The 108,587-nt window shown below is 38.7% G+C and overlaps 2 protein-coding genes and 3 long non-coding RNA genes across 10 annotated transcripts; 3 read left to right on the top strand and 2 right to left on the bottom strand.

Moving 5' to 3' along the window:
• Positions 1-2,811: 2,811 nt before the first annotated feature.
• Positions 2,812-5,014, top strand: LOC124167862. Its single transcript, XR_006866778.1, has 2 exons — positions 2,812-2,978; positions 4,009-5,014. It is a non-coding gene; the product is annotated as an uncharacterized LOC124167862 (long non-coding RNA).
• Positions 5,015-6,467: 1,453 nt separating this feature from the next.
• LOC124167753 (G-protein coupled receptor dmsr-1-like) lies at positions 6,468-103,411 on the bottom strand. Of its 2 annotated transcripts, XM_046545764.1 has the most exons (7): positions 103,276-103,411; positions 62,354-62,487; positions 30,359-30,499; positions 24,105-24,268; positions 15,576-15,702; positions 10,664-11,188; positions 6,468-9,430 (listed from the first exon to the last, which is right to left on the bottom strand). In XM_046545764.1, the coding sequence occupies exons 1-7, from the start codon at positions 103,298-103,300 to the stop codon at positions 9,107-9,109; spliced, it is 1,440 nt and encodes a 479-aa protein (XP_046401720.1). In that variant the 5' UTR covers positions 103,301-103,411; the 3' UTR covers positions 6,468-9,106. The 2 variants fall into 2 exon arrangements, with proteins under 2 accessions (XP_046401720.1, XP_046401721.1); XM_046545765.1 differs by lacking the exon at positions 62,354-62,487.
• On the top strand, positions 39,852-57,423 carry LOC124167754. 3 transcript variants are annotated; one of them, XM_046545767.1, is made up of 6 exons: positions 39,852-40,162; positions 42,383-42,486; positions 44,559-44,638; positions 45,995-46,137; positions 49,638-49,785; positions 56,192-57,423. In XM_046545767.1, exons 1-6 carry the CDS (start codon positions 40,132-40,134, stop codon positions 56,754-56,756), a joined length of 1,071 nt encoding a protein of 356 aa, XP_046401723.1. In that variant the 5' UTR covers positions 39,852-40,131; the 3' UTR covers positions 56,757-57,423. The 3 variants fall into 3 exon arrangements, with proteins under 3 accessions (XP_046401723.1, XP_046401724.1, XP_046401725.1); XM_046545768.1 differs by having other exon boundaries at positions 42,383-42,480; XM_046545769.1 differs by lacking the exon at positions 42,383-42,486 and having other exon boundaries at positions 39,854-40,162.
• Positions 71,841-79,042, bottom strand: LOC124167755. Of its 2 annotated transcripts, XR_006866753.1 has the most exons (4): positions 78,664-79,042; positions 77,995-78,207; positions 77,730-77,863; positions 71,841-72,269 (listed from the first exon to the last, which is right to left on the bottom strand). It is a non-coding gene; the product is annotated as an uncharacterized LOC124167755 (long non-coding RNA). The 2 variants fall into 2 exon arrangements; XR_006866752.1 differs by lacking the exon at positions 71,841-72,269 and having other exon boundaries at positions 76,223-77,863; positions 78,664-79,041.
• Positions 80,605-88,956, top strand: LOC124167756. 2 transcript variants are annotated; one of them, XR_006866754.1, is made up of 3 exons: positions 80,605-80,857; positions 81,541-81,576; positions 88,605-88,956. It is a non-coding gene; the product is annotated as an uncharacterized LOC124167756 (long non-coding RNA). The 2 variants fall into 2 exon arrangements; XR_006866755.1 differs by having other exon boundaries at positions 80,605-80,853.
• Positions 103,412-108,587: the final 5,176 nt, after the last annotated feature.

Raw genomic sequence — 108,587 nt, forward strand, 5'->3', positions numbered from 1 at the left:
ATCCAAACTTATACCATTACAAGTTTTAGCATTTTAAGTTGTCTTCGCACATTGCTGTATGGACATAGTTGGTTACAGGGTTCTATCGGCCACTTTTTTTTACTAAAACTGCTGCACTTTTTGATTTTTCTGTGCATGTGGTAGTATTTCAGGCCAAGCTATGGGGGTATGAGTAGGACAGGGCATAACTAGATCCACAGGTATTAGGTGGCCACAGATGGCCACACACGGCGACAGACTAATGGCCACACATTATGACCAAATAACCACAGACGGCCACACAACGTTCTGTGGTCGTCTGTGGCCATGGCCTCAAACTTGTGTGGCCGTCTGTGGCCATGGCCCCAAATTTGCGTGACCATCTGTGGCCATGGCCACTTAAATATCCTGTGGCCGTGTGTGGCCATTTTCACCAGGGGTAACGTTAAGTTCAAGAATATTCCTCATGACCAGGATGCTCACAGAACTTAAAGAGCTGCAGCCTCCTCTCATTTTGAAAGTGATTTAATTGGGGTAACCGCCTCACGCGGAGTCTCAATTCCTCTATAAACTCTATTCCTTCTAATGTGATGTAAACCCATTCTTAGATATACACACACCCGTCTCTCGTAGGAAGAAGTCTATTCGGAAATTTCATGGCTCATTGTCTTGTACTTGTCGAAGTGCTTTATCGTTTGTTGAGGCGTCAACTGAAAATATTTATGCTATAATACCCCATATTATTAAATTTTAACTTGGGAAATTGTACTCGGAGACTTGTTATTGCATTACAGGGCGAGCTGCTAGTGCCGATTGTGTTTGACTGTGTTTTGGAGTTCGTGATGTAGCGGCACAGCGAAGGGGGGGTTTTGTGGGTTAAACCCCCCCCCAGAGCTAAGAGAAATGTTTAAGTTTAATCCATTTTACTTAATTGGATTGATATTACTAATAGAATAGTGTAAAGATTAATAAAAAATCCCTCACAAAGCCGTAAAACTCACAATTTTGAACCATTTATCTTAAAATTCCGCAATTTATCTCTTTTTTTAATTAATGTATCTCTTTTTTAATTTACTAATATCGCACCTACCGCTTATCCTGGTGGATATTCCATACCCCCACCCACCCCGGTATTAGTTGCACCTTAACCCCCCCCCCCAGCCTTAATTCCTAGCTGCGCCCCTGTTGTGTTGTGCATTTAAGGTGTGCTGCACACTAAATGATGCGTCTTCATTGTATTTTATAGTTGAAATGGGCATAATTTTTGTTCATATTTTGAGACCCAAGGATTGAGGATGCTGACATGTAGCTTCATTTTCATCGTTGTCAATCAATGTAAGTACCTATTTACTGTAACCTTCTTTCATGGGACTATTATGTGGTGATATACCGTTCCAGTAAACCAGTTTGGAAGTGAATATTTCATTTATAACTTTAGCATCTGTAAAGGCCTAAGTATACGATATAAACCAGGCATAAACCATTACGAGTTAATATGTGACTGCCTGCGCGATTTTGGTGAACCGGAGCATGTACGAGTGTTTGATCCTAATTAGAAAAGGTTCTATTTTCTGTGGTTATTCGGTGCTTTTTTTTAAATTCATTCTTGCGTCCAATCAAAATACACGGAAACTCAGGCGTTTGTTTCAGAGATCTATCCTCTTAATGCAAACTGTCTTCTAAGTCTGGCGCGCTGGTACAAGAGATAGTCATGTATTGGCTTCCGTGGCGGATACATATTAAGGGAGGGTCCGGCCCCCCCCACTCTTGCGGATCCGCCCGCATTGCCGACCTTTGAAGAGCCACAATTTTAATTTTTTATATAATGAGATGGCATTGTCTTGAATATGTGTATCATCAGTTTAAATAAAAATTGCGTAAACATTGCATGTGACTTCATTATTTTCTTATTACGATAAAGAAATGGTGGTCCAAGATATCTTTTGCACCCCCCTTGAGTTTTATCTGTATCCGCCCCTGATTGGCATCATTGGTGACCATATTAAGGCGACCGTCAGTTAGGATATTCGTGTTAAAATCCTGGTCCAGGAAAATTATTCGAGGCAAGGGCGTACCCGAAGTGAATGAGTGAGGGGAGGATTAAAAGGATTGAGCGAAAATTCTACTGAGAAAAAAAAATCAATCGCCTTGGACGGGATTCGAACCTGAATCCCCCGATATCAGGGCGAGTGCTAAGTCAGCCGGGGGAAGATATTTTTTGAAAAACAGAGTACTATTTGTTAGTACCCTATTTTTCTCTTTCCCCGGACCCCCCAGTTTAGGGCCTCCCCCCTGAACGAAATTCCTGGCTACGTCACTGAGCAGAGCCTATCTGATGGAATCATCCATAATTCACTCCCAGTAACGATTTCCCTACCGTTTGAAATAAAACTATACCTAACGGCAGATGCAATGCAAACTGCAATTAGGAAGAAATCGTATTTGCAATTATTAGTGGTGCAAACAAGGTTTACCACAGTCTAAACACAAAAGTATAACATGTCGCCACCTTTTTTCTTTCGGCGTTCACTGCATTCTGAATTGGTAAGAATTCAGTCAGAAATAACTGCGAATGTCCGATTCCGCCAACAGTGGGGCAAGGAAACGCTACGGTAGGTTCTGTAGTGACCCGAAAAAGGAAGATTTCCATTTCCAAAATTTGCATAAACATGTTGTTGTGTGTCGTCTCAGAATAGCCTGCTTGGTCAAACAATGCCTCGGGATTTGTACCTTTTCACTTCCAAGAACGCTTAACCTTCCTCTTCCCCTTCCTCTTTGATGAAAACATCCTGGTTCCACTTCCCTATATAATGGCACGGTGGCGATGCTATTGGTACTCACTCAGTAACACACACTCACTTACTGGACTCAGTTACTCAGTCTCCAGTAGACTCACCTGTGGTCAATCGGCAATGTGCCGTCAGTTGGAGTCGAAGCGCGGGCCTTATGGCCGAAGCGCCTCGCCATCACCAGCAGCTCCTCACCTTCCCAGGAATTTGGTAATATTCTAAATTTTGGCTATTCTAGACGCACGAATTCATCATTACTTTATGTATTTTCATTGAATTGATTTGGATGCTGGGATTTTAAATTGGGAAATAAACTATGGGTTAAAAACTTAAAATACTTGTGTGTGATAATTATTCGCTTCCCGACCCCAAGGGCAAGGACCCACGCAATTCAAAGCGTGCGACCCGCGACTTTAAGGTGGCGGGCCGCACCATTACAGTTCCACAACTGATGCGATCTGTTTCGATACAAGGTCTGATGATGTTTCTTAGTATCGAAAACGGTCTCATCATTAAATAATTGCCTTCAAATTTCCTTTCTCTAATATGGCGAAGGAGCTCCATCACTTTTCGCCCGACATCATTGAATTTTTCAGAACTTTGACCGCTACTTTTTCAAGAAAATTATCTTACAAAAATTCTACAATTTAGGGAGTTATTTTTGGAATGTAATTTACGCACTTAATGTGCGCTGTGTGCAAGTGGGCCACGTTGATTATCGTTTTACATAGATCAGGTGTCTCCAATCCCGCGTGTCCCGCGGGCCAGATCCTACCCCACACATAATTCCACCCGACCCGCCAAAAGAATCCGTGTGTTGGCGTTTAAAAAAATAATTATCGCACGGCTGGCATTACTGAATTATTCAAACCTGGATAATTATTCAGGGCTATGTGAAATCTAACTATCAAGCAGTTTTTTCTGATAATCATTTGAAATCAATTATTACAATTGGCTCATCTAATCTGCATCCGGATTTTAATGAAATGTTGAAGTTCAAAACGACGGTATTATTCGTCACACTAATTTGGCTGCATAAAACTAAAAGCGAACGAATCGATTTAGTTTACCCTGATATTTTCCAAAAAGATATTTTCAATTTTTTCAAATGTTTGTACTCTAATTTTTGGGGAAATTAAATTACTAGCACTGATCAGTTTTTTAATTTCTTTTTTATTCCTTCGGCCCGCATAAATTTGGGAAATAAATAATGTGGCCCTTACATTAAAAAAATTTGAAGACTCCTGATTTATAAGAGAGAAAACAGGATTAGCAGAGAAGCGGAGGAAGAGATATGGTCCACGGATGAAAAGTAATCATGCAGAGTTTAAGAAGACAATAAAATTGGTGATTGGAGCAACGGGGTGTGATCAGTTACGTTGGCATATCATCTTCCCAGCGTACTTGCCTGAATAACCTGTTTTAATATTTCATTAGCACTCTCGCATCTTGAATTCATACACTTGTTGCCGTTTCAAAAATATTTTGCCGTCTTACCTATCAGTCCTCAGTCAGCCGAACACCGGAACAGTGCAGAAACCTTAGGGTATGTGTAGAGGTGGTAAATAATCACTCGTCAATGGTTACAAAGAGTAAAATCCTTTTTATATACTTTCAATTAGATCACCTCACAAAAAAGAGAGATGTTTATTTTGTATCCAAACTATGATCGTTTTTGTGAAATGTCACTTAGTTCCATTGCAATACACTAATGTCCATCTCCTCATGTTCCGTCTCTTTAAGAGACAATGTTTAGTCACTTAAGGTCTGATGAATTTTTATCGTTGGAAGGCATGAGTAAAGTCCCCGTGAGACTTCAGCCAGGTCAGCAGCAAAAGGAAACGACTTTTCAGCGCCTAGCTCTGCTGCCATTGCCAAGGATTAGTTTCCTTACAGATAAACGAAGCTCGTTATTGATTCGTAACCCCGGAAATCCCACCTTAACTGTAAAAGGCCCAGTCAATTGCCGGCAAATCGATTGGATGACGTTTTCTCGATCGGTTTCCAGCCGATTTAAATTAAATAATTTAGCGGACGGTTCGAGGTCTTACTAGTTTCTCGTATCTGGTAATTATTCTTTGACATCGAAGGACGCTAGTGGACGTATAGTGCTCGAAAATAAAAGTTTAAGGTGTGTATTTCCCGTCCTATAAGCAATGATGGAATGTGGAGGACCCGGAGCAACGAAGATCTACGAGAGGCATATAATGTTCCAGACATTGTAGTGACAAATCAAAAGTGGAAGACTCAGGTGTGTATTAGGAGGTATGGATATGAATGGAGGTATGTATATGACTCAGGTATGTATCGAGGAGAGAAAATAGAAAAAACTGCATTAGAAGGATTACTAATAGGGAAGTGACCTTTGGGACGGCCACAGCATCGCTGCAAGGACCAAATCGTAAAAGACACTGAGAGGAAAAGTTGGAGCAGAAGTGGAGAGGGTGCAGAATCGGGAGAGGTGACGCTGGCAAGACCAATAAACCTGCTGAGGTTTGAGTGAGGTCCTGGACTGATAAAAATCACACAGGTTTTTATCTTCAGGGTGGCCTAAAGATTCCATCCATTATTTGAAATAAGTTGACGCATGATAAGAAGGCCTTATAGGTCATATCTTGAGACATGATCAGGGAAGCCGACTTACAAAAATTATTGGGGGGGCCAAATCCGGGGACCTTGCCCCGGGAAATTTTATAAGTAGTGAGTTTTAAGTTTTTTTAAGCATTTTAGAAGAGTCATATTATCAACATTAGAACCCTGGGGCCCCCATAGAAGAATGGGGCCCCCTCAGGCCCCATGGAGTCGGCACCACTGGACATGATAGTCTAATGAAGACAGTCGTCGAGTGACAAGTAGTTGGTTAGATCGGAAAAGGAAGACCTCGAACAAAATATATGTAACAAGTAAAGAAGGATGTGAAAGAGAAGAAATACCTAGGTGAGAAAAGATTGGCTGATAGGATAACTTAGTGGAGAGCTGAGTCAAACCAATCTTAGGATTGTTGGCCAGTGATGATGATGGTGTCGTAATATAAACAATAGATGGACATATATAGGTATCAAATTCGCAAAAACAAATTCTTGTGGTTGCTAGGAACAATTAACTTACTCTTTCATTGGGAAGAAAAGAACTTTGGTCTACAGTATAAATGCTTGCGGCGTACGCTCTTAGCAAAATTTGTGGCGTTGGTATAACTTGATTTAGCAATTTCGGGGTATTATTTTCTGCGGCACCATTATATAACACCTACGGCTGAGGGGCATTATGCAACCTGGCCCGTGGGGTTGAGACCCTCTCTTAAAATCCTCCAGTCTAACTCGGCTGGAAGCCCGAGAAAACGTCATCATAATTTCAATCGTTTCGGCTGTTGCTGTTCGTTTTTTTTCAGCTCAGTGGTCCCTTCCTGATTGAGTGTTCAGCACCACACGGTGCAGCTCTTCTGTATGAAATGTTCGCAGTGTATGCATTGCATGAACGCCACTTGGGGGTAGAGTTGGTATCAAATATCTTGGGCGCTGAGAGGTAGACTTAGAATTGGTGGGATTGAAGAAAGACTTTTGTCACGTGATAGTCTAATAAGCCAAACAGTGGCCTGCCTAGGCTGTCGGAGGTTCAGTTGCTCGTTGAAAACCGATATGAACACTTCATCAATCTTTTTCTCCTGTTATCACACCGAAGGATGTTTTTCGGTGCTAGGAGTTGGCCAAATATATTCTGGAATCCGGTTAGGTTTTCATGAACTGACACCAGAGTACCATTGTATTCGTCTGAGTTTTCGATCAATCCGACGAATGAATGAATACCCAGACGATAACAAAAATTCCTCATGACCCGGGTGTTATTAAGAATTTCCGAATGAAAATGACCACATTCGAAGAACTGATGGATCTTCGGATGAATCGTTCCATGAGTCATTATTGCTCGAGGTAACGAAGTTGACACAGGATAAACGAAAAAATACCTATAGAGTTGAGCCCTTTCACTTACATTAGTTGTTACTCTCACGCCACAGACGGTCAATTATTCGAATTCCAAGCAATACCCATATCTGCGGCTTCATTCAAATTTAAAACCAAATTCGAAACTACAGAATAACTAATTTATGGCGGGCGTTTTAATGCCTCTTTGAGCTCTCGTTCACCTCGTCAAATAAAATTAGAGTTCTTAGGTGTAGGTATTCTACCGCCCATCCATGGCATTTTATGAGTACTTCGAAATAAAACAAACACATTGAAAAAGAAAGATTCCTGCCGAATACATTTCGTGAAGAGTTCTCGGGATCACCACCGGGTCAGAAACTGCGTTGCTGGCGACGTTTCGAAGTTCGACTAGGCCATCATCCTCAGGGCTTCGAGTGATAGTATATGATTGATGATATTTCTCTTCCTATTACACCATATCACTCATAGCCCTGAGAACGATGGCCGAGTCTTATACAGAAACCTCGGCAGTAATGCAGTTTCTGACCCGATGGTGATCCCCAGAACTGTTCACGAGAATTAATAAATACTTCAATACCTCCGTAAATACTCCAGTTCCTCTCAGAGCCCTCGATTACCTCACCGAATTTAGTAGGATTGTCGAGATTTATTCCACAGTGGTCTCATGTAAAAGTCTGGGTACCCCGTATATTCCAGAACTTGGAAGAATACATTGGCACTAGCATACTTGTCTCAAGTACTCGTGTCTTCTCCGAGTACTCCAATTCCTATCTGAGTTCTTGCGAAGGCTTCCGTGACGAGTAGCAGATACTGTCCTGGTTTCGCACGTTGCTTGATTCCAGATGATAGCAGTTTCACCGACAGTTGAGCTCCACTTCTGAGCTGAAGATGGTGGCGGGATCGCCGGCGAAACTGTCGCCATCAGATATAAGACAAGGCGGTAGACACCATGGCAGCAGCATAACTGGGACCTGGTATACCTCTATTCCGGTCTATTCGGCACACTCCTACCATGTGTATCACGCGGGTTTTCGAAGTGGAAGACACGAAACTTGGCAACGTCTAACTCGCAATACCACACTTCTGTACGCAGTTCCTAACACACCGTAATCGTAGGTTTTTCTGCCAGTCGAGAAATATGCTGGAAGGCAGCGCACCCATTACACATTTGATGCTCCAACATATTTGGATTCTCTCGTATATTTTCTCTTTTAGAGGGCCTGGCACAGTGTCGCTTGCAGTCGGATTTACATTTTTCTTGGCAGCGTCCTTCAAAAGGCAGTCATCTGCGTCTCTTCCCAAGTGGAAGACATGAAATCTGTTAAATTCGAACTCGCAATACCACATTCTTGAAGGAATTTAGTGAACCACCCGAAGCGGAGGCTTTCAGCCAGCTAGAGATTTTTCTGGATGGCATCACAACCATTAACAAATTGATCCTGCCTCCTTCTGCCACCCATTGCAAATTTAATCCTGATTAAATCTGCTCCGTAAACTTGAATTTCCTAATAGAGTGGTTATTTCGAAGTCTCTGGCACAGGCATCTTCGGGGACAGTTCTAAATCCACCGATAACGGCGGTTTAGCATTAGCTTCGAGATTTCGTTGGCAGTTATAACACCCTCGCACCTTTAATATTCAACCCCGTTCGATTAAGATATTAGGAATCATTCGCTAGAGTCGTCGCTTCGGAGTCTCCGGGCACAGTACCGCCATCAGTCGGTTTAACATCTATTCGTGGCAGTGTCCTTAAAACGGGGGTCACCAGCATCTCCGCGGGTCCAATGTCTTTTAAGCACAAATGCTGAAGGACTGGAGCTTGCTCCACCGCACTCTTGAAGATAGTTCATAGCAGACCGATATGGGAGATTTTCAGCAAGCTTCGAGATTTTCTGGAAGGAATCACATCCATTAAACTTTTATCCCTGCTTCCATCTACTCAATATATTCGGATTCATCCAGTGTAGTCTCCGGCACAGTGCCGGACTTATTCGTTCATCTAGGCACTCCAGAACTAAATGTAAGACAAATGCACGAGTACTCAAATCCGTGTCCTTAAGTCCTCGAGTCTGTCTGACTGCTTGAGTGTATATATGGGAACAGAATATCTACACTCGGGTACGCTTGGCACACTAGTACGCTGTGCATTACGCGGATTTCCCAAGTAGAAGATGCGAAACTTGGCAATGTTCGGCTCGAAGCATCAAATTCTGGTAGGAAGTTCCTGACCCAACGAATTCTAAGGTTTTTTTTCAGTTTCCAGATGTAGTGGGAGGAAACTCACTCATTACAACTTTAAACCTGCCTACCCTTTGCTGTTAACAATCCCTCTCGCAGCGGTAGTTTTGGAGTCTCTGGCACCGTCATTTGGGGTCACATTTCTTCGAGGCAACGTAATTCAAACGGCGGTCACTTGCGTCTCGGCGGCGCCGCTGTCTCTCCGGCTGATCCATGTAGACTGTCCCCTGAGGGGGGCCTCCATGGGTGGCGCTGGATTCGCATTTCCGTTGCCGTCTTCTTCCGAGGGTGTGCCTTTGATGGCCGCCCTGCGGCAGAACACCGAGGAGAACGTGTCCCTGAACTGGCGGCTCATCGTGTAGTAGACCACGAAGTTGACCGCGCCGTTTGCCAGGACCAGAAGGTCCATCGCCTCGCCCAAGCGATGGTAACAGTCTTGGAAGAACCGTTTTCCGATTATGACCGAGAGGAGTCCTAAGACGCCCTGCAAATACAAGAAAAGTACCAGTCACATTCCTTATGCGTAAGTCCCATTAGGCTAACCGAGGAGACAAGCTGATACACGAATGTTGTGGGGTTATTTGGGACTATAAAAGAGAATATCATCGCGAAAACTATTAATGATAATGGATTAACCGCGATTAAGTAAGCTATTGAACTCCGAGGGGTTATGTGTACAACTGTTGAAGTTGCCAGCAATATGATTTATCAATGTATTTCGAACCTACATTGTGGAGCGAGAATCGGCCATTTTGGCCATCCTGACTTCAGTAAATAGCCATGGGGATAAGGTAGTGATGTGGACAAAGGCCCGGACAATTTCTTATTTCGGTGATGGGCCAAGGGAATTGAGGTAGCTGTACAGCGTAGTTGTTTGCGCGGTGAACCCAACATTGGTAATTGGTAATCTCTCTCACCTTTGACCTCAGTCAATTTGCAGTGTCTATCTACTAAAATGTCATTGCCCAATTCATAGTTTTCATGGAGTTTTAAAATTTTATATCCTGTCGCACGCCTTATTTTCTGTTTTCTCTATTTATAACAAGGGAAAGCATTTATAGCCATTTAGATGGAATATTAGGCAAGTATTACCAGAAAACAATAAAACATTTCGCTGATTCCTACAGTATTTTAATGGCAGATCGTCACGGCCATTAGAACTACTTTTCTGTTTCTCAGCTGATAGTACCCAAGCAGCTATCTATATCCCAAAAAATCCATACAACATTGTCGGCTTTATCGTATGACATCCTTGCAATATCCATGTTTATCCAATTAATTTCATTATTATAATGAATGTATGTATCATTATAAATCCAATTAACGTTGTATGGACATCTGCCAAATATCCAAAGGATCCGCAAAACAATGTTGCAGGGATGTCTGACATGGAGGACATGGAGGTCCATAACAAAACATCTCTTAGATATCTTCACAACATGTAATGAGTAGATACTTAATGGGTATGCTTATTATGGTTTTAAGTAATTCTAGACATTAAACAAAACATGTGTGCTCTTCAACTCTATACAAAACACATGCTACCGATAGATACTGTTTGGAAAAACAATTTTTTACATCACGGATATCACAATTTGGATGTCTATGCAACGTAGTCAAAATATCCATCGTGTGATAAAAAAGCGTTTTGGATACATCACCCTAATTACCATGGATATATCGTCAGGTGATAGGGTGTGTTGTGTGGTGCACTCACCTGCGGCACCTCCGACAGCAGGAAGAGCAGCAGCACCGCGAGCAGCATTCCCGTGGTGCGGTCGGCCCTGCGCCCCACTCCCGCTCCCCTCCTGCTGCTTCCCGCGCCTCCCGCTGGCCCTCGCTTGATCACCTGACTCCTCCGTCGCTCCGTGCCCGCCAGGGCCGACACCAGCGCCAAGCTGAGCAGCGTGAGCAGCGCGCACGGCAGCAGTTTGATGAGCACGGCGTAGAGCCAGAAGTTGAGCTTGAGCAGCAGGCCGTCCTTGGCGTGGCCCTGGTCCGAGTACCCCACGAAGTACAGGGTGCCGTTGAAGCCATCTGGCAACGCCGCCTGCTTGGAGCGGATCGACATGCCGAAGTAGAACGGCGCGCAGAGGAGCGGCGAGGCCACGTAGGCGACCAAGATGGCGCGGTGCGCACGCGCGCGACCGCACCACTCGCGGTTCCGCAGCGGATGACCGACGGCCACGTAGCACCACACGGCGAGAAGAACAGTCAGCCAGATGGACACCGTGTGGAAGACCTGTCGTGATGATGATACAAAGTAGAATTGTATGGGCTTACACGGCGCGGAGATGATTCGGCGGAGAGTCTTACGGGATATGTAACGCGTGTGTCCATCGTTGCAGACGACAGTAAAGAGACAAGAATCAATTGAGGATCAAAGGAGGATCAAATCAAAGGATATAGTTCTCTCAGGCAGTGGCGCAGGGAGGGGAGTTAACCCTCGCCAGAGCGCAGAGAATTTTTTAAGTTTAATCCATTTTACTAAATTGGATTGATATTACTAATAGAATAGTGTAAGGATTAATTAATAATCCCTCAGAAAGCCGTAAAACTCACCATTTTGAACCAGTTATCTTAAAATTCCGCAGTTTATTAATCTCGCACCTACCTCTTATCCTGGTGGGTATTCCATACCCCCATTCACCCCGGTATTAGTTGCATCTAAACCCCCCCCCCTCCCCAGCCTTAATTGCTAGCTGAGCCCCTGCTCTCAGGAACCCAATACCGAGCATATAACTGTGCAATGGCAGTGCCGTGCAGAGCCCTAAAAATACGGCTTTAATGACACTGTATATATATAAAGGGCCACGATAAATTAACAACTGCACCTCTCAAAGATAGCTGAGTACACCTTGATTGTGCCCACCCACAATGCGGACTTTGACACAGCAAAAGTAGTTGCCAAGGAGAAGAGATGCTATCCACGTATCATTAGGGAGGCGATAGAGATGATGAAGTTCACGAAAACCTTCAGCGGGGAAGACGGATGTCAACTATTGAACTACTGGAATAGAGTGCCCAAACCAACTCGAGAGAAAAAGAAAAGGAATACGCCAGGGAAGACGGACCAATGAGAAGTCTCCTTCCTCCTAAATGGGCCAATGAGGAGACGCCTGACAACGACATAATATCCGTAAAAGACGGTCGAAACCACCTCTCTACACTTCATTGACGTGAGGAATGCCGGCGAACTGTTGTCTACAAAGATGGACTTACACGGAGAATATTCCGTAACCCATTTTCCTGGAATGTATCCTTTTTTGATATCGGTAGCCATTGGACAGTGACCGTGAGCTGAGATTCGAACTCGAATGCCAATTTAAGAAATTTATTCTGGGCAAGGGGTTAGCCGCATCGGCAAAATGTGTCCCGGAAGATTAACGAAATAAGGCAATATTTTTCTGCAGCTGATACCTAATGGATGGATGGCCAATCTCAATTTAACCATGGTGATCTTGTAACTATTTAGTTGAACCTCTAAATGGCTTAAGTGAATAAGTCTTAAAATCAGAATGTTGTTCCCACGATTGCCAAAGGCTGCGCTGCAATCGCTCCATAGGGGAATGCGTTCCGATTGGCTGATATGGGGTTTTAGGGACGCTTTTAGCGACGGAAAAAGCGACCGGACAAGTGATGAAAAAAGTGATGGGAATCCTCATCATTAGAGTGATCTCAAAAAACAATTGCCGGCGACGATCATTTGCGAGTAATCACTCGCAATAACGGATAAAATGATCGTGTGATTCGGGCTTAAGATTCCAAGATTCTTTTTGAACATTACATTCGATGAGTTTCGATGCAGATATGATTCATTTTTATGTCAATAACTTTCAAGTCCATCCTCCCTCTTTCCTCAGTCTCCACCGTCTCAGAATTCAAACAGAAATATATAACTCCTTCCTTAATTCCCACTTTGACAGTCCTGATATTGTTTCCTCCATCAACATTAGTAAGAGTACCTTCCCTCCACACCAATTTGAACTCCTGACTCCACATGCCAATGCAAAGGTCATCAATGATTATGCGTTCTCTTTTCTACCTTCTTTCCGCCCTAATAAATTCTCTCCCGACTTAAATTCATCACTTTTCTTCGTCAAATAAAACCTTCACTGGCCTAGCATCATCTAATTTAATGAAAAATAACCAAGGAGGTGGCCAGCGCATCGGTTTTGGTCTTGTTTTGTTACTGTTTGATTCGCTCGATGAAACTAATACCTATGTTTAAGTTTTATTGACATAAGTGCACTTTAAATTGTCATTCTTCCAACATGCGTACCATTTTCGTTAAAATTAATAAATGATAAGTGGTATAAACCTTTACTTGACACTGCAGTGCCTCAAACACGGGTATCTTTGCTTTCGAAATGTAGTAAGAAGGGGCTTGTGATACTTCAGCGCTATTCATTTGCAGCACGAAGTTTGAAGTGGAACGAAAAGCGAGACACGATGAACCAATCAATGCCCAACTGCAAACACACACACTCGAAAGTTATGTCACGAAGTACTTCATTGCGATGAACACTGTGCTTTAAAAAAAAAGCTGCTCTCGTAAAACGTTGACGTTTTTCTTCGCATTTCCTCCTATGTGAAGAGGCCTCGGAATTCCCCATCCTCCTGTCTTACTCATCAAATATTTAGTCTTCTTCTTCTTGAGGAGGCCAATTATAACTCGGCTCTTGTTTCTTTTCTTTTGCTGTCATGTCTCTCAAAGTAAAGTCTCCCCTTTCAAAACATTAGCAATTGATGCGTTCCTTCGTCTGCTGCTTCGTCTCTTAATCCCATGATCGAATGCGAGCCGTCGCTGCGTTGGAGTTCACCCAGGTGGCCATTAAACATTTTCAAACGTATTTTAGACTCACTTTTAGGGCTTTGACGATAGTTTATTTATGTATTCCACCGATTAATGTTGGTTTCCATGGAGTTTTTAAGAAGTACTCCGGCAGTCTATCCTTCTTTCATGTAATTTCCTCTTCAATTCACAACAAGGCCTACTCCCTTTCACATTCTATCTAAAAGTCCTATTCTCTTACTTCCCTTCCCTCGTTTACCTAACATTCTTCCCTCTAACACTATTGTCAACATCCCCTCTCCCACCACCCATACCTTCTGTCTCCTTCGTATCTTCGTATCTAGAAGCTGCTTCTCCTCACCCACCATGTCCAGCACTTCGTCGTTTCTCCTCCTCTCCGTCCATTTCACCTTCTCTATTCTTCGCCACACCCACATCTCGAATGCCTCGAATCTTCTCTCGTCTTCCTTCCTAAGTGTCCACGTTTTTGCACCGTAAAGAACTACACTCCATATCAGACTCTTCACTATTCTTTTTTTAAACTATTGCACCACGATCCTCTCATTAGCTCCTTCCTGTTCATGAACGCCTCCTTTTCTAACGCAATTCTCTTCCTGACGTCCTTACTGCTGTATCCGTCTTCTTCTAATGTACTGCCCTAATAGTTGAATCCCTGTACCCGCAGAAGTTTTCGTCCACCTATATTTATCTTCAAGGTAAAATATTTTGCTAACACTGCGCATAGAGCAAATTAATTTTACAACCAAAGGTGCAAAACCTATCGTTTGGGACGTATGTCTTCCATCTCGCACTCTAATTCGAATTACTGACGTATCCCATATTTTCTACTGCAAATCGTTGGCCAAATAAAATAAAATAAATAAAACATTAAGTAAATATAATTAGCCCCCTCATAGAAACGATGAATGATCCGGAAATGATGCTGATGTATTGATTATCGATACCGACAAACCACCAACAATCGACGACAATTGATGTCCAAAATCGGAAACATTCAATTTTTGGAGAACAATCCCACTCTGGCTGTAAACAATTGAATGCTGATTCCCCCCTTCCCGAACCAAGCCAAAAAATTACGCATCTGGCCATCTTGACATAGCTGATACTACAATTACGCTGATTTCAATGCATGGGAAATTGCTTAATTAGCATTGGATTCCCTTCTCAGCTCATTTGATTCTTATGAGATTGCAACATGGAAGATAGATTTCTTGAATTCCAGACGACAGGTTTTGCACCTTAGGTTGTAAAATTAATGAGTTTTATGAACTGTTTCATTAGAACAGTTTACCTTGAGTAACAGACGTCTACACTTCGGAAGGAGGGCGAGAGAAGACTGGAGGCTTTCGAGATGTGGGTGTGGAGAAGAATGGCGAAATTGAAGTGGACGGAGAGGAGGAGGAACGACGAAGTGCTGGACATGCAAAGAAAGATGAAAAACTCTCCGGAGTGAAGGCTAACAGTTTGTTCAAGGCTAATTTAAGTACCTTGTGATGCTCGACGCTGACCGTATTGTTATTGACACATTATCTTCATTGGTGATATTTTAATGTATCCATTGTTTAAATTTTATTTATTGAGGTTTAATTTTACAATATCTATCCATCAAATATGAGTGTAATTGATTTATTCTGGATTTTTAGTTAAACCTTAGTAAGTTTACATAGAATTCGCCTGTTGTTAGCCTCACATGGACTGGTGGCGCCGCTCTGCGGCCGGCTTCACCAAAGGTGTGACGGCGGAGTGCGTAGTCTTCCTTCCTTTTAATTTTTGACTATCGCATGCTCGCGTGTGGCTGTGTTTGTACACTCACCTGTCCGAAGTTGGCGTGGAATAGCGTGAAGGCGGCCCAGGGAAAGGTGTAGATGGGGCTGGAAAGGTGTAGATGCTGTGGCTGGCCTGCAGTGCTTAGGATGGTGTAAGCCGCGAACGGGATGTATCTGCAAAATGCACGGCAAATATATGTATATTATTACGAATTAGCCGCTAGAGACTTGGAGCTACGTGCTTAGCTATGATTGCTTGAGCCACTAAGTGTAGATATCTTTCGCGGTGATAAGGAGAGAGCATCCATCACCTTAGAACTGTAATACATATTTTTTCTAAGTCCATCAGAAATTATAAGCTAAGGGATATTTTTCCGATGGAATTCATTTGGGATGAGCGGCTATCCGGTGCACAGGTTTCATGGAAATTTTTCGGTCTAAATCGATTTTTCAAGCGACCGATTTTAATCGAAATTAAAAAGCTCAATTTTTTAACAAAATCGAAATTTGAACCAAAAGATCGATTTATCGAAAAAATTGAAGGTTCTATTTGAAAAAAATACAGTTCATTCAAAAAATGTTTAATTTTTCATCCGAAAAATACATTTGAGTAGAAAAAATTCTTTGAATAATTATTGAATTATCAGTAGTAATAATTTAAGCATTCACACATTTTTGGTATTACGCTTGGAACCATTCGGCTTCCCTAATTGTTTGAGAAAGATCAACTGATTAAGATGTTTTCTTGAAGATCGAGGGCGTGCTTTCCGATTTCACTGGCTTAAGAGAAAAGTCTTTCACTCTGGACGGATGACGTTATCATAGGCGCAGCTGAAATCAAACGAAATGGTCAATATCGAAGTCGAAAAATCGAATTTAGATCGAAATGCGAAGGTAATGGCTCGAGCCCGATTTCCTGAACCGCACAGCCCTATGTGTGTGAATTCGATGGTGGAAAATTCTTACGTGACACATTATAACCATAGTACGAATTCTTGTCATATTATTTCATGGAGGAAACAATTCATCAGATACTGCATGTTTCTGTATGGTATCGAGGGTTCGACGTTGGCATGCTTAGAGATGGCAAGAGTGGAAGCATTTGAAATATGGTGCTACCGAAGAATGATGAAGATAAAATGGATTGACCGTTTACGTAATGAGGAAGTGCTAAGAAGAGTGGGAGAAAAGAGAAGTCTTCTTAAAAACCTTAAGCAGAAGACGGGACAACTTAATTGGCCACATTGTGAGACATTATGGCCTAATGAAGACAATCGTAGAAGGACAGGTGGAAGGGAAGAAGGGCAAGGGACGGCCCCGAATGAGTTACATAGGGCAAAGGGTTACAAAGGATGTATAAGAGAAGATATACGTCGCTAAGAAAAGGCTAGCGGAATGGATAGCTGCGTCAAACCAATCTTAGGATTGTTTATGTAGGATGATGAGGATTTCTTCATGCAATTAGTAATTTTCTATTATTTTACTACTATTCGGGCCATGAATTTGAGCTCAAGTCTGCCATTTTTTGCCTTAATAAAAGGGACCAAGATCTAGCGATTCTGGGATAAGAAGGTGAAAGAGTGATTGAGAAATGTGGAACATGTGGGAAAGGAAATCTGGGATTAGAAGGGGAACTGCTGGACAAATAATGGAGAGAGAGAAATCGCATTTCACGCAAATGCTGGCTACTCGGTTATCTCACTGGTCACACACCACTCTAATGGCATTTGCTGAATATGTTATTGTATTTGAAATATTAGAAAACCAAATGAATCAAAAATGATATATTAATAAGCATTGATTATTACGGAGGGTTCAACGGTGAGTTAATTGTTGATTGTTTTTTTCTGGTTCCTACCGCGTTGACTCATATTTTGCGGACAAAAAGGGAGTCAGCGCCATAAAAGAAATAACAAAAACTTTTAAAATGTGAGAAATATAAAAATTTTAATCATAAAATTGTATTATTATTTTCTTTTAAATTTTATAATATAAAAACTTTTTAAATATAAGTCATCGCGGAAGGAACCCGAAAAACAATCACCAATAAACATTGATATTTGCAACGAAAAGGCTAAAAAATATCAAGTAATGATACAAAATATGGTCTCATAGACATTGTGAATAACATTCTGTAAATGATTGCTAAGAAATGCTTCTATTAATGTTCTCAGTGATAAATGTTTAAACTTCTGCTAACGGAAACAACACAGGCAAACGCGCATAAATAATATTGGTAGGGGCAAATGTCGTTTTATCGGGACAGCTTCTGAATACGCTTAAGTTAAGTATAATCTATAACTAAAACTAGACTAAAAATAATGGAATGGGAAATAATATATTCGCGAGCATCTACAGAAGAAAGCCCGTTACGTGAATTGAATTTCGAATATTCAAAACCTCGTTTAGATGTCTTAAAGATAAAAATATAAAGGTAAAGGATCAAAGAGCCGAAAAATGAGTATTTCTCTTATCCCTCAAAATCCATCTCCTTCCTAAATAAACAAATTGGCGAAAAAAATGCGTTTCGTTCACGACTGCCTCTGAAAAAAAAAATGGTTGCTGATTTAGCTTATCTTGTCGAGTATTATGTGAGTGGTGCATCTTATAAAGTGTGTATTTTCCGCTGTCGAAGTTTACTTACTCTCCGATATACTCAATCCGATTTATAAATGCTTTCGCGGCGCAAACGAATCATGCGCTCCTTTTGATCGAAGCATCATCTGAGATAATCGATATGAGCGTGTGTTTTGGAATGCAAAGACGCGCTTCCAACTCAAAGGGAAATCTCTTCGAATGTTTTTGAGAGCTTCCTCGACTTAAAGCAGAATTCCCACCAAAGTAGATTTTCAAAGTCAGCCCGCGTCGACGTAAACAATTTCGTCGCAGGGCGCCGGCGCCAAATCATTTGAGCCCAAAGGGCACGTCCGATTCGCACAAAAGACTCACATCAAATTTCGGCGGAGTAGAGATTCCGCTATGGTTCAAAGTACTGCAGTGGAGGGATATGTGACTGAGGTGCATAGTACATCAGATACTTGAAGGCCTGAGAAATTTCAAAGGAAGTCAGTACTCTTGGATAGGGAGGCATAAAAGAGGAGACAGTATATCACTCACTATCGCAGCTATGTTAGGGGTGTTTGGGATAGAAACCTTTGAAAGGAAGGATAACTACAAATAGGTCATGTAGGGGCTGCAAAGCGTTTTCAAAAGAGCGGACTAAATGTCCCTCCTTTCTCCGAGCAATTTTGAAAAGCACCTTTTCTAGTCGATATTCTCAACATATTCTAAACATGGTAAAATAATAGGATTGACAGCGAATTTTATCAGAGGACAGTTTCAGAAATCATGTACGTGAGAGAAGGAAATCCTTTCGAATTCGAAACAGATACGTGAGGATACATAATGTAAGTGACAGCAAGCCCTAAAATGCATGCTCCGTTCTGTTAGATTCATTTTCCAGTCAATTAAGAAAAAACAAATGAATACAGGTATGCCGTGCAGAAAACGTTACGCGAATTGGATTAGAAGCCGTTGTAGACTGAGCTTAGAATGCTAGAGCAATTAAGAATGGATATCTTTCAGAGCGATACGGAGAACTTCATATCGATGGCAACACGTATCTCAAAAATAGCAACTTTTCAGAAGAACAAATAACGATTTATTTTTTAATCGTTTATAATTTTAAGTAAAAACTAAAAACACATAAAACTGAAAAAGAAGCATACATTTGCAAACAAAGAGTGTTTTTTGCTAGAATTTAATTTTTTATTGACAGAGCACTATTATCTATTACGGCCAAATTTTGAGGTTCGTGCTGTTAGATAGATAGCCATAGATATGAGACCCCAAATATATTTCTAGATCCGATAGAAACGATAAGTTAAGAGAGATATTTTGCCGAACGGATAGGTGTGGGATTTCGTTTTTCCCCCGATAACAATAAAGCACATCAAATAATACTGGGTGGGACACAGAACGTTTCCTTTGCGCTCACTTCCTTCTTTAATTTAACGACTGCAGTCATAGCACCCCCTGCCACACGCCTTCTGATATGCTATCCGGGCAGGGCTGGGCAAAATACAGGCCGAAGAGTATTTGAAATACAGAATACCGCTCCAAATGTATTTGAAATGCATTAAAGTACAAAATAACTTTGACTTGGGTATTTGAAAAACAAACTACAAAATAGTTTTTTTTAATACATTTTAAAATAGAATATACATTTGCATGGAAACTAATGGATCTTTAAAAAATATAACCTACCGTTGAGCGTTACGGATAGTTTCAAACATGAAGAAAAAGATTCTAATGAAAGCGAAATAATCTCTGAAGCATAATGTTACAGAAATATTATCAGAGCGACTTAAAAAGTATTTTACAAATGTATTTTCAATTTAAATGATTTTAGGAAAACACCAAAAATCGGGATTTGAAATACAAGGTACAAATAAAAAATGTATTTGAAATACGTTTTCCAAAATATTTATATTTAAAATACTGCCCAGCCATGTATCCGGAGTTGTATGTTGATGAATGTATGCAGTGACTGATTGAAGAGATTTAATCGAATGAATTCCCGATTCCTCGCTTCATACCGTGCGTACATGTAGGATGTTTCTCACACTTAGCACCAAGATGGATCGTTGAATCCAGTCCATCAAGGTCACAATTGTGCGACGAGCAGCGTTTCGTAAACTCCATCATCATCCGACTCCTTGCGCAACGATATCCAATTCCACGTTTTGTGATTTCTTGACCGGGTCACGCGCGCAAGCAATTACGCTTGTTTACTGTCTTGTTATTCCGGTTTGCGTTGCCGTCCCAACCCGCTCGTAATAGAGAGAGAAACCCGATACGATGGACTCTGTCTAAGGCCACTCCGTACCCCTTCCATCTCGCCCTATACCTCGCTCCTATGTATATATTTACAGTCCTTTTCATTCGTTTGCCTTCTGCAAACAGACCTGGCGATGAATTTAACGTCATCGCATGCAAATGCTGTTGCGACGTCGATAGGGGACATGGATAGGGGACAGCAAAATGTAAAATCTTCAACCCTGTTTTCACAATATCATGTTTTTATTCGTGATTGTAATATCAGTGACACGATACGTGTAAAAGTCAATGAAAAATGGTTTATTTCATATTTCGTAAGCAATGGAATGTTTTTAGTTTTTCTATGCATTGCGGGTTTGCAAATTTCATTGTGTGTTTCTTAAACGAAGAAATGGACGTGAATTGAAAGCTATTCGTGAAAGGCTATTGGAATTTGGGGTCTTTGCTGACCAAATGGGGTAGTCTAAATACCGAATCAGTTACATATTTAATCAATAATTTTAGCCTATAAACATTTAAATGTTTAAATTTAGAATGTTTAAAACAATCATTTTTTTGATAAGAGTAAAAAACACCATTATGGGATAAATTAAAGTTTTACGTCACTGTGATGAATGGCAATCAAATGAGAGGGTGAGAAACCAAGCGGTACAAGTGAATTCTTTTTTTATACAGAGTTATGTGCAGAAATTAGGTATGTTGTTGTTGTAGGTCCCAATAACATCTACTTATTTCCCTGCATAATTTAATTTTAATTTCTTTCTTATTTACTTATGAAGTTACGAATGAGTAATGGTTTTTGACAACGTTTACGGATGAACGAAAACTCCATTGAAGCTGAATTAATGGCCGAATTCTTAAAAATATTAATTTTGTGTGCCATAAGCATGATAGTAGAATATTCATTCAGAAACGAGTGAATGGTGTTAATAATATTCATAACTGGTAATTCTTATTCATATTCTGACCTTTTCTCAACACTTCTACGCGAAAGTCCGTTTATGTTATGAGATATAGCAAGTTAAATTATCAATTTAATTGGAAAATTAAAAAAAAGCCACCGACGAATTAAAAAAATTCGTCTTTATTCGTCTTTCTGTCATTTTTGCTGTGACATTTTTGACTAATATAGCCAGTATGGCCTGCATTTTAATGCGCAATCAAAGATTAATCGCTCGCCGAATCCCTTGCGTTGGTAACTTTCCCGCCATTTCTTCCTTTACTGGTGGTCTGAGGCAACAGCCGCAGAATACGTCATCAATTGAGCGGCGTCATTGGTGATTTCGCTTTACGGCCGCCAGCGGATTGCAGAACTCTTTGGCAGCACTGGCACTGAATTTAGGATCGCGTTTATATAAGGGATGACCGACGCTACATAAAGCCTATCATAGAACACTTCAAACTTATTGGCCCATGTATCACGTGCGCAACACCAATCAGCTTGGCTGGCATAAAATACCCCTAAATATTTCTCTCCTTCGCTTACCCTACATTCTTCCGACAAATGTAGTTTTACGTATACGTTTAATACTTGTTGATACTTTTACATGATGTTATCGTCTCACACGTGCTACATACCTACTGCATATTAACTCTTCATTGGCTAATGTATCTCGTATGATACATCATTCTACATGGGTTGCAGGATAGATCTCTACATATTTCCTTACATTTTGGGCGATGCATCTTGAAAGAAACATGAGATGTAAAAAAAACATAGTAAAATACCGTCACCTCTTCGTGAATGTCAACGAAGCAGCGAGTAGATCACTACTTCGAGAATAATTGGTAAGTTTTGTGTACGCAATTTATTATGAATGAACATTCGGATATCAACAGGTGGTATCGCCACGAATGTATACATCGACTGATTTACGTTTATTTCCTGGCGAATTTTGGATCGCTCTTCCATCAGCGCCACGATTGGCGGCTTTAGTAAATCTTTTTAAACGTGGGATGATAAACTGTATTATATTTATTATGGATATTATACTCTTTTGAGTTTCCTTTTTCACTAATTCAAATAAATTATTTGGCCAAAATGGGGAATGAATCTCAGGAGATATGTTGCATTATTAAAAAATATAATTAAAATTCCTGCAAATGAACTAAGATGTACTGCTCTTAATGATGTACTAGCTATGCGCAAATTTAAAAGAATATATCGCCTGAAAGTTCAAATAAGTCTCCGATTTTGGGTTACTCGTAGGCTTAACACAAGCACACCCGATCACTCCTAACACTTTTTTATGGCATAGTGGGTCAATTTGACCCAATGTGACCAGGTTAGCATATTTTACTCAAAATACTTAATTCCTTCCCAGTTTATTTTTTAATGTTGTTCAGAAAGCATTTGGGAGGGTAGTGGAAAATTTAATTAGACGAAAAATATTATAATTGTAGTTGTTCAACAATTTCTATGGCGTTATGGGAAACTAGCTTCCAAAAATTTGTGAATTGTTATCACTTTTCCTCTGATGGGTTTGGGAGGTAATACAATGAATTTTAACGGCATCAGGCTTAAAGAAATACAGTCACATTCGACAAAAAATCAGTATAAAACACACCGTTACATTGAATACAAAGGAACAGTAGAAAAGGCTTCAATTTAATTTGATAGTTTGGATCAAAATGGCCCATCCTGGCGTGGCACATATAAGTGATGAGAAAAAATAGAAAAAATAATAATATCAGTCTTAACTTTTGCACAGCGGTACACCAAACTAAATAATTAAAAGTCGTGAAATATGAGCTTAAAATTTTGTATATTCTCTTTTGGATTGTCAAATTCACCCAGCCGGACATTCTAGTGTTAACAGTCACAAGCGCGGAGCGACGCCTTGTGGGTAGGCAGCACGAGTAGGCAAGAATGAAATGCGTGCTGCGTTCTCGTAAATCGCATCGTGAGAGCGCGTGCTTCTTTCCCGCGGGAGTCGTGTCATTGCTGATCACCACGCCACGTGGCGCCACGTAATCGATGCGTTATCCTTCACCTTAAAAGTTGAGAAATACAGCCTCGCACGGATACTCTCATGATGTCAGCCTATCCCCGACTACGCAAATGCGGTACCAAAAGAAATTATTGCAATTTTTATTCTAGTACTCTTCCGATTCCATGGGGCACTTAAGAAGCATTCTGGGAGCCTCCGCTTCTTTCAAGCCTTTCCCTCGTCAATTTACAGAGCTATCTATCATCCTATCTACAAATCCTATTCTTTTCCTTCCTCTCCCTCGTTTACCCAACATTATACCCTCTGATAACACTGTTTTCAACATCCCTTCCCCGCTAAGTACTAGCTCCATCCACGCCTTCTGTCTCCTCCGTATTTCATCTAAAAGCTGCCTCTCCCCACCCACCATGTCCAGCACTTCGTCGTTCCTCCTCCTCTCCGTCCACATTGGTCTCTTATTGTAATCGGAAAAAACGACATCTTAAATTTATTGTTTCTGCAGTCTATTTCCCTAATCTTATCCTTGTAATCGTTTCTAACATAATAATTAGGCTCTCTTAAGATATCTTGAACATCAGACAAACAGTTATCTATTTGAAATTTTTGCGAATTTAATATATTTTTTCCCTTCGGTCGGTTATACTTTCCTGTTCTAAATTCCTAATCAATTCACAGAGATATTTTTGTGTGAAGCGTACAAAGTTATTTAATTTTCCAAGTGTTGAAATCCTATTGGGTGTGGGAATGGATAACTTATTATTCATATCATACGTAATAATAACTTACTCTGCCATGACGAGGAGGTCAGCTACGGCGAGTGCCGTCAAGATGGCGTTGGTGGGCGACCGCATGGGCGGACGGGATAGCACGGCCACGTTGAATGCGTTGGCCACGCAGCCCAGCGAACAAATGACGATCGCCAGAGGACCGTGGATCGGCCGGTACCACCTCTGAAACACAAACATCGGGGAAAATAAAGTACTAATGCAGGGCGGTGAAATTCACAAATCAAATCGCCACACACATTTGTGTCCTTAAAGTTGAAGTGTTTTTTTTTGCATCTTTTCAATATAATTAATTCAACCAATCCTCAGCAGATGCAGCCACGGAAATTTCGGAATACATTCCTTGTGCCAGGTGTATATTTGGGGTTCATGGTAGCTCAAAGAAAAACAAAGCACTGTTCTACTAATGATTTGAACTTTTTGTCTTTATCATGACGCTAAGCCCTTGAAACTAGAAAAGAGCATTCATTTATTTGCAGAACAGTACTCTGTTTCTCTTTGTTCTACCATTTATACCAGGGAAGTTCAACAGGATAGGGGAAATTTTTCCGCAAGCATTTGCGACACCTATTCTTGTAGTTGTTGCTAAATATAATATTTGTAGCCATAAAAATGCATAATTCAGCCATGAATTTCCAATTTACGCTATATTGCCTTTCCTAATGATAACTAAATGTCTCCTTCTAATGATTTATATTTTCGGTCGAAGTGCTATTAGAAAAACAAATGAAGGTGACATCCGCGTCCTCTCAAGTGAACTGTGTTGTTGTTTCGGAGTTCTGTAGTGAAATCGAAGAATGCCGGCATTTGCCAGCGTGTATCGCATCGTGATAGATCTTCAAAATTTGGAGTATCGTAAGAAATACGTTACTGTTGCGCAGTTAAGGACTGCCCTTCCAAGGGCTGTAAGTTTTTCTGTTTTACTCGACAAGTATCCAGGTAAGTCACATTTATTTTTATTGCATACGCTGTCATGTGTTGTGAAATACTTTTCTCAAGAACGTAGTTGTTGGATGTTTTAAATTTAGGTAACTTAATCCAACTCTTTAGAAGAACAGTGACATTTCAGTTTATATCCTCTCAATTGATAAAGACATATCTTTCCCGTGGAGTAAGTATAGGACTGTTAAGAATGATTAATCCAAATGTAGTTCATCTGCTTGAAGCGATTATTATTAAATTCAAAGGATCTCGAAAAAGGAATGCATAATTTTTACTATGCTTAGTTAACTTCCATCCTTCGCTCGTCACATTGTTTTTATGCTTCTATGTGCTTGCTCCAAACATCCAAACTCGGTGGTTTGAAGTTACTATGTATTAGAATTACTGTTTAAATCTATTTAATTAAGTTAAATAATTTTTAATTAATGCCTTTATTTTTCACTTATCTACACCAAATTGTGTTGTTAGTGAAGTTAACTTTATGCATTTTTGTGGTGGTGTCATGTGAATCTTTCTTTATTTTAACCTGGTATTGAAATACTCTTTGCAACAGTCTAAGATAATTTTCTTCTAAGAAATTACTGAGCTGTATTTCTAGTTCCTTTAAAAGTTTTGAATCATCTCCTCATCCATGCTGCCATTCAGAGGGGTAACTAGGACTATGCTTTGGGGGGAGGGGATAGCCTGGGGTGGCGATTCCCCACCTTCGTTGGGGAAATTTTTTGAAAAATAGCATGCCTGGAGATACATTTCACATAATTTTCGCACTAAAAATTGACTTTAAGCAGACGCAGTTATTAAATGTCAAAACTAGACAATTGTTTTTGTTTCTCTGAGGCTTTGGGGGGGATCTATCCCCCTTCCCACCGTCATAGTTACGCGTCTGCTTCCATTTTTGTCTTAAGGCCTGGTTACACGGTACATGAGAATGTACAAGAAAATGTGAGAATGTCTGAATCTCAGAATGAACGGGAAAATGCACCGTGTAACCACGAAAAATGTAAGAATGTATGAATTTCTGAACGCCTGCTCTAATTTCGTTCAGACAATCATACAATTTGAACTCAGAGTCACCTGGTGGCAGACTACGAAAACGACACATTCATTTCATTTGGCTTGTATAGGCGACTTCTTTGTTTACGTATGGCCCCGATAGTTATTTGGATTTGATATGATCTTGCTTGACTTGGATATCTCACTGATTGGATATGGGTAGCGAAAGAATGGAACACAAGAAAAGGGGATGGGTAAAAGGAAGGATCAGATGGAAAGGCGCTGAATGTATGAACCGCGAGAATTGTCCAAGATTGAGATCCAAATGATCGTTAAAAGGTCATAAAAAGCATGTGATAGGCAAAGAAATAAGATTCAAGTACTATTTACGCTGTATTTACTCAAGTTCATGTTTTTGAATCGAGACCGACTGCAAAACGAGTCGAAATTTTAGGTGTTGCGTTGACATGCAGCGAACGTCATGGGGATCGCAGTAATAAATATTGAATTTACCTTGCCAAAAGCCTCATATTTCTCGTATATTCCTGTAGCGCGCGCCGATTCACAGGAGAAGGATGGAGAGAAATCACGACACACTCGCTTTCAAGTCTAAAATTCAACTGCCTTTATTATGTCCTGTTTATTATATCACAAGGCTTAAGGGCACGAGAAATTTTGAAAATGTGCTTTTATTATGGAACACTACTATCCAACAAAATTTTAACGATATCGGCGAAAGACACTTTGTGAATATTCCTTGTTAGGGGCTCCTTGTGACGAGAGGCCGGCCGCCCATTACATTCCTTATTTTTCACCGTGGTTTAATCGTAATCAGTATTTATTCTCGTAAACCGCCACTTTCCTTATAATTTGATCCTACAATGGGTAGAATGATAGGTACATTTATAGAGTTGTTTACAAAGTGAAATAAGTAACTTGATAAAATCCTGCGGTAACCCTGATTTAAGAGTGTACTTACGTTGAGGATATCCCGTTGACAATATAGATAATGTATTTGACTCCATTCTGTGGATCATCAACCACTTATTCCTCTTATTTTTGTCCCTTCGAACACAAGCAAAAAACTTCTCCGGCGAGTAAATAGAGGCACTTTATATGGTTTTATGGGATACACGATTTATATGGTTTTCACACGTTTTTCTATTGAAGGTCCATGCTGCAATATACTTACTGCATTAAGCAAATTATGTAGGTGTGTAACGTAGATCACAATCTGCAATCAACTCATTTTAATTTAATCTTTCCAAAGCCCCCCAAACAATCGCCTTTATTTATTTCAACAACGCCTTGGCAACCCAATATATCCGAAGTTTGACGTTAAAGCAGCAATTATATTCGCCAAATTTGCGTTTGAGTCCCTACATAGACAGTTTTTCTATCCACTTCCTCAGTCTGTCATCAGTGGATTCCAGGCCGTGATGTAACGCGCGCACGCCCCGTCACGTGTTTTCAAACAGTCGATGAAGCTTATTTTTAAAGACTCATATCTCAGCTATAAAACATTATTCATCCGCGAAATTTTCGGAAAGTACATTTGAGGTAAGGATCTTATTATTCTAGTACTTTTAAAAAAGTTTGCATGTTCCCCATTGGTTTATATTTGAAGTTGAAATAATTTGTTGCGCATTTAAAAATGTACGAAAAAATGTCCGAAAAAATGTACCGTGTAACCACCCACTCGTGGATCTTGTCCATGAGAATGTACAAGAATCTGTTCAGAAAACCATTCAGAAAAATGTACAGATTCTTGTACATTCTAATGTACCGTGTAACCAGGCCTTTACAGAACTGATTTTTGTGGATATCGTCTGAAAATTGTTTAACAGTGCAATACTCAGTTATGGCCAATTCACTCAGCTAATTTTGTTTGAAAGTCCTAGCAGTTCTCATAACTTTCTTGTGTTTTTCATAGGGAGGTGTAATTTTCCTTTAATTTCTGAAACATTACAAGTGATGTACTCTGATTGTGTTTCTTTCTATTCTTTCTTTATCCAGGAGTTCATGAATCATTCTTCTGAACTTCATCATGAAAAAAATATGTAGCACAGAACTATTCGGATAAGTTTTTTATTCTCATGATTAATGTACATATTGACAATAAATATTATTTTTGTCTTTTTATATTCGATTTTAATTTATGTGCAATAACCTAAGATAAACAATAAGCTACTGCCCTGAGGCCTTGATGGCTCTTTCCTCCAAATAAAAATGCTATGAAACTACCCATTTGCTCCTGAGAATCAGTTATTTTGTGCGTACGAGTTTGCGGGCATTTTGAGTTGAAGCAAACAGACTTGAAATAATGGAATGGGAAGGGAGGTCGTGTTTTTGTGATTTGAATTTGGCGGCAGATGCCGATGCTGCTGCCATCTGAACTTATATTAGTAAAACTCTTAACTGTCAAAGAAGTTTAGCGTGGAGTTGGACATCTATGATTTATACTATTAAGTTCCACCAAGCAACGCCGAAGTCAGTTGATTTTATATTTGGGGTTGTATGTACCCCATTAATGATACCTTTTTGACCCATATACGAAATGAATTTGTAACGCCATAATGTATCCCTCTTACAACTACCAATGCTAAATCTCAGAACCCAAAAGACGAGGGTAGTACCGCGTTACATAAATTTGCTCGCGACTAGCTAGCAGTGGAGAAATCATTTAATTAAATCTAAAAGAACCACGAGGATTCGTCCGGGACACCTCACGCAAGGGATCAATAAACCAAAAGAAAAGAGAATCACTTCTGTAAAACAAATCGTACCACAACTTGGGCATTTATTTAACAATTGCACCTTTTGAGTTTTCTACAAAATGACAATTCCATTAAACAAAATAAGATTTTCCCTGATCCACACTAACGACTCCAATCCACTGACATCACAATTACCCCTGCACTCGACGAACCTCACACACATGAATAAATAAATTGGAGACAAATGTCCACTGAATAGTCCCAAATATGGGTTCCCCCAAAATTACAACAATAAATTGATCTTTCCCCTTAAACCAAAATGAAACCAACAGCCACATACCTTACGCTAACACACACACAATCATACAACCCACATACTCTGAAGTCCATGCTTCATCACTGAGAATTACTTCAAGTCAGGAGAGTTCAAGTTAGGTGCGTCCAGCGGGAAGGTTGCATGACGAGAGAACGGTTTCCTTCGCCACGCTGACTACCTAGCACCCACAGTGTTGCCGTTTTTCCCAACACCGCGTAGCAGACGACACAATTTGTCGTTTGTTCGGCCCGCGCGCGCTCTTCTCCTTACGCGCGGGTCTTTAAACTGGCATCGCAGTTGGACCGCTGGCCGCCCGTCGCCCAAGTTACTCCGCCGTGGTCAGCCGCGGAAGTAAAGTGGCGATCTTCCTTAAGACTGCCCTCAGAGAGGACCAATCTCTTCGCTGCAGTCCTGCGGCATGCCTGTAAACTTCCAATTTATCTCCCTCTCCTCTCAACATTCATGCTCCACAAACACATAAAAGAAAACAAAGAAAACACATTAACACACATCACACACGTAACGTAAGTGGCTATCTGGCCTCAATGCTCCCCCCTTTTGGGACACGCGAGACGATACCGAAGAACAAAAGAAACAAGTGTACTGATTAATTACATAATGAAAGTAAAGTGGATTGAAGTCCCAAAAAGAACATACATATTCATAGTTTCAATTAATAATCTCTTTACATTATTTCCATACATAATATACATATATTTTTTTTACATTAACTTCTCCCACCTGCTCTTCGACCTCCAACCTTCCCGGACGCACTTTACACATTACAAATTTTAAAAGCACTTACCACGAGGCAGATCTGAGTCCTCTGGATTGACAATAATACACTACAAACTACCCTATGAGGGAGTAGTGTAGAGAATTGCCATCCAGAGGACCACTGGGGCGCCCAAGACTGCTTACGGTGGAGAGATATCGAGGTCGGAAAGATATTGAAAGGCTCGACGAAACACCGGAGTTGATAATGCAGTACAGAAGCGAACGGATGGCGAGCAAGCAGCAGACGATGCCAAGAATACATCGGGGTTAGAGTGGCCACAGATATCGGGAAGAAAAAAAATTAATTCTTTGAGGATCTTTTTAACTTTTGAATTTTTTACGATCTACTGGAAATATGCGGAAGGAACCTGATTATTGACGTTTTCAAAAACCCTTAATGTCACTTAATAATCGTTGTGTAATGATCAAAGAGCTGAAAATGCATTTTGAAAATTTGAATCTCGCTTCGTTTGTCGTCCATCGGTTGTTGTGTGGAGTTGCCGTGGTTACCTGAAATTCGTGCAGTCCTTGTCCGCAGTATGGTTCCACTTTGGCAGACGGTGACATCTCGGCGCTTCTTCCTTCCCTACCGCCGCAGCAGGCGCCGAACTCCGCCGATGGCGCCTCTGAGGCGGGCGCAGACAGTCCGAGCTGAAACGAAGAAACGACAAGAGTAATGATAAAAACAGGAGTAGTTAGTAATACACGATATTTAATACACATTTATCGCTTCAAGTTGGGTTGAGCTGTAAAAATGTGTGCATTTATCGAAATTGGTCATTTTGGTTATACCTCTGAGGGTCACTTTGGTGGGAGAATAGAGATCGGTCGAGGTAGTAGCGAACATATAATGAGTGGAATCTACAAAGTGTTAAATACATTAATTTAACATACGTAGGGAACGTTACCCATTATGGCAGTTATTTTTTTTAATAAATGAAACCTTTCTGCCGAAGTACTGAGTCCCCTTAATAGGGAAATGTCATGCGTAAACATTGAACAATTGTAATGATTATTTTCCGTTATCTTTTTTGGTACCAGAGTCAATTTTTATATAAGGGGAATATTGATTGTTTTTTTATTAAAATACTCTTATAAATAATGAAATATCCCCACACAATATTACCAATGATACCAAAACTCTTGGATCCCTAAAAACGGGCATTTTGCCTAATTGGGCTGATTACTTCCAAATATATTCATAAATATTGTAGTAATTCTTTTGTTATTTCGGAGAGTAAATGATAACTATATTGTTAAATAATCTCTTCAAATGCATGCGTTACACCAGAAAAAATACGTGGCAAATGCAGCGCATTGAAATAGAGGGCCTTCCATGAATGTTTTATGTGAAGGCTGTAAGGCGATACATTTTGTAATTTTTCATAATAATATAGTATTTAATTCACGACTTGCAACTTCATTGCTGCCCCGGGATTTTGGATATTTCGATGCGAGTACATTTTAATTAACATATTTTTAGGACAATGATTATTGAAGAAAGATATTTTTATATCATTCCTTTCCTCTCCGTTAACACCGCACTTACAGGGATAAATGAGGTATCATTTTAAATTTTGAATCACCAACTTCTGACGAAAAATACAATCTCAATCTCCGATTTCACTATTTACCCATTAATTTACTTAAAAGTTTCGATAGGAAATACATTTAAAGTTCGTTATTAATGCCTGCAGACATTTTTCTTTTTCATATTTAAATTAGTGATAATAATCACCATAAATTCCAAACATCCCTTCTCAATAAAAAATATATACGACCGATCCATTGCATCCTTCCCTCTTGCACCCTCCCAAATAATCTCGACCACCCCTGCCATATCCCTTACTATTTCCCCATTCCTAATACAATATCTTTGTTTTTCCCATCATCATGCCACTACAGGGGTAAGGTGGAAGATGGAACTCTCTAGTCCCAATCTCGCCTAATAAAGACGTTTTTTTATTATTATTACATCTCTGCCGTATCTATTTTCTCATCTTGGGCTTTCTTAGTGCACATATTTGATGGCACTATAGACTAGTGCCATCAAATATGTGCACTGTATGTGCATCACAGTGATGATAGTATATATTTATTTCAGATAGATATTGCACTTGAAAATTAAACAAAATCTTCCGTGGAATGAGGTGAAGAAACTCCCATGATGAGACCACCGACTTAGAGGAACACAATATACGAAAAGATGAAATGTTGGGGCAACAGCATAAAAAGTGACGTCAGTAAAATTGTAAAATTTGATGCATGCAATATTGACTATAAAATGAAATACAATAACAGTTAGAAAGCAATATATTTTCATTTTAGTAGCCACATTAATTATATTTTAATAAGTTTTTTGAAAATTGTGAATTAATTTTCAATAAATATAGCCGTTATCAGACGCATTCGTTTTTCTTGGGCACTGACCATCGTGTCGTCACTATCGGCGAATTTCTCTTTTCGTGTGCCTTTGTTGTGACCGGGATGCGTGACCATGGTGTCGTATCGTGAATCCTCGCAAGCTGTTGGTTGATCGGGTGTGGCCCCAAAAAAGGGTAGGCCATCTCCAGCAGTTTCAACCCAACCCCAAAACGAAATAACATTCATCCAGAACAACTTCTACGTCGGAATTTCACGGAGAAATTACAGCCACAATCATGGCCGTGAACTAGAGGTATTTTATCATTAGATGACGCAAGAGGTATTTCATAATTGTAATAGCGTTTAAAGAAGCCGTCGCTGCACGCAGTAAATTGTGAGGCATAGGCCAAGGGCCATATTTTTAAACTATAGTGTCATTCTTCCTCTTATACGCCGAGGTAGGAAGAGTGAACTTTGTAACGCTACCTTCTATTCGTTGTCAAGAACGTTCCTATAAACAAAACAAACTGTCCCTTCTCAAAATCGGTGGCGTTGAGTTGATCGCTGATATTCTCATACCTACACAATACCTATTAGAGCTTAACCTTACCTCCTTCAGGGCTATTCTGTATCTTGGGGGCGCTTTATTGCGCCGCCGTTATTTCCCTCTTTCAAATGGCATCGATTTTGATTCTGCAAATTGCATCGCGTTATATTACGCCGATTTTGGGGGGCGTAATATATCGCCCCCGTGAAATCTGTAGTCGGTATGAAAATTAGTGTAGGGCAAGTAATACAAGTCGAGTAACTCATTAAGTTATTTATTAATATCTAATTATTACACATAATAATGTTTAAAATATCTTTTTTTTTATTATTCTATCGTTATCTATAGATCAGCGAAAGCCAATTTTAGGTTTTATGATATTACCTGCAAATCCAAGATCTCCGAGAGCAAGATACAAATGACGGTCGAAAACAGTTCCGCGCATTGCAGACGACGAAAATTTCTTACAGTATTTATGATCAAGCTCATCAGCAGAGAATGGGATTTAACATGAAAATATCTCTCCTACCTTAATAAATGCCCTTGCGAGCATTCTATCAAACAGCACCGCTGCAATTGACAATGCATACTAATAAGTACGTACCGTGATTTCCAAGGGAAGAAAGGGGCAAATAAACAGAATGATTGCTCGAAACAAGGAAACATTTAATGAATTATTCATCATAAAACTGCATATATTTCATTTCAACATCATTCCTCTTGCGGCATATCACAAATTTACACTGTACTAGTATATTTAGCCCGAGTCATATCAACGCTAATAGTTGTTTGAAGTAACATGGAAATGGTATCAAAATGCAAACATGATAACACTTCCATAATCATTGCTCGAGGAATTGGTATTAGAAACCGTAAAGTATGTCACACGAGTTCACAATCACAACACTCGCGATGATTCCTTCCATGACATCCGCGTAATCTAGAAAACAGCTGATTTCCTCAACGAATGTATTTAAAGTGGCCTAAAATGTGATTTCAAGTGACAAAAATGTTTTAAAATTAAATAATTACCCATGTGGACAACTGTGGATTAACTGTGGACATCGTAGAATTACGGTGAGCAATGAGACAAACGATGTAAACAAGCCGTGGCTGAAGATGAACGTACTAGTAAAAATAATTTCGTCACCACTAATCATAGGAGTATAATCATTATAGGCGTAGGTGAACGAATAGTGCGTAGCGGGCGAAGTCCTCTTCAAGACAATTATACTTGTAAATTCCGATATATTAAGCTCAAAAATTGGCGATATTCTTCCGTCGTCGACTGTTGAACCCTTGAATATAGACGCTTATTAGTTAGGCTAGAAAATATCCAATAGAAAGAGAGCAAAATCTCCAAGCACAAGCCACATCGTATTTTTAACTTCTTCCCGGGCTTCCGAGTATCCTGCTGCGTTTTCGGAGTGTCTCATTTGTTTATTGCAAAGAATCGAGAAATATGATTGGACGTGTACAAAACTCCGCCCCTGGTAGGGGCCGCTATCGAAATAACGCGAGCCAAATGCTGGCGTTATTGTCGATACTATAAAGCGACCCCAAATTCCGCTTAGGGGCCGCTATTTTGAGATAGTGAATCGGGGGGGCGTAATATTGCGCCAGAAATAGCATCTTCGTCGTGATAGCGGAGCCGCTATCTGTTACAGAATAGCCCTGTATAGATTCAATGCCTGGTTAGGATACATTTTTACCCTCTTATATTTGGATAATACCACATTCCATTTCACCATTGCCCATAGGCGTGACTAGGAAGGTCCTAACCCAACCTAAACCCATCAAGAGATCTACTGGCCACCTCCAGAAAAATTTGGCGTCTTAGAATTCGAGGCTTCCACACTTTACACATTGCTGACAACCTCTCTGAGTGTCAAGAAATATCGCCATCGGGAATTAGACTTAATTTAGGCTCTGAGGTTGTTAACTTTTATTAGTTTCCGGGGGAGAAATACCTCCCTTGATGCGGGGGTACCCTCCAGAAGGTGGTTGGTCCCATTACCCCCCAGCCAAGTTCCCTGGTTATGCCCACACCAATGTCCCTGTTCAGTTTATGAAGCATTTCTATTCTTCGGAGTGGAGTGAGTGAATAATGAAAAAATATTCCCACAGTAAAGTAGAGAGTCAATTAACTGAAACAATTGGTGCAGAGGGGTGTTCGTAAAATAAATTTTTGGGATGATTGAACATCACAGGAAACAACGTCTAGTTCTTTGTTGAGGGTAGGGGGATGAGTGGGACACTAGCATACATGTTTTTGGTGTAGAAACACACTAAACCTTTCAATAAGACACAAAAAGAACAAACTATTTGCTCCTGCTTGTTTCATTATTATTTTTCTGTTCGACCAGACGTAAAATATCGGTTAACCAATGTTTAGGATGACCGACTTTTGGATAATCGACACTGTACTGTATATGTACTGTGAATTATCAGCATTTACTCTGAAATTTTCAATGTATGTTAAAAATTCTATTATATACTTATAGAGAGTGCAAAAACCAGATATCCACTATCCAATGTATACTAAGATCTTCAACTCACTCAACAGGGAAAATGTTTGGAATGAAATCCTGGAAAACATTTTTTTTTCGGCCACATGAAATTAAGTCATCTAATGACTTGGATTAGGATCATTCAGTATTTTTTTGCGTTATAGCATGCAGTGTCCATTGAATAATATTTTCATTTTCACTACGATACAGTATGACTTCTGGTAAAAGCTTAGTACCCATTGCCATCAGTTTGCTGAGACAGTTTTATGGAAGGTAATCTGTACATAAATACATTTTCAGTTTGTCCTTTGTCAAATATATTATCTTCATCAAGAATAACTCAATCATGAAATATAAATATGTACTAGTGCATCTGGTTAGTAGCCATAATTTAACCATGACAATCAAACTAATGCATCAGTCTGGGATGAAATGCACAAGAGAATTGAAATTTTTGTGTTATGGTCTGCTGTAAGTTGTTAAAAATGGAAATGATTCTTTAAATATTTTCAGCTATTTAAAAACCGCCAAAAAGCTCTCATCAGTGTTCAGAGACCAGCCTGAAACACCACTGCAAAGAGGAGTTTATTGGACGGAATACATAATACGCCATAAAGGAGCTCCGCATTATATAACTAAGTGGAGAGCTGCGTCAAACCAATCCTAGGATTTTTGACCAGTGATGATGATGATGGCGAAGCTTAATCAAAAAAGGTGAGTCAGTACAAAATAAAACATAATTACAAAGTCCATCCGGGCTATTGGCAATTTCAAAATTTTCCATAAAATCTAATTTAAGCCCTTAACGTTGAAAATGACGCAAAGTGTTGAAACCATGGTCGGTCGTTGACTGTTAAATTAAATAATCTAACGACTTGATCTTTGGATCCTTCTTCCTCATAGAATGGTCCTCCAAGATTGTTAGAACATTAATTGCGTAAGCTTAGTTTCGTTAGTAGTAGGACCCGCCCGCCTTTGTGACGGAGGGGGACTCCTCGTCCCCTCCCTTCCTTCCCTATCCCCTCCGAGGAGGTGTCGTCGGGCTCCTATCGCGGCGGCGCCTCCTTCCTTGTCCCTTCCTGTCCTTCCCCTCCTGCGGGCAGAGGAAAAAAGCTAGCGCTTAGAATCACTGCCCCAGGAGTGTAACCCGCGAGCCCGCCCTAGGTGTCTCGTTTCCATTGTTTAATTAAATAGTGTGGAAATTACCATTTGTGTTTTTATCATGGATATTGCAAGCTTCCAAAAAATCAAGCCTGAAACTATTTTATACGTTCTAAACATTGGGTTGGCGGCAATCGCTCCTGCCAGAACACTGCGGGTTCGCCTCTCTCAATCTTTGTCGCATACTCCGCCCGAAATAACTAAAGATAAAGGGTCGATAGTAACCAACATCAATGTAAGGTTAGATTTTTTATTAAAATGAGGATATTGCATTATTTTAAAAAGGGCACTTATGATATTCTATACTCGTATATACGTAATACGCATGTATGAGAATCATGGGCGTAGCCAGCGAGGGGCAGGGGGGGAGGTGGGTAGCTGCCCCCCCCCAGAAGCAAAAATCGAAAAAGTCTTTAAGGAAATTAATATATTTTCAAGCAAATAATTTTAAAAGCTAATAAAGAGCTGATACAGTTTCCTTAAAATGTTGATTTCATTCACCTTTTCCATGCTTAAATCTCACCTACAACTTGAACAACCATGGCTTGCCCCCCCAAGTTTTGATCTTGGGTACGCCCTTGATGAGTGTAGAATATCATGTGTACTCATATACAGGGTGCCCCATTTATCTTGACCACCCGAAATAACTTTTTTTCCAGATGTAAATTCAAAAATGTGTCAAGCAAATGTCCATTAGCCGTCAGGGGGACATTAATTAGCATGATTGCCTTCCCTGTAGCTTTGTTGTTTACAAAGATATGAACAGCGGTATGCCTTTTTTAAATGGCACCCTATATTTTTTATTCGGCAATTCATTTCCTCTCCTAAAGACTTATTCAAAAATGTAGCACAGTGGACCATTAACATAAACACAGTGTTATGAAAAATGACTGACTCACTAGCGCTTAGTGCAGGTACGCAGGTATTGGAACTACTCCACTTGCTGACATTGACAGTGAACAAATAAAAACATATTAAAATGCACACCAGTCATTCATAATAAATATAGAGTGCCATTCAAAAAAGATATACCGCTGTTCATATTTTTGTAAATAACAAAGCTGCAAGGAAGGCAGTCATGCTGATTAATGTCCCACTGACGGCTAATAAACATTTTTGAATTTACATCTGGATAAAAAGTTGTTTCGGGTGGTCAAGATAAATGGGACACCACGTATACGTGTTACTTGAATTTAAGTATAGAATATCATAAGTATTATTTATAACAGAAATCGCACTAAAATGGGGATCAGGTTGGTGTAACGAATAGTGTTGGCATCCCACCCTGTGGGTGCGGGTTCAAAGCCTGGTGATTCCGGGGATTTTAAGAGACTGCCTGATCCCAGCTTGAGAGCCTCGGCGCCCTATGTTAATTGCAGGCACACCTTCGAGGTACCGTGCAAGCCACCACCAGGGTGTGTAGCTCGGGATGATTCAACACGAGGCATGCAGCACTCACCCATTAACGCGCTCGCTAGCCAGACACAGGCCTAGCACATAGGAGAGCGAGATGCGGTCAGACCAGACACTAGGAGAGTGCTATGCTAACGCTGGGTTTCCCTCCACCTTTCTTTCCATGTGGCGCAATCGACAAAAGCTGTCGGTCGTCACCTCCAAAATGTCATACCGAGAATATGACAATGTACGTATGACAGAGCATGCCAGTAGCCATGTCCTCACACATGCTTCATTTAACTAGCTAATTCAAATAACAGTAGGTACTTATTTTTTTTCTTCACTTTCTCATTTCGGGTACATATCTGGAACTCCCCCTGATATACTCGCCTGAGTCACGTATGTAGCGTTTCCACAACGGTTTTAAATCTCTTGAGCTGAAATGACGATTATTGCTCGTCATGAACTTACGATGACAAATGGCGCAATGACGAGTGTATCGCAGATTTTCATAATTTTAGTACTATTTAGGGGATAAATATTAATATTTTGAAAGTTTAGTAATGTTAAAACATCCGTAATGGTACATAAAGAATTCACATTTCACGAAATATGACGCATAGGAGCAGTGGCGTGACTAGGAATATGCTTTGGGGGGATGGGAGGGTCTGGGGTTGAAGCCCCCTCTTCGAGCAACAGGGGGTCCGGGAAATTTTTTTAAAATTAACAAACCTGGAAATACATTTAACATCATTTTTGCACTTAAAATTTCACTTTGAGGAAATTCAGTAATTATTCGTCAAAACTAGACAAGAGTTTAAAATATTTTTGAAGTGAAAACTTCTTTAGCGGCGTAAAGCACTTTTGTGGGATGGGGAAAAAGCATAGAATTCGCGTGAGCGTCACCGACCCGACACCGCGATCGCTACAGCGAGATATACATATGTAGTGTATAAGATGGTGAAAGTGTTGTTCAAACTGTACATGAAAGTTAACTTTTCAGAAGCATAAAATGTTTTATGTAAACTAGTTTTAAAAATATTGTAAAATAGTTCAATAAAAGCATATTACATTGTAACATAAATTATAGATGTAAAAATTTTGCACGGTAAAGAAATAAAAGCATATTATATTTTAATATATAAATGATGTTACTTTCTATTCATGCACATCGTATTTTTAATATTTATTTAATAATAAACAGTTTGCTGAAAAAAATAATTAAAATTTTTGTTGAAAAATGAGTATTACTGGAAAAATTAGTTCTTTAATAATATTAAATCTATATAAAAAAACAAATGGATAATAATGATTTATGTTTTCACTTCTGTCGGCCAGTACCACGACTGCCCCGTTTTTTTTATTTCTCTGAGATTTGGGGGGATCTATCCCCCTTCCCCATATAGTTACGCCACAGCATAGGAAGGAGTCGGGACAGCTGTGTTCTCGATGTTTATTAATCACTTTTTATTTCACTGTATTACGATGATTGCAAACTATAAAATAGCATGTCATTACCTACCATTCCATTAAAAAGAACCACAGAAAAAATAAATAGAGGACATTAGTACAATAGTAATAAAATAATTGAAGTGGAAGGCGTTTAGTGGATTCACCAACTAAACCGCGTCAGCCCACCCAAGGTTGACAATGACTGTCGTTCACAAAATGAAACGTAGCCATGCTAACCAGATGACCGCAGTGGAAACGGATAATTTTATTATTTTCCGCACCACTACACTTCGGACTCTCACCCGAAAGTTTTCCTCGTACGTTAGAGGGAAGGGGGAACGATAACGTGTAAAGTTAGCTGGATTCTTGGAATCTCATTCTACGCGGTCTGAATTTCCGGAAGAAGGACTGGCAGTGGGGGGGAAGGGAAGTGTTGTGAAACCTTAAATCTCGTTCGCGGCGCACGATTAATAATGATTTCCAGCCGACGGTGGCACTTAAATTTGTAACGATTCGTTAACGAATCCCATCCGCGCGATTATGTTTCACCCATCCCACTCCGCTTTCGAAGGAAGATAAAGATGCCCAGAATGCAAACGGCGAGCGTTTTCCTCATCGTTTGCGTATAGAGATCGAGTAGTAAAGTAGAAGACTTGCGAGAAACGTTCTGGATCGTGACGCTCGGCCAGGAGTTCGCTAAAAGTGACGGAAAAGTGAAGCACGGACAGCGAAGGGCGCTGATGTCGCGGCACGCTCGGAAAACATCATGTTTTGAGCCACCCCCGCGAATCCGGACAAGAAAGGTGGTGCAGAAAAACTTGATGTAAACACTTTTTTTGTTGTCCGGGAGAATCATGAAGATTTACGGAAATAAACTCATCCCAGGTGAGAGACTATCAAAGTTTTGTCGTGGTCGCCTCAAGGCCTGTTTACACGTTACATTAACCCAAACGAGTTAATGTTTTAAATGTACAAACGCGTGCATAAACACGAAAATTGACCATGAAACCACCCGAATTGCACGAAAGCACGTATATAAAACAGACCCCACGCTAATTTGGTTCATTCATTCATGCATACTCCGTTTAGGTCCACAATAATCATTCATGCAAACAGACATGAACTCATACGTGTTAATGTATCGTGTAAACAGGCCTTTAGACCGTGATCGCTAAGGTAATACGCATTTAAATAACTATTTTATTTTTTAGCAAGAATGCTTTCATTAAATTGCCATTAATTTCTTTTTTGGGCATAAAACACTCAATTAAAAGGCTGAAGAAGAAGTGTACAATAATATAGCGGTTATATGAGAGATCACTGCGGCAAATTCTATGCTTCCATGGTTATATATCAGTAAGAATTAAAGTTTACGTCAATTTCTGCGCTGACTTCAATGAAATGTTATATCCGAGACCTTTTTTACTATTTAGACCTGTTATACCTTTCTTATGCGACAAAAACATCTTTTATACGAATTTAAAATCTCTTTAGAATTATTTTCGAATTACGTTCTCTGTGTATTTTGTGATTAAAAATTTTTTTCTTATTCTAAAATGCTTGAAACTTGTTAACACAAAATTATATGATTGATAAAGGAAAAATATTTTAATCACAAAATATACTGCGCAAAGGACACGTGTATCACAAAAATATACATGTCCTTCGCGCTCACAACTTAGGGTCTGTTCTAGAATACATCAGTGAACAAGTCATAGGAATGGACGACCGACTATCAAACACCATCCGCTTCTCATTTATACTTTGAATTATGACGAAAATTAATCCGGCTGCACATCCACTGTTTAAACATATCACTCGTCTTTGAGTCTTTACCACATCTCACCTTCCTCTTTTAAACAAAATTACAAAAGGAAAGTATATGTTAAAAAACAAAAGAGAAACGACAAAAATTAGGAAATCCTGCCAAAAAAATTTATAAACGAGAAGAAAATGACTCTAAACAAACCAGGCAAACACAAAAGGTTATGATAGCAGAAAAAATACAGCCTATTGTTCAATGCTAATTTTACTTTTGTTTTTTAGGTTTGGTTGACAATTTTCATTGTAAAGCGAAATAGTTTTTAAGTTTATCTTTCGCACAAACCACACATTTCTTTAGACTTCCTGCTTGTTCAATACCATTTCGTCCACTTACCCATAACAGGATCTCTCAATGCCATTCGGATCATTCAGGAAGCAACTTCGAAAGGACATCTTCTCCTGAATTGTTTTATCCTTTTTATAGTGTTTTTTAATAGTTTATATTTGTTAAATCTTAAGATGATAAGTTTTCTAATCAACGTAACTGCCGTATCGGCTGTTTTTCAATAATTAAATAAAATAAATAAACAAATTACACACGGCGTGATTTAAAAACGCTATTTTTCACATTTTTTAAACAAGTGGCTGCTTTATAGTAACCGGGACTGCATTAAAGGCGCTTTTGGTGCTCCACATCGTCTGTGAAGCCTGGATCACACGATCATTTTTTCGTCGCGAAAAGTGATCACTATCGCGATCACTTTTCCCGTCGCGAAAAGCGACCGCTCTAATGATCATTTTTCTGAATCACACGGTCACTCCCGCCGTCGCTTTTCGCATAATTTCCGCTCGTTGTCATAGGACCCGCATTAAAATTGCCTACTATTAAAATTGCCTAAGGTCGGAAAGTTTCCTTCGTTTGATAGGGTAATAATAATCCTTGTTTAATTCAAGGGCTATTTGCTAGCTGCGTACTTTGTTACCTGATAGCATCCTGCATCGTAGCGGCGCCCATAGCCTCGCACCAAGGTGGCCTCACACGGCGGCAGCCGGAACCATAATGACGTCACACGGGATTTTCCCAGCATTCATTCTTAGCCGACGCGTTTTTGCGCGCTTGAAAATTTTCACTTTTCATTTAAACGCGAAAAATAGATATCGTCATTGAAAAATCTAAGAGCGTAAAATGCGTACTCCAGGAGTAATAATCTTTCGATTTAGGCAATAAAAAAATAAAAGGAAACCACACTATTATTTATGCACGCGAATTTTTGCAAATGGGTCTATAATTTGGAATCATCCTGTATTTTTTGTGTGAATAACCCTGTATATTTTTGGCAGGTATTATCTTACTCTCAATGCTCACCCTAACACTACCTAGTGGGTGTGGTGGTACAGCTAGAGCCAATAAAGGACACAATCGGCCGAGGAAACCAAGAGTAAGTGTAAGTTTAATTTTATTTTTCAATACGATATCACTATTTCCAACCCAATGGCGATGAAGGTGTAGTGTGAGAAAAGTAGAGATCCCAATCGTAGACAATATCCTCATTAACCTTTTTAGATTGTACCTTCGATACGATATTAAATGATAGGTACGATATGATTCTTTACGATACGATATAACTATTTCTAAATTGATGGCGCTGAAAATTGGTTCCGAAAAAGTGACATACCGATCAAAGACTGTTATCATAAGATCAAAGACTATGCTCATTAACAGTTTTTTTTTAATAATTCCCCCTTCGAAAAGATACGATATTTTTCCCTATAGAATTTATAAACGATGGCACCAATCAAAATATTAGCCATTTTACCTATTGATGTATATGACAATAATGATGTATTTTATTATCTTTCAAAGAATCGTAAAATAAATTAAAATATGTACACATTGATAATGAATTCCTAATAAAAAAACAATATGCTCATTAATTTTTTTAATTGCCCCTTCGAAAAGATACGATATTTTACGAGATGATATCACTATTTCCAATCCTAATGCGATGAAGGAAGAGTCCGAGAAAAGTCGTCGTCCCTATTAAAGACAATTCTTGACCTATCTTAATTATATTGATTGTAACAATGTTTGAAAGATTAAGAGACGCGCGTTTTTCCGTTTTCCGATCCGTTACATAGTGGCCTTAACTCGAAAAACGAAGGCCAAAACCTCCAAAACTTTTATTTTGAGCTAGGAAGACGAAATGAATATTTAAATGCCAGTACATTTCAAGAAAAATATTGCCATACTAACGAGAAGTTGACCTTTAGTCTCAATTTCTCGATTTATCGACTATTAAGAATACTTATCATACTCAAGCAGCCGGCCCAACGCTACTTATAAATTGCCCGTCACTACTATAGAATGTTTTTACTTGTTTAATTATACATTTTATTGTTAGCGCGTTTTATTTTATTGTCAGTGTTACTTTAAAAATGGATATCCATTCACACAGCGTTTCAGCATATTGAAAGTACCTTTACAGTAGAAAAAGTAGAAAAAAATAATGCCATATTTAACGAGAGGTTGAGTTTTATCGACTATTAAGAATATACTTACCAAACTCGAGCAGCCGGACTACTTATAAATTGCCCATCTCTACTTTTAAGTATATTTCACTTATTTAAAAGTGCATTTTAAACAGTAATTATCGCTTCCAATAATCCTATCGCAGTGGTTGTTGAAGAAAAAAGAGATAGCGACAGTCAGGGCCGGATTTAGGTGAAAATAGGCCCTATAGTTCCACGTATAAAATCGTTTCAGGCCTAATTTCGTGGAATAATGCTATATCAATGATTAAAGCACAAATGGTAATATCCACACCATTTTATTTAACATTTGACCTTGACCTTGGTGTGGTGACCTTAAAAATGACACCAAGTGTCGAAACTATGGTCGGTTAAGTGATAAATAAAATAGTGTGGATATTACCATTTGTGCTTTAATCATGCCTATAGTTCCACTCACGAGGTCATGTAACCTCCCATTGTCAAGTTTTTAAGTCAAATGAAAGATAATAAAATACATCATTACTGTAATATACATTAAGAGGTAAAATGACTCATGCTGTGATTGGTACCAACCTTTATTTGAAAAATGAGGCACGGATAGTTAAAAAAATCGAGAACACTCATTTCTTTATTTATCTTCTTAGAACACATTTATATATTTGTTTGATTGTCATATACGTAAAATTTCTACTTGTTTTTGGTCCAATGTTTTAGGGGTCACGGTTTTTAGGATAGTGTAATTTTAATCATGCTAACAAATTGAATGTGAGGTTGATCATGAGGTTCTAGGCTGAAGACCAGTTAGCCTCAAGGAAAATACTGCCCAGGCGCCAGTAAATTATATTTTAGAATTCAAGGAAGCAAGAGAATACTTCACTTTTGTCTATATGTCGCGGAAGCACCCCAAAAAATATTTCTAAAAAATCTACGAATTAAAAATTTATTTTTATAAACATTATTATTATAAAATATTTTTTAAAATCTAAGCGTCCCTTTATAATTTCAGGGGAACTGTAAGACAGTTTTAATGAATAAATTGAGCCTAGAGATGATAACGACCAAAGAAATCCACAACGGCGTTTGCAGGTAAGCCTAAATTTTTACTTCAGGAAATTAATTATTTTTAAAAATATTTTATCTTAACCCATTATATAGCTGCTTCTGAGAGAAATTAAATTTCAAGACTTCTCATTTCAAAAAGGTGAATAACAAAAGAATAAATAAAGTTTAAATGTTTCCTGAGTAGAGCCGAAAATTAATACATTTTTGGTGCTACTATAAAGCAATATTGGATATTATACGCGTATGTCAGAAGCCATAATAAATACTCTAAGCAATACCCAAAGATTTTTATGGAATATATGTTAGTGAAATTTAGTAAGGCCTTGGTAAAGTTGATTGAAACTGGACCTATAGACTAATTTTTCCGGTATTTCATTTCATTTTAAACCATCACTCACTCAGTAATTTAACCTGAAGGATGAATTGCTAAGGTTAGGGTAGAGCTCACCGCGGTATAAGCCATCAATGTGTAACTCTCCACATTCAGAGCTATCGACTAATTTTTCTGGTAATTCGTTTCATTTTAAACCATCGCTCACGCAGTGAATCAACACGAAGCATAGTTTGCTATGGTTAGGGTAGAGCTCACCGCGGAATTAGCCATCAATGTTTAACCTTCCCACATTCAGAGCTATCGACTAATTTTTCAGGTAATTCATTTCATTTTAAACCATTTCTCACTCAGTGATTCAAAACGAAGTATGGTTTTCTACGGTTAGGGTAGAACTCACCGCGGAATAAGCCATCATTATGTAACATTCACACATTCCGGGCAGGGGGGCCAACGGATCTCCCTGGGCCATCTCTCATTTCCATGATTCTTTTGTGTTTTCCAAAGTCTACACCCGGGATATCAACGCAGGATCCCTAGATCAGCAGCCAAGTAGTAGTGTAGCCAGGAGTTTCAAATGGGGGGGGGGGAAGGGTTTGACGGAGATTTCGGGGCCCTTCCGGGGTGTATGGAAAACACCCCAAGACAAAGAGTGGTTGTTACTCAGGCTCAACGGGGGTCACATGGGGGTCATAGTACGGGGGTCACGGGGCTCAACGGGGGTCAGGCTCAATGTAAGGGCCACATTATATATTTCCCACATTTATTTGGGCCGAAGTAATAAAAAAATTCAATGCTAGGAATTTAATTTCCCCAAAAATTATAGTATAAACATGGAAAAATTAAAAAAAACATCTTGTTGGATATCCCAGAAACCCCCCATGACTACGCCACGGAATATAACCATGGACTTTTAGGAATATGTTGTACATTAAAGTGCATCCGTGCTATTGTAAACAATAACCTTTTAATTTAACATACCTTTATAACTTTTGTGCTAAAAATTTTTCAAAAACATAAAAAATATTTTCCCACCATTCATTCCACAGTGAAAAAGAGATGATAAAGGAGTGCAAATTGGAAGAATTGAAAGTTACACATAATTGCTTTGCTCATCATGCGGATATGGTACGCACACTTTTTGACGCCACCTTCAACTTCTCTTGCAAAGATAATGAGACAATGTTTAACGGTAAGTAAAACATCATCATCAATATGTGTTACGATAAAACTTAGATTATCTTGAGTTTAAGTAAATGTTTTAAACACAATAATTTAATCAATGCTAAGTTTTACGAAAATTCTTCATCCTCAGTATTAAAATACGATGAGTACAATTTGCTAAGAATATGAATTTCGGATATTTGGATGAAAAATGAATTTAGCCTTAATAAGGGATTATTGACAGATTTGTCTCTGACATGATAATACAGTGTATAAAAGGTGGATAAATTAAAAAAAAGAATTAGCAGAAATTTCGGCAAATTTTTAACAGGAGGGGAAAGGTATACCATGATAAGTAAGAAAAAGCTCGGCAGTTCTTCCTATGACGAATAAATTCTGATAAATTCTGACAAGAGAGGGGTCTCCAAACTTTTCAATGTGAGGGCGACATTATATATTCCCCACAACAATGTGGGCTCAAGTAATAAAAAAAATCAATGCTGGTTATTTAATTTCCTCAAAAATTAGAGTATAAACATGGAAAATCTAAAAAAAATATCTTGTTGGAAAAAATCAGGGTAAACTAAATGGATTCCTGCTTTTAGTTTTATCATAGAGTAAGTACTTACTTACTCTATGGTTTATGCAACCAAATTAGTTTGACGAATGATAATGTCGTTTTCACTACGAAGTTTCATCAAAATCAGGTTCCTGATTAAATGAGCCAATTGTAAGAATTGATTTCAAATGATCAGCAGAAAAGTTTGCTCGATAGTTTGATTTTACATACTTCATTTTGGAAAACGTTTGTTTTCACAAGTATGTTCACACACAAGTAAGGGATTTGCTTGGTGGGTCGAATGAAATTGTGCCGGGCCGAGCCGTAGGTCGGCTACTATATAAAATTCAGGTTTATCTCCCCTAGATATTGCATAGGTTCTTAAGTTTTTTCATCTAGGTCGTAGACGCACGACTGATAATATCTTAAATCTGAACCCAAATAAATGCTGGAAAAAAAGAAAAGAAAATAAAGAAAAAAAGAAAAATGAAGGTAATCCTTTCTTCATTAAATGCCGGAGCCCATAGTTACAACGATGCTTACTTCTTCCCCAGTCTTTATTTTATATTTATATATCAGCACATTCTAAAAATATGGTTTAAAAGTCCGAAAAATTGATTTTGGCGCTGTAAGTAAAATATTCAAAGAAAATAATATCCTTAGCGGATATGAACTGATTGAACGCTTCATTATTGAATCCACCTAATTTTGACAGTTGCAAACGAATACTCAGAGACAAGTATTAAAAAAAATCGAAAAATTAATCTCATATAGCACTCTTTTAAGACTCCGGGAATTTCTTCAATTGAATCGATAATTTTCTTCATTTTACGGAAAATTCGTGCATATCTTTTGAACTTAGTCAAAAACTATAGATTATTACAAAAAAAAAAGAAACAGAATTTTTCAACTATTTCCATGGAACCTTAGGATAGTAATCTTGAATTGTATTATTTTATATTTTGTTCCGGCTATAATACTAGAACGCTATTTTCCGCTCACACGACACCGTGGTTTAAGTCACTTGGCGGAAGTATCTACTTGTTTTCTACGATTATGTAAAAAAATTGGCTGAAAACAGGCTCCGCGATTGTGTTGTATATCTATCCTTTATGATGAAACAAAATCTTTAAAAACCCACGAAATAGAAGAAAAATAAGTGCTAATTAAGATGGTATAAAAGTTTTCTCAATAAAACTGTTCATGAGACCACTGCACGAGGATAAAGTTGGCAATTTTCAGAAAATATCGAGATTGGCCGTTTTTCGCTTTGGTTTAACTTTGGCTTCAAATTTATTGTTAACGTGAAGGCACAGGAAAGAAATAATCTGGCAAATTATGCACATTTATTTTATAGAGAGAGAGAGAGTATGCGAAGTTTAAACATCCTAGCTCAAAAAAATCGTTTTTGAGGTTTTGGACAGCTTTTTTCGATTCTAGCCCACTGTGCGGCGGCACAAATACATTCGACATAATGAAAGTTGAACCTATGGACCAGTATATATGAACGTAACGTAAAAAATTTCAAACAAAAAAGGTTGAGGCGAAATCATGAGACAATAAAACCATGCTTTAACTGAATATTTAAACGCACATTAGTCCGATCACACTGGTCATAAGCTTTACGCGTTGACTTTATACCCTCTCGAACATTTACTGTTTTTAATAACAAAAATAAAAATATTATTAATAGGCTCTGGGTGCTCTAATTTAACAATAGTGGTGTGCTTAATGTGTTTTAAAATTATATAGAATAATTATCATTTTAAAGTAATTGTGAAAAAATAAGGAAGGCATTGAAAATTAAATATAAAAATACTATCAGAATATAGCATGTACAATAAATCTAAGGTAGTAATACAATAATAACAAAATGACATAATTCTTCTATTGTGAATATAACCAAAAACTCTACTAGAGTACTGAAGAAAGAAAAAAATTATTGCAGATTTGTAAATCACTTCAATTAATGAAATTATAATTAATAATAAACTAATAACAAAACAGTATGGAAATCGCCGATAGTTCTGTTCGGTATATTTTGAGGCAAATTACAGCCCAAAACATAGATGGCCCAATAACATAAAATGTTGATATTTTATGATATATTCTGATTCTCACACACAATTATAGATTCACTGCCTATCATAAAAACACCGATTAAATGCGGAACGTATTTCCTTGGGATAATTTTTGTCTCATGATTTGATTAGAACAGGAAAACATCTGACCGGATGTCCCGGCCGCGGAGCTCTTGCTTTACGCGTCTGTTATCACCGACGACCTTAGATAACCAAATTTTCCTAATTTTTTTCGCGAGACTGTTAGGGTGTTAGGCTTTTATCATTGCTCAAGTCTTCTTAATGTAGAATAGCTCAAAAATTCTGAATAATTACATTCCGTGATTCAGAAAATGGATGAAGCTTCAGCAAACCAATGAACTTAAAATTTAATATTTCTTCTTAAATCCATGATAAAAGAACACAAATGGTTATTTCCATACCTTTAATTCAAAACTTTTCATTTAATTAACGTTTAATTCAAAACAACCGACCATGGTTTCAACACATTGAGTAATTTTCAAGGTGATGCAAGATGAAATCTATTTAGAAGTAAAGATAGGAAGTCTGTTTCAGTTAGTTGGAAAATAATAAATTAAATCTACTAATATGAGCAGTTACTCATAAAAGAATAACCTGTGTCTTTTACCATCAGATGCTCGATTACGGCTCATAATTTTTCTCATTTTTTTTCCGAGCAGTAACGATCAAGGATGTATTTCCAAATTATAAGCAAAAAATTAGCCACGACAAAAAAAAACATTGTTTACAGATGTTGATTTCCACTGCCCATGCAATAATATTGGTTAAGATAGTGGTTCTTGGAAGAAAATTGTTTTTAGCATTCAAAAATTACAATGTTTACAATAAAAAGATCTTGACTTCATTATTTTTAACTAAAAATTCTAGGTTTCATCCCGAAGGACGACCAGACGTGTTTCGCAACCGTAGCAACGGCCATTAAACAGTGTGCTAAGCCAGCTGAAAAATCTTGGGTCACTGACGGAGGGATGACTTGCGAAAAGTCGGAGACTGAAGCCGAGCTGTTCATTTGCAAGTGAGTCGTTATGGTCAAATGTGCTTCTGACAGGCCTCATTGTGATGAGAGTTCTCAGAGCTTGTCCACATAAGTACTAAATCATATTTCACTACTTAGCAGTTCTACCGCAGTAGAGGCAGCGGCGGTCTGGTGTGATTGGGGGCCCCCGGCTGGGACTCATTAAGGGGCCATCCTCCTCATCCCGCCCCCGCCCCCCGGAAAATTTTAGGAAATTGCATGCCAGGAAATGGATTTTTACACAATCAGGCCCTTAAAAACTAGATTAAAGTGATGAAAAAATACTATTCCACAACTTATAAACTGTAATAATGTATTGCGCTTCATTTAACTATTTATTGAATTTGTTCCATGCAACTACATATAAAAAATCTCTGAACGACCTTTTCGAAAAGCCCTTTCAAGTAAGCGTCAGGTTCTTTTTAATCTTCAAACTCTTTATTTTTTTACTTGATATTTTCTCACTTAGTATTCCAAAAGTCACGACTCACGACGCCAACGATACAAAGTGGGCTAAATTCGAAAAAAGTTGGCCAAAAATGATTTTTTCACAATGGATTACGGAAGAAACGAGTATATTTTCTAATAGAAGAATAATCATTAAACATATTGCTGGATTAATTTTTTTTAGAGAGGGAGACGTCCGTCAAGTTATCATAAAATGAGCTCAAAATTTCTTTCCAATTTTTTAGAATATTGAATGGAGTATTTTGCTGCAGGTGCGTTTTGTTATAAATGCCTAATTCAAATCGTACCATAATGAAAATAAAATTTTTAGAATCTCTTACAGTCAAAATATTAATGTTATTCATAGTTTCAAACACTTTTATTAAACAATAGAAATGTTCTATAAGTCACGTATTTTTAAGATAGTGTACAAGAAAACTATATGTTTTTCACGATGCTACGAAAAATGTTTTAAATTACATCATAAAACAAGGTGTAAATTTTTCGAATAACCTATTTTAAAAAAGGATCACCTTCTCTTTATTCCTCTGACACGTTTATTTTAATATTTTATATGATCCATTCACACTGAGTATGTCGTAAATAAAGTAAATCATTAAAATCTATGAATTTTTTAATTGAAAAAACCTTAAGTTCAAGTAATGTGCTTCATTTCTAATTACACCTTTCATATACGCATCACGATGGACACAAGCGTTGTGGGGGCCCCCCTTAACTCGAGGACTCGGCGATAGCCGTCCAATAGAGGTTGGTTAAACAGTTCATTTTGGTGAACCGTTCACTTTGATCCTCTTCAACGAAAAGAACAGAGAACAGTTCAAACTGTCTGTTTCTGGCGAACAATTAGGATCACTCAGGTAGAAAATAGTGTTCATCGAGCGTTTAGGGTATATGAAAGCTTGGTGTGGTATCATATGGTTTGTGCAGCGTGTTATAGTAATGTCAAGCTAATTCTGTTCTGGGCCTTTACTTGGTTATCCGTGTGCAGGAAAAATATCTGCTGTCCACTTGTAGAATAGGGCAGAATTAATATTTATCAACTAAGCGTCTGATGTTATTCGCGTATTTAGCGCCAGAAAAGTTTTTAAAAGCTCCTCTCATGAGAAACTTTAGACTTTTATAAGTAACTTATTATTATTCATAAATATTTTGAACATAAAATTCATTTGTGAACCTCTCTTTTGGACACCTCGGTAGGATATCAATATTTTCTCCTTGTTAAAGCCTATGTCATATTGCCGGCCTCGGTGTCGCCGGGGTAAAGTCCCCGACTGCTAACCTTGAGGTCGCGGGTTCGAATCCCGCCTAGGTGGCTTGACTACCATCCAGGGCATGGATGTTTGTGAATGCCTAACAGGTTAATTGTAAGAGAGGACAATGCTGTCCTAAATTCGCTTGTATAATAAAGACAAATTATTATTATTATTATTCTTTATTCCACAAGATTTACTTGGAGGTCTGCCAGCGTCGGGCCTTGCCAAGACGCTGCCTCAAGTTACAATTCATTTAAAAACAATCTAACTGTTCTACATGTATCCAGTACTACAGATTTTTGAATGTTATATATTGTGTTTCTTTTAATTTTTAATTTTTCAATTCCAAAATTGAGTGATGAATGTATTATTCCTGTTGATGATATTACTATGGGGATGATGGTGACCACGTCCTGTTTCCAGATAGTTTTTATTTGCCTTGCGAGGTCTTGATATTTTTGTTTCTTTTCCTCGTATTTCTTCTTAAGGTTGTGGTCAGCCGGAACTGCTATTTCAATTATAAAAGTCTGCTTTTCTTTTTTTTTAATCCAGATTATGTCCGGTCTGTTATGCTGGACAGGTTTGTCTGTGTAAATTGTGTTGTCCCAGTATAATTTGTAATTTTCATTTTCTAGCACTGTAACAGGGGTGAAAAGGTAATATGGTTCATGATCCACTTTTAATCCGGTAACATACGCTATTTCTAAATAAATAATTTTGCATACATTATTGTGTCTTTTGGTGTATTCATTACCTACTAGATTCGTACATTCGCTAATTATGTGTTCTATCGTCTCACTCTTTGCATTACATTTGCGACATAAGTCATTTAATACGCTTCCGTCTTTGATTATATATTTCCTATAATTCTTCGTACCAATTACTCTGTCCTGAATGGCTACCATTGTCCCCTCCGTTTCCTTATATAGCTCACCTCTTTGTAACCAGGCATTTGATAGTGAGGTGTCTACGCATTCCTGATGAAGAAATTTGTGATGTATGCCATGTACTTGCTTGCTTCTCCATGTGTCTTCTAGCTCCTCTATTTTTTCTTCATCTATTGAATTGTCTCTGACATTAAGCTGGAGTGGTGTTGCTTTATCATCATTTTTTACGACTGACTTATAGAGGTTAGTCGTCTCGCCTTTCTGGAAAAAGTAATTTCGAAATTTATCTATAATTCTGTAATGTAGGCTCTTAATGCGTATTAAACCTCTACCACCATTTTTTCTTTTAATGTATAACCTTTCGACAGCAGCATTTGGATGATGTGATTTGTAATTTGTTAATGCTTTCCTTGTCAATCTATCTAGGTCTTCTAAATCCGTATTAGTCCAATGAATTACACCAAATGTATACGTTAAAGTTGGAACAGCAAATGTATTTATGGCTTTTGTTGTATTCCTGCTATTTAACTGCGTTTTAAGTATAAGTTGAAGCCTATTTTTATATTCTCTTGTGACTTTTTCCTTAATTTCTTTCTGTGGGATTTGAGTGTTCTGCAGTATGCCAAGATATTTATATTTTTCATGTTCTTCCATGTTTTCGATTTTTCCGCTATCTAAAAGAATATCTTGCCCTTTAACGTATCTCCCTTTATTAATTTCTAATTTTCTGCATTTATCTATTCCAAACTTCATACATATGTCATTACTAAAGCTCTCCGTTAATTTCAACATATAATTTAACTCCTTCTGATTGTGGGCATATAGCTTTAGATCATCCATGTAGAACAGATGATTAATCATATGTGTCTGATTTCTATCAATTTTTAATTTGAATCCATATTTTGTTGAATTTAATATATTTGATAATGGGTTGACAGCTAGGCAGAACCATAATGGGCTCAGTGAATCCCCTTGAAATATTCCTTTTTTTATTCGGATAATACTACTTTGAATTTGACCTTGAGAGGTATTCAATACCAACTGAGTTTGCCACTTGCTCATTACTGCGTTTAGAAACTCCACAATTGAAATATCTATTTTGTAAATTTTTAAGATTTCTTTTAGCCAATAATGTGGAACCGAATCGTATGCCTTTTGGTAGTCTATGTATGCTATCAATAGATTTCTCTTGGCCTTTTTCGCAGTGTTCATAATTACACTGTCGATTATCAATTGCTCTTTACAGCCTTGTGATTTCTTTCTACATCCCTTTTGTTCCTCCGACAAGATGTCATGTGTCTCGATATGCTTGTAAATCTTTATTATTATTCTTTATTCCACAAGATTTACTTGGAGGTCTGCCAGCGTCGGGTCTTGCCAAGACGCTGCCTCAAGTTACAATTCATTTAAAAACAATCTAACTGTTCTACATGTATCCAGTACTACAGATTTTTGAATGTTATATATTGTGTTTCTTTTAATTTTTAATTTTTCAATTCCAAAATTGAGTGATGAATGTATTATTCCTGTTGATGATATTACTATGGGGATGATGGTGACCACGTCCTGTTTCCAGATAGTTTTTATTTGCCTTGCGAGGTCTTGATATTTTTGTTTCTTTTCCTCGTATTTCTTCTTAAGGTTGTGGTCAGCCGGAACTGCTATTTCAATTATAAAGGTCTGCTTTTCTTTTTTTTTAATCCAGATTATGTCCGGTCTGTTATGCTGGACAGGTTTGTCTGTGTAAATTGTGTTGTCCCAGTATAATTTGTAATTTTCATTTTCTAGCACTGTAACAGGGGTGAAAAGGTAATATGGTTCATGATCCACTTTTAATCCGGTAACATACGCTATTTCTAAATAAATAATTTTGCATACATTATTGTGTCTTTTGGTGTATTCATTACCTACTAGATTCGTACATTCGCTAATTATGTGTTCTATCGTCTCACTCTTTGCATTACATTTGCGACATAAGTCATTTAATACGCTTCCGTCTTTGATTATATATTTCCTATAATTCTTCGTACCAATTACTCTGTCCTGAATGGCTACCATTGTCCCCTCCGTTTCCTTATATAGCTCACCTCTTTGTAACCAGGCATTTGATAGTGAGGTGTCTACGCATTCCTGATGAAGAAATTTGTGATGTATGCCATGTACTTGCTTGCTTCTCCATGTGTCTTCTAGCTCCTCTATTTTTTCTTCATCTATTGAATTGTCTCTGACATTAAGCTGGAGTGGTGTTGCTTTATCATCATTTTTTACGACTGACTTATAGAGGTTAGTCGTCTCGCCTTTCTGGAAAAAGTAATTTCGAAATTTATCTATAATTCTGTAATGTAGGCTCTTAATGCGTATTAAACCTCTACCACCATTTTTTCTTTTAATGTATAACCTTTCGACAGCAGCATTTGGATGATGTGATTTGTAATTTGTTAATGCTTTCCTTGTCAATCTATCTAGGTCTTCTAAATCCGGTATTATTATTATTATTATTATTATTATTCTTATTATTATTATTATTATTATTATTATTATTATTATTATTATTATTATGTCAGGTATCTATCCACTCTGACAATGCGATTAACAGGCAATAATAGCACACGCAAGACAGTGAGAAATAATCAATTTAATTGTCAAATTAGTTCTTTTGGTAGAATGTAAAACATAATAAAATATGTTACATCCATGGAATTCTGTAACACATTTAAACATTAAACAAGGAAAACAAAGGAAGAGTTATCGCTTTGAGGCGCATTTATGTTCAATTCAGCTAAGCGGCCACAATAGTTAGAATATAGTTAGAATATATTCTGTACAGAAATGAAGAGCACAAATTTTTGATTTGCGTGTTAGGAGATTCCCAAAAGCCATAATAAGTTACCCATTATCTTCTCATTAGATGTTATGAAGATATTTAACGGACGTAATATGGACATCCATGCCCACTGTTGGACATCCCTGCAACTTTATTGGGCGGGTCCTTTGGTTATTTGACAGATATCAATACAACGTCATTGGATTAACATGGATATTGCACAGATGTCTTATGTTAATGCAGAAAATGTTGTCTGGATGTTCATCTACGTCTACATAATGCCCTGCGAGCCACTTTTAGGATATTTGGCGGGGGGTGATCAATCATTAGCATGCAGCAAGCAACTGGATACCCACATGTACCCACACGGTCCAAAAAACGTTACGTATATGATCTTAGGTTTTTCCGACGTATTAGTTGCAGGAAGGTTTCTCGGGTTTTCCTCCGGTTGATGTCGTCCATATCTCCCGACGATTCGAGCAGCGACTTGCTGATCATCCTCAGGGGATATTTCCAAGGATTCCGAAGGATTCGGATGATCCCCGAGGATGATCAGCAAGTCGCTGCTCGAAACGTCGGGAGACATGGACGACATCAACCGGCGGAAAACCCGAGAAACTTTTCTGCAACGTTACGTATAATTACAAACTATACTACCACATACATGCAAAGGCAAAACTTGCCTACGACTCATTGATGTTTTCTGTCAATAAAGCTAGAACACAAAAAACATTCTGTCAGAAATAATAATAAAATTCAGAAACATGTATTAAGGTACGAATAAGTTATTAGACTAATCTATAAGGCATCTAATCTATTTTTGATTTCTAACGTTGCCGTTACAGTCTCTTATTGATCGTGGAAAAAAATGATGACCAGATATTGTTTGGATATTGATTGCTGCTTGTGTGTTAATTGATGGAGAACTACCCGATAGGTAATGATCATAAATCCCTTGCTATCGTACTTCACAGATCATTCTACAACTTCTCCCGGTGCGTTTCCAACGTCCTGAGGGGCTGCCGTAGTTCTTCTCCGTCCAATACTGCGAGAGGGATTGTCGATCACGTCATGAACAAAACGTTTTGCGCGAAACACCAGCACCAAATTTACAAACAACTGAACGAGCAAGAATCAGCAAGAGGATCCGCGGCAGGAAAGGTGACCTGCGAAGGGAAAGGTTGCCGCGCAACAATTACTTCCTCCAAGCCAGGATTCGAAGCCACCTCAACGACGAAGCTGCACGGACCTGCGTCGGAAGAAGCCTCAAGCTCTCCAAAAACCGAAGCAGTTTCTCCGCGGACGGAAAATGTGCATCATTGGGGTATTGAGAGTAAGCCCGTTTTCACCATTGGTGGTGCGTCAAGTGAAACTATCACCGTCAAAACGATCGGTGATCGTTCTTACTACACTCAGACTGCCATGAAGTTCGCCAAAAGTGAGTTGAGAACTATGAACAGCGAAGCCTCCTACTTGAGAATGAGAGTTTTCCATCTTCCCTTGGCGTCACTTTTGGCATTGGTTTTACGCATGCAATAGGTACGCTCTCTTTTGTTCCACTTTATCTATAAACTACCACGCAGTGGTATAATTAGGACTTAGCTTTAGGGGGAGGGGTAATGGATCAGACTGAATATCACACCAATCAACCGCGCCTTACTACACTCAGAGCTTTAACCTGAAGGTTCTAACCATGGATAGGTGAGGGTGGAGCTCACCCCGAACTAAGCCAAAGGAATGAAAATTTCACACGTCCAGAGTAGTGGGGTCAGTTCCTCACGCTGGGCCACCTCGCACTTCGAGGATTTCATTTGGGAGAGACCGAATGCTTCACCCGGGAGTTGAACCCAGAACTCCTAGTTCAAAAGCCAAGTGAATGAAGTGATAATGAACCTACTGTTCACTTATAATGAACTGTTTTTGCTTGAAAAAATAGTTCACATACTTCCCAAACCATCACACTGGGTTGAGGCTGCAAGCGAAAATTTCTTTCAGATTTATCACTAGCATGACATAAGCCCCACACAACAATTGTGGTACTGAGGTATTCTCATCTTAAGCACTATTTAATGAACACCACCGAATATAAGTCATCTTGAAATCATTACGCTTAATAAATTAAGTACCTACTTTTATGAAATTAGTAAGGAGAATGTTTTGATAACTTCTTGCTAATTGTTTCAAATAAATTATGTTTTTATTGCTATTTTTTTATTTTTCATAATATAATTAATATTGGTGATTGTTTATTATGACCATTAGAATAATTTCAAGAAGACGAGAGTGTTAAAGAAGTACACAGTGTATCGTCCAGTTCATCTACCCCAAAAATCAAATGTTTATATCTGCACCTGATCACTCTCGAACGTGATTATAAGAATTGTGGACTGTATATTACGAATTACTATTACAATTATTCGATCAAAGTCGAGCCATGCTGGCGCATACCACTCACCGATCCGGCTAGGGCGCGGGCAGGCCGATGGCTACGTCTCCCAGGGTTGCTCTTCGATCATGCACTTCGGAAGTTCACAGGACGACTCCTCACAACACAAATTCACTCCCGTTCGCGGAGTGACAAAAAACATAAGCAAATCGAAAACTCGAATGTTCGTGAAGAAAGATTTGATGCTTTCCCGGCGAATGATGTGAGTAAACTTCTCTCGGGTTTCCCACCGGGTTAAAGGCTTCATAATGGCCGACGTTTCGAGCTCCGACTCGGCGCTCATCATCAGGGCTACTGGATGCTGTGATGCGGGAATGGGCCTGCTTATATGCTGCCCTCCTCCGGTCAGGTTCCTCGGGATTGGCTGGTAGTTTCCCGCCTGGTGGGGTTGACTCCGGATTGGTCTGTCCTTCGTATCGTCCTTTCCCTGTATTCGGTCAGTTTTTTCAGAACGGGTTTCCAAGTGCTGCTAAGGGAATACCCTGAATCGCGATTAAAGTTCTTCCTCTCCAGTTTAATTTCAATGGCTTCTTTGGTGAGACGGTCCCAAAAACTTTTGCCATGACAAAGTATCTCTGTTTTTTCAAATTGAATTTTATGGGCGTGTTCGACACTATGCTCAGCAATGGCAGATTTTTCTAGCTGACCAAGCCACAGATGCCGCTTATGCTCTTTAAGCCTGGTTTCAATGGTGCGGCCAGTTTCTCCAGTGTATGCCTCACCGCACTCGCAGGGGACACGGTAGACCCCAGGAATCTTGAGACCGGCTGGGTCCTTCGCTCGTACCAGCTGTTCCTTCAATTTCATGGGAGGCTTGTGGATGGTCTCGATGTTGTGCCTCCTGAGTATCCTCGAAATCTTCCCCGAAACTGATGAGACATAAGGCAGGCACGCTCTTGCAACCGGCTTTTCCTTGTCCTCTATATGGCGCTTATCCCGTGGTTCGGAGGTCCTTTTAAGGGCCATGGAAATTTGGTGTCCATTGTAACCATTTTGTGCAAAGGTTTTCTTCAGATGTGCCAACTCCGAGGGTAAACTGTTTTGGTCAGAGATGGACATGGCTCTATGAAACAGGGTTGTCAGTACAGCTGAGCGCTGCGAAGGATGATGGTGACTGCCTCCATTCAAGTACAAGTTGGTGCTTGTCGGTTTCCGATAAACGCTGTGGCCAAGAGTTCCATCGCTCTTCCGTTGGATGAGAATATCCAGGAACGGTAGCCGGCCATCCTTCTCAGTTCCATGGTGAAGGTGATGTTGGGATGCCGGCTGTTCATGTGCTCCAAGAACTGGTCAAGGTTGTCCCTCCCGTGTGGCCACACTATGAAGGTATCGTCAACGTACCGGTAGAAATACTTCGGGCGTAGCGGAGCTGAGTTTAAGGCCTTCTCTTCGAAATCCTCCATGAAGAAATTGGCGACGGCGGGGGATAGAGGGGACCCCATGGCAACTCCCTCAGCCTGCTCAAAGAATTCACCGTTGAATTGGAAGTAGGTGGAAGTTAAAACGTGGTGAAATAATTTCACTGTGTCGGGTTCAAACTTGCGTTCCAAGAGACATAGAGTGTCAGTCACAGGAACACGGGTAAAAAGTGACACTACGTCTAGGCTAACTAGTAGGTCTGTTTTTTCCACATGGATTTCACTTTTTTACCCGTGGCACTACGTGCGTCCGCACTCGCGTTTGCACTCACGAGCCCGCATGAACGCGGCCACGAACACAACATCACCCCCTCCTTAAAGCTTCGACCTCCGGGCGAAGTGACCAGAGAGAGTTTGAGAGAGTTGACTAGAGACACAGAAATTACAAAACAAAAAATGTTACATAGCTGCTTGTCCATAAGAAATTATACATCAGGACGGATTATATAGCTGCTGGAGTCCACCACAATTTCACAAGACTAGTTCATCCATAGCTACACTGAAAGGGTCTCAGGGTGGTACTAGAGTCCAGCCTGCATGTTCATAATAAAGCACATAAGAGACTCAACTGATACACAAAATGAGTCCAGTTCAAAATAATGACTTGAAGAGCTGATTATAATATTCCTATCAATTAACACAAATTCAAAAATAGCTGATTATAACATAAATTCACTAGAACCTAATCTGAACACAAACACTTATCCTGTAGATACCAGTCCTAAACACAATTATTTTTTATTCAAAAAGTCACGCATTGGCAGGTAATCGGGTTCTTTTATCTCGCTGTAAATAGGTCTTGGAGTTACAGCGGGAGGTCTTCTAGAGGGTATTGTCTCAATTGGCGGTGGTTTCGGAGCTACTGTTCTAGGACACACGGGTCGTCTGAACGACGTGCACACGTTAACTTCCCTTGGCGTTGATGTTAATAGAGGGTCCATTTTTTCCCTTGGTGCCAGCATTCGGTATGCTATGTATATTGTCCCTAATACTGACACAATCGAGATGACTAGACTACATACGGCTAGAGTAGGGTAAATTATTGTCACTGGGTTGAAGGGTTTCCAAGAACTTTTTACACAGTCTTTCAGTACTTCACACGTTGCAAAGTTCAGGGAATCGTAGGGGGGTAAGGAAAGGGAGGGAATAGAAGCCCAGGGAGCAGGGATTAACCTGCGGACAACTACGGATTCGGATGCGGACAGACACGGGTACTGGGGTCGAAACTCGGCGTCACCTAACTGCAAGTCACAGGGGAGATCCACTTTGAAGGCGCCCACATTCTCTGTAGCCCAATATGAGCGATTCCTCGCCCACTCGCATTGAACCGTGGCGTTGGCAGGGGGGTTGGTGATGACGTAGGTCGTGGTGCTTATCTTGGTGACGACCATGTCACCAGATGGTACACATTCAATTGGGCAGACCGAGGTGGCCGCCGTGGTGCACATCAAATGTCGCATCCCTGTGGCGACCAAGACCCTTAAAGCGGGATCGGGGACCGTCCGGGGTTACAACCGGGGAAGCTCGAGGAGAATCAGAAGCCAGACTTTCTTAAACTCATAACGGTATTTATTATCCGTCACAGTTAGAAGTCTCTCTCTCTCTCTCTTCTCCCACTGGGAGGCTAGTGCTCCGCAGGGTGCGTTCCAACGTTGGGCCAAGACTGACGATTTGTGAGCCGAAGGCTCTCCCTTTTATACTTGGAACGCATCCTGTTTTGCACCAGCATATGTCTCGCAATCACGTCCGCCGACAACCGCAGCGTTTCCTGTAGTCAGCGCACGTCCGCCCCGAGACGCGGGTGCGGTTGCGAAATATCCGCCCAAGTGTTTAGAGGACGCTTGGAGGTGACTGTGCTCGTCCCCCAACTCGGGTGCCCTTGATCGTACGACTGTACCCGCAGGTGCGGGCGCACTACGTGCGTCCGCACTCGCGTTTGCACTCACGAGCCCGCATGAACGCGGCCACGGACACAACAATATCAATAGACAGATAAATAATTGTAAATTTATTGTTTTCATAATTTTTCCCGGGGTTTCAGACAATTTTAGAGGGGGTCTTCATAAGACATTTTGTCGAATCTCGTCTCGTTCACCCCAAACATTTGTATGAGTGAGTGAATGAATGAATGAATGAGTGGTCGTTAGGGTACTTTATGATATATAGATTTCTATTATGTCAACAGAGAAAAGAATCATGTTGGTCGTGTTACTGAACGGCAGCAATAATGCATGGAAGAGATGGAATGGATGATTAATGTTTACCTTAACGTACTATATCATGCCCCGGCAAGCCACCTAAACGTCTACGAATTAATCGTTGTGTGAGCTATGTGACAATATCCATCGCCAATCCTCGAGATACGCGGAACAAACCTCTTAAATCCTCTTCCCACATCTCGAAGGGATTGTTGATATCGCGTATCTGCCGCCGAAGAATGTGCATCTATTGCCTCCGTCGACATTGATGCTCATGCAACAGTAGCGGAGCTATTTAAAGAGCCTCCATTCTCCTTAATAAAAACAAATCGAAGGCTTGAACTTACGAAACAAATATTAAATAAATCTGTTAACATTCAGTACCGCACAACAGAACCGCCATTGGTTCTACTCCAAATTATTATGAACACTAAGTTGTGAGTATTTGACTTGTACATTCTAGCAGATGAACAAATAAAAGATAATTGTCAAGCCCTCAGCGCAAAGATTAACTTCTCACCAACTTCAATCGCAATAAAGCCCAATCACTTTTAAATAGTACGCGGATGTAAATCTAACTTTACGCATTTCTTTTATTTGTTTTTAATACATATTATTCATGGGAAGTGACAATATTAAACAGCCACCATCGTAATTAATGAATAATGTGCTATTAATTATCAATCACAGCGTAAATTCATAATGCAAAAATAGAGCGCATTGCCGCGACGAAGCTACCACGGGCCCTCTTGGGCGTGAATATTTTCACGGACGCGGCAGTGAGAGTGACGTCACTAAAAAGTTTCAGAATCGCTCCAGCGTCAAAGCCGTGAATACATTGACGAAATCCGCTTGTGACGGCCATATCACATTTACAGAATAGAGCTGCTGGTAAACATACGAATGAGCTACATTTGTCAGAATTTCAAAAACTATGATGGAGAAAACACATCGTTGCCTATTTTATTTTGGAAGTAATTCACGAACAGTACGATCGTTTCATGCGAAATTATCTCCAATATTTAACACTACATAAAATAAATGTAAGACTAAGAATTTTCTGAGAGAACTCACCTCAAGAGTAGCCTCTCCAAAATGTCCAGCCTCAGTCCTGCATTTTTCTTCCCAATATTCATTTTGGGGTTTGGCGACGGATGGTAGAACATCGACGTAGCACAATTCCACTTTAGGTAAAAGGCAGATGAGTCCTATGAATTAGAATTTTGAAGATCATTTGTTGAGATTTTAACGAAGGCAAAGCAATAAGTGATAAGGCAATGCTATGTGTTAATTGGAGGAATGTTTGCAGGAGGCGCGATAGTTGTTAACCTGGAGGTTGAGTGAAGAGGTGGTTACACCGAGGGTCCGTCTGTGATGATTCCTCAGGTTGTATTCAATGAAAAATGTTGCATTCAAAGAGTGTTTAATTTTTATCACGGCAAGAAACGGTGACGAAAAGAACGTGTTATCTACATTCTGTCAAGAACGTTGTAGAATTATGACAATAATTCTACAACGTAAAATAACTTTAGTTTTTCGTCTAATTCTCCAAAGGGCGTCCAAGATAGCACTAATTATGGGGGAAAAATATAATTTCTGCCGTTAACCTTCGGCCTCGGGAGTTCAGGATCTTAGCTGCCTGGTAGGGCTGAAGAGACCCCCTGTCACGAAGGATTCTCTTGTTGAGTTATGCCCTTTGGCGATCATTAAGGTGGAAGAAGGTGCCCACCTGCACGATATCCCCGCATCAATAAAAATTTGTTTAAATTCCGCAGTCACCCAGGCGGCACAGAAACCTCCGTATCTAATTCCTATGTGCATAGTATCCATTGACTACGGGGATACTATGCCGCTTCGTCGCTTTTCGTTATGGATAATTTCCGTTCACGGCCTGTCGACGAAGCGCGTACGTAGCATGTGAATGTCCGCTACGAAGTGCTTTCGAAAGGATACAAAGCGCGCAGGAACACAGCGCTTAGGCTAATCTCAATCGTTTAAGTCGAAAATTAGATATATCGTAACTGGCACGATCGAAAAATGTATCGAACGCAGCACAATCGATAACTACCAACCATGGCCATTATATACCCTTGGCCCTTGAACGAGGCAGGAAAGAAAAAAACCACAGAAATACATTACAGATATTATTTATTTTCTTTAGTCAATCACAATTATTTCCAATTTTCTCTTCTAACCAACATCTAATTTGGCGAAACAATTACCTACTCTTATTCTCTTCGAAATGAAAATTATTTAAAAGAGGACCGGCCGATACATAATAACTATCTTCAATGCCTCCTACGATGAACGTTCACTATCACAGCATCCATTTGCACAAAACAAATCCACATCCACTTTAGATCTATATGTCACTACTACCACGACGTCTTTCTTCTTGACGACAGGTTACAGCGAAGCAATGGCAACTTCCTCCAATCTGGGCTCCTTCAATTCAACAAGAATTTTCTCCCCGTCTTCTCGTCCAAGACCACAGATTATTTTCTAATATCACAAGATGTGATGTAAAGCTCTCACACCTGAAACTAATAATTAATAAAAATACCATGTAACTTACTAGGTCACATCTGTCGTATTATTGTTAATTGTCACAGTTATTGTATAAAGGTAGGGAACACTTATAGAAAACAACTCACTAATATACTTACTTAGTTAGAAAACACGCACTGAAACACATGCAAACATTGTAAAACAAAACACACACTAGAATAGTGCTACCAACCCTACTTATACAAAATTATCCCACTGAGGTTATTGCCAACGTAAAATACATTCCAACAACATCATTTCCAATTTTTGGTATTTCTGCATGAGAAATCAAATTACTAGGCTCGTAAATAGAGTAAATAATTGTATACCTGTATATATATTATTTTAAACTATAGTATAAGATAATTTGAAATGATGAAAGCCGACGTATAACAAACCATTGGGCAAGCTATGAAACAATATTCGATTTTATAAACTTGGCTGCATATTCCTATTTTCTCCCTTGACCACACGTTTACCGAATGAATTAATACAAAAAAGACAACTAAAATGCAAGAATTTTCAAATGAATTGCAGCTACAAAATTTTGAATCGCCATTTTCAGTACTGAAGTTATGCATTAACATCCCGAAGCCACTAACTTAAAATTACATCCAAATAATTACAGCGAGAAAGAGTACATACCTTACTGTTTTTCGTAGGGGTGAAATGTTTTCTTCTTATCACCCGAATGCACTTCTTCTTCAAGTCACGATCTTTTGGAAAGCTAAAACTTGAACCATGTCCCGGAGTTTCCTTTACACCCCGACAATACCACAGCCACCTAGGGAAACTGTCATGCACGAAAGGCATATTCAACAAAAAAATACCTCACAAACACGTTTCTGAAGCCCAGTGAATGAAATTAAAAAATAAGAAAAACTTCACCATTACCAGACACTATTATTCACCAACTTAACCACAAAAATCCTTGAAATGTTTTGAGACGTCACGTAAACATCGCGATCTCCAAAGCTTGTGCAGGCTTTGATCGGGCCTTCTTCATAGGAGTAATGGCGTCACCCACGAAAGAAAATAGTCCCAAACCGAATACAGTTTTATCGATGAGATACAATTTTATCGATGCATATGAATTTTCCAGTCCTCTAGTATATTTTTTCGTCATTAAAGGAAATAAAGAAACAATACTTTTTAGCAACTTCTTTAGCGCGATTTCCTGTATCTTGATGGTCCACCCTCGTATTCAGATACGTAAAATTCCTGTGCCGTCTGGGCAGCACGGTAGACATATAAAAGCGTTTCCGCACTCTAATATTTAAATTATGGATGTAATGACGTACTAAAAGAAGAAATATGAATGTGAGAAGTTGTGGCCACATTCATTAACTTTCCTAATTAACTATAACCATTCGCATCGCATGCATAGGGTGGGACTATTAAGAAGAAAACAGGTGTCTTTCCGGAAAAAATAAGACATTCCAAAATTTTAAAGTATTTTTCATAGTTCACATTGGTGATGAAAAAAAATGTTAAATGAATAAAGTGGAGAACACTTTGGGAATATATAAATATCGTTTCGTAGTCCGTATCACTAAATTACGTGGAGGGCACAAGAAAAATTTAAAATTTTCCATTTAATTTGGGATCGGACGGCATTTTTCACAATAATTTATTAAAAAAATAAGTAGTTAGTGATTACCACTATCAATCTTATTTTAGCTTAAGCTCTTAATCGTCGCCAGTTCAAAGAATAGGGAACTTGCATATATTTCAGATATAATCAATAGCCCCAAAATTATATAAAAATATATGTTTTCATACCTCGGTGAAAGTTTTTTAATTATTTTATGACGTGGTTTTCGATATTTAATGCACCAAAGTTCACGAGAATTTTCAAATGCAAGTGAGAAGCGAAAACGCCCGATGATTGGCTGGCAGAAAAGTGACGTCATAGTTCAGTACGAGGAGGCACGGCGGACGGCGGCACGGCCATAGTAGAGGTTTCATACTTGAATACATGCGACGGTGTGGTTATGATTCATTTATTGAAGTGCAGATGTATCGGAGTTGTTCATTGTGACTTCAGGGCTATTATTTGATCTATTTCTCCTCCATTGAAAGCGATAGATTGCGTAAAGATGAAGGAATATGGTTATTCTTAGGCTGATCCTAGCAAGCTTCCTGTTACTGATTCCATCATGATAACAGGGTACTTTAGTGAAACTGTAGACTTCGTCGGCGCGGAAAGTCGATGCCGAGAAATGGAAAGGTAGCTGATGTGCATCTGAAATGTTTTATAGTTCATAACAAAGTGAGACTTGCGTATAATATTGGCGAAAGCGTATACTCATGTGATGTGTGTATTCTTTTGGCAGTCCGGTAGTCTTATGGTGAACTTATTTCCACCTCGAAGCTGTCGATGATACTTTCAACTTAAAAATACCTTGCCTGGAGGGCGACAGAAAGCTCTGAGCGGAAGCCAGACTATTAATGTTTCAATTTAGTAGCGATAATATAGAACTTCCAACACAATCTACCATCTTGTAACTCAAAACCCCGAAACCACTTCCTATTCTGCAGAAAGAATCGGTCAATCGCATTTCGATTAATATAATAAATACAAAGTCTTCAGGTGTTAATAAGTTACTTTTGTAATTACAAGGCCTTCCTAAAGTAACATTAAAATTTGAATATTTTCCAAACAGAGTCTTTAATACATTTTGGGAGCTTTTCTCACGATATATCTGAAACCTATTCCAAAGACCATCGTCATTGCGATCGGTTGTCACTTAAAAATTCCGTATCGGAAATCCTAGAGGGATGACCTTCGACGATGACCATGATCACCTGCACTCTCACTATCACTGGAACCCGTGGTGAAAATATCATCCCAATCCAATTTCTATTTGGTTTTTTTAACTGGGAAAGAGCAACATAGAACTGCACATTCTTTGGGCAACCTTGGGTTTGACTTTCCCTCAAACATCCCATTTCCCCTGTGGTGCACATCAGTCCTATCTTTATACGATGGCCTGACAACCTTTAAATGGATCCTTGGTTTATCCTGACAACCAACTAAATGGAAATTGCTGATCCACACGTCTTCCTCTATCTCCACAGTTTCCAAATCAAGGGCCGCGGAACATTCCTCATTGTGACTCAACTTTTTCTGAAAAGCAAGCCGGCGTAGAATAAAATCAAAGAATGCTGCGATTCATTTTTTGTGACCACCTCTGGATACCATTCTTTTTCCATCTACAACTTCCTTTATCTTTTGGGGTAAACTATATGGGACAAGATAATGTTTAAATATTTTCATTAATTTATAGCAAAATATAAGTTCTAAAAATACCCAAAAGCCATTTTATTAATCCGCACTGATGAGTGTAAATTAATGTGGAAGATGAATGCTGTAGACGTAGTAGTTTTCCTTAGGTTGAGTTGCAAAGTTAATGAAGTTGACAAAAACGGCTAATTTTTCGGTGCGCGGAGTCATTTATTGCACTGGCCGTGTCTACATTTTTCAATTATTTTGTAATAAAATAAATCAGAATTTAGGATAAAATTTCCTTTAAAATGACATATAGTTCATTATTATAGCATGCAGTGAAGCCAGGATATAAATTTGCAAAGTACTGCGGCACATCATTTTGACGCCGACAGTAGAAGAAAACGCTGTCTTCTTGGCTGGCACTCGAATGCATGAGGGTCAACGTTGCTCTATATTTTCATATTTCCTCCCTTGATTTTAAACATCATGGAATTTTCTATGTCCTTCCGTAACTGAAATTGAACAGGTGCCATAAATAATTTGAGTCCATCGTAACCATCGAGAAACACCTATCTTGATTTTTGTTGTGAAGTTGAGTTTTTATTCTACGGCGGCCGAATTATCGAAAAATCTCAGTTTCAAGTTATTCAGTCAAAGAAATATGGATATATTATTTATATAAAAGTTATCTTCGCTCACATAGCACACGGGTTTATCATTCCGTTTATTATACTCTTATTTTTCCGTAACGCTCATCCCGACAGACGGCATACATCGAGGCTTTTCTTCTAATTTCCTCAGTGGAAATGCAGACGAAAATTTTTTATGGGGTGTTATTGCACAGAGGAACAATGCACCACTTGTAATTTTTCCTTATTTAGCCATGTTCTCCTTTAAACGCAACGTGGCTCTTCCAAACCTGCAGTTACTGGGCTTGAATATTGGACTCCTACTGAACTATGACGTCACGGCCAAAGATTAGTGGGGGCGGTATTTTTTAGCCCGCGAAACTCGGGAGACTTTTGGGAGTCATTTTGTAGGGTAAAAACTGAATTTTAAGCGGAAAAAAGTATATTGCGGTACTAAGTGTTTACTGTAGTATATCAGCATACTGTTTATAAAAAGTATGCAATTTCCCTATTTTTATTTGAAATGGAGAGTGACTAGGCTGATCTTCTGCTTCATGACAAGGTACGTTGGGTATGAAGAGGGAACGTTTTAAACCGTTTCGCGTCCCTTTTTCCGGAAATTAAAGCATTCCTCCTAGGGAAGGGAGTTCACTATCCAGGGCTAACACGATCAGTGGAATCAAAACCCTTATTTCATGACAGACGTTATGTCCCATCTATATCAGCTTGATCGCAAACTAAAAGGGAAAGGTAATTCAATTTTTTCGATGTTAGAAGATGTAATAGCATTCGAAAACAAATAATCAATTTTTTATTATTTCACTGATTTGAAAAAGGAATGTTTGTTTCCATTCCCGAGCCTACTGAAACATCTCCTAGAAAATAATTCCCCTATATAAAACATAATCACAAAAAATAATTTTAATATTATTAAGTAATTTCTCAGCAGGTTTAAGGAATTTAAAAACAGTAAAGCAATTAGAGCATTTATCAAAAATCCTCTTTATGCTACGATAACCGAGTTGAAGTTTTCTCCTTTTGAAATTGACATTGGTAGCTTTGAAATACAATCACAGTATTAAAAAAAAGAGATATGGCGCTCTAAATTCGAACTTCGTGGTGTGGAATGGAAATGCATGAATGTAAAATATGCGGTCTTAATTCACAAAACATGTGGTCTTCTTTAAAGGACCTGGAGTAAGAAGACATGATAATTTTCAGCTGAAAAAGCTCGCCTTTGCTGTTTTTTCACTTTTCGGTTCTACATAAAGGCGCCGACTCCATGGAGCTTGAGAGGGCCCGAGCCCCCCAAAAAATTCGTTATGTGGGGGAGGAAAAGAAGTGTCAAAATTGTCGACTTTCCCCGGGTCGTTGAGTTATCGAGAGTCGAGTTTTCAGGGTTCTAATGTTGGTCATATGACTTCTTAAATACATAATCAAATCTTAAAACTCCTGTTTATAAAATTTCCCGGGGAATTTCACCAGTATGGGCCCCCCAATACTTTTAATAATTCGGCAGCCCAGGGGGGTTTTGTTTGAATCGCTCGTAATTATTCCGAGCACGTAACCAAGGAGTCACGTGGTACAATTACGAGCGATTCGGAATTTTGGTGTGTTTGAATCACTCGTAAAAATTTCACTCGTAAAAACCCTTCGTAATTATCTGACTCGGTAGCTATCGGTCGGGATGATTACGAAGGATTGACTACGATGGATACCAAGTAAACAACATGGCGGATTTCATGATGTTAATGTACGCGCATGAGAATTTTGGCGACGAGGATTTAACTGCGGAGAGAACACAGCGTAATTTCAGGAGAAGAGGAGACGCATTTGAACTGAGTGAGAAGGAATTCAGAAACCTTTTTCGCCTCAATGAACGCTGAACCCAAAATCTGATTGACGCCATACATCTCCGAAGCTTCACGGACATCAGCTGTAAGTAATGTAAACAAAGTAAGTACACAAGTTTCATGCATGAATATATATTTTTTTATTCATAGAAATTTTACAGCGATTTATGGTGGTGATCCAACGTTAAATAAGATGTGAAACGCGAATAAGCCTAACTTTATTACCGCTGTTCTAACTTGCAATATGTTAATAAATTCAGAACATTATTCTGCTAAGTTGGAGTGCGAAAGTTTAAGAAATTATTAAAAAAGATCATGTTTCATGTAAAGAAAGGTAATAAGGAACTCCGAAAAGCGATGTGCTGGCATATGAACATTAATTTTAAAGTGGTGTATTTGAATTTCCCCCCAAAACAAATACTGCCGTACGCAAAGCGCGTACCACGAATATTACAATAGAGGATTCTCAAGTCCGCCGCTAGAATTGTTGTCGCTCCGCGCGCATTATATTCAGTTTTTAAATATCGCCACTGGCGGCGCCACCAGGCAAAAGGGTCTCTCTTTTACGACGAAATACACGGCAGCAATACGGAACCGAGCCAGTAAATCACATTAACCACACTAGTAAAGCATATGAGGCATTTGCCAACTGAAATGAAACAATCCGATCACTTCTACCATCGACCAAAACGAAATATCAGAGCTGACAATCAAGGGGGAATCTGTTATTAGCAATTTTTTGACGCATTCACATACACGGCAGCAATACGTAACCGAGCCAGTAAATCATATTAACCACACAAGCATGTGAGGCAATTGTCAACTGAAATGAAACAATCCGATCACTTCTACCATCGATCAAAACGAAAAATCAGAGCTGACAATCAAGGGGGAATCTGTTATTAGCAATTTTTTGACGCATTCACATACACGGCAGCAATACGTAACCGAGCCAGTAAATCATATTAACCACACAAGCATGTGAGGCAATTGTCAACTGAAATGAAACAATCCGATCACTTCTACCATCGATCAAAACGAAAAATCAGAGCTGACAATCAAGGGGGAATCTGTTATTAGCAATTTTTTACGCATTCACATACACGGCAGCAATACGTAACTGAGCCAGTAAATACTATTAACCACACAAGTAAAGTGTGTGAGGCAATTGTCAACTGAAATTAAACAATCCGATCACTTCTACCATCGATCAAAACGAAAAATCAGAGCTGACAAGCAAGATGGAATCTGTTATTAGCATTTTTTTTACGCATTCACATACACGGCAGCATTCCTGAAATGAGCCAGCAAATCATGTTAACCACGCAAGTAAAGCATGTGAGGCCATTGTCAACTGAAATGAAACAATCCGACCACTTCTACCATTGACCAAAATGAAAAATCAGAGCCGACAAGCAAGGGGGAATCTAATATTAGCAATTTTTTGACGCATCCACATTTAACGCACTGGCTATCTCCCTACCGTCTGACGTCTTGATCACGCCCAGAACTTTTACATCATACCATGGGCATTTCAGCTTCCTAAGGAGAAGCCACTGTGTCACGTCCTGCCCAAACAAATTATTTTTTGAAGGAAAACATACAGAGGTAAAAAAATTATTCTACTTAACCATTGTTCACAAAACAGCTTCATGACAACCCACAAATTTCATAATTTAAAGGCCCAAAATAGCATAAAATATTATCATTTTCCCCAGAGGAAGGTATTCTTCTCCCACCCCCTGCCCCTCCAGGTAGTCCTGGCTACGCCCATGTAAGCATCAATAATATTCCTAAGCTGGAAACATATATATTATATAACATATTTTGATATCCTATACTGTGATCAACGGATCCATGGCCATAGATGAACAACTCTCCTCAACAAAAAGGTGATGCCTCCCAATAATTCCAATACTAGCACCTCAAGACTGCACAACAACCAAGACGGTATGTAATAAAGACAGCTATCACATTACTTGATGTAATCCACTTATTAGGAAGGATATGAATTATGATTTCACAGAACATTGATACCCATTTAATATGAAAACAGTACCCTTAGAACTTGATTCATAAAAGGAGGAAGTAAGTATTAGTGAGTAGCAGGAAGTTGATGGCAATGCGAACTAATTACGGAAGATTAGTGCAACCTATCAGAAAAATTTTTAAATAAACGAACCATAGTTCTTTCACTTCAAGTGAAATGCTTCTACAACAATAAGTTGCTGAAAAAAGTTAACTCATACAGAAGAGCAGCAAAAAAAAGTCAAATAGAAGATCATGCTCAATATTTATTTGACATAATAAAAGGTGGCGCAAAAGACAGTTCACAAAAATGTAGCACAAAAATTTTGACTCCACGGACACAATCAAGGTTCTTCTCGCCCCAGCATTATCTCATACAATAGCCCTTCCATTTCCATATTTTTGAAGTCAGCCGTAATTAATGTACACTTTCATGGTAGAACTACAATGATATATATTCCAGAAGGGATCCAAAATACTATTCCACAATGGGCATAAGTTGTAAGAAAAATAGTCAATGTTCTTTCTTATAGACGATGTTTGGCCAATCAAAGCATATCTTAGAGCAACTGCTGCTTGTGTAGCCTCTTGCCAAACCAGAAGTGGGTGGGATATGATTCAGCTCAGTTCACCACAGCCACAGATATGCTCAAGAAAGGTGCAGGAGTCTCACAATGCCAACGGGTGCTAGTAACATTGATCTGTAATATTGAAAATGCAAATAAGAATGTGTACACCATGGGCATGCATATAATGAACAGCAATTTTAACACCTTGAGTGCGGCATGACGTGATATCACGTTATGGTGCGCTATCCCCTGGTGCTGATGACGTGATATCACGTCATGCGTACCCCGAGGGTTCCGGCCCTCCGTAAGAGCTCGGTTCAGTTCTATTATGACATTTTGCCCCCCTAAGTTGCTCAGCAGGGATCTAGGAGCGCAATTGTGGACGCCGTTTCAAGCAACCTTTCCTAGGAGGATCGGGAGAAATTTTTTCTTTTATCTTAAGGTAAGCCAATTTCCATTCATTTTCTCTCCTGTATTTTATGCTATTATTTTTATTTATTTCTACTAACGCGTGAGTATGACAAATTTTATTTGAGTTTTATTTTACAAATCATAAGTATTTACTAACTGGAACTTACTTATGTGTTTACTAATTTTTTATTCTGTTTTAATAATGTTTAGCGAGAATATAGATTTTTTCCATCCTTCCTTTTTTTCTTCTTGCGAGCCTTTCATTTTTCGAACCTTTATTGTCTGATGCTAATAAGTTTTATTCAATTAATACATGAAGTACTGTGATTAGTTAAACTTTAATGTAAATTTGAAAATGCCATTACATTTTTTATGCAACGTAACATATCTCTAACTTTTGCACCCTTCCTTTGTTTATCAGTGCAACTCCTAAGCAGGGAGGGGATCGACAAGCGGCAATATTACGAGAGTGAAGGAAGTTATTTACGAAAATAGTGTAAGTTATTTATAATATTTATTGTTGATATATGTATATTATGCACTTATAAACATTCTTATTATAATTGCAAATAACTGTTTGCACATTATCCCATGGATTGGCGAAAAAGTGCTAAGGAGTTACTATATAAAAATGCTTTTATTTTCTCGATAACCGTGAAATCAATGGCTTATGGGTGCTTTCAATTCTTTGTCTCGCCATTGTGAATATTTAGTTCCTAAACATAGTTTTACATTAGTAAAGCTGTTTTTAGCATTTCAGCTTTGACCTATTTCACCGAGAGTGTTTACTTTGATCCTGTTATTTATCGGAATTAAAAAAAATACAATGTATTTATTGCAGATGGTACGGAAGCGAGTAGTAAAACGGAAAATTTTTCATGCTGGCCGGTAGTCGATGCCGCCTGAAAGAGGTGAAATTCTATATTCATCAGCTTTTGTAGATGATCAGCAGTCTTCAACCTTCCATCAGGACCTGCAGCCATCGACGTCGAGGGAGGAAACCTCCGCAAGGGCACAAACATTTCCTTCTTAGCTCTCTGCCTTCTCTAGAAGAATGTACACGAAGAAGGGGGAGCTCCTGGATGAGAGCGGGATCAGGCATTCTCTGAAGACTCCGAGCTAGAAATTAGAGAGGAGGAGGGTGGGGAGGAGGTTGAACCCTCACAGTCAGGTACTCCGTTGCCTCCATCTATGCCAGATCCCTTTATGTCAATCACTGGCCCATCCCCTTTGTCCTATTCTTTCCTGAACCCTCTAACAATACCGTCCGTCCTTTGCGGTGGACCCTTAGTTCAGTGACCCCTCAAAATATCACTTTCATAGAAAACCCAGCTCTCACCACTCCACCCCCTTCCAACGACCCAAGTGTTTTTTGCGTCTCCTTTTCCCAGACACCCTCTTTCGTATACAGACATACTTTCTCATAATCTTCGAAAGAATAGGTTAGGAATTGGAAACAATTGACCTATGAAGAGTTTTACCTCTATAGGCCTAATATTTTACAAGGCTTATAACGTTTCACAAGGTTTCACAATTCCTATAACCAATATATCCGACTTATGGAGCATTGCTATCTTGTTTGACCTGCTTTGCTTTCGGATATACATGAGTCGTGATGGATTCTTTATCATTCTTCAAGCCCTACATTTTTCAGCGAATACCGGCCCAAACGATTCAGAGCCTGAGTACTTCCTCTAAAAAATCCGTCCCTTTTCGATTCATTTCACTCCTCCATTGATTCCCTAATAATTCCTTCCCGAAAGCTATGCACGCTTTTTCATTTATCGTGAACCCGCCGGAAAGATTACCCTTATAAATTCCGTTTTTCTGTCATTAGATCCTTTATTCTTCCATCCCACATTCCTTATCCCAAGCCACTTTTACCATCAATATCTCAATCTCACTTCCCTGAACTCATCCAAGAGGAAGGTGGCAGACAGAAAAATCGATGGTGCAAGTATTGCACTATTGCGGTGCAAGCACTCTTGGGCGTAGGAAAGAGACCGCAGATATCTACATTGGCTGCTAGGTCTCCTCTACTCTATCCCGAGCTTTTTTCTTTCTTTCATAAGAAGGCATAAATAGTATTATATATTTTTGTATCATATATTGCAATAGTATTATAGGTTAAACATATTGTTATAAAATTTGTGAGAGGTATTTCCTACATTGGTAAAACATACATGACTGTACGTAGTGGTATGTAATATATAATTTAAAAATGGTCATCATTTCGATTGTATTGAATTTATTTTGGGTAAATAAATATTTTTTTTCATGTTATGTGCTCCTTTTTTCAATAGTCTAGGGCTCTTACATAAATAAGAAGTTACTAGAGATTTCCTAGCACGATGGAATTAGTCTTTCCCTCGTGTAATTAGAAAGAAAACGTATCGTTGCTTTCGGTAATCGGGTAAGTAATAAGGGGCATAGATGCTGCAAATCTATTCCTAGCAATACGTATTATTGAATGGTTTACTCGAATTGATATTATTATGCACCAAATGAAAAAATATTATTGCGGTAAAAATTTACATCATTTTCAGATTTTCGCAGAATATTCGTAGTAAGAACCGCGATACGTGGCCTAAATGAAGATTACTTGTAAGATGTTTGCTTGCAAATACTATTAGTTCCAGTTTTTATGCATTAATTTCTAACTCGGTAACATCATATTGAAAAATATGTTATTGGCTTGAGTTCCGAGATAGTAATGAGGAAGTTATGGGTTGATTATTTGTTTCCACATCCATTTTTATTTCGGCAACGGAGCCTATACCCCTAAAAGGACACGTATCAGCAAAATCTTTCCCCATACCTTCCCCATCTTTTTGATGTGCCGATGGCACTTCCAAAAAGGTTATTCCTAGTTCTCACAAGTGGACCGACTAAATCTTACTATCACCCCTCGCTTCATCTACGTACCCCCTCCAACCTTAGAACAGCCGGCAGGAGTGGTGCACGTCAAGAAACACCCTAATACACCGTCGGAAAATAATCTCGAAAGCAGAGTGCCACCCATCTCAAGCACCTGCAGTAAAGGGAATACATAATGGTATGTGAAAACCATTTTTGCTAAATATCTGATGCTTACGGGTGGTCGTATGGGAAGAAAGGAATTGGAGCTGAAAACATGAAACGAGTGAAGGAATTTGTGACGAGAATAGTGGCTTCAGAAGAAAATGTAGAAATTATTCAATATTATCGAACCCTACCCCGATACTTAGGATTACTAGTACAAGGAATACGCCGAAATATCTGGCGCAGAATTACCATCACAATCAAACAGCTGTTCACGGCGATTCCTTGTACTTATAACTTGCATTACATCCATCTAAGCCAAAACTTTCCCTATGGCAGTGGCAAAATACCAATGGCGATACCAGTAGAACATTACAATTTCATTTTCCTCGTATTTTTTTGGATACATAGCGCAGAAAAAAAATTGAAAGAAAACGGTGGCACGGGGGAAAATCCGACAATATGCAACCCGCATTACGTTAATATCCCGCTGTGCGGGTGACGTGATATCACGTCATAAATAAAAAAGTTCATAGCTAACAAATTAGGGCCAAGAAAATTTTTTCATTATTTTCTCCAGCTCTTTTGGCACCCATGCATGCGTTTTGCATTAAAAAACGACAGCCGCACCGGGGGTCGATTTTGAGTTTTACATGGTCAGCATTGAAAGTAGCAATGCAAAGCAGGAGTTAGTTCACTCAAGGTAATACGAGGTAGGTTGCAAAGTTGAATAGCAATAATTAAAACCATCAAGGAGGAAAAGCACGGAAAACATAACTACCAAAGATGCATACTTTACATAATTATCACAGGAATCAATCAAGTAACAATCTGATGTCATAGGTGGATCCAGGGGGGACACGTGCCCCCCCAGACCCTTAAATAATATGCAAAATTTCTACACACATTACCATGGCCTTCACAGACAACACTTGCATTCACTGTGAATGAGCTGGTTCAGTGAGACATAAGTCAAAGGACATAAGCCATAAGGAGCCAAAATAGAATTCCACGATGGACTTCAGCCATAAAAAAGATGGACAATGTTCATCTTTATGGCATACAGTTAGCCAATAAGAGCACATGCTGGAAACCAATGTGATCAATGCAGTACCACACCTAACTGAACGCAGGTGGTAAGAATTTCAGTTAACTGTAGCCTTATGTCAACATAATAAACACTGAGAAAAAGGTGAAGGCGTAGAGTATATGAAATGCATAAAAAATAAGTGTCCAAGGGAATATATGTTCAGCCTTCAGGGAGGGCAATATTTCATAACTTAATGAATTTTAATGAAATTAACACATAAGAAGGAAAAAATATCATCATCCTGAGTAGATAACACTGAAAATACTTGTACCATGCCACTTAAAGTGAAAAGCATTGAAACTAATAGTTGGTATGTAGTTATGAAGATAATATAATAAGAGCATTAATAGAGTGGAATACTTACATTCACAAAAAGTAACTCTGCAAACTTCTGTATCATGAAAAAAAGCACTATGAAAACACAAGCATTCAGAGTCAGACATAATACAGGCACTCAAATTTTAACTGTTTCCCTCTTATGGTTAAGTCTGTGAATGGAGACAAAAATGACTAACAGCTTATACCCCATTGTAGACCAGGCCTAAGTCAAAATATTGATTGCTGAAATTTGTTGGAAATGTTGGGAAAAATTCGTGAAATATTATAAAGCCAATTACCATATCATGTGCATCGCATTTCACGCACTTAAGGCAAACAAAATCAAGTAATTTCGCCCCACCCATCAACAGGCTACTGAGTATTGCCTTCATCCTCCCACGTAAAAGTAAATTTGACATTAGAAGGGAAGAAACATAATCTACAATAGATTATATTTCTTCTATTACAATTCGAAATTAATTTCTTCGCCAGCTCCATTACTTCATGAACATTTACTAACATGATTTAAAAGGATATAAGAGGCAAGAAAGGAATAGGACAAATGACGCCACATTAGTAAATCCAACGTCGACTGCATGGTACACCAGAAGAATCAGTGGGTGTAGCATAACAAATGTAGACCAGAATTAGGACAATCCAACAGCATTAAATTCATCAAAAGTGAAAGAGTATTTTTGAAACTGCTCACTTAATTACTACACTACAGTAAACAAATACAGTAATATGATTACCTTTCACCATTGACGGCTTGAACAGACAGACCAGCACATATCTGTTACTCATTCACATCATCAATGAGACGAGAAACAGCGAGGTTAAGAATTTTGAGTCCAGGAAAAGACATCTCTCTTCCATGGAATAACACCTGAAAAAATCCCAGAAAAATATATTGACTCAAAGCACAGCTTGCGATTGCACAGACACTACATGTATATATTGCATTAAGCACACTTCATAGGCGGAAAACCACAAATCAGCGACAAACGAGGACTTCACCTTAACTTTTAGGGGAGCGCTGCTTTTATTTATCACCACTGTTTTTTCGCACTGGACCCCGGCCACTTGACGATGGAACCGTCTTAAAGTTTAATGTCGGTACACCGCTCAATTGATCCCTCTGGAAAGTGGTCCTAAAAGCCAACATTTCGTTCCGATAACTCCCTGTTCACGTGGTATCACCCGCCACCATTTCTGCATTTGGGCAACATTCTGAAAAAAATTCATCCAATAACAGCTCCGATTAAATAACACAAGTACATAACTCCAAAGCTCACGCGCAAATTAATAGTAATCCTGCCACAATGCAAGACGACCAACGACGTCATTAGCATATTACGAATGCCAGAATCTAGACCTCGTGAGATTTTACATGATAATTCCAAATAATGAGCAGTATTATACTATAATCACAGCTTTTTTAAAAGATAAAACCAATTTCTTTGCATTCCCCTGGTCTTTGAAAGCATATTCATAAAGGAACATTGTAATCATGCCGGCATCCACACACAGCTACCAAGACACGCCGCTACATTGCATTTCTATCCAAAGCTTCACGGTACAATCACTTGTTGGACTCATGGAATTAACCTTGAGTCCGGTAATAAATAATAGTTTCAATTTTTAATAATTTAATCAAAATCTACCAAAAATAGGTGATTTACTTACCCTTGCTTGGAAGAGGCTTTCGTTGCGTACGCCCAGCTCCTTACTACGTCTCTTTTGGCAATAGTAGCCTCCTTTCCACCCAGGGACACAGCAACGCCGGTCAGGCCTCATTGCTAAAGCCGAATAAAACTGAATCTACGACTCTCACTACAAAAATTACTGCAAAAATCCGATTAAAGACGGAGCGCGTCGCCCCGCTTCCATTAAGCTTAATGGCGAAAATTACACTGACACAGATATCAATGCCTAGTGGCGCCGCTCTACGGCCAATGTTGGCGATCGAATAAAATGCGCGCCAAACGGCAACAGGTGAAAGGCTACCCATTGGCCCTTCTGGAGACTCCTGTAATGGAGTCCCCTTGGCGCGTACAATATAAATACGTTCACTTGTTGTTTTCTCAACATTTCTGCAGGGAGTAGTGATGGACTTAGTCGGTCATTCTCGTGATCCCAATCACGGTGACCATTCATTTGAGTGACTCTGTCATGAACGGGAGGTCATGATTGAATGGGTCATGATTGTGGAAAGTGGACGGCAATCACGACCGAGTGGGCAATCACGACCGAGGGGGCAATCACTACCCTGTTGTCAATCATGACCCGCTGATCGCTCTCTACTTTAGGGCAATATCTATGTAGCTTGTTAAACGAAAGATGAGTTGTTATTATTATCATTAATCTATAAAGTTTTTTCATTTGTTAAAACCAGAAACTAGTTAATTTTTATCTTAATTACTTCCAAAACATTTGCAAATACAGAATGTGCCTTAAATGTTGTTTATTACACTCCTTTTATTGTTTTTCAAGATACAGAATCGATGATAATTTCCAATCATTCGTGGGGCATGGGGTTAGTGATCAATATTTTATTATGGAAAGGCAATATAAATAATGGAACTGATTGAAAGGCATGAGAGATAAATGGGCTCTTTCAAGATTTTCGGCATATTCCTGAGATATGAAGGCCATAGGTACCCTGAAATGTCGATTATAGAAAACTTTACAATTGTTACGAACATTGCCCCTAAAAGTGATTGCAATACCATGCCATTCATCACCACGAGTGAAAGAGCAGTCAAAAACGGTCAATTCAGGTCGCGAGTGACGATCATCAACCGCGACATCTTCGAAGAATGATAGCGATTGGACTGTGTTTGAGAACGACCTATGCAATGAACAATCACGAATGACCTAAAGGCTAGCGATTGACGGAGAACGACCACGATCACGAATGACCTGCGTCTAGAACAATCATGAATGACCGACGATCGCGACTGATGGAGAATGTCCACGGTCACGAACGAACGACGTGAGGAAATGACACTCTCGGTCATCTAAATGATTCCGTTCACCGATCAATCTCGGAGATGACCCTGGTCACATGATTCGATCGTTCATGACCGACCCATCACTAGCAGGGAGTGATATGTTGTGGAGAGCCGACTTCTGGTTGTTGATAAGCAAATTGTGCCTTGCTGGAATGATTATTTACTCAGACTCGATAAGTGCAATTGAATTGTTTTACCGTTCATCCTAAATAATTCGTTTAAAAGTGTTTTAACAGTGCTTATGTCCTTCCGTTACCGTATTTCGCTATTTTAGGATAAGTTTATTTATTGTTCTTCAAGTTTGGCTTTGATCTTACGTATTAGAACGGTAGTTTTGCGAAAAATATCCTCGGTCATTAGTTTATGTAGACGGGGGACGTTCATTACTATAGTTTTATTGCACAAACACATGTTACTAATTCCGAGTATTGGTATCTTGTATTTAATTGTGTAACATGGGCCTCATTACATATTAGCTTACCTCTAACTTAAAATAGCCGAATAGATAACCATGAAAATACATTAAGGTTGTTTCTCACTCGCGCATGTAACCGTAGTAGTAGTATTTGTGTTTAGGGTGCCTCGACAACTAAGGTCATTTGCACCAGCATGTAACCGTGTGTGTCGACAAATGTTCAACTTTGCCTCAAGATAAACACTCATTTCATTACAGGTATTGGCTACTCTTACCGTCAATGCTGTTGGACAATAAGTGTCATACATAGCTTATGATGCATATATGAACATGGAGAGAAGCTTTTTGTGCCGGAGTGTGGAAGAGGTGACAAAAACTATAAATGACTATCTATTTAACGATGGGTGACCGTGGACCGTAGCCCAAATTCAATATCATAGCGCTGGCGTAGGTATATACTAACTTGGTTTAAAAATTTATGAACATCCGTGAATAGTGAACGCAGTAGACTGAGTGCTATATTTCTTAGGCAAGTATGTATGCGTCATGCATTAAGTGGCTGGTTTTTACTGGTTATATGTGATGTATGTATTCCCTATGAAAATCAAAGTAATAGATGGAACTCACATTGCCATGGTGGCATCTCCAAAAAAAAATCATGTAGTGTTAAAGAAAAGGGATTATTTAAATTATAACATATATCATTTGATTAATATGCAAGTGGTGAGTTCATGTCATTTAATAATATTTTATTTTGAAGCAACTAGGGTCAATTACTTTTTAGAAATTTACATTGTAACCCATTACCTGCTGAATGATATTTTAAGTGTCAATGAGTAGCCTAATGAGCTTCTTACATTGACTTACCTAACTGGTTTTCCGAAATAGAATATAATTATTATATATCCATGATTATACAAATTGAAACCATGCATATCTGCTATGTTCTATTGCAATATATCCCCAAAGCAATAGATCCTCAAATAGCTATGAATAGCCTTAGGAGGCATGTCAGAATAAGATTATTTTGACTCATCTTACCTTGCTTTGATTTTAATGGTTTCTGTTCAATTTTTTTATCTGAAGGTTTTGATATTTTGCTTTTCTGTTACTGTTGTATTTTTAATTTTTCAGATTGACTCAACCAGATTCTCCCAGGTTCAAATTTGGGTGAGGCTTCTGGACAACCCCTACTAAATCATAACATTTAAAATACTAATCCAAGGCTGCTATTATGGATGGAATAGCATCATGCTATTCTTCATTATTGCAACCGATGTTGCTATAATATAGCGTATTGCAACGCCTATGCTATTTGGTATTCAGAACGGTTGCAATTCGTGTTTTTACTACACCGGAAGACGTAATTCTCAGAATAGCATAGGCCCGTAGCAATTCACTATTCTGAACGGCGAATTGCAACCGGTAGGCTTGCTATAATATTACGCGGTCTTCGATGCCGAGCAATTCGGTATTGCAACCAGAAAACGTGCGCATTGCGATGTCGAATTGTTTTTCTGAGGTTAAAGTAACCTAATTAAGCATTGAAAAATGGAATAATAGCCAAAAATAAAATGATATCAGCTTTATTTTAATTAAATAATAGTAGCATAAGTGATGAATATTTAACTAGTTAAGTGATTTGGTTAGGAATTAACATTCGAGCTTAATATATGAAGCACAAGCTTGCTTCATCGACAGTACGAAAACAATAACAATTAATGCAAAGAATTACTACCATTAGCCCAAATTTTACGTGTTTTATTCATATTTACAATTCATAATTTTATTTCATCACTTGACTTGCTACTAAAAATATCCTCAATGTAGGCTATCAGGTCGATTCTTGAAAAATTTCAAGCTTGTGTTAACACACTAACTCGCCAAATATATTAATAGTTATAGCTTTCAATGAAAACCATATATTACCATAATAATACCATATACTTTGATCAGCCGTTCATTTCCTCAATTGGACAGTATATACAAATACATGCAACGAGTCGAAATTGTTTTCCCCACTATTCGCTGCCTTCTACAATTAAAACTAAAAATTTACTAAATTATAAACACGGGCAGTCGACTTGAATTACTTGCTTGAAAACAAAGGATTTCTCCGAACACCAATAAAGTTTCCGAACAAATATGATTCACCACAAACGTTTAATGGAATATCCATGCACTACATCATTAATACAATATATATCATGTGGAATTGAATACAAATTGTTTCCTCTATAGACAAGTAAGTTATTCACACAATTAAGTTTCAGTTTATCGGCACAGTTCAGGGTCTATCAAAAATTTCAGTGAGCACATAATAAAATCAGCTGATACGAAAACAATGATAACTGACACAACAGCACTTTCCACACGATTCACTATTGCTAGATTCACTTTTTCACAGCTGTTCCATCCATCCTCAAATTCACCATCACCTCCCTCTGCTTTTTCCAAATATGCAGCTGAAATATCGATACTATTCCATCATAATACATGAAAGCACAGCTGTGACGTTGCCACCTACTTCATTTCCTAAACAGAGAATGAACACTGAAATTAGGGAGTCATATAATATATAGATAACATTAGAAACGAAAGCTTCTAGTTCATACAGTAAAACGATATCGTCACGAGCAATACAATAAAAGTTGATACATAATAATTCTGATATGCAACAAACAGACTTCGAAGCCTAACACATTTACGAAGAAAATCAAACATATTTAGCTTTCAATGATTATTTCGCATAGCATATATCTCACGGTAAAGGACCGATCGGATATAGGTAAATCATTGAATATTTATGTCCGATAAATCATCATTATAACAACGAAATTATGACCTAACCCACCTGTCTGAAGCCATTGGGAAATTATCACAACCACAACAAACAGCTGATTTCTTAAATGAGATTTTCAAAGCGTATTATATATTTCCAAGGTTTAATATAATTTTTAAATGTAAATAAAGCAATTATTTATAATTTCAAGTCAATATTCCGTAAAATACAGAAAAATATATAAAATATCTTCTCCCTCATTGGTTACGCAAACTGTTCTGAAAGTTTTTCATACGGGAAGAGGCGGAGCTTCCAAATAGCTCGCGCAAGAAATAGCATGCTGCTATTCCGAACAAAATTATTACTACGCTTCATTCATAATACGGGGTCGTTGCTATAATGACCCGCAGAATAGCGTATGCTATTTTTTGCAACGCTTATCCATAATAGCAGCCCAAAGGATGCTGTTCAGTGGTTGTTTGGTTGACGAATTATTTCAATGGAAATACTCTGGTGTGCATTTTTCTCAGAATACCAATCTTGGAAATAAATAATAATTCTTAGATCTACTAGGAAGTCTACCATCTGTAAAGGCCTGGTTACATGATACATTAACATGCACAAGTGAATGCTTAAATGATTGAATGCGTGAATGAACATGAAAATGCACTGTATAACCACCAGACTTGTGTGAACGCAGGAACAGAAAATAGAACCTGTTCTAATGTGGTTCATGCATTTGTATATGTTCTGTTCCACCAAAATCGTTCATGATTTCACTCATTAACTATGGCTGCTATTCTGGATGGAATAGCATTATGCTATTCTCCGATATTGCAACCGATGTTGCTATAATATAGCGTATTGCAACGCCTATGCTATTTGGTATTCAGAACGGTTGCAATTCGTGTTTTTACTACACCGGAAGACGTAATTCTCAGAATAGCATAGGCCCGTAGCAATTCACTATTCTGAACGGCGAATTGCAACCGGTAGGCTTGCTATAATATTACGCAGTCTTCGAGGCCGAGCTATTCGGTATTGCAACCATTGCAACCCTGAAAACGTGCGCATTGCGATGTCGAATTGTTTTTCTGAGGTTAAAGTAACATAATCAAGCATTGATAAATGGAATAATAGCCAAAAATAAAATGTTATCTGCTTTATTTTAATTAAATAATAGTAGCATAAGTGATGAATATTTCACTAGTTAAGTGAATTGGTTAGAAATTAACATTCGAGCTTAATTTATGAAGCTCAAGCTTGCTTCATCGACAGTACGAAAACGATAACAATTAATGCAAAGAATTACTACGATTAGCCCAAATTTTCCGTGTTTTATTCATATTTACAACTCATAATTTTATTTCATCACTTGACTTGCTACTAAAAATATCCTCAATGTCGGCTATCAGGTCGATTCTTGAAAATTTTCAAGCTTGTGTGAACACACTAACTCGCCAAATACAATAACAGTTATAGCTTTCAATGAAAACCATATATTACCATAATAATACCATATACTTTGATCAGCCGTTCATTTCCTCAATTGGACAGTATATACAAAAACATGCAACGAGTCGAAATTATTTTCCCCACTATTCGCTACCTTCTACAATTAAAACTTAAAATTTACAAACTTATAACACGGGCAGTCGACTTGAATTACTTGCTTGAAAACAAAGGATTTCTCCGAACACCAATAAAGTTTCCGAACAAATATGATTCGCCACAAACGTTTAATGGAATATCCATATACATCATTAATGCAATATATATCATGTGGAATTCAATACAAATTGTTTCCTCTATAGGCAAGTAAGTTATTCACACAATTAAGTTTCAGTATATCGGCACAGTTCAGGGTCTATCAAAAATTTCAGTGAGCATATTAAAATCAGCTGATACGAAAACAATAATAAGTGACACAACAGCACTTTCCACACGATTCACTTTTTCACAGTTGTTCCATCCATCCTCAAATTCACCATCACATCCCTCTGCTTTTTCCAAATCTGCAGCTGAAATATTGATAGTATTCCATCATATTACATGAAAGCACAGCGGTGACGTTGCCACCTACTTCATTTCCTAAACAGAGAATGAATTGAAATTAGGGAGTCATATAATATAAAGCTAGTATTAGAAACGAAAGCTTCTAGTTCATACAGTAAAGCTATATCGTCACGATCAAAGCAATAAAAGTTGGTACATATTTATTTTGACATGCAACGAACAGACAGACTTCGAAGCCTAAGACAATTACGAAGAAAATCAAACATATTTAGGTTTCAATGATTATTTCGCATAACATATATCTCACGATAAAGGAACGATCGGATATAGGTAAATGATTCAATATTTATGCCCGAAAAATCATTATTATAACAGTAAAATTATGACCTAACCCACCTGTCTGAAGCCATTGTGATATTATCAAAACAACAACAATCAGCTGATTTTCTAAACGAGATTTTCAAAGCATATTATATAAATCCACGGTTTAATATAATTTTTAAATGCAAATGAAGCAATTATTTGTAATTGCAAGTCAATATTCCATAAAATACAGAAAAATATATAAAATATCTTCTCCCTCATTGGTTGCGCAAACTGTTCAGAAAGTTTTTCATACGGGAAGGGGCGGAGCTTCCAAATAGCTCGCGCAAGAAATAGCATGCTGCTATTCCGAACAAAATTATTACTACGCTTCATTCTGAATACGGGGTCGTTGCAATAATGACCCGCAGAATAGCATATGCTATTTTTTAAGCCTATGGCTGCTATTCTGGATAAGCGTTGCAAAAAATAGCATATGCTATTCTGCGGGTCATTATTGCAACGACCCCGTATTCAGAATGAAGCGTAGTAATAATTTTGTTCGGAATAGCGGCATGCTATTTCTTGCGCGAGCTATTTGGAAGCTCCGCCCTTTCCTGTATGAAAAACTTTCCGAACAGTTTGCGCAACCAATGAGGGAGAAGATATTTTATATATTTTTCTGTATTTTATGGAATATTGACTTGCAATTACAAATAATTGCTTCATTTGCATTTAAAAATTATATTAAACCGTGGATTTATATCATACGCTTTGAAAATCTCGTTTAGGAAATCAGCTGATTGTTGTTGTTTTGATAATATCACAATGGCTTCAGACAGGTGGGTTAGGTCATAATTTTACTGTTATAATGATGATTTATCGGGCATAAATATTGAATCATTTACCTATATCCGATCGGTCCTTTATCGTGAGATATATGTTATGCGAAATAATCATTGAAACCAAAATATGTTTGATTTTCTTCGTAATTGTCTTAGGCTTCGAAGTCTGTCTGTTCGTTGCATGTCAAAATAAATATGTACCAACTTTTATTGCTTTGATCGTGACGATATAGCTTTACTGTAAGAACTAGAAGCTTTCGTTTCTAATACTAGCTTTATATTATATGACTCCCTAATTTCAGTATTCATTCTCTGTTTAGGAAATGAAGTAGGTGGCAACGTCACCGCTGTGCTTTCATGTAATATGATGGAATAGTATCAATATTTCAGCTGCAGATTTGGAAAAAGCAGAGGGATGTGATGGTGAATTTGAGGATGGATGGAACAACTGTGAAAAAGTGAATCGTGTGGAAAGTGCTGTTGTGTCACTTATTTTGTTTTCGTATCAGCTGATTTTAATATGCTCACTGAAATTTTTGATAGACCCTGAACTGTGCCGATATACTGAAACTTAATTGTGTGAATAACTTACTTGCCTATAGAGTAAACAATTTGTATTGAATTCCACATGATATATATATTGCATTAATGATGTATACATGGATATTCCATTAAACGTTTGTGGCGAATCATATTTGTTCGGAAACTTTATTGGTGTTCGGAGAAATCCTTTGTTTTCAAGCAAGTAATTCAAGTCGACTGCCCGTGTTATAAGTTTGTAAATTTTAAGTTTTAATTGTAGAAGATGGCGAATAGTGGGGAAAATAATTTCGACTCGTTGCATGTTTTTGTATATACTGTCCAATTGAGGAAATGAACGGCTGATCAAAGTATATTGTATTATTATGGTAATATATGGTTTTCATTGAAAGCTATAACTGTTATTATATTTGGTGAGTTAGTGTGTTCACACAAGCTTGAAAATTTTCAAGAATCGACCTGATAGCCTACATTGAGGATATTTTTAGTAGCAAGTCAAGTGATGAAATAAAATTATGAGTTGTAAATATGAATAAAACACGGAAAATTTGGGCTAATCGTAGTAATTCTTTGCATTAATTGTTATTGTTTTCGTACTGTCGATGAAGCAAGCTTGAGCTTCATATATTAAGCTCGAATTTTAATTTCTAACCAATTCACTTAACTAGTTAAATATTCATCACTTATGCTACTATTATTTAATTAAAATAAAGCAGATAACGTTTTATTTTTGGCTATTATTCCATTTTTCAATGCTTGATTATGTTACTTTAACCTCAGAAAAACAATTCGACATCGCAATGCGCACGTTTTCAGGGTTGCAATACCGAATAGCTCGGCATCGAAGACCGCGTAATATTATAGCAAGCCTACCGGTTGCAATTCGCCGTTCAGAATAGTGAATTGCTACGGGCCTATGCTATTCTGAGAATTACGTCTTCCGGTGTAGTAAAAACACGAATTGCAACCGTTCTGAATACCAAATAGCATAGGCGTTGCAATACGCTATATTATAGCAACATCGGTTGCAATATCGGAGAATAGCATGATGCTATTCCATCCAGAATAGCAGCCTATGTGTTTATGTACCGTGTAACCAGGCCTTCAGATTGCAGGATAAACTGCTTGACTCCTTGGTGACTTTTTATCACAACAAGCTTGGTATGTACCTTGTTTCACTGAACCCATCTTCCAAAATCTAAAACTAATCCAAACAGTTAAATCAATTTTTAGGGTTCGCCAACAAACATTGGTTTTCAATACCAACAGTTTTGATGTCCAAGCCAATTTTTCTCTTCAAATGTGCTGAAACATTTTTTTTTTGCCCTCTTCATACTGAGCCTCCCAAGGCACACCCACTGTACAATAAGCAGGAGTCTGAATGACAGTCTTTCATGTGTGGTCTAGGTTTATTTACTATAGTTAATAGTAGTGGGTGTAACTCAGTGGAAATGCTTTATCATAGGAGATGAATGAATAAAAACTTTATTAATTCCATATGGTGATTTATTGTGTCTGACCATGGTTTCGTTACAGTGTAACATGTTCAAGGTGAGACCTTTAAAATGGTTAGCTGTAATGAGATCATGGTAGACAAAATTAATCACCATGTGGTAAAAGCAATGTTTTTACTCCTTCAACTGCTACTTTTTCTTACTTTTCCTTAGCTTATACCATTTCTGCTTCATTTTCTATTTGGTTTCCCTACTTAGGTGTAGGTATGTCCACAATGGTATGCAGCGGAGATTACTTTCTGCCAATGGGAATGGAATTACTCTTAAATTTGATGATTGCTTGCATTATTTGACTTTTATGAAAGTGATTAATGAGGATCATAGGTTTTCCATCCATAATGGTTGTTAATACTCAATAATCAATAATAAATCAATTATGGCATACAACATTTTATGTTTCTATGATATGCTGTACTTTCTCAACTTTACATTAATGTGATCCATGAATGTGATGTATACCAACTCCTTAAAAAACGTTATTTCTATTGCAGTGCATCAATGATACTGTGTGTTGTACTTTTCTTTGAAAATAAAGACAATTCAATGCCAAGATGCATGTTACTGATACTATTTTTTATATAACCTTGACCTTGTATAAGATAAATTTAAATGTTCACCTATAATAGTGACAAAGCTAATGGATTAGAATAACATTAATTTTATAACAGCATCCTTTAGAAACCAAGATGAGTCGTAGATTGAACCAATAGGATTAAGCAAGAGGCTATAGAATTTTTTTAAATAGGAGAGTACATTTTTTGTAGCAATTATATTGTGTTTCTTCCCCTATTTAATTACAAGAAATTAGAATTGCGCATGAAGTATATATGCATTGCTTTGAGGATATTCTTGCAGGTCTTATTGGATACTGAATCCCCTATGAAGATCAAATTCTATTTTATCTTTTTCACATCTTAAACCTCCCTCCATTCCTATTCATCTTCTAATTTTCTTTTCATTACTGGAATTTTTTTCATCTTGAACTTTGAAAAAATGGGCATTTCTCTCATTGCTCCTATCTTCCAGCATTAATTTTTGTGCTAGGCATAATTAAAGTTGATTAAAATGCGCAGGGGGATAGAAACATGTATGAGTGTTAGGTTATGGAAAGTGGATTCAGCACATAAGTAGTAATACTTATGGTACAGAATAACTCTCAATGAAAAACAATAGGCTGGAAAGTTCACACAAACACTAAATTAGAGCTCAGAGCTAATTTCAGGCTAAAATCCCAAGAGGAAATGGCTACATAAGTTGGGCCATTTTACTGCACATACTATGTAGTCGCACATACAGGCTGTATAAGCTTTTCCTCATGGGATATTATGCAAGACTTGCTTTAGAGTCGTCCGCCTCGTCTTGAGAATTGAAACAATGGTGCTTGGTGTGGTAGTTTGATTTGAGGAGGAAGTGAGTGAGCTTGAGTGGGGATTAGTAATTGAGAGGGTCTGAATAATTATGGAAAGTGGATTAGAAGTGGAAATAAGTGTTGAAACACCCTTAGTAGATGTGGAAGGAGATTTTGAGGTTGATGGGGTCGGGTCAAAGGAAGAAAGATCACTTGAGTCCACAGATTCACTATTTTTTCTTTATCTACCTGGCTATCTGATGAATTCTGTTGCAGAAATAACCAATGATTCTATTTTGTGACATACTCAACTTAGCTACACTTGGGGTCTGCTACGCTAATGTTAGTATTACCTCAATATCGAAAATGATTAGTATTTCCTGCAAGTCTTCATGCCCGTGTGTCGCATTCTTCCCTATCAGTGCTATCATACGTTTTTTAATATGATTAAGCTCACTAAATTTAAGGGCTCCACTCCCAGTCTGGGTGCCCTCACGATTGTAACACGCTACTTTAGCGGCAGATTTCAAATCTTGCCAACGCTGAGGGAAAATTTATTAATCACAACAAATGTTATGAGATTCTTAAACGGCAATTTATGGAAACATAGTTTATCAGCAACATATACGATGCTACATATTTTTCTATTTTTGAGTAAGTAGTTATTTTTACGTTTCATTTAAGCTAATCACTCTGTAAAAAATAATTACTTTATAAGAAAACGATCATTTACCGAAAAATATGGATCAGATATGGAAGAATAATAGGCTAATGTAACATAAATATAAATAACTAATACGCTTAATGGTTTATTAATAATGAATAAATCATTAATGTCGCAATACGTTTCATTTTATATAGTGTACCTTCAGAATGAATTGCCGAAGCATATATTTCTGCTCAGCGATAACTTCATATTTACGCCTTTGTTTACTTTAAGGAGGAACCATCATTTCAAACATGCCCGAAAACCTCCCCTTATTTTGACATATGTTGTTGCTCATTATTTTTTCTATCGAATAGTGAAAAAATATTACTATGTCATCGGCCATTTAAGAAAGATTTATGGATTTGAAAATGACGGATTTCCACCTTGAAATACATTGTCTTTATGGGAGAATGATGACCTTCCCTTGTAACATTTTTTATCTCAAATTTGGCCCGAAATATATCGTTGAAAAATTAACACAGCATAGAATAGACATCGATGCTTAATGTATGTATTTTTTTAGAAGGGGTTACCGATATGTTAGCGCCAGTATTTAAGTTTAAAGAACATACTTCCGGTTTTCTGCAGAGCGAGCAGCCATTATGCGGCGGAGGTAGTGGCAACGTTGCAAATATACGGAGGTTAAATATGAAGAGCGATATTGCACCTGTCGACCGCTGCATAATTCCAGTGAATTGGATTTTTCGGAGTCATTTTTCTACGTATTCATTAAACGAATATTCAGTTCATCTCGAAACGTGCTATACACCGAAATATGAAATTTATCAGTGCTGGTTGTTAAAGTAATTCCTATATGCGACTACATTTTATTAAACATGCGAATAATCATGGTACCGGAATTCAATACATCCCTTGAAATTGTCGGCGTATCGCTTCAAAAGCGAAAATGATAGAATATAATGAGACTTGCGATAGTTTATCTGTTCTTCTGAATACTACTTCAAATTGTTTTACGTTTATTTCGAAAAATATGCATCGTTTTCAACTTGTAGAAAATACTTATTTAAATAGAAGTTCTAAGCGTAAAGAAGAAAATCTAGCGCATTCATCAGTCATCATCAGTTTAATTGATATTAAATGTCTAGAATAAGGTGTACAGGTAAATGAATGCACCACGAGACAAGCATATTGCTGTTGGGTACCGACTATGTAGTATTTGGAAATACAACTTCGCGAGCGTACTAATTAATCGAATATTCACCCATGTAATTCTTCGAAAGTATAAAATAAAATAGACATGAGTACTTCCTTTTTCACTGACCAAACAATTTACTTTGATACGTTTTCCAAAGGTCCAATTAGCATAATTTGAAAAAACAACAGTAAATACATTTACCTATTCATGAAGTCATTGCAGGAGGATAAAAATTAGGATGCATTCCTGAACAATCGATGGCAGCTGACATAAGTGAGTCCGTAGAAGTTGCAATGCCAGCCTTCCAAATTTACTAAAACTTCGGCACTAGGAGCAAGTATTATTTTATTATCCTGATACTAATGATTCGAATTACATTTGGGTTATAACTGACACATTAGTTGCTAATTTTCACTAATCAACTCCTTATTAATAGTATGGATGAGGCTATTGAATGGAAAATCTTCAAAGAAATAAACATTAAAGAGCTTTGTGTCAGTCATTCGACAGAGACTTTAATCTTCATAAATCAAGACATAAACATTGATTATTTAAACATTGATGGACACTTTATGTTGGGAAATATTGCAAAAATTTCTTAAGAAATTAAAAATGCACGTCAACGATTCGATATCCTTCAACAGATGCACTCGTTGAAATCGCTTCGATGGAATTGATGGATTCACTTTCGGCCACATTTCGTTTCCTCAAATAATCCAAGCTCTTACCTTTACCTTCAGACACAAATTTGCCTTTAAATCGGCATAATGACGCCATCACTTCAGCCCAAAGGTATATTTAATAACTTAAGGCTAAGTAAAAGGGATAATAAAACGAGTAATATTGTCACAATGCAACGTAACTACACGAGGTAAAGTAAACAAACAAAGGTGCTCAACCGGTGTGAAACTAATGCCCCGTTTACACCACGATCGTCGCGACGTTGATCGCGACTACTGCACGTTTACACGTCTAAAAGTTACCATCGTAACTCAGTGCTGCCGTCGTTGGGGAATTGTTTAATAACAAGTGACTGCAAGTGACCACGCGGAGGTAAATTTAAATCTAGAAAGATAGTTTGTGAATGATATTAACGATTTCATGTTGTAAAACTGCAACTGTGTATATATACCTGTAATAATATTTTAAAGGAAAATCGCCTATGCTGTGAATATTTGTGAATGGCCTTCCATTGATTGACAATTATTTCTAAATTTTCATTTTAGTTTTGTGTTGTCGAAACCGCCATGGACTTCGGTAACGTTATAGCGGCAATAGCTGCTTACCAAAGGTATCTTATGATACGGAACCAGAGGCAAAATATGGAAAGGGAAATTGCTCGCATGGAGCGGTTAATTGCCGTGAATTTTAGGCGACGAAGAGCCCTGAGAAGAGCTTGGGTTTATATTCGAGCCCAAGCGGTATGGGAGAGAGACGTCCCTGCTTGGCCGGAGGATAGATTTCTCCAGACATTTCGTGTCTCTAGGGGCATATTTGACATGCTATGCCGGGAACTGGCACCGTTCATCGGTCGACAGGATACGGCAATGAGGTCTGCCGTGCCAGTGGCGAAGAGGGTCGCTGTAGCCCTCTTCTATTTAAAATCTGGGGCTGATTTTGGAGTGGTAGGTCTTGCTTTCGGCGTGGGGAAAGCTACTGTCCACGTCATTGTTAGGGACTTCTGTAGAGCTGTCCTTGACAGGTATTTCATGGAATCTATAGTGTTCCCATCGACGGAGGAGGAAATGGCCGCCAAGGAGAACTGCTTCCGCACCCGGTGGAACTTTCCAGGAACCATCGGTGCCATTGACGGGTGCCATATACCTATTAAGACCCCAATCCACGGAGGAGCTGATTATTTCAATTACAAAGGGTGGCACTCGGTCATCCTTTTGGCTGTAGTGGACAGTCAGTATAGGTAAGTAGTCATTAATGGTTAAAAATAATGTTATATACTTCACTCTGACCACGTATAAATATATTCAAAAATATTTTATTTTCTGCAGGTTCATTTACTGCAATAGTGGCTATCCGGGGAGGGTCCATGATGCTGGTGTGCTGCGGGCTAGTGCCTTGTGGGATGTCATCACTAATGGCGGCTTACCTGAGAAGTACCATTTAATTGGTGACGGGGCTTTCCCCCTGGGAGCCAACATGATGAAGCCTTTCCCGAGGCCAAATGGACCCCACGAAGAGCATTTTAACTACCGGTGGGTTTCCTGTTTTATACCCATCATGAAGTCATAGTCATGTTATCCTCTGAATTTTAATTTATTGTAACCTCTTACAGACTCTCTAGGGCCCGGATGGTAGTGGAGAATGCTTTTGGGCGCCTCAAGGGCAGATGGCGAGTCCTCCTTAAAGCCTCTGAAGTGGACGTTGCAAGGCTAGTGGAAGTGATAAATACCTGCTGCATCCTACACAACATCTGTGAGGAAAATAGGGAAGTGTTCTGGGCGGATTGGCTCGAAGAAGCAAATGCTGCTGAGAATATGTTTCCGCAACCCCAAGATGAAGCTGGTGGGGACAATTTTGTTGATGGGGAAGAGAAGAGAGAAGTTCTCGCGCAGCAACTTTATGATGCTGTTCAATAATTCGACGAAATCCTCAACTCATAAACCAGTCCTTTTCAGGACTTCCAATTACTCAAGGGTGATTGTTCTCCATGACAAAGCTTTCCTTACAACCCTGTTCCTACCTGAAGGAAAACAGCCAAAAGTTATGCCCTTCATTTCTAACCTTGCTGTAAAACCCGCCAGCAGGCACTGTATTTAAGCAATTCTATCATAATTACATAGACCCTTTCCCAAGTACTAACGGAAGAATAGAGCAGAAATGAGTTTTGCATAAGTAAATTATCACTAGCAGTAACATTTTACATTAGTACCTAGCTCATAATCAACAGTAACCAGTTCATGTAAAGTTATAACATAGTACTGCAATTATGTGATCCCTCATGGGCCTTTCCCCTCACTTGCGAACCCCGCTGTGAGAATGGACCATCCTTCAACCATTTCCTAACCCTTACATACTCACTCACTTTTAGGAGGCCTGTCAACTGTGGTAACTAGATCACTCTTACCTTAGGAAATTGTTACAGCAGAAACAAACCTAATGAAACACCTTCAATAAAAAAATCATTATGCCTCACGAACCGCTGAGCTACACAAGCAAAAGATATGAATTAAATATTCTCATCGAATTATTAGAAGGAAAACTAGCACTGTTGGGGAGGAATGGGTTGAAAAGCAACTGAGACACAATAAAATTCAGTTTTTCAATTTTTATTTCAGGTTTTTGGGATGCAACACAACAATTTTCCTAATACATAGACTGGCAGTTGGAGAGATGGTGGAGCTGGTGGTTGTTGGGGAGATGGTGGGGCTGGTGGTTGTTGGGGAGATGGTGGGGCTTGGGGTTGGTATGTGAATAGAGCGGCTTGGGGTTGGTGTGGGCATGGGGGGGCTTGGGGTTGGTATGAGAATAGAGCGGCTTGGGGTTGGTGTGGGAGGGCTTGGGGTTGGCATGGGAATAGAGCGGCTTGGGGTTGGTATGAGAATAGAGCGGCTTGGGGTTGGTTTGGGAGGGCTGGGGGTTGGTGTGGGAGGGCTTGGGGTTGGCATGGGAATAGAGCGGCTTGGGGTTGGTATGAGAATAGAGCGGCTTGGGGTTGGTTTGGGAGGGCTGGGGGTTGGTGTGGGAGGGCTTGGGGTTGGCATGGGAATAGAGCGGCTTGGGGTTGGTATGAGAATAGAGCGGCTTGGGGTTGGTTTGGGAGGGCTGGGGGTTGGTGTGGGAGGGCTTGGGGTTGGTGTGGGAGGGCTTGGGGTTGGCATGGGAATAGAGCGGCTTGGGGTTGGTATGAGAATAGAGCGGCTTGGGGTTGGTGTGGGCATGGGGGGGCTGGGGGTTGGTATGAGAATAGAGCGGCTTGGGGTTGGTGTGGGAGGGCTTGGGGTTGGTATGGGAATAGAGCGGCTTGGGGTTGGTGTGGGCATGGGGGGGCTGGGGGTTGGTGTGGGAATGGGGGGGCTAGGAGAAGGTATGGAAATTGGGAGGCTCGGATAAGGAGGGGAGATGTTGGCATTAGGGTGGCACAATGGGAGAGGGTAGTTGGAGGGAGGTCCTCTCACCACCGACTCCACAAGCATTCTCATGTAGTCCAGGGCCCTCTCCTCCCTTTCCTCCTGCCTCCTCAGCATCCCCATGTAGTCTTCATGGGAAGACCTTAGGTATGCTATAATGTCCCCTTCACTCCTCCTCTTCCTTCGCGATAGTAATGGAGTGGCTGGAGCGGCTGGGGTGGATGGGCCAGCTGAGGTGGATAGACCCCCACCATCACCCGAGATCACTTGTCTGCAACACAATATTAAGGAAGCATTACTTGTCAAACAATGGAATAGGAATCGTGCCAGTTATTTAGAACTTCTATGATATCAAATGGGAAAACACAGGGAACCGATTGAGGACTCCATTCCCTATGGTCCTTAATAAACTAAACAGCAAATGGGTTACCAAGTTACGGTGATTCTGTGCAATGCCAGGTTACACTCATTCAAACAAGCATTCACTTACATTAGTTAGATGATTTGCATCTTTCAATTATGCCTTAGCTCACAGCAACAAACTTATTCACATTACATATTTACCATCATATAATATTGTTTAAAAGGAATGAAAAGCTACCACTGAGAGATATCTCTAAGCAACATTAAATTGATTACGTGATTGAAGCACAAGTTACATTCTATGAGTTAGTACTTACGATGATATTAGGGAGTCCATCCTTGCCTCAGGAGTCCCCGCCGGAGCAGTGGCATAAAGTTTATGGAGTACATCCCAATGCACCCACTCCGGCGGAGAGTCCCCTGACCGCATCCCCCGCTTCAACCCTAGGTACCTCCGCCTAAGGTTATTAACCTTGTCTTTGACCTGGCTAGCAGACCTAGGGTATCCTAGGGTTGACAGCCGCTCCGCCAGCTCCACCCACACTCCCACATGACTCCTCTGATTGCTCTGCAACCTATTCAAAGTAAAGGAAGTGATCAACTACTTTGCAACAACTGACTTAAAATAGTATTTCTTATGATAAGAGGGAAAATGTACCATTGTTATTGCCCAAACTCATCCACAAAGTTATGGAAATTCAGCATTTACAAGAGATGAGCCATTAACATAAGCAAGGCAAGGGCCCCAGAAACCTTTTGCTCTCAATAGGATATTCTGATTAGAAGTTTTCCGATACGAGGAGAACTTAATTTAAATCATTTCATTAGAATGGAAATTTCTGTTCCAATACTAGTTAGGAAGGAAAGAAATTTCAAAGCCTATGCAGCAACTAGGAAGTCATAACAGTGACACCAAAAATAAAGGAAGAGGAACGAGGAAAAAGATGAAACCCATGATAGTTGAGTGTAGGAACGTAATTACTTTCAGGATACACATAATTCACGTAGGCACATCTGGACAGCGTAAGAACCTACACTTCAACGTTTAATTAGAACACGAAAGATAAACACTACTACGCTTTGCTATTCACCAAGACATTTTACGAAGGGTAGATCACACGGTAACCTTTTACGTATGAATCCATGCGTTATGAACGCGTAATCAATCCCGAATATCAATGAGGCACTCAGCATTTTACGGTTTGATGACCTAAGACTTTCAAATGAATTGAGTAATTCTATCCACTTGTACAACATTTTATCACACATTTGTTACAAGTGGTAAATGATTTTCCGAACAACCATCAGAGCATTCTACATGCAAGCACCATACCTCAAATTAGTATTTTAAAAAACGACACGATGTGCTCAACACAATTTGTCGTAAGTAGCGATTAAAATTACTTGATTTCGGAAAAATAAAGTCACTAAATACCCACAAATATTGCACAATAAACTCACCTTCTTTGAATATCGTCATCAGAGAAGATAGCGAGTAGCACCTCCACCTCTTCTTCCGAAAAAATCTTGCCTTTATCACCATCCATTTTTTTCTTACTCCTAAATTTTTCTCACAGGGCATAAATATATTAATACTGTAAAAGATGACTTACTTTTGAAATTAGAATATTTTATTCTTTTATTAATCTGTTCTGAGTACGATGTTTCCGCCCAATTAAAGTGAATGAATTACGTTAAAGCTTGTCTTGCCTTTGTTCTTTGTTTTGTTAAAGCTTGTCCTTTGTTCAAAATCGCGCGTCAATTTAATCCGCTAGAGGAAGCGGAAGCTCTCTTTTTTCTTGGCGCACTAGCGCTAACCATCGTAAGTTCGGCAGTGTTAGGTACTAAGGCCTACGATGGTAACTCTGCGCGTCTACACGACGTTTTGAGGTTACGATCGTACGGATCAACGTCCCGACGATCGTTGTGTAAACGGGGCATACGATATGTTGGCAGCGTTGTCGAGTTGGTGGTCAGCAATTATAAATAAACCATTTTTCCAAATTAGGTTGAAATTAATAGAGCAAAAGGTCTCATTAGTTAAGTTCATTTTATTCATCGCAAATGATGTAGTTATAAAGCTTTACTGTGTTTCCAGAGAAAGTTTTTAAATTCTTCCGATACCTAAGAGTCAATATAACAGCCATTCTTCATATCACTAGATTATTCCATTTTAAGTAAAATTCATGCATTGTACAGCTATTTTGATTGATTTAGCATTACTTTTAATTTTTATGAATGACTAATTTAGCGATTATAACTCGTTGTTATCGAGTTTATCTAACTCATGAAAGCAGTATTTCGAAGCGCAGGTTCCTCCTTAATTTACACCGCGCTACTGACGAATTCGTAAACAAATGAAGGAAATTACAACGTTGCCACAACCACCACTCCTGATCCATCTCATTACGAAGGCTCCAATACGACTTCGAGGCGAAAAGTTTCAAACACACAAATTACCCTTCGTGTTGGTGAGCACTCGTAATGGACCGCTCGTGATGGTGAGTGAGTGGAATTATTACGAACGATTCAAACACAACCCCCCTGGTTCTTCATGTATATGCGAAGAATATTTTTCAAGCATGAGCATTATCAAGAGTAAACTGAGAAGTCGTCTTCTTGATTAGAACGTGGAATCATGCCTAATTTTAAAAACAACTACATACAAACCTAACGTACTCAAATTTTTCAATGAGATGAAAGTACATTGTTCGCTTTAATAAATATTTATTAAGAATGAAATTTAGTTTCATTTAGTGCACTACCTATTTGTTGTAATAAAGTTTTACTAAACAAGCAGATTTGGCTCCCAACTTGAAAAAAAAAATTGGTAAGGTTTATATTTGGCTCATTGGGTAATAGGTTTGCCGACCACTGGCCTAACCTTTCCTTCATTCATAACTCGCCGAAATGAACTGCCGGCCTCGGTGGCGGCTGGGTAACGTTCTCACCTGCCAAACAAGATGTTGCGGGTTCGAGTCCCGCCTGGGTACGTTTCCCCGGTCCAGGGCATGGTCATTTGTTTACGTTTACTTGTTACATTTGTTGAACACCCCGGTGTAAAATGGCCAATGAGAGCTGTATCCGGTGGTTTGAGAATAAAATAAAAATAAAAAAAAATAACTGTAGGTCCATAAAATGGGAATTACTCCCGATGAGTTTCATTTTCAGTCAACCAAACTCCTTCCGAAACAAAATAAATACAGCTAAAGCTTCTAGGTACATCGATTGATGGCGCTGCAGGACTAAAACGGTCAGATTCCTCTTGATTGCTCTCTCACTCTCTGAAAACGGTGTACTGAACCGCCAATATTTAAATATGAGCAAATGGCCCTTACATACTCAAAAAAATGTTTGCCAGACGTTTCGGTGGGGTGATCCATCATTCTCAAATACACAAACAGTCTCATTGACGTAGAAAACAGTACAACGAATTTTCATCTTACGAACATTTGGTTCACTCATTTATTTCCGCCACAAATTTAATTGATGTTATCTTTGAGGTTGTAAGAATATGAATATTAAAGCACGCGACAGTGTATCGTTTTTATTGCAAATATTTTAATGGTTAAATTTCACCAATTGAAACTTGACACCACTCATTTAATAAGCATATAATAATTATCCGATTATGGTGCCTACATAAATAACTTTCTCTATGAAGCTCAATTTAAAGAAGCCTTTGACATATTTCAAAGGAAAAGGGAAGCGTCTTTGAAAGAGAATAAGTTATTGGAATGCATGAAAATGCAAATGTTCGCAGTAGAACAAAATAATTGCAATAAGTGCTTTTTCACTCTTCGGTATTTAACGATAATCTCTTACTTAAATAAAAATCAGGCCAGTTCAACGTCAGAATACGGATTACAACGTTGATGCGATTATTGATATTTAGTAAAATACGGAAAAGTATAACATCCTTGATTCCACAGTGTGCAACAATTGCGACAACATTAATTCCGCAGCGACCATCCCCCGTGAATATTCAAAGGGGAAGTCGAATGAAATTTTATTTTATTTCACGGGCGGACAGAAAATTATTTTCTAAATTCAACAAATAAAACCACATGTAAATCTTAGTTTTCCCTCGCGAGGTATTCGATGAAAAATTTAACGAATTTTAAAACGTTCCGCAAACTCCGTGAAAAAAATTCCTACTCCTGACAGAAAATACATGACAGTAAATAACTCCTGCAGAAAATAAATCCGTGGAAGAAATCCAAGTCGTTTTATCGCATGTGAACTTCAACTTCCACAAAGTTGACCCGGAAAAAGAATTCAATCGTCAGCCAAGCGATAACCGTAACTGAGACCAGCGTTGAATCTGTGTGGTGTTTAATTAAATGTCCAAAATTCAAAACTATTTTATTATGTTCGTATTACAGACCACCTAACTCAGATATAACGTCAATGTTGGATTTTCAAAATCAAATATACAGCGTAGCATCCAAGTATCCTGAAAGAAACTTGATTGTGGGTGGAGATTTCAACGTACCTTCTATAGATTGGGAGACTTATAGCTTCATTCCTGGTGGGAGGGATAAAGTGATCTGCGAGGCTTTATTACACACTTTCACATCTAATTCATTGTTTCAAATAGCATCCGCACCGAACAGAGGAGAAAATATTCTTGATTTATTAGCGACAAATATACCACATCAGGTAATAAACGTTGGCACTGTTGAAGGAATAAGTGACCATAGGGTAGTAACTGCAAAGTTTTCTCTAAATACCGCTGTAAACTTTAAAAAAGAGCGTAAAGTTTTCATTTTTAAAAGAGCTAATTTTGATGGGTTTAAGAGTCATATGAAAAATGCTTTCCCCGAGTTTCAAGAATCAGTATTAAAGTTAAATGTAGAGAATACTTGGAAAGCTTTTCTTTCGCTCGTAACTTCGGGAATAAATAGCTACATCCCTAGTAAAATAGTAAAAGAAGGCAGCGAACCGAGATGGTACGACGCGGAAGTGAGAAAATCATTGAGGCGACAGAGAGCGTGTCATGCTAAAATGAAAAAAGTCAGCACGGATTTATCCGCTAATGAACGCGAGCTAATAATTAAAAAATATAGGATGACTAAAGCCGCCACGAAGGAAGCGTTCAGGAATGCGTTCACGAATTTTAAAAGAAAAACACTAGTAGAGCAGTTACAGGATAACCCAAAAGCATTTTGGTCATATGTTAGGGAAGTTCAAGGTAAACGATCTACCGTATGTTCGCTGAGAAACGACAATGGAGATGTGTTGACAAGCAGTTACGATAAAGCCAATTTATTAAATTCCTACTTTAAGAGCGTGTTCACGGAGCCTTCCGAAAACTCACCCGAGACCGATGACAATCCCTGTATTCATAAGATGCCAGCTATTGACATTAGTACGCTCGGAATAGAAAATATATTGAAATCGCTTAGTCCAAATAAATCACCTGGTCCAGACGAAATCCCTTCTCGCGTATATAAAGAACTAGCCTCAGAACTTGCCCCCTACTTGCAGTTAATATTCAGTAAATCCATCAAGCAACACGAAGTACCTAATGACTGGAAAATCGCTAATGTAACGCCTATATTTAAAAGTGGAGACAAGGAACAGCCATCTAATTACAGGCCGATATCTTTAACGTCCATCTCTTGCAAAGTCCTTGAACACATCGTAGTCAGCTCGGTAATGAAACACCTAGACGCGCAAAACTTATTAATGGGAAATCAACATGGATTCAGGAAAAGCAGATCGTGCGAAACTCAGTTAGCGCTTTTCGCCCACGATATTTTAGTCTCCGGGGAAGACAACATTCCAGTAGACGCGATTTTTCTTGATTTCAAAAAGGCATTTGATAAAGTACCCCACGGAAAGTTAATATTAAAACTGAAATCTTATGGTCTAGACGAAGATGTCATTTCCTGGATTAGAGAATTTTTGAGCGACCGCGTCCAAAGAGTAGTATTAGACGGTGCAGTCTCCAATGAGGTTAGAGTCACTTCTGGCGTTCCTCAGGGTAGTGTCATTGGCCCACTCCTATTCCTTCTTTATATAAACGACATTGGCGAAGTAGTGCAGAGTAAGTTACGATTATTTGCAGACGACGCTGTAGTTTACAGAGAAATTCGTTCCAGCAAAGATATAGATGAACTAACGAATGACCTTGCTGCTATCCAAGCTTGGTGCGATGCTTGGCAGTTAGAATTAAATTTGGAAAAATGCGTCGTAATGAATTTCTGGAAGAAGAATAACTCCCTACAGCGTAACTATGTCATTCGGGGCGCGCAGTTAAAGGCAGTTGAATCTGTGAAATATCTAGGGGTTAGGCTCAATAATGATCTATCGTGGAATAAACATATTCGAGAAATAACCGGTCAAGCTAATCGTAAAATGGGTTTTGTTAAAAGAATATTAGGAAAGTGCGACGACAAAGTGAGAGAAATTAGCTACTTTTCCCTCGTTAGACCACATTTGGAATACGCTGCCAGTGTTTGGGACCCTCATGAAAAAGGCTTAATAACAGAGTTAGAACGCGTCCAAAGAAGAGCTGCCAGGTATGTGAAAGGTCGTTACGATAGTCTAGTTAGTGTAACTGACCTCTTACATAAACTCGGATGGGAATCTCTGTCGGACCGTAGATTGAAAAATAGACTAAACCTTTTAGATAAATTCAAGAGCAGTGTCTTTTCTGACGAAGTTAACCATATCTTGCGGACGCCAACGTACTACGGAAGATCAGATCATATAAATAAAATAAGAGAGATAGATTGCAGAACAGACAGATTCCGAATGTCATTTTTTCCACGATCAATAAGAGATTATAACGGCAGCAATAGAACGCGTAAATAGATTGCATGACTTGTAGTGTAGCCTACTAACCTATGTAAAACTTACTGCATGTTTCTGAATTTCTATTCTATATTCTATTTCTAACAGCATATAGTAGTATAGTTTGTTATTATACGGGACGTTTCTTGGACGGTGTGGTGTGCATGTGGGAGTCCAAATGCATGCTGCATGCTGGTGATTGATCACCCCCTGCCAAACACCCTAGAGGTGGCTCGCAGGGTAATTTGTAGATGTAGATGAAACCATTCAAACCGTATCTTTGTGATGGGATTTTGGAAGTGTTTATGTTGTAACTATTTATGGAAAATACACGTCAACATTATAGTAAAATGACCGTGGCGTTGGGTGCATCGATAGATAATCCGAATACATGGCTTCGTACTTACCTATGAAAACTGTGAGCGTCTGCATCTTCGTTGACTTCCGCGACACTGTTTTGCTCTACATCCGCGGCAGTACTGATGTGGGATCAGAAATCTGGCGTCTCGCCAGACTCTATTAATCTTTCGGCGGCGCGGCGTATGTCTTTCGAGATTCAGCGAGAGTAACCATCCAGGAACTACGCACGCACAGTCATTTCGTCACTGAATATTCCTGGTAGGGTGCGGCAACGCTGCAACTCAGCGGGTTCGCACGAGCGAGTATCTCTCAAAAACGGCGTCGAAGGTCATGTGTCAAAGGCGATGTGGTCTCTCGCTGGGCCGCGAATTTTTTCATGCGGCGTATCTCTCATGTCTTTAAGCCAGTCATCACACAACTTTTTCCTCGCATCCTTAATAAAAAGGAGCATTTTTTTAGTATAGTGTATTAAATTTCTGAAAAAGGTAATCCGTTTACGGGCGGTGTATCAACTAAGATTGCTTGAGATAGGTAATTGAAAATCCACTTATCGCCGTACGATAACACATAATAAAAATTAGGAAAACTATATAAATAGAGACTCATTAAAAAGGGACACTCACTAGTAAAAATACCTGGGTTGGCTCTTTTTTCAACAAGGGGAATATTCGACAACCGGATTTCAGAATTTAATGATACTTTGTAATGCTACAGAATACAGTCCCTCAGGCGCTGTCCTAGAATCACCCACCATGAGGGGTTACATGGTCTTTTTTCGCTGATAATATGATAAATTGAGCGAAACCAATGCTATTGTGCATGAGATTACTATTCACACGAACAAAACAAAACCTCTTGAGCAATTGTTTATTTATCGTATAAAAGTTTTAAAGAGAGCAAGGACCGAGAAATGGTCCATGGTAGCGGTGCCTTCTGGATGATTATTATGATAATTCAAACGCTTACTTAATGAAATCCATAATATTACGCACTAAATTTTTAATCAAGCGGATAATTCTTATTAGGCATTTTTTAATGCAGCGAATTAAAGTTCGGGAAAAGGAACACTGTTTACTGGCGATGCATCAACTAACTTCACCGTTAGATGAATCATAGTTCATTGTAATGCCATGTAATGGATAGTGTTATCATAGAATAGGACAGTGGCGGATATCTATGGGGGACGTAGGGAGGTTGGGACCCCCCTTTCTAGCATTGCCGATCAATGCAGAACCACAATTGTACCTTTTTTATATCATAAGATAGGTCATAAGATCAAAGATCATTATCTTAGAATAGAATAGAATGGAATTTTATTGTTCGAGGACTAGTGGTTTATGGAACAGGATTACAATTTAACCTTTTTTAGTTTGGTGCTGCAAATGGACAATATGCCAATTATTTGAATTTCATACCTGCGCATTACATGCCAGTAGAAACATTCGTAGATATTCATACAGGAGTATACATATGTTAACATAGACAAAATTCCAATTACATGACAGTGAAAACATGCTAAGGTATTTATACAAGATTATACACAAGGGAAAAAAATTAAAAAAAAAAACACGATTTTGAGTCAACGTTGTATAGTGTACTACCTCATTATAAAAATGTAATTGTGTGCGGTGACTTCAACTCTGACTTGCTTAAAGTCACGCACGATAGCAAATGTATTAATGACATTTGTTAACGTTGCAATATGTCGATTGTACCGCTACAACCTACCCATCACCTCCCTTCACAAGCACTTTATTAGATTTATTTATTGTCGATGACTTATCTAAATTTACTGGTTATGGTCAATACTCTATTCCATTTCTTTCAAATCATGACTTGATACATGTTAAATTTAGATTTAATATTCCTAAAAGTAAAACCAATGCTATATTCTCACGTGATTTCAGAAATTTCGATTTGACGAAGTTTCAAGAGGATTTTGATGGTCTTTCTTGGGCCAATTTTTTGTCTGTCCACGCAGTTGATTGCAAATTAAGCATATTCATATCGAATGCGCATTAACTATTAGAAAAGCATGCCCCTTTAAGAAAGACACTGCGAAAGAGAATTCTTATTCCGTGGGTGACTCTTGATATCAAGGACTTGATGAAAAGAAGGCACATCGCGAGGCGTAAATTTAAAATAAATAAAACAGAAGAACTTTACCATCAGTATAAGAGCCTGAGAAATGCGACCCTAGGTCTTATGAAAAAAAAGAAGAGCGAGTATTTAAATCAATGCTTTTCCAGAAAATGGGATTCAGGGCCAATCTGGAATGAGATTCGACGGCTAGGGCTAGTTAAGACTCGAAAAGAAAATGGAAAACTGAATTTTTCTGCTGAGGAGTTTAACGCATATTTTCTTAACTCACTCAACACCAGCCCTTCCAGCCTGTCAGGGCCAGGTCCACGCCCCATTGTTTCCAACTATACTAACCCAAGAGATAATCAGGAGTTCGGTGATAACCTCTTTTATTTTCCTTATTTTACTCTTGAACTCATGTTGAATTATTTTTGTTGCATCAAATCAAATTCAGCCGGAGTAGATAGGTTAGACAACAAAACGCTAAAAAATATTCTGCCAGTAGTTTGCCCAGTGATATTAGATATTTACAATTGTTCCCTAAACTATTCATCCTTTCCCGTCAGCTGGAAAACGGCTGTAATCAAACCTATCAAAAAAAACCACAATCCCGCTGAACTCTCTCACTTTCGCCCAATATATTTGTTGTGTACTTTATCTAAGCCACTAGAAAGGTTTGTGTACAACTCAACAATAGAATTTTTAGCAGAAAGGAATCTTATCGATAAATATCAATCTGGTTTTCGCAGCACCCACAGTACTCAAACTGCTCTCATAAGAGTAACAGAAGATATCCGTGTCGGCAAAGATAATAAGGAAGTTACTATTTTGGTACTCTTTGACTTTAGCAAGGCCTTCGACTGTGTCAATCATGACCTCATCCTACTCAAAATGAAAAAACTTGGATTCTCTATACCTGTTCTAAAATGGTTTAAATCTTATTTGTCAGAGAGAAAACAAGCAGTTAAAGGTAGTGATGGCCAACTCTCTAGTTTTTCTAATGTATCTTGTGGTGTGCTAGGGTTGATCCTATGCGTTGGAGAGAAAGAAAGCCCGCGGTTGAGGACAGAAATTTCGGCGGGGCTGAGCTCAGAGGAAGAAAGGTTTACCACCTGCTGGTCGGTAGATTCCAATGAGTCCTGGTTATTAGGGTCAGTTGGCTTGGGAACGGAAAGCCGGGTGGGGCGCAAGGGGGCTGCTGCTGGTCGCAGCGGAGGTGGGGGTGGAGAAATTCCGCTCCCCTTCCTCTCACCAGCCCAAACCTCTTCCATCCCACCCATAGATCTTTTATACAGACCCCACACCCTTCCACAAAAGAGTGTATGAGGAACAAAACACCCTCATGTGCACTCAGGAATTGAAGGAGTTCATAATTACTCGGAAAATTCCGTGGAGTAACCGAATAAAAGCATATTCATCACAGTTAGGCATCACAGTCTACAAACACATGCGCTGGATATAGTATCCCTCTATGATAATAAATATATGACATTTGGTTATCATTGACAGCATGGATGTCTTGAGTAAGGCGAATACAGGACATTAAGGTTTTCAGAAATTCGTCGGTGCGGGGAGGCGGAGTTTCGAGGCCGCGCTGAGCCGAGCCGGGCCGCGAAAAGCGATCGAAAATTGGAATTTTTTCCCAGGGTCGCAAACTTTTTCCACAGATTTTTGCAGAATACTTTAAAATTATGTTTACTTAATACCCTGACAAAAAATCATGATATACATTTTTCTAAAACCAGAGATAATGACTACTTTATGTTAACTTTTGCCTAACAAAATGTCCGCCATTTTATGACCTAATGACCAATACTGCTTTCAAAATATCTTCGATATAGAACCTTAGGGAATCCACAAAAGTGTTTTTTGCTTGAAAAAGGCAAATTTGAGGAATTTAGGTGCAAACAACTTCAACCATCACACGCAATCGATATTACCGGGGTCCGCCGCGTGGAGCCGGACCGCGACGCGCGGTCGAAAATTCGAATTTTCTCTCAGGGCCGCAAACTTTTTCCCAAACCTTTTGCAGACAAACGTTTAAATATGTTTTCTCAGTATTATTGCGAAATATCTCGACATACATATTTCTTATAAAAAAGATAATGACTGCTTTAAGTGAAATTTTGCTTGAAAAAAGCTTCCGCCATTTTGATACATTACAGCACACAAATATCAACAAAAATGTCTGAAACTTATGCAAAGTACAGGCAAGAAACTATAATGACAGATGAACATGTTTAAAATTTCATGAAAATCCATCCACTGCTCTACCATCTGCGTAACTTTTTACATTTTCGAAGAAAAATGATAAATGGCAAGTTTTTCGAAATTTCGTCATGTTTAAGCCTCCGTAACTCCATAACGGCTGAGACTTAATAAAAATGACTTGCTATTTCAAAATCAGCAACTATTTCCCCGTATTTGAGCCAAATTTCAATTGTCTACCTCAAAAAAAGCCATTTCGGACTTTTGTCCGGCGTTTTTCGATTTCCGACCACTGTGCAGCGGCTACCCCTGCATTGCCGACCCCATAGCCGTGCTAACGCCATACCGTGAGCTAGTGGCAGGGCCTATTCAGGCTCGTTTCAATGCGCACCACCGAAGGGGCCGGAACATAATAGAAAGAAGCTTCGGCATGCTTAAGACCAGGTGGTGGTGCATATTTATGCAGCGGGTGACGTTGCGTCACACCCGAGTGGCGAACGTCATCGGGGCCTGCTTCGTCATGCATAATATATGTCTGACAAATGGCGACATTTTGGTGGGAGATGGACTTGTTGGGGAAGAAGAGAATGTGGTGGGAATGGTGGGGCACCATGAAAATGGTTTCAACTTAAGAGACAATATAGCCCGACGTATGTCGAGACCAGATATTGTACCAGGACATTTGGCCGACCATGACTATTTGTAAAATAAATATTTTGTGTGTTCAATTATTGATTTTAATTTACAACTCTATGTACATTTCAAGGTCAATTTACCTTGGCATGGAAATAACCCCTGTATGAGTTCCCTCTCTCCCTCATTCGTTATACCTCATCCTTAAAAATCTAGGTCACCGAGCAGTGCATCCCTCCAGGAGCTCAGGGAATAGAATGGAATATCTAACTTCTTTGCAGATGCATTGAGAAATGGTACAGTAATGCTTAACATGAACAAAGCGGATGAAAAATGAATTAATTTCAACAGTTGTCTAACATGGTGACAAAGTTACAAAGATAGTATGGTCATTTTCACAGTATATTCCCTGAAACCCCAATATCTTAACATGCCT

Source organism: Ischnura elegans, chromosome 11 (assembly GCF_921293095.1).
Source record: "Ischnura elegans chromosome 11, ioIscEleg1.1, whole genome shotgun sequence".
NCBI lineage: Eukaryota > Metazoa > Arthropoda > Insecta > Odonata > Coenagrionidae > Ischnura > Ischnura elegans.

Coding starts and splice junctions, on each gene's coding strand:
- LOC124167754 (XM_046545767.1), top strand. CDS start 40,132: ATGAAGATTTACGGAAATAAACTCATCCCAG. Junction 40,163..42,382: donor CGGAAATAAACTCATCCCAG/GTGAGAGACTAT, acceptor TATTTTTGGCAG/GTATTATCTTACTCTCAATG. Junction 42,487..44,558: donor CGAGGAAACCAAGAGTAAGT/GTAAGTTTAATT, acceptor TTATAATTTCAG/GGGAACTGTAAGACAGTTTT.
- LOC124167753 (XM_046545764.1), bottom strand. CDS start 103,300: ATGCAGACGCTCACAGTTTTCATAG. Junction 24,269..30,358: donor AAGGACTGCACGAATTTCAG/GTAACCACGGCA, acceptor TTTGTGTTTCAG/AGGTGGTACCGGCCGATCCA. Junction 9,431..10,663: donor TGCTGTCGGAGGTGCCGCAG/GTGAGTGCACCA, acceptor TTGTATTTGCAG/GGCGTCTTAGGACTCCTCTC.